The 144,179-nt window shown below is 30.2% G+C and overlaps 9 protein-coding genes, 1 long non-coding RNA gene and 4 pseudogenes across 25 annotated transcripts in view; 5 read left to right on the top strand and 9 right to left on the bottom strand.

Moving 5' to 3' along the window:
• Window positions 1-6,609: 6,609 nt before the first annotated feature.
• Window positions 6,610-8,143, bottom strand: LOC111299045 (peroxidase 25-like). The gene is made up of 4 exons (XM_022893944.2): window positions 7,794-8,143; window positions 7,531-7,710; window positions 7,272-7,434; window positions 6,610-7,184 (listed from the first exon to the last, which is right to left on the bottom strand). The coding sequence occupies exons 1-4, from the start codon at window positions 8,001-8,003 to the stop codon at window positions 6,763-6,765; spliced, it is 975 nt and encodes a 324-aa protein (XP_022749679.2). The 5' UTR covers window positions 8,004-8,143; the 3' UTR covers window positions 6,610-6,762.
• A 3,976-nt stretch (window positions 8,144-12,119) lies between these two features.
• LOC111299046 (SPX domain-containing protein 1-like) lies at window positions 12,120-14,862 on the bottom strand. Its single transcript, XM_022893945.2, has 3 exons — window positions 14,414-14,862; window positions 13,888-14,014; window positions 12,120-12,806 (listed from the first exon to the last, which is right to left on the bottom strand). Exons 1-3 carry the CDS (start codon window positions 14,720-14,722, stop codon window positions 12,340-12,342), a joined length of 903 nt encoding a protein of 300 aa, XP_022749680.1. The 5' UTR covers window positions 14,723-14,862; the 3' UTR covers window positions 12,120-12,339.
• A 38,741-nt stretch (window positions 14,863-53,603) lies between these two features.
• On the bottom strand, window positions 53,604-54,774 carry LOC111300313 (ethylene-responsive transcription factor WIN1-like). Its single transcript, XM_022895950.2, has 2 exons — window positions 54,564-54,774; window positions 53,604-54,394 (listed from the first exon to the last, which is right to left on the bottom strand). The coding sequence occupies exons 1-2, from the start codon at window positions 54,641-54,643 to the stop codon at window positions 53,914-53,916; spliced, it is 561 nt and encodes a 186-aa protein (XP_022751685.1). The 5' UTR covers window positions 54,644-54,774; the 3' UTR covers window positions 53,604-53,913.
• Window positions 54,775-74,971: 20,197 nt separating this feature from the next.
• Window positions 74,972-76,091, bottom strand: LOC149513632 (uncharacterized). The gene is made up of 3 exons (XR_016329493.1): window positions 75,616-76,091; window positions 75,378-75,520; window positions 74,972-75,247 (listed from the first exon to the last, which is right to left on the bottom strand). It is a non-coding gene; the product is annotated as an uncharacterized LOC149513632 (long non-coding RNA).
• Window positions 76,092-80,130: 4,039 nt separating this feature from the next.
• Window positions 80,131-80,989, top strand: LOC111300312 (uncharacterized). 2 transcript variants are annotated; one of them, XM_022895949.2, is made up of 2 exons: window positions 80,131-80,437; window positions 80,547-80,989. In XM_022895949.2, the coding sequence occupies exons 1-2, from the start codon at window positions 80,281-80,283 to the stop codon at window positions 80,798-80,800; spliced, it is 411 nt and encodes a 136-aa protein (XP_022751684.2). In that variant the 5' UTR covers window positions 80,131-80,280; the 3' UTR covers window positions 80,801-80,989. The 2 variants fall into 2 exon arrangements, with proteins under 2 accessions (XP_022751684.2, XP_022751683.2); XM_022895948.2 differs by having other exon boundaries at window positions 80,134-80,437; window positions 80,544-80,989.
• Window positions 80,990-86,517: 5,528 nt separating this feature from the next.
• Window positions 86,518-87,378, bottom strand: LOC149513631 (ABC transporter B family member 2 pseudogene; annotated as a pseudogene).
• A 206-nt stretch (window positions 87,379-87,584) lies between these two features.
• LOC111300311 (Ribosomal protein L36) lies at window positions 87,585-90,908 on the top strand. 3 transcript variants are annotated; one of them, XM_022895946.2, is made up of 3 exons: window positions 87,585-87,742; window positions 88,198-88,357; window positions 90,530-90,908. In XM_022895946.2, the coding sequence occupies exons 2-3, from the start codon at window positions 88,206-88,208 to the stop codon at window positions 90,678-90,680; spliced, it is 303 nt and encodes a 100-aa protein (XP_022751681.1). In that variant the 5' UTR covers window positions 87,585-87,742; window positions 88,198-88,205; the 3' UTR covers window positions 90,681-90,908. The 3 variants fall into 3 exon arrangements, with proteins under 3 accessions (XP_022751681.1, XP_089603196.1, XP_022751682.1); XM_089747070.1 differs by having other exon boundaries at window positions 87,620-87,761; XM_022895947.2 differs by lacking the exon at window positions 87,585-87,742 and adding an exon at window positions 87,744-87,884.
• A 2,053-nt stretch (window positions 90,909-92,961) lies between these two features.
• LOC111299043 (uncharacterized) lies at window positions 92,962-96,129 on the top strand. 5 transcript variants are annotated; one of them, XM_089747067.1, is made up of 5 exons: window positions 92,962-93,292; window positions 94,351-94,607; window positions 94,732-94,837; window positions 95,271-95,301; window positions 95,399-96,129. In XM_089747067.1, exons 1-5 carry the CDS (start codon window positions 93,234-93,236, stop codon window positions 95,450-95,452), a joined length of 507 nt encoding a protein of 168 aa, XP_089603193.1. In that variant the 5' UTR covers window positions 92,962-93,233; the 3' UTR covers window positions 95,453-96,129. The 5 variants fall into 5 exon arrangements, with proteins under 5 accessions (XP_089603193.1, XP_089603195.1, XP_089603192.1 ...); XM_089747066.1 differs by having other exon boundaries at window positions 92,965-93,292; window positions 95,235-95,301; XM_089747068.1 differs by having other exon boundaries at window positions 92,968-93,292; window positions 94,747-94,837.
• Window positions 96,130-96,449: 320 nt separating this feature from the next.
• On the bottom strand, window positions 96,450-97,688 carry LOC111299044 (EPIDERMAL PATTERNING FACTOR-like protein 8). The gene is made up of 2 exons (XM_022893943.2): window positions 97,283-97,688; window positions 96,450-97,167 (listed from the first exon to the last, which is right to left on the bottom strand). The coding sequence occupies exons 1-2, from the start codon at window positions 97,371-97,373 to the stop codon at window positions 96,938-96,940; spliced, it is 321 nt and encodes a 106-aa protein (XP_022749678.1). The 5' UTR covers window positions 97,374-97,688; the 3' UTR covers window positions 96,450-96,937.
• A 3,218-nt stretch (window positions 97,689-100,906) lies between these two features.
• Window positions 100,907-108,723, bottom strand: LOC111300834 (CBL-interacting serine/threonine-protein kinase 24-like; annotated as a pseudogene). The gene is made up of 14 exons (XR_016329649.1): window positions 108,559-108,723; window positions 107,273-107,335; window positions 107,111-107,182; window positions 106,873-106,980; window positions 106,701-106,775; window positions 106,553-106,606; window positions 105,517-105,642; window positions 104,940-105,029; window positions 104,251-104,371; window positions 103,938-104,051; window positions 103,338-103,501; window positions 102,752-102,808; window positions 102,573-102,647; window positions 100,907-101,816 (listed from the first exon to the last, which is right to left on the bottom strand). The product of XR_016329649.1 is annotated as a CBL-interacting serine/threonine-protein kinase 24-like (transcript).
• Window positions 108,724-122,768: 14,045 nt separating this feature from the next.
• LOC111299041 (uncharacterized) lies at window positions 122,769-126,098 on the top strand. 8 transcript variants are annotated; one of them, XR_016329645.1, is made up of 5 exons: window positions 122,769-123,580; window positions 123,663-123,835; window positions 123,944-124,104; window positions 124,850-124,948; window positions 125,058-126,098. XR_016329645.1 is itself a non-coding variant. In XM_089747064.1 (4 exons), exons 1-3 carry the CDS (start codon window positions 123,041-123,043, stop codon window positions 124,095-124,097), a joined length of 867 nt encoding a protein of 288 aa, XP_089603190.1. In that variant the 5' UTR covers window positions 122,769-123,040; the 3' UTR covers window positions 124,098-124,104; window positions 125,058-126,098. The 8 variants fall into 8 exon arrangements, 3 of the variants coding, with proteins under 3 accessions (XP_089603190.1, XP_089603191.1, XP_022749672.1); XR_016329647.1 differs by having other exon boundaries at window positions 125,040-126,098; XR_016329643.1 differs by having other exon boundaries at window positions 124,845-124,948.
• On the bottom strand, window positions 125,224-132,058 carry LOC111299042 (equilibrative nucleotide transporter 8 pseudogene; annotated as a pseudogene).
• Window positions 132,059-134,670: 2,612 nt separating this feature from the next.
• LOC149513630 (uncharacterized) lies at window positions 134,671-135,845 on the top strand (annotated as a pseudogene).
• Window positions 135,846-140,599: 4,754 nt separating this feature from the next.
• LOC111300310 (axial regulator YABBY 5-like) overlaps window positions 140,600-144,179 on the bottom strand; it is a 4,360-nt gene continuing 780 nt past the window's right edge. The window contains exons 2-7 of the mRNA XM_022895945.2: window positions 143,431-143,550; window positions 142,236-142,359; window positions 141,835-141,883; window positions 141,650-141,725; window positions 141,483-141,551; window positions 140,600-140,905 (exon numbers count right to left, since the gene is read on the bottom strand). Of these exons, the coding sequence (XP_022751680.1) occupies window positions 140,894-140,905; window positions 141,483-141,551; window positions 141,650-141,725; window positions 141,835-141,883; window positions 142,236-142,359; window positions 143,431-143,550 (450 nt within the window). The 3' untranslated portion in view covers window positions 140,600-140,893. The remainder of the gene's footprint in view (window positions 140,906-141,482; window positions 141,552-141,649; window positions 141,726-141,834; window positions 141,884-142,235; window positions 142,360-143,430; window positions 143,551-144,179) is intronic.

Below are 144,179 nucleotides of genomic sequence, written 5' to 3'. Positions count from 1 at the left end.
ATAGATATACTTTTTTCTTTTTTTATTTCTTTTATTTATTGTTTCCTTTCTCATATTTCTGTCAAATGAATATAAAACAAAAAAATCTTCAAAGTATATTTTTTCATTTCACGGGTCGAGAAATCCACTTTAAATATTTTTCTATTTACTTTTCTATATCAGAAAAAGAGATAAGTTCATATTTTTCAATCTAATACAATATTAAATTAAATAATAGGGGACTTAAAATGAAAGTTTCTTTTCGCACTCACTCTCCATCACATTGTCAGAACAAAAGTGTCATATGTATCGATATGGAAATATCTGATATGTGAAGACATGATTTGATTTGGATTTCTATTTAATAAATTCTATATATTCTATATAGATAGAAATGGGTCTTGTTGTGTTCTGGAATCAAAGAAAGATAAGATATTGAAAAAGGCTCTTAGGTTCTAACTTGAAATAAACATTTCTCTTTCTCTATAAAGGAATAGAATATTAATTTATTCCTAGTAACAAGAAGATTGAATCGAAAATATTGACAGATTCTTGTGGAGTCCAAATAAATATGAAAAAAATTGAAATCTACTAGTCAAATCTTATCTCTATCGAATTTTAATATCAAAATAGTGGATATAATCATGATTCAATGGGTTAGATCCACTTACATTTTCTTTTTTTTATTTCTAATCTTTACAATTCTTTACAATGGATTTGATTGGAATAATATAATGCAAAATATAAATATAAATATATATTTTTCAATTCAAGAGACGACTTATCATTATTCATTATAATAAACAAATGTTCAACTTTCTTTTACTATTACTCTACTCTAACTCATTAGAATAATAACTTATTAGATAATAACTTATTAGAGTTAAATTATATAGTTTTTAATTAAATTATTTTACATATACAGTTGGTTTTTTATTACTAATAAAAACAACACCCCTATTCTTCATTTAAATATGAATACTACTATTTCACTAGAGTTTTATGAAAAAAAAAAAGCCAAAAGCTCCTTATCAGATTTGAACTGATGACTTATGCCTTACCATGGCGTTACTCTACCACTAAGTTAAAAGGGTCGTTCAATTCAATTACTGAATAAATCAGTAGACAGATAAGATCTATTTATATATATAAGTATATGCAGTAGACTCATACATATGCAGTAGACTCATGATGGCTAATTGCTCATTCAAGAATGAAAATTCTAATTTACTTAACATGTAAAGGGTAAAATGGGTTTATTGATATTGGATTTGATAAATATCAATGCAATGAATTATTTCAAGGCCGATCATAATTGGCTTATCAAAACAGAATGGAATTCATTTATTTGATTTGAAAAATAAATGTACTTTAACAATTCGACATAGATCCAATATATTTTATCAAAACATGTGATGAAGAGATTTGCTTTGTCCACTAAACCCAATTTTTAGAAAAAAAAAAAAAAGCACACATAATTTTCAATAACTTCTTGCTCCCTTTTCCCAAAATTCCAAATTTAGTTTTTGTTAATCTCTTGGCTTAGTATGAGATAGAAATACGATTGTCACATATTAATCTTAATAATGAGTGAATCAATGAATGAAAATGGAAGAAATGAAGTTTAACTCCCTTTTCTTATGTTTATGTTAGAGCAATCACTTCCCGAAAGGATCATATACTTTGCATTATTAATATAATCTAGTTTCCTTTTATAATATAGATTTATATAATATAATAATATAATAGATTGAATTTATCTAATTTATTTCTATATAGAATAGAGTGGCAATTCAAATGAATGATTTATAAGTATAAATCATGAATCAAAAATGAAAAATCATAAAAAATGGAAAAGGCTTTCGGATCTAGTAATATCATTCCATTATATTGACTGTTTCAAAAAATTGTTCATACTATGAGCATCGTATGATGGCGGTTAAGCAAATATGCCCCCATCATCTAGCGGTTTAGGACATCTCTCTTTCAAGGAGGCAGCAAGGATTCGACTTCCTCTGGCAAAAGAAGTTGATCAGGGATAATCAATAAACCTAGAATTGATTCTTCCTAGGTCGATGCCTGAGCAGTTAATGGGGAGGGACTGTAAATTCATTGGTAATATGTCTATGCTGGTTTAAATCCAGCTCAGCCCAATACTTTGCTAATCCGCCATAACATAAAATGCCTATTTTTTTGTATTTTGTTTTTCAGAAAGCCAAACAAAAAAATTAAGGAATAATAAAAAAGGTCCAATTTTTTGATATATCCATCCCTACCACTATTTGTTTTTTATTTGTTCTATTTATTTGTTCCCATAAATTCTGACCTTGTTAACGATCTACATTCATATCAAGATCATTAAGTATAAAGTTTAATGAAAAGAAAAAGTAAAGTATAGAAAAAAGACTCTTATTTTTTCATTTTAAAATTGATTATTGATCGATTTGGCAATAACGAAAGGATTACTAGTAACTAACAATCCGTATTGCTCTCACTAAAATGCATACCCGTATGGATATCAATATATCACTCACGCCTTTGTTTGTTACAAAACGACAATTCGAATCTAAAATTTAAATAGGAAATGCCTTGAAAGGAATCATAAAAGTATCTATGCTGTACACTTTTCTTTGTTGCCTTAGGATTGTAGTTCAATGGGTCAGAGCACTGCCCTGCCAAGGCGAAAGCTATCGGTTCGAGCCCCGTCAGTCCTGAAAGATACAATAAAAAAAATACATCGATTGATCCCACCATTTTCTATGAAAAGGAATACAAATGACAGAATTTCATTCCCAAGGATATCTTTTTTTTATTTATTTTTTCCTTTCTATTTTTTGTTGGGGTTTATTTGCAAACTATTTGTAAACAGTGAAAGTGGAAAAGCAATCAGATGATACATCATCAGATGACTGTACAAGAAAGGTGGTAGATTATCAAAAAAAAGAGTGGAAAAGAATATATAGAAATAAAGGAAAGGAATTCTTTTGATTAGGCCAGGAATCCAATTTTGTATTCGATGTGGATAAAAGAGCTTCCTATGTTATACTATTCAATTCTCAATGGTGAATCGATTTGATAGCTTAGATATTGTTTTTCATGATATTGATCTGATTCGATGTTATTGAAATGTAAGTCATCGCATTGAATTTACAAGCGACAAATTTATCATCTTTATGGGATTAAATGCTGATTTATTGCAAAGTAAAAAAAAAACAAAGAAATTATTGAAGTAAATATTCTCGCATTTATTGCTACAATGCTATTCATTCCAGAAACTCTAAACAAAATTATAAGGTGTTTGTTTGATAATCATTATTTAGGTGACATGTGCCAAGAAATTTATCATAGAAATTGAAAATGCAAATAAACTGTGTGATAAAGCAAATGGTACGCATTGAATGAAAAATACTAAACATAGAACCTGGTAAAAAAACATCTAGAAGAAAGAATAATATGAGAATCCAAAAAGGTTGTTCAAATGGGTTAAATCCAGAGGCCAAGACAAACTAAAACTACTTAACCAGCTCCTTCAACAAATTTGAGAAACACTAGTATGGCCATTAACACCAAATACTTCCTATTTGAGAGGTCATAGAAATATATAGAGAATCCTTGCTCAGCAATGAGTTATTACCAATTTCATCCAGGTATAGTGCCCGTAACAAAAAATCCTTATCGTCTTACATATGCTTTTAACTTAAAATAGATTGAAATATCAATCAAATAAAATTAACATGTAATTACTTTTGGTATAGAGTTTTATAGTATGATAAAATTTGAAAATAGTTGTCAACCATGAAACTCAAATAAACACTACATGCTATACTTAATAAGTTTCATTCCCCATACAGAAGAAGAGATCACTAATTTCTTGAAAAATGACGTATTCCATCTGTATTCTTATAGATTTTTAGTCAAATTGAGCACGTTACTCCTAGGGTTGGCAGCCCAACTCGTCCTTAAAAGATTTCGATTTGACCCAACCTCATAGGGTGAGGTTTTTTGTTTTTTTAATTGGGTTTCGGGCTAGGTTGGGTCTAAGTAATGTAAAAAAAATTTGAGGTCGGGTCATATTCAGGTTTTAGACAAACCCAACTCCACCTAATCCGATATTATATAAAAATTTATTTTTTTAATTATTTACCTAATTTTTTATTTATATATATTTATATTTAAAAAAATAATATTTTATATTTAAAAAATAATATTTTATTAATTTCGAATCGAGTTGGATCGATTACGGTTTATATAATATTGAGTCGGATTTGAGTATAAAAAAAATTTTAAAAAAAATTTTCAAATCGGATCGGTTTTAAGACGAGCAAAAACCTATCCCGACCCGACCCGTTGCCAACCTTAGTTACTCCACCGTGTAAAAACCTCAAGCTTCATTCTTGTCTTATTTTCCCTTACTAAACCCTTCTCTTCGTTCATGATCCAATTCTAATAATTGATCACGACTACAAAACAAAGCACTAGTAAAGCTCCATGACATTAAATACTCCTTGATACATCAACTCTTGACGTTGAGCCCGACCTTAAATCATATAAGCAATTCTTGACCTAAACAATACTATTTTGAACAGTTGGTTACCACAATGAACCATTAACAATTATAGTGGTAAAATAAAATCTGAAAACAATACAAACAGATGTAAGAAGCAGAAATAGTAACCTAAATCAGACAAGAACCTCTTCAAATTACCAAAAAAAAAAAAAAAACCTACTAAAATAACAAAGAACATAATGAAAATAGCTAAAACAGCGAAAGGGTACCCAAATAAAGGAAACTTACAGCTAGGAAAAGCAGCCTTATCAATAATCCCTTCAAGCGTATCATAAACCAACTTGCTATCCACAACGAACTTCAAGTAACCATCAACGCTGGGCTCCCATTTCCCCAAGGACCGTTCATCAGGGTCTTTCACTTCCTTTTCTCCTTCCTTTGCTTGTTCTCTGGTATGCAATTTCATTGCCACGAACCTCATCTCCTCCACAAACCCCTTAGCCTCTCGAGGGTACCTCTTCCTGGGCTTCACCGCCGTCGTGGCTGATACGATCCTAGTCGCCAAGTTTAAAAGACCGAGCTTTGGAATATGGGAAATCCTTGGGGATAAAACTGGAAGAGAGTGTGGGAGGTAGAGGGGTTGTAAGGTTGGGTTTTTTAAGAAGGGAGTGGGATTGGGAAATTGGGTTCAGAGACGCCATTGAAATAGAGATTTCTTGCTGGGTTTTATATGAGAATGGTTTGGTTGTTGTGAAGAAGAAGAAAATGATAGAGTTTTCAATAGAAAAACAAAGATTAAAAGGCTTGAACTGACGGTTCAAGTACTCTTTAAGTTAAAGCGATGGAAACAGATTGTTTATATGCAAAAAAGCGTAAAGAATCTTTCAAGGAGCAATTAAAAACAAAAAAGGGGGTTGCTTAAAAAATAGTGAGTTCAATGGGCCATTGTCTGGGTTGCTTCTCGCTTGTGTCTAGTATCTGTAAGAAATCTGCCACTGCTGTGTTCTAGCTTTTATTATTTTAATAATAACAACTAGTAGTAGAGAGATAAAGAAAGACTGAAAATTTGGAATCACCAAAATTATAATTTGCTTTTTATGTCATAGAAATAAAATAAATGTCAAAGCTGTATTAGATTATTTTTTATTTTAAAATGCCAAATCATTTTTTGATAAAAATATTATACCATTGTTCTGTTTTATCATAAATTATTAATATTTTTTATAAAATAAAGTATGAGTAGATAATAAGTTAATTATTTAAATAATAAAAAATTGATAATATAAATAGTAAAAAGTTAGATAAATCAATGTGTAGTTGAAAGAATAATAGAAATTTGAAATAAATCTTTAATAAATCTAATAGTATTTTAAATTACTCATAAAATTTGATAATACAAAAAAAAATACCACCATTTGGTGTTTTGGCTGACTCTTTTCCTTTTTTTTTTTTTTTTTTGACTCATTTTCTCAAGCTAATTGGTATATTTTGGCAAAAAAATTAATTAAAATATCAATAAAATTTTTTGAAACAAAAATATTAATAATAAAATATGTGATAATTTTTAAGTTTAAAAATAGAAATTAAAGACAACGTCAGCTTGAATACAACGGATAGTCCAAAAAATTATGTATTTTTTACCTCGTTTTATTCGTGGCTCTTTGTTAGTTGTACCCTTTTTTTTTCCTCTTTCTCCAAATTATTTACGTGTCTTCGAGAGAACATAGAAAGTTCTATTACAAAAAACATAGAAAGTTACATAAAAATCCAACCATTGATGAGTGGGAATTAGCGTTTTAGTGTATTTATAAATGGTTTTGGAATTCGGTTACCGAGTTTTTATGAGCATAGATTAATGAGCATTTAGTTGAAATATTTAAAATATAATCCATCAATTTATTATGAATTAAAATTTTATAATTGTAATTAAATCACACCAAAATTTCGTGCCAACTTTCACGAGATGGAATCCATGATATCAAAACGCATAAGTGTGCACTCTTTGTTTCTGATTATGATTATAAATGACTTGATTGAATAATTCTTGAGTGTAATTTAACAATTCTAAAATTAATAAAAAGTAGTATAATAATTTAAGAACACTGTTGTTCCTGTGCCAAATTGATTCAAAAACTGAATCCCTGAATCATATTTCAAATTGTAAAATACAACTTCTTACAATTTTTCCTTTATTTTAATATAGATTTACTATTTCCCAATCTACTAATTCATGTTATTACAAATCATTCTGTTACTGTTAAGTAATCTATCAGCAATCAGTTAATCTTTGAACATATCTTCCTAATCTCTCCTTCTAAGCCAGTTTTCACCTCAACGCTACTCATCTTGATCATTGCTTTAGGAAACTCAAAATCAAACCTTAACCCCAACAATCCTTTAATGTGCCCAGCATAGTTTTCTACTATGCTACGCGTAGGATCATCTCCCCAGAGCCTCTGGTCTGATTCCAAGACTCCTTTGCCATCACGCACGTTTTTGAAGTAGCTCACATCAAATTTGGTCTGGCTATCTATATCTAATGCAACCCTTTTCGAGCCATCACAATTTTGCGGACAAAGAGCTTGAAGTTGTGATAAGAAAGTTTGGTTGATAGTCGGGTCTGCACTTCCAGTTGTTGTGAAGTTGTATAAGCGGTATCGGAAGAACAAGCAATCCGTTTGGCCAATGGTATGTGCGCCTGCCACAGAAACATGTAAACCATTGAAATTTGTGTACTTTATTTATTGTTTGGTGGCAAAGAAATTAAAGGGATACGGGTATATACCAACTAAAGTTACGAGATCATGATCGTTGAGGCCTTTAGCTGCAAATTTTTGCCTTTGAGCAGCGATGGACTCAAGTGGAGAAGGTAAACTTGAGGTTTGAGATGATGAAGACACCCTGCCATCTCTTCTCCCTGTCGGTACAGTCCAACTTGGACCATCACTCTGTCATATGGAAACAAAACAAATGAAGCCCCTTAAGTGTATTTTGAACTAAAATGATCATTTTTATGTGTGTTACAAGGCGAAAAAGAATGCTACCAAGTCAACAGCGTCACGAGCTGCCAGCGCTAGTATGTCAGCACATGAGACTACTCCAGGGCATAGAGCTTCTAGCTGTGCTTTTGCATCATCAATTACTTCAAATCCTCTTAGGCCAAGGTTTGGCAATGCACTTCTCTCAGCAAAAGAGCCAGAGATTAACACTGAACCGTCACAGCCCTACACAAAAATCATATCATCATTTCATCTTCTAGCATTTCAGTTCTTATATATAAAAAAATTATGAAAGATCTGTAAGCAACCTGAACAAAGCAGTCATGGAATTGAAGCCTGAGTAAGCCAGCAGCAATAGTAGGATCTTTACTGAAGTGAGATTCAACTGTAGACCTTACTACGGCCTCAGCCTTTGGACATGAAGAAGAATAAAATCCATTCTGCAATCCTGATTCCAGGCTCCGAACTAACAATACCATCATCAAGTTGACTATAGAAATCAACCAAACAGCTCCCATTTTCACAATTGGTAAACAAAACCAAGTCAGAATTAGCAAACCAGCTTCTGCATTTCACTACCAGGGCACCAGCATTTATATATGGGATTTGCTTAAAGTTGCTTCATTGGTCCGTCTTTTCGTTGAATTTTTAGCTGCTCTTAAGCTTCTTTTTAGTGGAATGCGTGGGACAAGTTGTATAACAGTAGTGCTTTCTCCTTTTAAGATTTGTCTGGCTATAGAAGAGTTAGGGAGGTGGAATCACCGCTCATATTTATGCTTCAAGAAATGGCAATTGATAATTAACGTAAGTCGTAGGCCTCTCTTATCCTTTGATTCTTTACGCTTTATTCCTTAACGCGTTTTTCCTCTCTTTTTCATGTTGAATCAAACATGTTCCTTTCATTTCCTTCTTTTGATTTTGTTTTTCTTCGCATTCACATTGATCAGATTATTAGGTACTATGGTAATTATAAATTAAAAAGTGTTAATAAGATCAAATACATCTTTTGTAAGGTTTAAGTTTAATTTTTTCTGTCAACAATCTTCTTTGGTAGATAATCTCAAATCTAATATAAATTATTGTTGAGTTTTGCAATCTGCTTTGATCCTAAAATGATATAGCCTCATCAGTCTATAGTGGTGAATGCAATAATTTTTTTGCCGACGATGTTGTAGGTGTCTACGAACACTCAAAAAATTAGAAAATAAAAAAATTTAGAAGAAATCTTTCCTTTGTACGTTCTGAAATTTCTGGACATTCTCAAAAAATAAAAAATTTAAACAAAAAATTTCTTTGGACACCCCTAAAAGTTTTTTCTCGTATTTTTTGGTTAATAAAATTGATAAATCTATTGATAATGATATATATATATATATATATAAAATAAATATCCTTGAAAAAAATTTTAGATTTGCCATTGCTCTTCTAAACTTTTATGTAAAAAAGAAAAATTTATAAACTCGAAAGTTTTCCTTTCAGCAGGAAGTTTCCTTTTTTTTTTACATCAAAGAGGTTTTTTTTCTTTTCCTCAAGAATTTTACATCAATGAGTAAGATATCGAGATTGGATTGCGTATTGGTGCTTTATATCGTGACAAAAGAATTGTCCAATAAATTCTAAATTATTCTAAGCCAAAAGAAAAAATAAGTAAAATGAATGAATGAATGAAGTTTTCAATGAATCCGTTGTAGTTTAGCATATTGGGTTTTCTTATGAAAGACCCGGTTTCAAGTCCCAGCAACCGAATAACTGAGGCAAATTTTCAATCACAATTCCAGATTTAACTACAGTTTGAAGCCAAACTACGTTGAAATAAGTGATTTTCTATTAGCAAAACCACAAAATCAATCATTGCCAACAAAATTTGAAAATGGTAGCCAGCCGGAGACTCCCTTCAGTCTTCAATACGCCACGATAGCCCTTTTGCCTGCATTATGTTCGTCTAGGATAATATGCATTTCTCTTTTCTTTTTTTTTTATTAAAAAGTTTAGGGTTATAGAAGGTTTTTTCATTCTAGAATCATAACAAATAGTAGATTTAACAAAAGATTTATATTGAATTTACAGATTGTTTGTCACAAAGAATTATTGATAAAAAAATTAAATTTAAATTTTACAAATAAAGTATTCGATTTTTACTAATTCAATTATTCTCAATAACCTAATATGCATTTTTAGTCTAGGATAATATTTTGAAAACAAGACGAAAATGCATTATTTATATTACATGTTCTTATTCGGAAACTTGGGATGGTTTCCTGTCGTTTCCTTGGAGCTGATTCATTTGGAAGAAACGAACCTTTATTTTCAAAATAAATATATATATATATATATATTGTTGTGCTCTCTCTGTCTCTCACTTTTCCTTTCTTTTTTTTGAAGTTTCTTTTATGTATCTCTTGGAAGAAACCATCATCCTCATCATAATTCACAAGCTTAAATTTGAAGTAGAATGAATGAGCACAGAAGTGCTTTAAGGGTAAATTAGGAAATTAATCTTTGTTGTTTAAAAAATAATAAAAATTCAGTCTATAAACGTTTATCCCCCAAAAAAAAGTCGGCAAGATGGTTGTAAAACTTTCCCAAATTTGAGTGAATTGCTTGTTTAAAAAGTAAAAAATTTGCCAGTCTTTGAAAATCGAATTAATAGTTTTCGGTGAAATTCATTTTGGTAAAAGGATTAAAAAAAAACCTCTGATTTAAAATTTAATAATCACCTAAATTTTTTTAGTCAATTAAATCTTTAAATATTTATTTTCATCAATTAACATTTATTAAAAAAATAGTTAATTATTTTCATCCAATCGAAAAGTTTAATTGCATAAAAATATACATATAAAAGTTTAATTGAATGAAAATAAATAATTAAGAATTCATTTGACTGACATAAAAAATTTAAAACTTGATTAATTGTAATAAAATATCAAGGATTTAATTGATTATTCAATTTTTATTTAAGAGTTTTTTTTTTTTTTTTGTTACCCTTATGCATTCATTTTTTAAAGAAAAATAAGTAAATCATTTAAATTAAATCCTAACTTTAAGATCAATTTACCTTGATAATACCTGTGATCTAAAAATATCAAAATTTGTAGTTCATTGAGAGATTAACAAAAAATCATAGGAAACATTTTACTTACAATTTTTTTATTATAATATTAAAATTAATTAATTATAATAAAAATTATTGAAACGTCCAACACTTAAAAATTTAGATTTTTTTATAATTTTTTTATTAGTCTCACATAATATTAAATTATACTTAATTTATTGTGTTGGTTGTAAGTGATATAGTGATATGCTCGCTTATCATGGTCAGCCTACCTTGCCTCATTATTGGCAAAAAAAACAAATCTTGGCCTCATTAATATAGTGAACTTATTTTTTCTAGTGACAATATTTTTCTTTTTGGAAAATTTTAATCTATTTTTTAACCCCTATCCTATTATATACTTAATTGAAGAAAATATTACATATTTAAATATCAACTTTAATAATATATTAATTGACTCAAAAGATAATCGATTACTCATTATGATAATTTTGTTGCAAGATTTAAGAGAATTTTATACTTAAAAAAAAGCATACTTGTATTGTTGTACAAAATTAATCAATTCATTGATCCAAAACACACACCTTTCTATAACTCCAAGTCTCAACCTATTGGCAAACCAAATTTTTTATTATTAGATGGATGTCCACGCAATCAAAAATTTTTTGTTTTAGGATCCTTATTAATCGATTTTTTTAACAAAATTTAGCGAATTAAAAAAATTAAAAAGTGAAAGGTAAAAAAAAAAAACCAAATGAGAATGACGTGTAAACAATTTTATTGATTTCATTTTCTAGTAAATTTTATTTAATAAAAAATAAAACTAAAATTTAAAATATTAAAAAAAAGTGAAAAGCCAAAAAAAAAAAAACAAAAATGAGCTCATAAAAGTGTCAAGCGCACAATTGAGTCTAAAATATTAATTTTTTAAATTAAAATATTAAATAATAATTTAATAATATAATATAAAAATATAATTATTATATTATATTAATAATACAATTTTTTTTAATAAATCTTAAAATGCATTGAGATGAAATACTCTAATCTGGTTTTTGATCCGATTTAAGTTTTTTTAAAAACTCGATTCCTCTTAACTGATTTTAATTTAATAAAAAAAAATCGCATGTTACGTCGACAACTACATTTGTTTTTTTTTTACAGAATTATTTAATTAAAAAAAGTAAATAAAAAAAATAAAGAGAATAAAAGAGCTGATATCGAATGGGCTCCACAAAAAATAAAAAATAATTTATTAAATATATAAAAGAAAAAGTAAAATATATATATATATATATATATATATATATATTCAAATGGCAGGTCTTAACGAAAGTTAAAATTATCAAAATTAATAAAATCGCTCCTACTAGATCAAAGTGACGTGAAAGGTCCGTTACAAAATCAAAAAGCATAAAATTTATATAAAATATTGAAAACTTAAAAAAACAATCTAAAAAAGTTAAAAATATTTTTTACATTTTTTATTATAATATCAAATAAATCACACAATTTTTAAAAAAATAAATAAATAAAATTTTAAATATATAAAAATGAAATTTAAAAAAAAAAACCACGTGGCTTGTAAAATGGCAAGCCGAACTTACCAAAATTAACATATAGGATACTAAACCGCCGTAGTTCAATACAGCATTTACAGGTGTTAGTATTAGTATCTAAGACATGCGCTATAGATGCATGAAATGTAAAACTAAAAAAAAAGTCAAGAAAAAGAAAACAAGAAAAAGAAAGCAAAAAAACAGGGCAGCGCAGAAGAGTTCAATTCCCGTTACAAAACTAAACTATTTGGCTGCTTGCTCAAGAACAGGAATCTTTTTCCAGGTCTCGTCCAATCCGCTTATTTGCAGTGGAGGCAATGAAAAGACGCTAACAGTTGAGCTTCCCTTCCGAATTTCCTTCAAAACCCGCAATGCTGAAATAGTGCTTTTCATATACAGGTTCTCTATGTACTCGATCTCAGCGAGCTCTTTGGGCACTCTGAGCAGATCTTCGCTCTGAGAGGTAGAGGACAATGACAGATCACAGGCGTCATCCTCACCATCCGCACTGTCATCCCCATTCTTTGCTTCAGTTGAAGCTGGTTTTTCAGTCTTGGGGAAGAGATGGTCTAGCATCACCTCGCACTCCTTAACAAGCTTATAAAGCAAGTCCGTAGTGAAGAAGGGCTGGTGCAAAACCCTTTGGATGAAAGGCAAGCGGATCAAAGCACCAGTTCTTTTGTCATACTTCTTCAGTATTTTCACCAATCCTGTTCAAATCATATTATGTTAATGATTTATCCACTTGAAAAGCCACTAGAAAAAACTTCTCTTTTTTCTTTTTTTTTTTTATCCATACAAGCCATGCAAAAGACAATGAAATGCAAATGATCTTTCCTATGAACCAAAGTCTAAGCCATTGGACCCCTCTATGTCTGTTTTTCATTTTTCTAATATATAACCATCTTTGTATAAACAAATTATCTCCTCAGATTTTTAGTACTCCAAGTAGTGTGGAAAAGCTCTATAGCTAATGAATCAGTTTCCAAGGAGAATATATCGCAGCTCTGCTCTGCAATAGCAGGATAAGAAGTCCATTTAGGAGAAACTCATACTATCTTAGGGAAGAACAAAGAAATCATTCATATGCAGCCCAAACATCATCCTAATAGTTTGAGAGACCTGTATGTCAGACCAGACTCACAAAAATTCATGATAGTGTTATAACTTTATGATGCCTGTACTATACGGAATAAATATAATGGTTTCATATGCTGAAGCAAATGCTCCAAACACAATTGAATGGGGCCACTTAAAGGAAGGTAGAATATTTACACTATGTTTGGTAGGAAGGAAGAAAAATGGAAGGGAAAAAGTAAGGAAAGAAAAACGGAACGAGAGGAAGGAGATTTGGAAGTAAGTAAAAGACTACAAGGTATAAATCCACTCATTTTCTTTCCCTCTTCCTAGTTCCTTCCTACCAAAGGAAAGATATGGTGGAAAGAAAGTAATTTTTCCTTCCACCCTTCTTCTTTCCTTCTTTTTTCCCTCCTACCAAACATAATGTTAATGTTTAATTAAAGAATGGATGTGGATAAGTCGTCTGGCAGAATATTGATGACAGAAGGAAGGATACAACACATAAAGGAATTCCGACTTCAAGAGAAACGGCTCATCGAACAGGCTGTTCTACAGATATTGCAAGTTGCTATAAACCTAATCATGTCCCTAAACAACACATTCGGGCCGGCTAAAATAGTACTATCAATTATGTAAAGCATTGAAAAAAACCAAGTGGCAATATCTTTGATTAAACAAACAGAAGAAGGGAATGAGGAAAGGTCAAATTACCTGTGTAGTTAAGGGCGCTATAATTCTCTAACAAAACCATCTCGCCATGGAAGTCCACTATCTCCTTCCTAATCTTTATCATCTCTTCATCAGAATCCTTTGCCTTTGCCACACTGTCTTGTAATTCCTGCACCCCCAAACCAAAATAACTCACCAAATCAGCATAAAATTTAGAAAAATGAAAAACCCATATTGTCGAACTTAAAACATTAACATGCAAACTATAGCTTGTGCTTCGACGTACAAGCCTTTCATACATGTGCGCCAGTTGAAGGAATTTTCTCGCAAGTCGACAAAAACAGTTTAACTGTTTAACGGAACCGTTATGGACAGACCAAAAGAGTTCCAAAAACAAAGAAGGGAAAGATAATATGTTTTCTTTATTTAAAGCTAAACGACAACGTTTTTGGCCCGTTAATTAATGTTGCACCCCTGTTTGTTTACCGGGAAAGCAGGAGAAAGAAACGAAAAACAAAAAAATTCTCCCTAACCAACCAGATCGAAATCAAACCCGGGTTGGAATTACCTTCAATCTAATGATGTATTCTTCCTCTTTCTCAACAAAAAACGTGTTGAATTTCTCCAGCTCAGCTTCCAAAAGATTAATAAAATCAGTCTCCTCTCTCGACATACCGTCTCCGTCGCCCACCTTATCTCCGGCGACGACAACATCACCAGAATTTTCATCCAGTCTAAGCCGTTTATTGGGCCTCTCACAGGACTTAGGCTCAATAAGCTTCAATTTCTTCTTAAGCTCCTTATAAGAAAGGAACTTATCCCGCCATTCAGGCAACGTCTCCTCGATCTGGTTACCAAGGCTCTTTCCAAATTTCATCGCAAAAACTCTCCTTTTTTTCTAATCTTAACAGGATGTTTGGTTGGTGAGAAAAAAAAAAAGAAAGAAAGTGAGGGAAAATGAGAGAACGGAGGAGGTAAGGTTGTTAGTGAGAGGAATGTGGTGGCCGGTGGGCGATGGAGAACGAGGGAATATAACGGAAAGGGGAGAATATTCGGAGGGTAGGGCGAGAATATCCGTTGGGATTTTATAAAGAAAGCATATCTTGCGACGTGGGTTTTATTCCTTTTGAAAGAGAGAGCTTTAATTTAATTTTTTATTTGTTTGTTTATTTTAATATTATTTCTTGCCGAACATTTTATTTTAAGGGAAGTTGACATTGGACGTGGCAAAAGTTTTTTTACCGTCTGTTTTTGTAGCGGATCGGAGGGAGTTATTGGTTTGGACTTTGGGTCGAAACTCGGAAGTGTTGAGTCGGGTCACGAGTGAGCTGATTGTAATAAAGACATTATAGTGTGAAGTGGAATTTAATGTGTTTGGTCGAATGACCAATATTTGACCATTCAAATTCAATTATTACTGTAACAAATTTATTATTTATTTCAAAATAGTTTTATGCAAAACAAGATTATTCCAATGCTAATAACGCTCCCAAAGTTTTATGATGGAATCAACTCGTCATTTTTTTTTTTCATATTTTGTGGGTAAATTTTTAGGGTTTAAATTATCGAGATGCTCGTTCAATTTTTTTTTTTACAGTCGTATTAGCTTTAATTTAATAAAAAAAAAACTTATTTTTTAGTAAAAATTTAAAAAAATTGAAACTTAAAAGATAATTATTTTAGACGAAATGTTATTTATAATGATTTAAATTGAAAATTTTTTAATCGCACAAAAATTTTTTTAACTGACGTTATTCTTTTTTTCAGAGTTAACTAGACTATTGAGTTATATTATTTCTTTTTATTTTTTAAAAAACTGGAAGAAGTTGAAATTTTGACTTTTATATCGTTAATATATAATAAAAAGATAAGAAGATCTAAAACTCTGTCAAAATGGTTCTTAGATGAAAAGTGATTTTTATGTGTATTGTTAGTTTGTTTTTTTCATTCTGTCATCCAAAAGCATACCAGCAGCATAGTGACAGACCAAAAAAAAGGAAAAATACATAAATAATCATTTAATTTTATAATTTTTTTAAATAATTGCTTACGTATTTATCTATTTAGTTTAATCATTTAAATTTAAACAAGTATTTTTTAATTACTAAGTCGTTAGTAACCAATAACATGATAATGTGAATTGCCACGTTAATTATGAAATGTTAAGTAACATTGTCAAATTGTCTGACAAGTCACGTGGAATTGTGATTCGGCATTATAAAATTTTAAAAAACATTTCAATCACTTAATTTAAAAAAAAATTTTTTTAATCACTCAACTTTAAAAATTATAATTTAATCACTAACAAATAAATTTTTATATTTTATAAATAAAATATTTGATTTTTTATTGCATAAAATTAAATTGTAATTTTTTTATTTTATTGTAATTATACTATTTAAATTTGAAAAAAAATTATCCACTTACAAAAATTATTAAAATAATATTACTTTAAATCTTTGTTATTCAATTTATCCAAATAAACTCAAATAAGTTCACATTTCATAATGTAAAGATTTACTTTTAATTTAATTTAATAAAATAATAAAGGAAATATATATAACAAAATAACATTAATTAATTAATTAATTATATTAAATTTCACAAATTGTTGGTAATTATATCGTTAGAAAGTTACTTGAGAATAACATCCAAATATTAATAATTTCACAAATATTGATGACTAAAATGTAAAAATTTAAAATAGTTACTTGCATTTATTTGAATTAATTGAACGACAAATATTCAAAGCAATATTATTTTAGTAATTTTGACAATTGATTTATATTTTTTTATTTTCTAAATTTAAATGATAATTATAATAAAATAAAAGTTCATAGTTTAATTTCATACAATAAAAATATTGAATGCTTATTTTTATTTTTTATAAAATTTAATGATTTATTTGAATACTATCTCAATATATTTTAATAGATAACATAAATAATAAAATTATTTATTATATTAAAATTCATAAATTTTGGTGATCAACTCAATATAATTTATAAATTTATGATAGCAATGAGCCATTAAAAAAGAAGATCAAATATATTGCACAATATCAAAGTTTTTAATTACAATAAGTTTATGTTATCTATATTTTTTAATATTTTATTGTATGAAATTAAAATTATGAATTTTTATTATAATTAAAATCTTCACATATAAAATACTTACTTAAATTTATTTACATGGATGAATCACAAATATTTGAAATAATGCTGTTTTAGTAAATTTGACAATTGGATAATATTTATCTATTTTTCAAATCTAAATGATATAATTACAATAAAATAAAAATATATATAATTTAATTTCATTCAATAAAAATATCAAATACTATTTCTATTTTTTATAAAAATGGAGAACTTAGTTATTAATGATTAAATTGTAAATTTTCAAAATTGAGTAGTTAAAATAAAAAATTTTTAAAAATTAAGTGACCAAAATTTATTTATAATATTATATCAATAATATCACATAACTTATTAAAAATATGATAATGTTATATCACATCTAATAATTGATGTGATAATAATACATCAATATTCCGATAGGCACTAACAGTTGAGTAATAAAAATAAATTACTTACTCCAAGATTAAATTTAAAAAATTAATATTTAAATAACCATTTTAAAAAACTCTTAAAATCGAGTCACTGTTTATATATTTTATCTAAAAATAAAAAAAAAAAGTGCTAATTTTTTATAAATAAATAAAAGCTCGGCGAAGCTTCAAAAGCACAGCGGCAAAGCCGAGCCGAAGTGTGGGACCTTTGCACATTTGTTTGTGAGGCTTGGTATAATTCCAAAGCATTTGGAATATCCATACAGTAAGATGTGGAGTTTCATTTCCACCTTTTTTGTGTTTTTACAATTTTTAGGATTAATATTCCGAATTTCTTGAATTTTAGTAAAGGTTGACGTGACATATGAATTTAATAATTTTTTAATGTCATTTAAATTATACATTTATTAACTAATATAATATTTATTTTAAAATATTTAATTTCAAATAATAATGTATGATAAATAAATAATTTTTTAATATTATATTAATTAATAAATTTATACTTTAAATATTATATTAAAAATTTTTAAAATTTAAATATGATATTAAATATTTTCTTATGATTTGAAAATTCATTTTTGATATTATTTTTTTATATAATAATTCTGTTAAGAGAAAATTCGAATATATGGCTTGAATATTCTTGGCTTTAACTTGGAATCTCGATTTTATAATTAATACTAGAATCTTGCCCTCCGTCTCACTGTGATTTTATTTATTATTTATAAGATTTTTTTAATTAAATTAACATTAAAATAAATAGTTTAAAATTAAATTATATTATATAATTTTTTGTGCGTTGCTACGGTTTAAATTGATATTATCTATTAACTTTCTTCAAAGAATGAATTCATGAACAATTTATAATTAGACTCATAAAACAATTTCATTACAATTTTTTGGCAAAAACCAAAGGCATAATAGAATAAAAATAAGCTAATGAAACAATAATAATTGTAGATTAATGTACCTAGTTTTCTTTGTGAGAACGAAACTCTGAAAGCAAATAAGGGTTAATACAATAAAAAATTTCTAAAAGTTAGGCTAATGAAACAATAACAAATGTAAATTTATGTATATGGTTTTCTTTGCGATAACAAAAACACTGAAAGCAAAGAATGGTCACTACAATAGAAAATTTTTAAAAATTTTTAATCTAATACAACAATCATGATATGGATATTTTGTAACAGAAGATAGATTTTGAAAAAATGGATTTATTTGGCCAAGTTTGAAAGAGAGAATATTAGAATAGCATGGACACCAATGAGCCACCAGCAACTTGATTTTCTTGTGAAATTGATAAAAGAATGAACATCCATATATTTGGGACTATAAATAGTTGGAAAACGATTGAAAGAGGGGACCTCAAGGAGGAAGGATTGATATGAATTGTTTCAACTGTTTGGGGATTTGAGAAAATTTAAGAGAATATTGTGGAACATTGTTATGGATTCAATGATTTTCAATAAATAAAAAACTTGAATAATTATTAGGAATTCGAGATAAATGGGTTAGATTCGAGGAAGGCAAGAATTTTTTTGAATTTTTTTTTTTGGCCAAATAAAGGTTTAGTCCATTGGAATCCTAGCTAAAGGTTTCGATAGATTTCAAAACCAAAGAGTTTGGATAATTATGAGAAATTAAAGGACATTGAGTTAGATGAATGAATTGAAGAGATTTTTTAGCTTTTCAAAAACAAAAAAAAAAGTCACCAAATTAATATTCTATTGCAAAATGTGTTGTTGTTTAGTTGATCTTATTTATGTTTCTAGGCTGTTGCCACGTTAAGGATAAAAATAATAGCATGTTAGATTAAATACTAACTATGTAGTCTCTCACGCGTCATTGCAGTTCAACAACAATAATAATTAAAAATACTAGAAAGTCTTTGTACACACCTATTTTCTTAACCTCTGAAATATTAAGGATTCTAAAAACAAATGTGAAGCTCTATTATGAAAAAAAAAAAATTGAAATTGGTTAAGAATTTTACAACACAAATTAACAAATCATGACCAGATTCTTTTAATACTTTTCGAATTTATAAGCTAAGTTTTTTAATTGATGGATTCTGCAAAAATGAATTGTAAATAAGTGAGTATATTTTTAAATAAGCAAAATCTAGATAATGATTAAAAATGGATTTTTTTTTTTTCAAATTTTCTTATAAAGGTTTTTGAAAGATCGACAAAATTAAATAAATTAACAGGAAAATGATTGGATAAGAAAGAAGAATAAATTTCATCATTCTTGGGTTTAATGAATTAAATTTTTCACTTCCTTTTTATGAACGGATTAATTGTGATAATGGGTAAAGAAATTGATAATTGCTGGAATTAAATATTTTTTATTTGAATATTATGTTAGATAATTATAAAATTTTAATTTGCAAGTTAAAAGGTCAAATTAATTTGTGGAGTTGTATAATCAAATAAATAAAAAGATTTCTCTAAAAATAAAAGAATAATTTATTTATGAAGTTGACATGTGATATTTAAAAAAAAAAATTATAAGTGTAAATAAAATTATGTTAAATTATTTAATTTTCTCAAGATACAACATAGTTTTTCTTTTTAAAAAATTGAAATAAATTTTATGATTAATATTCCAAATATTCATAACTCTACTATTTGGATTATTTTTTTGAAGAGGTCGAGTTCATTCAAGAATTTGAAATTTGTACGATGCAATTTTACTTTTAGTACTATATTAGTTAATTACTCCCATTCAAATTTATTGTCCTATTTTTTCTTATATAAAAAGCAAATAATAAATAGTGAATGTCACTTTTTATTTATTAAAATTGTTTATTATTCGTGATAGAGTTTTGATTTTTTTTGAAAAATTTAAAGTTTAAGAAATATATTCATATCCTAAACCTATACTTTATATTAAGGGTTTTTTTTTTATTTTTTAATTTTTGAAAGGAAGATTGGAATTTTATTCTTTGAGTATGAAAATACATGCTCCAACTAGTAAACTAAATGATTATGCAAAATTTAAATCCATGTATAGAAGAATATTCAAATTAAGTTAAAAAAAATGTAAATTTGAGGATATTCTAACTTAATTATGCCCTTCGAAGGAAAAAAAAAAACTTAACTATGCAAATTTTAAAGTTTGTTTTAGTGATGATTGTTTTATATATAAGAAAGTAAGTGATGAATATTCAAAGTATATACAATATAGATTGCGAAAATTAATCTTCTACCCTATTTTTTTACAAAGAAAATCATAACTTGAAATTAAAAAAAAGTTATATATATTGTGATTTGAAATCACATATTTGCTTTCAATCTGCTTTCGATCCCATTCTTTCTTTCTTTTTTTTTTTTTTTAAATTATCTTATATTGAAATTCGAATTATAAGCTTGGATATTACACAGGGGCCTGCGGCAATCAACTAAAGCTGACGGAGAATTTTCTTGGTTTAGATCTCAACTACCGCTTAGCCATAGCCCATTGCAATTTGTTCTTTTAATCAATCCAATCCATTGCAATAAATAGAAAGATAAAAAAATGCAGGATAAGAGCCCATGAGCTGGCCTAGCCCATTGTTAGGCCATAATCAATTTTGCCAGCTTTGCCACCCTTTTTTGTTTCCTTAATTTTTCGGAATGACCCATCAAAAATTAAACATAAAATTTACATAAAACATATTGCATATACTACATTTTTCCAAACAAAATTTAGTATATTGGGATGAGTAAAGCTTCTGATTTGATGCAAGTTACATGTAATATTTAATCATTTGTCAAAATTTTGTAATAGATCGAATTTTTTCTTTTTTTAGATTTGTTCAAATTAATGAGTTAATAAATAAAAGAGAGTTGATTGTGAGTTATAAAATTTTATGAGATTTGACGTATAAATATCTTATAGAACTAATTAGAGAGATTGTTCAAGGGAGTTAAGATTAATTATGATGTTTAATTTGACATTATTAAAAATTGAGTGAATGTGCTCCCAAATTTGTTGTGTTTGTAAGATTTAAATTGTTTGAGCTAGTGTTTTGGTGATTGATTATTAATATAACTGTAATTTTTTAAATTAATAAATCTTTTATCTTATTTATAAACGTAAATAAACTAAATATTGAACTATGTTAATTTCTTGTCTTTTTATGCGAATGGTATATTGTTGCAGTATGCTTGATTGCTGATTGATTGTCTTATGCCACAATACAAATTAATATAGATTGTTTTGTTTAGATTTGCCTAGTTGAAAAGTACCTAGATAAAATTTGACGAATAGGATTACATATATTTTTTGCATATGACATGTCAGAACTCGAGAATAGGGAAATAATTTTTAAATTTTTAAATATTAAAATTTAAAATTTAAAATTATTTTTTATTATCTTTTAAAAATAATTGTATAAATTAATTGAATTAAATTTTACGTTCAATAGAATTATATGTCTATAATTAAATATTATAGAAAAATGAAATGGATGATATATATTTTCAAACTTTGGTTAAGTAGGGAATCAGTAGAGTAAAAATGATTATTACATCCCTTTACATGTTATAAAATAAAATAAAATATTCATAAAAATGATTTACAATAATAATAATAACAAATTAAGTCTTATATTTATAATTCTGAAGTCAATTGTATGAAAGGTTAAAAAAAAATCATGTTAGATTATAATTTTGAATTTTTTTACTTCACTCATTTTTATCAAAAATAATTTTTTATCTATTTTTTTAATTCTCATATCATTTTTTTATTATTTGCATTCAAATCTTTTTAATTTATCTTTAGGAATTTTAATCCATTCTGAATCTAAAAGATTATTTCTCTTAATTAGTGTACAAATAAACTTTCGTTTTATATGTTCAAACAATTTCAAACGATTCTCTTTTATCTTTGTGTGATATATATTTTTAATGAGAATGAAGATTTTTGAGGGTTAATCACTCAAGAAACCTTTCCTACTTTTCATTAAAACGTTCTCCAAACAAAGGGGGGGGGGGGGGGGGGGGGGGGGGACCCTTTCCTCAGTCCAAACAAAGCATAAGAAACATAAATACTTTAAATTTAGATCATGATGCATGGGATTACTTTGACAATTAACTCAAATTTAGTTCTATCTTGGTTTTGAAATAATAAGTAATTATAAATATCCTATTAACTCTATATTCTTGTTAAATACTTATTATATTTAATAGAACAGGAATTCACTTACGCTGTATATTTTGGATATGATTTATATTTATTTAATTAAATCGTTGAATTTTATTTTTTATTGACTTAAATAAATAATATCTGTCAATTTTTAATTTAATTGAAAATTTTAATTAGTTTAATTATTATTTTGATACTGACTTTTTATTTTTGAAACACAAAAGTGTAAGAAGCTTTTTTTTTTTGGCCAAAGAGGAGGCATTCTTGTTCTTGGTAACTGGCTATTCTGTTTAGATTGGACATCTACTGGTGTAGAGGGAGTTTGTTATTATACATTGGGGGACCTTTCTTCTTTTTCTTGCCTTAACATTTTAATTTTAATAGGTCGGGACCATAAAGAAAAAAAAAAGGAAAAATGCCAAAGACAGCTTACTAAATAATATAATATCCAATGAAAGAAGACAACATTAAAGAACAACCTACTGCCTTGGCTGACCTCAAAATTTCCTTAATTATTCTACTAGTTTTGTTGCAAATGAGACCATTTTCGGCATCATTTTCTTCATCCTGCTTTCGATTAACCAATAATGTACGTAGCTATAATTAATATTGTTTTATTAGTAAATTGTGATTATTGAGATTAGTTGAGATATATATAATATTTTATTTTTGAAAATTTAAAGTCTTATTATATATTTTTTGAGATATTTAAAAATTGTCTAGGTCTTTGTAGGAGCTATCAAATTCGTTCCATTTAAAATAGACCTAATAATTTATATATTCATATCATGTAAAATGTTTAGACGATTTTTTTAGAAATTATTAGACGAATTTGAAAACAAAAAAAAAAGTCACTACTAATCTTTTTTGGTTATGTGTGATAAACTACTTATTAAAACTTATCTTCTTAATAAAATTTATTAAAAAGATAACTTTTGAGTTTGCGAAATAGTTTAAATTCGAGAGTTGGTTATGCGTAAAAAATGATTAGCGTCCCCACAACGCCTGTTTAAAATAGTATCAATTAATTATGTAAAATCATTTAATTTTGACTAAAATTATCTTAATTTTGATATTTAAAAATTAATTTTCTTTATTGTAGCAATTTTAGTTTATTTTTTATTTCTATTTTATTCAAAAAAAATACTAGAATCTTGTTATTGAAAGAAATCTTAAAATGTCCCAATACACTAGTAATATTGAAAGAATTTTTCTTACTTAAGAGATTCTCAAGAATCACTACTCAAACTTCCTAAATATCCCATCCTCGATTATTCATACTTATCCTAATATTTATATTTATCAAGCAGATTGTAAAATGTGATATCTATAACTTAAAATCAAATAATATTTTTTAAAATTTTATTTTTATACTAAAATAAGAAATCATTATTAAAAATTATTCTAAATACTCCAATACATTTGGCAGCATTTTAGATAAATTTTTTTACTTAAAAATTCCTAAAAAATCACTATTCAAATTTATTTAGGATGTCATCCTCGAGGATTTTCTTTTATTTTTGGAAATAATATAAATAAAACATGATATTCATAAATCAATTTGTAATTTTATTGTATTATACAAAAATTCATTCATCTTTTTTTTTTTTGTAAAAAATGCAAACGAGAATTTTTATATTGAAAATTATTCTAAATACTTCAATACTTTGATAATATTTTAGAAAAATTTTTCCACTTAAAAAATTCTTGATAATCACTATTCAGACTTCACTATAATCCAATCATTGGAAATTCATCATTATCATTTTTTTATTAATTTTTAAAAGTTATGTAATAATATAATCATCTATAAATAAATTTATTTTTTAAAAAATGCATAGCCTTATAAATATTTTATATTTTATTTCCTTTTCAAAAAAATCAAATTAAGGAAAAATAAAAACCTTTGTATTGAAAATAATTTCTAAATATTTCAATATTTTGGTAATTTTTAGAAGGTTTTTCTTACCTAGAGATTTCCTGAAAATCACTATTCGAACTTTTCAGAGTTAAATCATCGAAATTTTCATTTATTTTAATTTTTTTACATTAAAAACAAATATGAACACTAATAATAAATTTTTTAAAAAATATTTATTTTCATAAGCAGTGTTAACTATTTCAAGGTAAGCATGTTTTATAAAAATATTATTAACATTAATAATGTAAAAAAATTCAAATAAAAACAAAAGCAAAATGCATAGAAACCATACCAAAAAAAAAACTTTGGTATTGAAGCTTAAACTCATGTAATCATTAGACCAACGCTATTGGAGTCCAACTATTGGTTTAGATTTAGGCTGCTGGAATGGGCCAATTAGTAAATGAGCTGGGTCACAGATTGGATCTGGGCTAGAGATAGGTTACACCTGATGTGGGTGGGTTGACTCGATCAACTTTTTTTTTTATTTTATAAAACCTTAAGTTTTTTTTAAACATTTCCAAGCTTTAAAAAAAAAACTAAATCTTCATCCTTAAAAAAAAAAAAACCAACAGCCCTCAATTTAAGCCAATTTTTTATAGTTTTGCCATCGCGTTGCTACCCATTTCACTTTAAGCTTTCTTTTTTATCCTCTTCTCAAATTCAGGCTCTATTTTTCTCATGTCAAACCGAATCTTCCTAGATCTAAACTTGAAGTTTGCACTTTTTCAATCCTTTTCCATCTTTTTCCATTGTTCGATTAGGCCAATATTTTAATATGTTGCTCCTTTTTTCCTTTCCATCCTTTTCACCATCCGAATTTGTAAAACCTCCTCTGTCGTGGACCCTTTTATGCCATCGTTCTTTTATTGCCATTCCTTTATTGTCACTAATAGTGGCATCATTAGCCTTTCTTTTTGTCCTTTTTTGTTGCCCCTTTCTTCTTTCCCCTCAAATCCAAACCAAACTCTTATAAAAATCTCCAAAGCCTAACCAATCTCAAAAAAAAACAAAAAACCCCATTGCTTTGGTTTTTTTTTTCTATATTTTTTTATTCTACCATGGCTTCCCCTTTTTGGGGAATGAGGTTAATTTTTTTTAATTTCTTTGCGTTTTTGTTTTTGAGTGTTTGATATGGTTTGATCGAATGTTTAAGTGGGTGTTTTTGGTTGATGGTGATAGAGACCGGGGGTCTTAGTTCTAATGGTTGACAGAAGAGGGGGCTGACTTAATGGTACTAAGGGGTGGTACTGGGTATGGCACATGCAAAGGCTATTTTTTGAGCTTAAGGTGGTGTGTTAGATGTGAAACCATGTTGAATAAGGGAAGACTGTGCCAGGATTGTGGATGTGGGGTTGTGTAAGGCTAATGAGGAGCTTACTGCTTGTAGGGAAAATGAATGCTAGAACTTTCTCCCTTTTGGTGCTTGTTGCTTGTGAAATTTATCTGTAAATTTTCATAATAGACAAAAATTGTAGGGTGGTGTAAGGTGTAGTTGCTGGTAGTGTACAGGGTAACGGCCAATAGGTTTGGGGTAGCGATTGCTAACAGAACCAAAACTTGTCTTTTGGTGCATTTTTATTATTTTATTTTTTTTCATTTCATTTTTTTATTTTGAAAATTTTCACTTTTTAATTAATTTTTTTCTTTACAAATTTTCAATTAATTTAATTAATTTTAAATGATAATAATAATAATAATAATAATAATAACAATAAAAAAATTAAAAATGACTAATTCGAAACAAGCTCGAACAAATCCAATTTAATTTAATGCTTAAATTAGCTCAAATAAGAACATGTAAATTAAGTAAAAAAAAATCAAACAAATATGAATTGACCTAGACAAAATTGAATATTTACAGCTACCTCTTTTTTACATTACTGAGAATAAAAAATAAGGTAAAGACATAGATGACAATTTTGTTCAGTGTTAATGGTTCAAAGTTTTTCAAAAGTTTTTTTTTTGTTTTGTTTTTTCCTTTTTTAGTTTTTCTTGATTTTTCTTCTTTTTTTTTCATTTTTTTGATTGATTTGATTTTTTTAATTAATAAATTCGACCTTTTGAAAATAAATTTGAAAACTCTTTTAAACAAAAACTTAACAACTTTTGAAAACAAAACAAAAGATCATACTTAAAGGTCTTACAAATCTCGAAACTAAAATAGCTTCAATTCGAAAGACTTACAAATTTTATCAAGAAGACTTAGAGATTACGCTCGGAAGTCTTAAAGATTATGCCTAGAAGTCTTAAAGATTAACCAATAATGTACGTAACTATAATTAATATTGCTTTATTAGTAAATTGTGATTATTGAGATTAGTTTAGATATATATAGTATTTTATTTTTAAAAATTTAAAGTCTTATTATATATTTTTTAAGATATTTAAAAATTGTCTAGGTCTTTGTAGGAGCTATCAAATTCGTTCCATTTAAAATAGACCTAATAATTTATATATTCATATCATGTAAAATGTTTAGACAATGTTTTTAGAAATTATTAGACGAATTTGAAAACAAAAAAAAAAGTCACTACTAATCTTTTTTAGTTAGGTGTGATAAACTACTTATTAAAACTTACCTTCTTAATAAAATTTAAAATTAATTAAAATTTATTGAAAAGATAATTTTTGAGTTTGCGAAAATAGTTTAGATTCGAGAGTTGGTTATGCGTAAAAAATGATTAACGTCCCCATAACGCTCATTTAAATTGGTACCAATTAATTATGTATTGGTACCAATTAATTATGTATTATCCTTTAATTTTGACTAAAATTGTCTTAATTTTGATATTTAAAAATTAATTTTCTTTATTGTAGCAAATTTAGTTTATTTTTTATTTCTATTTATTCAAGAAAAATACTAGAATCTTGTTATTGAAAGAAATCTTAAAATGTCCCAATACACTAGTAATATTGAAAGAATTTTTCTTACTTAAGAGATTCTCAAGAATCACTACTCAGACTTCCTAAATATCCCATCATCGACGATTCATACTTGTCGTTAATATTTATATTTATCAAGCAGATTGTAAAATGTGATATCTATAACTTAAAATCAAATAATATTTTCTAAAAATTTATTTTTTATGCTGAAATAAGAAATCATTATTCAAATTATTCTAAATACTCTAATACATTTGGCAGCATTTTAGATAAATTTTTTTACCTAGAAATTTTTAAAAAATCACTACTCAAATTTATTTAGGATATCATCCTCGAGGATTTTATTTTATTTTTGGAAATAATATAAATAAAACATGATATTCATAAATCAATTTGTAATTTTATTGTATTATACAAAAGTTCATTCATCTTTTTTTTTTTTTTTGTAAAAGATGCAAACGAGAGTTTTTATATTGAAAATTATTCTAAATACTTCAATACTTTGATAATATTTTAAAAAAAAATTTTCACTTAAAAAATTCTTGATAATCACTATTCAGACTTCACTATAATCCAATCATTGAAAATTCATCATTATCAATTTTTTATTAATTTTTAAAATTTATGCAATAATATAATCATCTATAAATAAATTTATTTTCTAAAAAATGCATAGCCTTATAAATATTTTATATTTTATTTCTTTTTCAAAAAAATCAAATTAAGGAAAAATAAAAACCTTTGTATTGAAAATAATTTCTAAATATTTCAATATTTTGGCAATTTTTAGAAGGCTTTTCTTACCTAGAGATTTCCCGAAAATCACTATTCGGACTTTCCAAAGTTAAATCATCGAAATTTTCATTATTTATTTTTTTTTTTACATTAAAAACAAATATGAACACTAATAATAAATTTTTAAAAAAATATTTATTTTCATAAGCAGTGTTAACTATTTCAAGCCAAGCATGTTTTATAAAAATATTATTGACATTAATAATGTAAAAAAATTCAAATAAAAAAAAAGGCAAAATGCATAGAAACCATACCAAAAACAAAAAAAAAAAAAAATTGATTTTAAAGCTCAAACTCATGTAATCATTAAACCAATGCTATTGGAGTCCAATTATTGGTTTAGATTTAGGCTGCTGGAATGGGCCAAGCTGGGTCACAGATTAGATCTTGGCTAAAGATAGGTTACACCTAATATGGGTGGGTTGACTCGGTTAACTTCTTTTTTTTTTTATTTTATAAAACCATAAGTTTTTTTTTTAAACATTTCCAAGCTCTTTTTTTTAGAAAAAAAAACTAAATCTTCATTCTTAAAAAAAAAAACTAACAGCCCTCCCTTTAAGTCAATTTTTGATAGTTTTGTCATCGCGTCACTACCTATTTCACTTTAAGCTTTCCTTTTTTATCCTCTTCTCAGATCCAAGCTCTATTTTTCTCATGTCAAATCGGATCTTCCTAGATCTAATCTTGAAGTTTGCACTTTCTCAATCCTTTTCCATCTTTTTCCATTGTTCGATTAGGCCAATATTTTAGTATGTTGCTCTTTTTTTCCTTTCCATCCTTTTCACCATCCGAATTTGTAAAAACTCCTCCATCGTGGACCCCTTTATGCCATCATTCTTTTATTGCCATTCCTTTATTGTCATTAATAGTGGCGTCCTTAGCTTCTCTTTTTGTCCTTTTTTGTTCCCCCTTTTCTTTTTTCCCCTCAAATCCAAACCAAACTCTTCTAAAAACCTCCAAAGCCTAACCAATCTCAAGAAAAACAAAAACCCCCATTGCTTTGGTTTTTTTTTCTATATTTTTTTATTCTACCATGGCTTCCCCTTTTTGGGGAATGAGGTTAATTTTTTTTTTTAATTTCTTTACGCTTTTGTTTTTATGTGTTTGATATGGTTTGATCGAATGTTTAGGTGGGTGTTTTTGGTTAATGGTGATAGAGACCGGGGATCTTAATTCTAATGGTTGAGAGAATAAGGGGCTGACTTAATGGTGCTAAAGGGTGGTACTGAGTGTGGCACATGCAAAGGCTATTTTTTGAGCTTAGGGTGGTGTTAAATGTGAAGCCATGTTGAACAGGGGAAGACTGTGCCAAGATTGTGGATGTGGGGTTGTGTAAGGCTGATGAGGAGCTTGGTGCTTGCAGGGAAAATGGATGTTAGAACTTTCCCCCATTTGGTGCTTGGTGCTTGTGAAATTTATTTGTAAATTTTCATAATAGACAAAAATTGTAGGGTGGTGTAAGGTGTGGTTGCTGGTAATGTACAGGGTAGTGGTCAACAGGTTTGGGGTAACGATTGCTAGCAGAGCCAAAACTTGTCTTTTGGTGTATTTTTGTTGTTTTATTTTTTTTTCATTTCATTTTTTTATTTTGTAATTTTTCACTTTTTAATTAATTTTTTTCTTTACAATTTTTCAATTAATTTAATTAATTTTAAATGATAAAAGAAATAATAATAATAACAATAAAAAAATTAAAAATGACTAATTCGAAACAAGCTCGAACAAATCCAATTTAATTTAATGCTTAAATTAGCTCAAATAAGAACATATAAATTAAGTAAAAAAAAAATCAAACAAATTTGAATTGACCCAGACAAAATTGAATATCTATAGCTACCCCTCTTTGTACATTACTAAGAATAAAAAATAAGGTAAAGACATATATAACAATTTTGTCTAGTGTTAATTGTTCAAAGTTTTTCAAAAGGTTTTTTTTTTTGGTTTTGTTTTTTCGTTTTTTGGTTTTTCTTGATTTCTTTTTTTGATTGATTTGTTTTTTTAATTAATAAATTCGACCATTTGAAAATAAATTTGAAAACTCTTTTAAACAAAAACTTAACAACTTTTGAAAATAAAACAAAACATCATACTTAAAGGTCTTACAAATCTCGAAACTAAAATAGATTCAGCTCGAAAGACTTAACAAATTTTACCAAGAAGACTTAGAGATTACACTCAGAGGTCTTAAAGATTATGTTTAGAAGTCTTAAAGATTATGCCTAAAAGTCTTAAAGATTATTCCTAGAAGTCTTAAAGATTATGACCTGGAAGTCTTAAAGATTATGACCTGGAAGTCTTAAAGATTATGCCTAGAGGTTTTACAAATCTCGACATCTTTCAAAGCTCTTTTGATTAAAAGCCTTGAAACTTTAAAATGTTTTGCTGAAAGTCTTAGAAATTATACCTAGATGTCTTAGAAATTATGCTCGTAGGTCTTAAAGATTATGTTTGAAGGTCTTAGAATCTCGTTATGTATGAAAGTTCCTCTGATTAAAAGCCTTAAAACTTTTAAAAAAACTTTTAAACATTTTGCTCGGAGGTCTTATGAATCGTTCAAATCTTTACCTAGAGATTTTGAAAATCATGTAAAAAACCTAAGGTTTTGCTCGAAAATATTTGAAAATCATTTAGAAATTTAAAAAATTTACCCGAAGGTCTTACAGATCATTCAAATATTTAAGATTTTGTTTAGAGGTCTTGAAAATCATGTAAAAAAAACATAAGGTTTTGCCAAGAGATCTTCGGAAATCATTCAAAAATTAAAAAAAAAATTATCCAGAGGTCTTAAAGATTACATTCGAAGGTCTTAGAGATTTTGCCCAGAGGTTTTGGAAATCATGCACTGATTTTCTTTTAGAGTTTGAAATCATTTCACTTCAAAATTTTCACTTTTTGTTTCAAAAGTTTTTCATTTTTTTGTTTAAAAACATCTTATCTTTTAGATTTAAAAATGCTCCATATTTAAATTTTGTTGTTCAAAAGTGTTCCATACCATTTTTTTGAGTATTTTAAATTTCAAAAGAATAAATTTTCTCTTTCTTAGTTTATCACTCAAAATTTGGCAAACATAACCATGATGCAAAAGACTATTAAAATAGTAGATGCAAACTTTACTTCTTGCAAATATATAGATGAATGCTTTATGTGAATATACAAATGTCTCCTTTTAGATGCAAATGCAAATGTCATTTCCCTAATGCAAATGTTTCATACAAACGTAAATGTTTATCCTAGCTATACAGATGTATTACAATAATGTGGGCGTAAAGACCTTTTTCATGATACAAATATGAGGATACAGATGCTAAACTCCTTACCATAATGGAAATGTACATTCCTTTTCATAATGCAAGTGTCGACATAAAGATGCAAATGCCAAAATATTTTCATTTTTCATATTCCATTTCTATTGATTTCTTCTTAACACTTTAATTTCCTCTCGAAAAAGTCTATTTTTCCATTTTCTAATGTCCTTTTCTCTTTTTTTTCTTTCACCCATATTTTTTGTGGTCTCTTTACCAATTTCTGCCTTCTTTATTTTTCCAACATGTTTTTCTTGGTTTTCCTTTCATTTCCAACAAGCTTTCATATAATCATGCAACACTCAATACGCCACATGTGTTTGGACTTAACAAAAAGATACCTTGTAAACACCAATTTGTGTTCGGGATCAATTAGACCATATCCGGGGTCAATTGGATCGTGTTTCATTATTTTTGTTATTAGTATATTGTATAGTATTATATTATTATTATTATTATTATTATTATTATATTTCTATTATTTTTATTATATTATTATTATCATCATTATTTTTATTATTTTTATTTATTTCTTCCTTCTTTCCTTTTTTAGTTTCTGGCGAGAATTATGAAAATGAAAATTGAATCAGCCATATCAAAATCTCATATTTTTAATGATGAATCAAGCCTAAATAAGTAACCAATTCAATTGGGACCAAAAGTCAGATTCCTAAACTAAAGCTCGAGCAAAATTGAATTTCAGGATTCAGGCCTAGATTGATTCTATCTATTTCCTAAATTTGTGCTAAAGTTGCCTATATATTAAACTAAAGATCAAAAGAACAGACAGAAAGAATGAATTTGTGGGAAACGGTGGATTTTAGAGAAAAACAGTTGATTTTTGAAGAACGAATGTTCTAAAATTTTTTTCGTAGAAAAGAATTTCTAGGGATTTTGGATTTTTGTCTAGGTTACATCTGAAGCTTCTAGGTTAAGATTTGGGCTTCTGGAAGTTCATTTGGGATTTTGGGAAATTTCGAGGCAAATCTGGGTTTTTCTAGAAATTTTTAGGTTTTTTGGGAGGAACATGAATTTTTCGATAAATTTTTTAGTGATCAGTTGAATTTTTCATCCACATTCCAGTCAATTTTCTAGAAATTGGTGGGTTTTCTAGTTTTCGATTGAATTTCCTGATGACTTTCTGAGAAACTAGTGAGATTTTCAGTTTTCGATTGAATTTATCGATGGGATTTTAGGAAATTCTAGAAAGAAGACAGAGTTTCTCGGTATAGAAAGAGAGAAGAGGGGATTATGAGGAAAAACGCTAGGACTTAGCTTATGTATTGTCCTAGAACGATGTCATTTTGGACAACCCAAGATCCACGTGTTAACCCGATGACCGGCATATCGACTCATGCTCTAACCCGACCTGATCACAAGGTTTTCTTTTTTCATTTTATTTTATTTTTTAGCTCATTTTATTTTTATTTTATTTTTATGGTTTTATTTTTGAGAAATTTCATAAAAATTATTTCTGTTATTTTATTTTTGAAAATAAATAGGTTTTATAAAAAAAATAAAAAGTTTTCTAAAAAAAAAAACTTTTCAAATAAGTAAAAAAAACAAAAAAATATTTTCAAATAAGTTTTCAAAATAATAAAAAAACAAAAAAATATTTTCAATAAAATAATCTTTTTCAAATAAAAATCTCTATAAAATAAATTCATGAATTCTACCAAACTATTGGAGAATTTTCATGAATTTAATTTTTAAAATGAAATCTACTAAACTATTGAAAAATTTCATAAATTATTTTTTTAAAAAAATAAAGAAATAAAAGATAATTTTATCCTTCAAACTATTAGAGGATTTTTTCAAAGTAAGTCTTACCAAACTATTGGGGGACTTTACTTTTTTTTTTAAATAAAATAATTTAATAAATTCGATGATGAATACTTCTAAGGTGAGAAAATTATCTTAAATTGCTACCAAAATATTGGTACAATTTTAAGATCAATTTTCAATATTAAATATTTGGTAAATTCAAAACAATTTTCAGGCTTGGATAATTGGAAGTCAAACTGGTATCATCATTTGGATGGGCATCGTAGAGGTGCTATAATTTTTCTCATGCATAATCGTACTCCTAAACCTAACATCTAATTTCATAGATCAAAATATGCTTCAAGTGACCAATCACACGTAAACAAAAAAGATTAATGACAACTCCTCTTATCCATGTCTAGTGGTAGGTCTATCAATCTATATGTTATGACAGTTTGGTGACTCCACTGGAGACCCTCGAGAGTTAGACCAGTAAACGATTTCCTATTATCCAAGCCTTGCTTAATAAATTTGAGATTTTTTTTATTGCTTATACTTGCTTAATTATGTATTTCCTTTTACTTCTTTTCATTGCCTATACTTGTTTAATTATTAATTTATTGTATATATATTTATCATTCATTTGCATATGCATAACGTAAGCTCTCCACCCAGGCTCTACCTTTAGAAGAGAGTGAAGTACCTATGCTCTCATGAGATTTTATGTCTTCGCATGGGCCTACGAAATACTCATACTCAGATTGAACCATTTTCGCTTGTAGCCTATGATTGGTGAGGATCAGAGTGCCTTACTAGTCTGTGATGAACTATGACATAAGAAACAATTTAGGAACCTTTTAGAAGTAATCCAAATCATATATAGTTAACTTTAAAAGCCTAACCATAGATAGAGCCATGTTCATCCACCCTTTTATAGTTAACCCAAAATTTAGGGTCATGTTGTTATTTTACCTATTTTATAGTGTTTATTCTTTATTTTTTTTATTGAGGTGACTAACTAATTTTCTTGTCTTCTTTTTATTCCTTTTCTTTTTGTGCATATTCATGAACACACATGCAGATTACATATTATGCTTACTAACCTTTTTTTTATGGATACATACATTCATCCATCACTGCATTCATTCTCATGCATAATTTGATGGATCTACAAACATCATTCTAAATTTACATCATAGAAATCAAGGTTCAAGGATAGATCAACACTAGTATTACACTCAAGCTAGAGCCAAAAAATAGAACAAGACAATACAAATCATATTGAAAGGATAGAAAAGGCCCAGGAGATATTAGAGGGAAAATTAAGCAAAATTCTATATGCTCTTAAAAAGATAAACAAAGAAATAGAGGTGAAAAAAGATGGCTCGCATGAAATTTTTGAATGTCCTTATCTGCTAAGATTTGGTCTACATCAAACCCAAACTACTCCATTTCTTCAACCACAGTAGACCACATTCTCGAATTACAGAGTGCCTTATGCACTCAGTGAAGGAAATATTCAAAGCTATACCAATGTTATTTTCGTTAAAAAGATAAATGAGCCCATCAAAATGGATGAGACTAAGGAAGAAATGAAATTGCATATGACTACACCTTCGAAAGATTCAAAGACTGATCAAGCCATGAGCATGATTAAGGAAAGATGGCATTGATTTCTATGGATCTATAGATGCTGCTAACCTTTATCTGGTTTCAGTTGTAATTCTTCTAAAATTTAAGGTATCAAAATTTGATAAATACAATGGTACTAAGTGTCCCATTGCACACATCACAATGTGCTATCGTAAAATGGCAGCACATGCCAGTAATGAGAAACTGCTAAAGATGTATTCTAGGATAACTTAACCGGGTCTATTGAAAGGTGGTATGTTCAGTTCGATAGAACCCGCATTAAATCATGAAAAGATTTAACTTAGTCCTTTGTCAACCAATATTGCCACATCATTGATATGGCTCATAATCACTTTTCATTGCAAGGAATGGAGAAAAAAAATCCGAGTCTTTCAAAGAGTATGCCCAAAGATGATGGGATGTTGTTGCTTAAGTGCAACCACCTTTAACTGAAAAAAAATAACGATTTAGTTTGTAAGTACTTTAAATTCACCTTATTATGAAAAGATGATAGGAAACACAACAAAGAATTTTGCTAATATGGTAATCTCAAGGGAGATTATTGAAAATGCCATAAAAAATGGTAAGCTTGAAAAGGGAAAAATTAATAATGCTAAAAAAGGTGGGACGTTTAAGAAAGAAAAAGATTAAGCCTAAGTGGTGAGTTTTGAAGGGCAATAATCCAGAAGTTATGCCTCATATCCACTATATGTTCATTCTACTTATTACCCAATAGCCAATAATATTGCACAAGTTTCTTACCAACTTTATTTCCTAACCATGAACAACATCACTCTAAATCCTCATCAACCAACATTTCAAGCACCTGTATATGGGCTTAATTTTGTTACTACACTAGTTTCATGGCCTAATAATTAAGCAAGTGTTTTGAAAAGATCTAGGGGTAATCAAAAGAGAGCTCGTATTGATCTTATCTCTATAAACCTATACTGAGTTATTTTCAGAATTAGCTAAGAATGACCTAGTATCCTCAGTCTTTTTAGAACCATTAAAGCCACCTTATCCTAAATGGTACAATATTAATGCCACATGTGACTATCATAATAGGAATGTAGGTCACTTCATAGAAACCTACCCTACTTTCAAGCATAAGGTGCAAAGCTTGATTCGACTAAGCTTGATAAGCTTCAATGAATCAAAAGAGCCAAATATCCATAAAGACCCTTTACCCAATTATCCAAGGGCATGACTTTGGAAAAGCTAATTGGAACTGATTATCATATTAGGATTTTTTGATAATATGGACCTTTTTATGTACTTGCATCTCATCTTTTTTTTGTTATTTTAATAAAGTGACATGTTTGATGCATTTTCATGATATTTATCTTTTGTGTGAATACCCTTTATTTATTTTTACCTTCTTATACTTTTTCTCCATATCCATTCTTTACCTTCAAACAATCATGACAATAGTTTAGGATTTGATTTTGAAAACATCATTCGATAATTTGTTTGATAGATGAAAATTGTTGATCCATAAGGACTGTTGAATAAAAGGACAAGTCTGGGAAAAAATTTTAAAACTGATGCAATTTATGATCTTTGCTCATTCATAAGTTTTCTCTTAGTCAATAAAGATTCTCCATTGAAAGTATTCATGTTCAAAATGAAAAATAGACTTCTTTCTTCTATCCTTCAAAAAAAATTATTATCCCTTACTATCTCATTTGAGCCTGTCAAAATTTTTTTTTAAGAAACCCTAACCAATGATCACCCCTATACTAAGGGGCAAAGTTGAGAAGTTTGTAATTTTAGAGGCAAAGCCCTTTTGTGTTCAAATTTTTGTGAAAAATAAAAAAATAAAAAAAATAAACAAACAAAAAAAGAAAAAAAGAAAAATTGATGGGGCAAAATGTCAAAGTGTTTCACATGAAGAAATGATCCTTGGTTTGATTACCATTCAAATACAATTTGAGCCTATTTTATCCCTTTTTTTAGCACCCTTTACCTTAGCCTATGTTATGTCCCTTAAAAGTTCATTTTGATTGAACGTGAACACTCGATTTGGAAAATCATAAATTGAATTGAGATGGATTTGCCATTGTATTGTTTGAAGTTTTGATCAAAGTGTCATTGATGAATAAATGAGAAAGAGAAATGGAAAAAATAAAAAAAGGTAAAAAAAAAACAAAAAAAATTACAAAAAAAAAAAAGAAGCAAAAAAAATGAAAAGAGAAAAAAGAAGAAAAAAGGAAACTTAGATCGAAAACCCGTAAGGGCAATTTAAGTAAAAATGAAAAATGAAAAAAAAAACTTTATGTGAAGGTCATCGGAATAAGGATGATGATTAGCTTAAAGATTGAAGATATTAATGGAATGTATTTTTTAAGGATGATCCTGAGTTTCAGATCAAAATTATCTGGATGATCATTATTTTAGATGTTAATATCCTATTTGAATAAACCATAGCATTTTGCCTTTGTTCACCCTTGAGTTATTCTTGATCCTACTTTTTGTTTTCTCAATGATAAAGACCCATTTCTCTTGTCTTTTGCTAAATAAACATCCCCTGAATGAACCAAAAAAATGTATCATGTCTATCATTAATTTAAATAATGACAAATAAATGAATGACATTTTTCATAAAGAGTTTTCCATTCTTTTGAAAGAAACCCAAGATGAGATGAATGAAAAAAGCATGAGAAAATGATTTATAATGAGGCAAACAAGGCAACTCAGTGATAGATTGGTTGACATGACTTGTGGGTTATAACCAAATAAGAATAAGGACATGGATCAGTTGACAGAACTTGTCTTGAGATTATTGAAAAGCTAAGAATGACTGGTGAAGTTTTGAGAACTTTGTCACCATAATTAAAATTTCATGACATCAACACTACATGCATTACATTTGCATAGGGCATGCACTTGCGTTACTCTGTTATCATTTACCGATCTTGGCTCAATCCAGATCATTTCTTATGACTCGTGGTTTCATCTCGATCATTCATTTTTGACCTTGACTCGATCCTAGTCGTTTTATTTGTAACTCATTATTTTACCCCGATCACCCGATCTTGGCTTAGTCCAAATCATTTCTTATGACTTGTAGTTTCATCCCGATTATTCATTTTTTACCTTGATTCAATCCTAATCACTTCATTTGTGACTTGTGATTTTACCTATGTCACCTGATCTTGGCTCAGTGTAGATCATTTCTTATGACTCGTAATTTCATCCCAGTCATTCATTTTTAACTTTAACTCATTCCTGGTGGCTTAATTTGTGACTCATGATTTTTCCTTAGTCACCTGATCTTGGCTCAGTTCAGATCATTTCTTATGACTCGTGATTTTATCTCGATCATTTATTTTTTACCTCAACTCGATCCTGGTTGCTTTATTTGTGACTCGTGGATTTGTCTTAGTCATTATTTTTGACCTTGACTTGATCCTGATCACTTTATTTTTAACTCATAGTTTCATCCCAGTCACCTGATTTTGGCTCAGTCAAGATCATTTTCTTGACTTACGGCATTGTCTCGATCATTCATCTTTGACCTCAACTCAGTCCTAGTTATTTTTAGACTAGCAGTATCATCCCGATCATTCGATCTCGACTCAGTTCAAATCATTTTCCTGACTTGTGGCATCATCTCAATTATTCATCTATGACCTCGACTCAATCTTGGTTGATTCTAGACTCACGACATCATCTTGATCATTTATCTATGACCTCAACTCGATCTTAGTCACTTTTAGACTCGTGACATCGTCCTAATCATTCGATCTTGGCTTGGTCCAGGTCATTTTTTTCACCTTTCCAAAACTTGAAATCTTACAAATCTTTCTTTCTTATGAATCTAAAAGTCTTTGTGAACCTAAAATCTTTATGAATCTAGAACCTTTGCAAAACTTGACATCTTGTGAATCTTTCTTTTTTATGAATCTAAAAGTCCTTGTAAACTTAAAATCTTTGCGAATCTAGAACCTTTATGAAACTTGAAATCTTACGAATCTTTCTTTCTTACAAATATGAAAATCAACCTAGAATCTTTGTGAATCAAGAACCTTTACGAAACTTGAAATCTTGTGAATATTTCTTTCCTGTGAATTTGAAAGTCCTTGCGAACCTAAAATCTTTACAAATCTAGGACCTCTACGAAACTTAGAATTTGGTGAATCTTCTATTCTTGAGAATTTGAAAACCTTTGCAAATCTTGAATCTTTGCAATTTTGTTAAACTCAGAATATTGGGATCTTTCAACTTCTGTTATAAAACCTTATAAAATTTTGAAAGTCCAAATTGTGAATCTTTGGATTTAGAGTAAAATTTTTTAGCTTTATATTTTTGACTTGCGGTTTAATCTCGATCATTCATTTCAATCTTGGCTTAGTCTAGATTATTTTTCAAACTTGCAGCTTCATCTTCGTCATTTATTTTCAACCTCGACTCAGTTTTTGTCACTTTATTTTTGACTCGTGATTTTGTCTCAGCCATCCGATCTTGGCTCAGTTTAGATCATTTCTTATGACTGGTGGTTTTGTCTCGATCATTTATTTTTTATCTTGACTTGATCTTCATCGCTTTATTTTTTGACTTGTAGTTTCATCTTGATCATTTATTTTTGACCTCGACTCGGTCCTGATCACTTTATCTCTAGACTCATGGTTTAGTCTCGGTCAGTTTTACTCACTGATTTGACTCTTGGGTTGAAAGAAAATGGGTGTCTAGGTCTTTGCACTATCCATGTCTGATAGGAACGTGCAAAAAAATACAACTATAGACACACATCTGTGTTCGGGGTCAATCGGACCATGTTCAGGGTCAATTAGATCGTGTTTCATTATTTTTGTTATTAGTATATTGTATAGTATTATATTATTATTATTATTATTATCATCATTTTTTTTATTATTTTATTTTTTTCTTCTTTCCTTCTTTTTTGATTTCTGGTTAGAATTATGAAAATGAAAGTTGAATCAGCCAGATCAAAATCTCATATTTTTAATGATGAATCAAGCTTGAATAATTGACCAAATTCAATTGGGACCAAAAGTCAGATTCTTAAACTAAGGCTCGGGTGTAATCAAATTCCAGGATTCAAGCTTGGACTGATTCTGTCTGTTTCCTAAATTTGTGCTAAAGTTGCCTATAAATTAAACTAAAGATCAAAGGAATAGACAGAGGGAATGAATTTGTGGAAAATGGTGGATTTTAGGGAAAAACATTTGATTTTTGGAGAGTAGGTGTTTTGGAATTTTTTTTTACAGAAAAGAATTTTTGGGAATTTGGATTTTTGTCTGGTTAGATCTTAAGCTTTTGGGTTAGGATTTGGGCTTCTAGAAGTTCATTTGTGATTCTAGGAAAATTTAGGGAAAATCTAGGTTTTTTTTAGAAATTTTTGGGTTTTTTAGGAGGAACATGAATTTTTTGATGAATTTTTTGACGATCAGTAGAATTTTTCAGCCACATTCCGATCGGTTTTCAAAAAATTGGTCGGTTTTTCAGTTTTTGGCTTAATTTCTTGATGACTTTCCCATAAATTGATGAGATTTCCAATTTTTGGTTGAATTTGTTAGTGGGTTCTTAGGGAATTCTAAAGAGAAGACAAAGCTTCTCGGTCTAAATAGAGAGCAGAGGGGATTCTGAGGAAAAATACAGGGACTTGACTTATATACTGTCCCAGAATGACATCATTTTGGACAATCCAAGATCCGCACGTTGACCCGGTGACCCGCACTCTGACTCGACCCGACCCGATCGCAGGTTTCTTTTTTTCATTTTATTTTTATTTTTTATGATTTTATTTTTGAGAAATTTCGTAAAAATAATTTGTGTTATTTTATTTTTGAAAATAAATAGGTTTTATATATAAAAAAAAACCTTTTGAAATAAGTAAAAAAAAACAAAAAAATTTCAAATAAGTTTTCAAAATAATAAAAAAACAAAAAAAATCTTTTTAAGTTTTAAAAAAAGATATTTATAAAAACAAAAAATCTTTTCAATACAAAAAATCTTTTTCAAACAAAATCCCTATAAAATAAATTCATGAATTTTACCAAACTATTGAAAAATTTTCATGAATTTAATTTTTAAAATGGAATCCACTAAACTATTGAAAAATTCCATAAATCAATTTAAAAAAAAACTAAAGAAATAAAAGATAATTTTGTCTTCCAAACTATTGAAAGATTGTTTCGAAGTAAGTCCTACCAAACTATTGGGAGACTTTACTTTTTTTTTTTTTAATAAAACAATTTAATAAATCCGATAATGGAGCCTCTTCAGAGTGGGACACTAATCCCCATGAATACTCCTGAGGTGAAAAAATTATCTTAAATTACTACCAAACTATTGAGATAATTAAGATCAATTTTTAATATTAAATATTTGGTAAATTTAAAACAATTTTAAAGCTTGGATAATTGAAAGTCAACCCGTATCATCTTTTGGATGGGCTTCATGGAGATGTTATAACCTTTTCTATGCGTAACCATACTCTTGAACCTAACATTTGGTTTCGTGGATCAAAATATGCTTTAGGTGGCCAATTATACCTAAACAAAAAAGATTGGTGGTGACTCCTCTTACCCATGTCTAACAGTAGGTCTATGGATCTATATGTTATGATACACCCCACCGTTATAAAACATTTTTCTTTTCTTTTTCTTTTTTTTTTTTTGTCTTCAAATTTCTATCAAACTTTACTTCTCTTGTTTCTTGAAACGAGAGATTCTTATGCCTTTTTTTTTTTAATCTCTTCTCAAGAAAACTCTTTTTTTTTTTATAAAGGCAATCATGACACAAATTTTTGTTTCTAATCATAACGATACAAATGCAAATGTGAATGCCAAAATGCAAATGCTTGATGGAAATGTATGTGACTTTTTCATAATACAGATGCCAATGTTTTTTTTCATGTAGATGTACATACAAATATTTTTTCTTTTATGATACAGATGCAATGATGCAAATACAAATGCAAATGTCTTTATTGTGATGCAAATGCCATCGATGTAAATGTGAATGTCTTTTTTTTTGTAACATATAGATCAAATGTCTTTCTTATTATGTACATGTAAGTGATGCAAATGCATTTTTTTATATCATGTAGATCAAATGTTTTTCTCATAAGCACATGTAAGTGATGCGATTTTTTTTTACAGTATGCATATCAAATATCTTTTTCATGATGTAAATGTGAAAGCGAATGCAAATGATGCAAATGCAAAGACTCTTTTTGTTTTTTTATCTTTATTTTTTTAAAAGAACTCTATTTAAATTTTCAATGCTTATTTTTCATCAAAAATTATCTCAGTATTTTGTATAAAATGCTCAAATAATCTCTAAACTTTTTTAAAATTATCATAAAATTGCCTCACATAAAGTATTTTTGTAATCAATTAGAAAAGTTGAAACCTCCTAACTTTTGAATCTCTTGAAAATTGACAATTATGATTTAGAATGCTTGTGGATAGGGTAATCGATAATTCAATTCTTTTCATTGGTGAGCAGATCTTAGAAAATGTTTAACGAGGCTTGCAAAGGTTTCTCTTGGGCTCACTAAAGAGATAATTTTTTCTAAAACACTTTTCTTCTATTGAAAATCAAGCATGGCTTAACATGATACTTTAATGTACATTAAAACTAGCCATTATTTTTCAAAAAAGATTTGAAATCAGAAAAAGGTTTATTTTTTTCCACTATTGGATGAAATGAAAACTTCTTAATGGGTATTGATCTTTCAAAAGGTTTTGCATTAAGATTTTTTATTTTGGATAGAACCTTGGAACTTCTAAACTTCTTTTGGGGCCTTAAGAGTTTCTTGATCTCTGAATTACCATTTTTGGGTTTTCACTTTAGAGTTATATTTTCTAACAATAAAACTTGGTAAAATCTTACCAATTAATAATAGGTATATATAAATTTTCAAGGACATAGCTCTTCAATTTAAGTGTCCATATTTAATCAAAATGGACTTTCAAGGTATGTAATGTAGGCCAAGGTTTAGAGCTCTGAAAGAATGGATAAATAGGCTTAAAATATGTTATTTTGGGTAATTAGGCCAATGACCTTATGAAGCATTCTCTGGATGAAAAGTTATGTGTCTTTCTTTCTTTGTTTTTTCTTTTTTGGAAACATTTGACTTCAACTTTAGCAATCTACTTTTTTGAATTCTTAGGATTCTAACTAAAGCTCCATTCACTTTTTGTCCTAGACTCTCATCTTCGAGGTGTATGCTTTTATTTTTTTGCTCTTTATTTTTTTGGAAACATTTGACTTCAATCATAGCATTCTACTTTCTTGAATTCTATTTTTTTTAAGATTCTAACTCAAGCTTTATTCACTTTTTACCCAAGACTCTCATATTCAATGCATAAATCTTTCTTTCTTTGCTTTTTTTTTTTTTTAGAAACATTTTACTTTAATTTTAGCTTTCTACTTTCTTCAATTATATATTTTTTTAATTGAGATTCTGATTGAAGCTTCACTCACCTTTTACCTTGGACTCTTATCTCTAAAGTGCATGTCTTTCTTTCTTTGCTTTTTATTTTGAAAACATTTAACTTTAACTTTAGCATTCTACTTTTCTTAATTTTATCTTTTTTTTACTTGGGATTCTAACTAAAGCTTATTTCATCTTCTACCTTGGATTCCCTTCTCCGAGGTGCATATTAGACACTTTTAATACCAAACACATTCCATCAAGTTGGGCTTTTGAAGATGTCCTTATTTTGCCCCTGATGTAAAAGATGATCTTTGGCTATAGTTCATTTTGGAACGAGAAATTTAATAAGCTTAAATGTGTAGCAAGTAGATCCATATGCGAAGGATAGGCAAAAATGGCCATTCATCATTTCTTACTTAAAAGAGTAAATTATTTAAAGAATGAGATAAATAGCTTTTTTATTTTTTATTTTTGTGTTATAATCATCAATCATTTTTATGTGATTGATATCACATCTTGTTTTTCACTCAAGGTTTCTATGACGGTGAAAGTCATGTTATATGAGATGTTTGAAATTTGATCGCATAGCTCAAAAGAAACTCTTTTTAGTTCCAAATTATTTGGCATTTTTTGGTAAAATGAGGGGAAAATGTATTAAGGCATGAAATTGTCTTAGGCAAAAAGAAATTTTGCTTCTTTTCTTCGATGTGCCTTAAAAAGTGAAACAAGGGCTGCTTGAGAGGGAAAATTCAAGCATTTTACATGTTTATAGTAATTGAAAAATTTTGGATAGTTCAATCATATTGGTAAAATTTTGACACACATTGAATTATCAATTATAAATTTAAAAAAGTAGCTTGCTTGATTTTTAAAATTTAAAATGAATTTTTAAAGTTGGCCACTTCTGTTCATTGCCCAAGAAAAGATCATTATCTAAATATATCAAATGATGACAAGGTTTGCAAGTTAAAATTTATGCCCTTTAAAGGATTATGACTGTTGAGTGAAGTTATTCAAAATGATTGAAACATAAGAGTGGTCAAAAAATTTGTGAAGGTATTATATGAGTTTATTTTTTAATAGTAATCATCAATTACTTCAAGACTCTTTTATCTTTTATGAAAAAAAAAACTTCTTTTTCTCTTTCTTTTTTCCTTCCTTCTTTTTTTTCCCCTATTCTTTTTTTACTTTTTTTTTACAAAGCACTTTTCATTTTATGATTTTGAAAATTAATTATGTAGGATTTTTTTGAAACAAATACATAAAGATAAAATTTTATATAAAAATTTAAAGCATTCATTTTTTCCCAAATAAATTTTAACAAGATTAATTTAAATAACTCATAAGGACACCATACACATGTCATATACAAAAAAGTCAAAGATTCAAAAGAAAATCATCTTATCTTGATATTTCAAAACTCGAGACCTTATTTCACATTTCAACTCATCACATTTCGTAATTGGATAGAGTCAACTTCTATGTTCTATCAGTTTTAGGTTTAAATTACCGCTCTTAATGAAATTCTCAACCTTTTTTTTAACTATATTCATTTTTCAATAAAGTAGCCAATTGCCCTTATATGATAATCATACTTGCCATTAGGATTATAACTTCTTACTGATGGATTTAGTGTTGTTTTTAGAGGCATGAGAGTCAGGTACCTTCCTTCTATTAGCAAAGGCAAAAGGTGAAAAATAGGGATTGAAAGTTCCTTTTGGTCATTTCTTGATCTTTTTTATTCTTTGTTGGTCGATGATAGGCTTAAGTGTCGAGACAACATCATGAATAGTTATTTAATGATGAAAATTTACTGGAAAGCCCAGATGATGGGTTGGTTGGCAAAGATATTGGCTTTGAGAGATACTGTTTATGACAAGGAAATGTGGTTGACGAAGAGGATAAGGACTGCATAGGATGAAGTTCTTGGGTAGTGCCTCTCAAGCGTGACTACTTGCACCTCCTCTTTATTTTTGTTTTTGATATACTTCTCTTTTCAACATCAGTTGCATCTTTTAACTTAATCCTACCATTCTTGATTATATTTTTTATCTTTTTCTCAAAAATCACCATGTCAGTAAAGTTTTTGAAGATATTCTTGATCATTCTTTTGTACTAAAGAGTGTTCAAGAAATTGATAAACAAAATAATGATTTTATTCTTTAACAAGGGCGATTGTACTTGAGCTGTCATTTTTCTATATCGTGTGCATATTCTTTGAAAGTTTTAGTTAACCTTTTTTTTATGTTTTGCAGAGACAACCTATATGGTGTTATATCTTTAACGTGCTTGTATTGTATTAAGAAAGCCCTAGCCAAATCATTATATGAGCAAATCTTGTTTTAGTTTAGATGGGCATACCATCTTGTTGCAAATCAAGTGAAACTATCTTAAAACCAATAGATCAATAACTTATCATCATAAGTGTAGCCTATCATCTTTTGGAAGTACATGGTGATATGTGTTGAAGGGCATTTTATTCCATTATGCTTTTCAAAATTTGAGGCTTTAAATTTTGACGAAATGACAAGAGTAGGCACTAGACTAAGTTCGCTAGGATCAACATTCCCATATATATCATGGCTCCTAATTACCTTCAATCTCTCTTTCAACAGGTCATATTTATCTTTTATCACTATATTTGTTAACGGATCTGATACCTTTTTCAATTTCTCCCATTTTTTAAGATTATCCAAATTAAGCACAACAATAAGGTTGTATGGAGTATGCCTAGGATTGACATTTATCTAAACTGACAACAACTTGGCAAAAGTGCTAGTATAAGATTAATGAGTTACTATAGGTGCTTGTGACATATAGGGATCTTAAACATATAGATATGTGAACCCAGGAGGATATAATAGTTCTTTAACAACTGTTTCCTCCCTTGCCCGGTGTGTTTCAATAATTCCTTTTCTTTTTGTCAAACCTACTAACATCTATTTTAATTTTGCTAACTGTCTGTCTATATTTTGTTGCATTCTCATAAATGTTTCCCTGACATCTCTTTGGGCCTTTCCATTATATCCATCTGACTTGTATTTTCATTTTTTATGATTCTTGTACAGGTTCGAGCATTGTAAGTGCGCCACATTAACTGATCTTGTTTCTTATGACACGTTATCCTTAAATTTTTTATTCATTACCAAAAGTAAAAAATGCATGACATAAATTTTACTATTGGCCTTTAGATAAAACTTTCAAAAATATCTTTTTGTTTCGAAGGTTTGACGAAAATATACTCATAATCATCATTTCTTGTTCTTAGCTGGCGTGAAAAAAAATGAATTCAAACAAATGATGCAAGATATGTAAGTTAAATTTTATTATTATTGTTGAAAAAGAGCTTAAATTTTATCCTATATTAGGTCAACTTATTTAAAGACATTCTTTCTGCCTCAAAAGTTTGGTGAAAGTATATTTACAACCATCATTCTTTTTCATGGGTTCTTTTGGGCATACTATTAAATAAAAAAATGAAACATAAACAGAGACGTTTATCCATAAAAAATTCAAGTTAGGAAAAGCTTTTATTCATTTTAAAAATTTCAAGTTTACACATCATGAACCATCTTAAGACTAGGGCCAAAAAGTGCCAAACTCGCTCATACTTCCCCTTACCTCATCTAAAAAATCCAAAAAAAGTTGACTATGATTGCTAGTGGGGATAACCCTTTTACTTTAAGGTTTCTACTTTTTATTCATTATCCTAGCCAACTTGACTATTGCCTACAGCACTGCTTGCTATCTTGGCATGGATCAATGAAAGATTTTTGCAAATAATTGACTTCATTTCAATGTCAAAAACCAAATATCCAGCTTTCATCAATCTTTGTACGCTGTATTTCAATGACGTGCAATCTTTCAGAGAATGGCCCATAGCACCAACATGTTGTTCACATCGGGTATTAAAGTCATACCATTTGGAGCAAAGTGGTTTGAAGGTTTCAACAAGGATAAGGGTAATAAGGTAGTTTTTTTGAAGTAATGGGTATAAATCTGTGTAAGACATGGGTATTGGGTCAATGGTGGTGTTGGTGGTATGAAAGTTTTTCTATTCTATAGTTAGGTTACTTTACTGGATTGGGAAACTCTAGGTTAAAAATTAGGTTGAAAAAGTGGTGGTGGGATAACGAGCTGAACAAATTGTTGTGAAATATGAGGTGGTGAACATGAATTTAGGTGTGGAATTCTTGAAGGTTGCATGAAATTTGAGGGCCTAACCTTTGGCACTTGAAAAAGAGTTTGAAAGCAATCATGAAAAGGATTTAAGTGCGGGTTTGGACTTAGGATAGTTGGTGAAGATTGTTTGAAGCCTGGTGACTCTATCTTGGAAATCAGACTTTTAAGTCCAATAATTTGTATGGCCAATTCACCTATTCCTCTCTTAAGCTTGCCCAAACTTTGGCCACTATATGAATTACCCAATGCCTTGGTATGTTCGAGTTAAGTGCTGGAACTTATAAGAACTAGTTGATCTTGATTTGATTGAATCGAAAGTGATGGCAATCCTTGAGGAGCAACAAACTTAACCATACCACTACCTTTAACCATTTCTATCAATTGAATAATTTGTTGTTTCATCTCCTAATGCTCGTGCCCAAATTTATCTTGATTCAACTTTAATGCACTAATCCTTATTTCTAGTTGATCTCTTATTTTTGCCATTCTAATTTTTACCAAGATAGATATTTTATTCCAAGATTTAGACTAAAAATTCTATATTATTACCCTTATTGAATGAATGCTACAAAAAAATAATTTCTAACTTATATGGCACACAATGCATGTTTATGACAATCATGCTTAAAGAATGTCATGAAATGCAAATATGCTTAAGACAATGGATTTTTATTTGTACAAGGCCTCGAATGATAATAATTTCATCACCCATGAATGTGTATGTAAAGAATGCAATATTCTATTACAGGGATGGTAGGGTATGTTCATGTGAAATGCAATGTATGTTTTATAAAACCTTATTATTCATGGATCCACATGTATGCCACACTTACATGAGTGATAAGATGTATACATATGACCAATGCAATATATTTGTATGGAATGCAATGATATATTATATGCATGAGATATGTCAACATAGAATGCAATAATGTATTATACTGGCTTAATGAGGTTGACACTGCCTTAAGATATATAATGAGATGAAATGCATGTACTATCTATTGATATGGATGAGATGGAATGCATGTATTATCTTATTATGATATGTATAAGATAAGGTACATGTATTATCTTATTATTTCTATTTTTTTTAAAAATGATAAAATGGTATGCAAAAAGATCAAATGAAAATGCAGAAAATGAAACAACATTCAAACTTAAAATTCTCTTTTTTTTTTCTTTTTTAGAACAAGGAAAAATTCAAGAACACATATTTTTTATCACATGGAATAACTAGGATTCTAAGGTTTTTCTCCTTTTTCATTAATTTTTATTTGGTCAATGAACAAAATATTTAAGAAAAACCTTTTTTTTTTTTGAAAAATTTTGTTTTTTTTTATATGTTTGTTGGATAATGCTAAAGTTTTTTTCATTTTATTTTAAAATATTTTCTAAAAATACAAATTTTGGATAACCACTAAATAAATGAATTATATGTCAAAAGAAAAAAAAATTTCAAGAAAATGTTTTTCTTTCATTATCTATTTCTTCTTTTTCAAAATTTTAATGCACATTTGGGTTATTTCTACAAAAAGGTTAGCAATGCTCTACCAAATATTGGTCCCTAGAGTTCATTATGTGCTAAGTGAGGATTTATATGTTTAAAAGTTCTTAAATTATTCTTCACCAGCATCCACACAAAACTATTAAGGTATCCCGATCCTCACCCATTATAGGTTACAAACGAAAATAGTTTAATTTAAGTGGGAGTATTTCATTTGTTATTGCAGAGGTTATGATCGCACGATAGCATAGGTACTCTATTTTATCTTAAAAGGAATGAAACTCAAGTATAGAGCTCATGCATGATATAAATGTGCCGTGTGTGAATGAGAGAATAGAACATTGAAAACCTAATCTTAAATGCCTTACAATCTATCAAGAATAATATAAAAACATAAAATAATACATGTATAAATGACATAATTAAAATAAAATGCATGTAAATTTTTTTTATTCTTATTGTTATTTTTTAAAAAATCATAATCAAGAAAATTAAAGTTAAAACCATTAAATCAAAATTAAAGATAACACATAATTAATTTTTTACCTGATACTCTAAAAAAATGACATCCCCAGGGAAGTCACCAAGATATCGTAACGATTTTTTTAGGGATCGTTAGACGAATTTGAAAACAAAAGAAGGAATCGCCACCAATCTTTTTTGGTTAGGTATGATTGGCTACCTATTCCTGCTTACATTCTTAATAAAATTTTAAAATTAATAAAAATTTATTAAAAAGATAATTTTTAAGTTTGCAAAAATAATTTGGATTCGAGAATTGGTTACGTGTGGGGAAGGATTAGTACTCCCACAGCCCCCGTTTAAAATGGTACCAATTAATTATGTATTATCCTTCAATATTGACTAAAATAGTCTTAATTTTGGTAATTAAAAATTAATTTTTTTTTATTGTAGCAAATTTAGTTGAGTTTTTTATTTCTATTTTATTTAAGAAAAATGCTAAAACCTTGTTATTGAAAGAAATCTTAAAATATTTCACTACGTTGATAACATTAAAAGAATTTTTCTTACCTAAAGAATTCTCAGATATTACTACTCGAACTTTCCAAATATCTCGTCCTCAATGGTTCATACTTGTCTTCAATATTTATATTTATCAAACATATTATAAAATACGATATCTATAACTTAAAATCAAATAATATTTTCTAAAAATTCATTTCTTATACTAAAACTAAAAATCGTTATCGAAAATTATTCCCAATACTCTAATACATTGACAGGATTTTAAATAAATTTTCTTACCTAGAGATTTTTAAAAAATCACTACTCGAATTTCTTTAGCATCTCATCCTCAGGGATTTTCATTTATTTTTTAAAATAATATATATAAAACATGATATTCGTGGATCAATTTGTAATATTATTGTATTATACAAAAATCCATTCATCATTTTTTTTTGTAAAACATGTAAGCGAGAAATTTTATATTGAAAATTATTCTAAATACTCCAATACTTTGATAATATTTTAAAAAAAAAATTTTACTTAAAGAATTCTTGAAAATTACTATTCATACTTCTCTAGAATCCCATCATTGAAAATTCATCATCATCATTTTTTATTATTAATTCTTAAAAGTTATGTACTAATATAATTATCTATAAATAAATTTATTTACTAAAAAATGCATAGTCTTATAAATATTCTATATTTTTATTTTTTTCAAAAAATCAAATTAAGAAAAAATAAAAAAACTTTGTATTGAAAAGAGTTTTTAAATATTCTAATACTTAGGCAATTTTTAAAAGGCTTTTCTCACCTAAATATTTCATTAAAATCACTACTTGAACTTCCCGAAGTTTCATCATCAAAATTTTCATTATATATTATTTATTAAATTTTTTACATTAAAAACAAAAATGAACACTAATAATAAATTTTTTAAAAAATATATTTATTTTCATAAGTATTGTTAACTATCAAGGCAAGCATGTTGTATAAAAATATTATTGACATTAATAGTGTAAAAAAATATTCAAATAAAAAAATAAAATGCATAGGAATCGTACCAAAAAATAAACTTTGATGTTGGAGCTCAAACTCATGTAATCAGTAGACAAAAGCAACTAGAGTCCAACTATGGGTTTGGATTTGGGCTGCTGGAACGGGCTGGTTAGCAAGCAAGCTGGGTCACAGATTGGATCTGAGCCAGAAATGAGTTGAATCCGGTTGGTGGGTTGACTCGGTTAACTTTTTTCTTTTATTTTATAAAACCTTAATTTTTTTAAAAACATTTCCAACCTCTTCTTTAAAAAAAAAAATCCTAAATCTTCGTTCTTAAAAAAAAAACCAACAACCCCCCTTTAACCCAATTTTCAGTAGATTTACTACCGTTTCGCTACCAACTTCGCCGTTGGCTGCAGCTCACCAGCATCGGCTGGCTCGCAAATTTCACTATGAGCTTTCCTCGTCTTTTTTTCAAATCTAGGCTCTGTTTTTTGCAAATTAAACCATATCTTTCTAGATCTTAACTTGAAGTTCGCACTTTCTCAACCCTATTACACTTTTTTCCTCTGTCTGATTTGGCCATTATTTTAGTATGTTGCTTCCCTCTTCCCCTTCATTTTTTCCCCCAATCCGGATCTACAAAAACTCTCACTACCATGGACCCTTTTATGTTGCCATTCCTTTACAGTCGTTCCTTTACTGTCGCTGACAATGGCATCACTGGCTTCTCCTTTTGTCCTTCTTTGTTCCCTTTTCTTCTTTCCCCTTAAATCCAAACCAAACTCTTCTAAAAACCTCAAAAGCCCAACCAATCTCGGGCAAAACCGAAACCCCCTATTGCTTTGGTTTTTTTATATATTTTTTATTTCTGTTGTGGCTTCCCCTTTTTGAGAAATGAGATTAATTTTTTTTAATTTCTCTACGCTTTTGTGTGTGTGTGTTTGATGTGGTTTGACTTAAGGTTTGAGTTGGTGTTTTTGGTTGATGTTGGTGGAGACCGGAGATCTTGGTTCCAATGGTTGAAAGGGGAGGTGGCTGACCTAATGGTGCTAGGGGGTGGTACCGGGTGTGGCGCGGGCAAAGGCTATTTTTTGAGCTTGGGGTGGTGCTGGATGCGGCTCTGTGTTGAACAGGGGAAGGCTGTGCCAGGACTGTGATGGGGTTATACAAGGCTGATTAGGGGCCTGGTGCTTGCAAGGAAAATGGATGCTAGAACCCTCCCCTTTTGGTGTTTGGTGCTTGTGAATTTTATTTGTAAATTTTCATAATGGACAAAAATTGTATGGTGGTGCAGGGTGTGGTTGCTGACGGTGTACAGGATAGTGGCCCACAGGTTTGAGGTAGTGGTTGCTGGCAGTGCCAGAACCTGTCTTCTGGTGCATTTTTGTTATTTTGTTTTTTTTTTTCATTTCATTTTTTTTAATTTTGTGATTTTTTATTTTTTAATTAATTTTTTCTTTGTAAAATTTCAATTAATTTAATTAAATCTAAATGATAAAAGAAATAATAATAACAATAAAATTAAATTTAAAATATCTAATCTGAAACAAATTCGAATAAATTTAATTTAATATTTAAATTAGCTCAAATAAAAACATGTAAAATAAATAAACTTAAATTGATTTTAATAAAATTAGATGTCGATATAAAATATTTTAATTTATGTATTTAAGTTATATTTTACATAAAATTTATATGTTATAGTTTATGTAAACACAAAAAAATATTAATTTTTTTTTTATTTTTGTTAATAAATCATATATAATTTTTTTAAAAATTTTAAATTGTATTACATTCATAAGTTTTTCTAATCATTTTTATATCATATTAATATATTATATTTTAAATTATTAAATTTAATTTAATGTATCTAAAACTAATTTCAAAATTAAAATTTTATGCCATCAGTCCTTATAAATACCAGAAAAAAAAAGTGATGAATAATGTTGAATGCAATTATCATGCATGCATGCAACCATTTCATGATGTGATATAACATTCATAACTTTATTTGAAGCCTTTCTTCATGTCAAATCTTTTTATATAATTTTTTTTTATATATCCGACATGTGGAAACTATATAAAATATTTTTATATATAATTTTCAGTTTATAGTTGATGTGCCATTTATATATGGATTAATCGGTAATGATGTGTGTAATTAATGTCGTAATTTGGACGTAGATCACCCATCAAACCTAATATTTCATTAATTTATTAACATAATTAGATTTAGGCATCAAGCTTTAATGAACTAAAGCATCTGGAATTTGCTTAATTTGGCTGGTTATGGTTACATCAACTACATCCTTTTCTTTGAAAACAAAAACAAAATGTTCTTAATGAAAAAGATACATCAAACATATATAAATCATTGATTTGATTCATTTAATCTTTCATTAACCAACCCAAATCTCAACATCATTGTAAAATATATTTTTTTATTTTTTAATTAAGTTGCATGTTTATTGAGTCTATTGATCTTTCAATTTAATTTATTGATGATAGATGTTTAACATATATATCTCAAGATTACGCGGTTTTTAATTAGACATGATAAAAAAAAAAATTTTAAAATAATATGATTTAAAATTTTAATAAAAATTATATATAAATTTAACTAAAAAACCATAAATATATTTTGTATTTTTCACGTTACATAAATTGTTATATAATAATTTTCGTATTTTATACATATTTGACATGAAATATACATTACAAATACAAATAATTAAATCTATTTTCAACTTAATTATATAGTCTTCCTTAGAGAAATTGTAACACCAAAATATAAATAACTGGTATATAGTATATAACTACAAGAAACAATTCATATGAGCAATTGGAATCAAATGATTCAATTATTTCTTTTTGTCACAAACAACATTTGCTCGTAAACTAGCTACATCTTCTATAGCTGTAACTATTATTATGATATATATGACAGAAAAGACTACAGGAACAACTAGCGTCCCCTTCTTGCACACCAAATTAAGAACAGTTCATGTGAAGCAGCTCCTCTATCATTTGCAGTGCAATTCTCTCCTCATCATCCATCTCTGATCTCAGTTCAGGCCCCACGAACCCTGGGATCTTGGAAGGCAATGCATCGGCAGAAACTTCAGCATTTCCTTTTCCAAGATGCACAGTCATGACCCAATTGGAATCTGAGCTCTGGCCTGCCCCTTTTTGCCACACTCCTATATGAGAATTCTCAGTGTCAAGCCTCAGACAAGTCATGGAAGGAGAAGGTGCCTTGCCACATTTTCTAAGCTTGGCATGGAGGAGTTCAGATAGCTCTTTTGGTGGTAATGGATGGGAATTTTCGGTGCCTTTTGGGTCTCCACTTGGTGTTTGTGATATTGGGAAGTTCGTTTTTGCATTCCTGCCACTCATTAAGATGGCTGCTTGGTCATAAGCTCGGGCTGCCTCTTCAGCTGTTTCAAACGTACCTAGCCACACCCTTCTCTTTCTGCAACAAAACACAGCAAACAAAATTAAGGAAAAAGAAATATACCAGAAGACAATTTTAAACATCGAATTGTATGTTTTTCACAGGTCAGCTTATTCTTGCCAATAATCTATTCCCAAACCAAAAGGGGAAAAAAGAAAACTGAGAAAAGCTTGCAGGTTAGACTTACAGTATAGGATGGCGAATTTCAGATACCCAGGAGCCCCAGTGTCGCTGCCTGACACCTCTAAACTTGTTTGATTTCACCATAATTTGGAAACAGATGGAGGTTCTTGTTTTTCGCTTTTCTTTGGGTGTGGCTCACTCAAACAGATGGCTGGTTGAAACTGAAACAGGTACTGAAAAGCAGGCTCAGAGAAGAAGATCTATCATATATATATATATATATATGAATGAAGTACATACGATCTCAGAGAATTAGATATACTAGGAGAGATACTAAGTGAAACAGTTGAACTGAAAATATCCATTGTCGGTGAACTAAAAAGGCTTGTACGAGGAAGCTTGCAATAAACATCGTCACCTAAACCTTCCCTACAACCATTAATGACCTACCAAATAAATAACTGGGGCTTACATTGTATGTTACTCTGTCATCGGCTGCTTCTCATGCAATATAATTGCATGTGATTGAAAATAATGTAAAAGTGACATGGATGGGACAAGTTCTTCATCAATACTCAACCTATGATTACTTTTTTAAGACCATTATTAATCTTGCAGAATAAAGTGTAAAGGGAGGTTATTATCGAACCTAATTAATGTTTTAGAAATGGTTGATTATATATAGTACATATTTTTAGCTAATCTTGTTTGTTTTTTTCTTGGGAAGTTTATGAACTTCACATGGAGGAACTACTAAAGTAGGCCAGGTCTTGTAAAAATGAAGTTCCAAGGAACCAACACAAAGAGCTGATTGGAAGATGCTGTTAGACCCTCAGATAAGGCTGGGGAAATGGCAATTATATATCATCTGTCAGCATCAACTGCTGATGCCGACTGATCAACCTTGTTCCTATAAAAATTCTGAGTTTAAAGCTAAAACATGCAATCTGTTGCAAATGTTTTGAGATCAGAAACTGACGACTCACCAAGCAAAGAGAAAAATAATTACCCTTGCACAAGAGTGCACGAAGGATGGGGCATCACTTCAGACCTTGTGATTCTCACCAAATTCTATGGTATCTGCCTTAGAATTGGCAAGTTTTTTATATAGATTTTGAACTCACTGTTCTGTCCATCGGTTGAATCAATCGACATGCAATTCAGTCAGTCAAAGAACTTTTTCCCCGACTTAACCTATATATTTTAATGGTATGCTTAATGCTATAATTCACAAAATTTTCATATATCTAACACTACATAACCTTATAGAAAACTAAATTTTCGGTTAAAGGAGCTATTGACAACATAGAGAGACTTAACTGGAAGCACTTAGATCTGCAACCAGTTAATTAACTCTCTCAAACGAATCACGTGCTAGATGCCTCTTGCAGTGTTTATAGACAGCCAATTGTAAACTTTTTCCTTTTCCATTAGAACAGGAATGGAACTTAAAATGGAAAAGCTGGAGTGAAGAAGTCTAATGTGGTGAGCTCATGCCAGCCCATACAAGGTTATTGCTGTTGTCGTGGCTGAATAAGAATCACTAACCACCAGCAAATCAAAGCACACAGAAAGCACAAGTAAACATCGGAGATTATCTACCTTACTTTTGCCTGATATGCCACCGTGAGACCCAGTAGTACTATTTTAGGACACAAGTCCATAGCTCGAGACAAGTTCATTTGATCTGCCAATACTTCTAGAAGTTGATTTTTTATTTTTTTTTTTGGAGGTATGGTTTAATTTTTAGATTTATTTGCAAAGTAAACAGGAAAGCATGTGGAGTGCTGACGCTAGAAATTTCAGATTTTAACATATATAAATCCAGTTGAAAAACTGTCCAATCAAAATTTGAAAGTATTTCCTTTGTTTTTTTGCTCTGGTTGGTGCCTTTTGGTTTTCCATCCATTTCTATCATCGACTCATTGGACTCGCTCTAGTATTTTTTCAATGGTGTCACGGACTAAGCTTTCTCTCAACAAACACTAGTCCGTGTGGCATTTGAATGGACGCTTTCACCCAAGTCAGCTTTCAATAGATCGAGATCTGAACAAATAACCATAAACCATGGTTAGTCTCAAGCATTCACAATAAGGTACAATATATCGATGTCAATCTCAAGCATACACACAACAAGGCACATTCATATCGAGAAAGAAAGAAACACATCGAGGCAACAATCGGGCATTCAATCGGGGAATTATATTATAAATGTGAATCATACATTGGGACCTCCCACCATCACCAGGGCCAGGAGGCAGCCCTTGGTGGGTGGCCTAAGCTCGCATAGCACCTGGTGAGACAGCTCAACACTACGCTGCCGGCTCACTCCCCCCTAAAGAGCCTTAGAACTTTTAAAGCTATGCTACCAGTAACCGTTACAATGTTTGAAATGGGGACACTTTTCCTAGCACAAGGGATCTACCCGGCCATGGCCCTATACATGGGTGGCTCATGGCAACCTAAGTCCCGGTCATGGCCCTATACAAGGGTGGCTCCCATTGATCGCATCATGCTTCTTCTGGAATAGCACTGGCACTTCGAAAAGAGCCTTTGATGGTCGGATGAACCCGGCTTGTAAAAGTTCATCTAACTGTTTTCTCAGCTCGGCCAACTCTGGCGGGGCCATGCGATAGGAAGCTCTAACAGGGGGTTTTGCTCCTGGGAGGAGCTCAATTTCGTGGTCCACTACTCGTCGAGGGGGTAGAACCTTAGGCAACATCTCTGGCATCACCTCTTCGAATTCTTCCAACACTTTCTTTACGCCATCGGGTATTGGTTCTACTTCTGACCCTTCTTTGTAGATCGACATGGCCATAAACGAGGGTTCCCCTCTCTTTACCCCTTTCTTGAATTGCAAAGCCGAAATCATTTTCTTCCTACTCTTTGTCAAGATATTGGCTGGCACCACATATGGGTGTTCTCCTAAGAACAACAAGCAGCTAGCAGCGGAGATAGGGATCACTTGAGCCAACGTCAAGAAGTTCAATCTGAGAACGACATCAAAGTCATCCATAGGGGAGACTGTGAAGTCTACCTTCCCTTCCCATGGCCCCAATCGGGTTGTCACACTTTTCGAGCTTCCATTGATCGCAAAGGCTGGCGAATTGATCGCTTTCATTCACCCACAGTCTTTACTAATCTGAAGACCACACCTTTTTGCTTCTTCTGGTGTGATGAAAGTGTCGGTTGCACCCGTATCCACCATGGCCTTGGTGGCTTTCCCATTGATCGTCAAGTTCACGTACATCAAGCCTCTACTTTGCTCTTTCTTTATAATGTTCAATTGGGTGCGGAGAGCACTGAGGAACCTTATTGAGCCCATCCTGGCTGGCTCCTCTTCAGCTTCTTCAACGCTTTCTGGCGCTTTTACGGACTCTTGAGATGAGGTCCTTAAGGCATTAAGGGCTCCTCGGTACGGGCATTCAGCCACTCGATGCGACCCCTTGCAAAGAAAGCAAGCTAGCGGTTGTCTGGGCTTGAAAATCCCTACGTTGTTTGTCTTGGGCTGGGTGCTATCTCGCCCAAAGGACCTCCTGTCTGATCCCCCACTGAAGGGTCGGTCCAACCTAGTCATCTTTCCCCCACTCCCAAGGTTAAAGCTACTGCCAATTGATGAAGGATTTTTCCGTTTTAAGGAGCCATCATTGTAATCATGAAGGCGTTCCGCTGCAGCCATAACCGTGGCCACATCTTGCACTTTCTGCCTTTGTAGCTCTGTCCTCGCCCACGGCTTGAGGCCCTCAAGAAAATAAAACATTTTGTCTTTTTCGGATATGTCTCGAATATCTAGCATCAGGGTAGAAAAGTTCATTACGAACTCTCACACCGTTCCGATTTGCACCAACTCTTGAAGTCTCTTTCGAGCCATATACTCCACATTCTTCGGGAAAAATTAGTTTTTCAGCTCTCGCTTCAGATCCGTCCAAGTCTTAATCAGGCACTCGTCATCAACAAACTTGGAGCGCCACCATAACTTGGCATCCCCTGTGAGGTACATCGATGCCATTATCATCTTATCTTCCTCTGAACTTGTGTGTACAGCTCGAAAGTATTGTTCCATGTCAAACAAGAAGTTCTCAAGTTCCTTAGCATCCCTTGCCCCCTCATAACATCGAGGCTCCGGCACCTTGGGCCTTTGTCCCCTGTCCATCGAGCTCGAACCCGATCTGGTCACAGCCATTTGTAGGATGCTCACTTGGGCCCTGAGCTCCTCAAACTCCTTTTGAAGAATGTTCAAGGCATCTCTAGCCTCTTCTCTCACATTGTGGAGAGTATCAGACAACTCCCGCTGGGTTGTCTCGATCTCCCTCACTCGGTCTTTTGTCACCATATGAGTTTTCATTGCGGCCACCGCGGCCTCTAGTTCCTCAATTCTCTGCTGATGATCCGGTCCACCACTTGTGGCCATCTCATCCATTTCTCTAGCACTTCTCAACTGTGCTCTGATACCACGTGTCACGGACTAAGCTTTCTCTCAACAAGCACTAGCCCGTGTGGCACTTGAATGGACGCTTCCACCCAAGTCAGCCTTCAATAGATCGAGATCTGAACAAATAACCATAAACCATGGTTAGTTTCAAGCATTCACAATAAGGCACAATATATCGAGGTCAATCTCAAGTATACACACAACAAGGCACATTCATATCGAGAAAGAAAGAAACACATCGAGGCAACAATCGGGCATTCAATCGAGGAATTATATTATAAATGAGAATCATACATCGGGACCTCCCACCATCACCAGGGCCAGGGGGCAGCCCTTGGTGGGTGGCCTAAGCTCGCATAACAACCGGTGAGACAGCCCAACACTACGCTGTCGGCTCACCCCCCTAAAGAGCCTTAAAACTTTTAAAGCTATGCTACCAATAACCGTTACAATGTTTGAAATGGGGACACTTTTTCTAGCACAAGGGATCTACCCGGCCATGACCCTATACATGGGTAGCTCATGGCAACCTAAGTCCCAGTCATGGCCCTATACAAGGGTGGCTCATGACAAATGGCATGGCCGTGAGAAAATTTGAGTGTATAGAAAGAAGAGTGTTGAAAAGACAGTGTAAGTGTGACCGTCGCTAGCAGTTTTCTAGAAAGAATAAGAAAGAAAAAAAAGGCTTTAAGACGTGAAAAAGGTAATCTTAAAAATAATTATGTTTATAAGATATAATAAAATTTTAAATTTTTTAAATCAGAATTAATAAAATTGATAATGTAAAAAGATTTATTTATAATAATAATCATAAATTTTTATTTAAATAATTATGATAATTTATATAACCATATTTGTTTAAATAGTTATAATTATTTAAATAATTATAATAAAATTTTGATTTTTTTAATCATAAAATGATTATTTTTGTTTATATAAGTTTTTTCAAACTAAATAAATATTTAATAATTTATTAATATTTTAAAAATTAATAAGTAAAAGGTTAAAAAATAAATTTATTTATCAAAAGATCTCAAAGTACCTAATTTTTTATTTTAAAGTTGTTTGATCCAATAGAAATATTTTTAACAAGTTCAAATAACTCGTTTCACTTCAATACTTAATTTAATTAATTAAATTATGTATGTAACCTATTTTAAACTACATATAAAATGATGTTATATTCAATGGAGGGATATATTATATTTTAAACTATAAACAATGCCCGGTAAATAGTGAGATTTAATGCGATTTAACTTTGGTTATTAGTTCTATAGGCTACATAATAATTATCTAGGACTTGGGTTCAGAGATTTTTTTTAGATATTGCAGCGTACTGTTACATTCAGGAGATTTTGCGACCTTCCTGGGCTAGGAAAGGGAGAAGAGAAGTGAAAGCACTTGTTCCGTAAAGAAGTCATTAACGAATGGGATGGAATAATAATAATAATAATAATAATAATAATAATAATAATAATAATAATAATAATAATGATAATTTCTTAAAAAATTTCCAGTAGTTCCTGAAACAGAAAGTACGATTGAGGGGTACATTCTGGAACGCGAGTGCTAAGCAAAAATGACTTCTACTGCATTTCCATTGGGAGGTAAAAACATCTCTCACTATGAACGCGTGGGAAATTCGATTTGATTGATTGGTTGCATCTCCTGTGGCTAATGCTTTCAAACTTGGGCTGGTAGGGAAGGAAAAGCCAGCCCATGGAACTAGTGGTGAACCAGTAGGCACATGGCTCGACTCTTATCTAGAGTTACAGCTTCAGTTTCGATTCATCATCTTCATCTAACTGGATCAGACAATTAGCCACGTACGTAGGCTGTAGCCATGCGTAACGGCTAGCTTAGAAAAAAGATCTAACCATCTTGACCAGTGTACGTAGTAGGTTGCTAAATTTAACACACGCGGGCCATGAAATCAAAAGCAAAATCCAAATGCACGAAATTGATGTGCAGCCATTGAAAGAATTTTCTAGGCATAGAATATCAACATTACTGATTGTAATTCAAAACAGAGACCGGTGGCAGAACAATGTGGTCCAAATGACCCAGGAATAGTTTTCAGCATTATTATGGCATGTCGTGATGGCTTGAAATTTACAACCAAATCAATCTTTGTAGAGTCACGTTCCCAAGATTTTTTGCCAGTAAATAATTTTACTTGCACTTGACCAACGGTAATTAAAGTTTTTTGGTTATTCAGTTCAAGTAAAACTAAAAAATATAGAGTTTGAAGCTAGCTCTTGTTGTCTTGTATAGATAGAGGAATGATAAAAAAAAAACCCTCTATTTGGTGAGTGTTTAACTATTTAAGTGCTTTTGTGGGTTGCAGAGAACTTTTTGTATATAATATCTTCTTCAATTAGGTAGGTAGGTAGTAGGGTAGGGGGCTTAAAGATAGATTAAGAACTTAAAAAAAAAAATTATTTAATTGCTCATAGTGTGGGCTGTCAATTGTATTGAGATTTTGGATTCTTTGAGAGTCGCCTCCTGTTCTATTTTTCTTCACTTTCTTATTTGCTATCTTGTGTTAGCATTTTCATACTAGCGTTTTAGTCTCTGGATCCTTAATAAATTGGTATTAGAGCTTTTGGTTTTGAGAAAGCCATTAAATATTGTTGAAAATAACCACTGTAATAGTTGGTTCGTGGTTTATCTTTTTGACTGGTGTTCAAAATGGCAACTACAAGATTTGATATTGAAAAGTTTGATTGCAATACAAACTTTTCTTTATAGAAGGTCAAGATGCGCCCGATCTTGGTTCAAAACGGGCTTGAAAAAGCTCTATTAGGGAAAAATAATATGTCAAAATCAATGTGTTATGACAAAAAGGAAGAGCTGATTCAAAAGGTCTTATCGGCAATCCAATTATGTTTGTTAAATAAGTTTTTCAAGAAGTTATTTGTAAAGATTCTACTGCTGGTTTGTGGACAAAGTCGGGGTCTCTATATATGATCAAATCCTTCACCGACAAACTTTATCATATGACTCAGTAATACACTTTTTAGATGCAGAAAGGTATATCTATTAAAACTCACATTAATGAATATTTATCCATTTTGGTAGATCTAGAAAATGTGAATGCTTATTCAGATGATGATAATGCTGCTCCGAAATTGTTATGATCATTACCACTGTCATATAAACAATTTAGGGATGTAATGCTTTATGGAAAAGATAGTGTATCCTTGACGGAGGTTAAGTCATCTTTATTCGTCAAAAATATAACTGATAAAGAGATAGTCGAGGATAAGGATAATAATATAGCTGAAGGACTTATTGCTAAAAGTAGGCCTAAACACAAGGGTTCAAGCACAAGCAGAAGTAGGTCTATGTCAAAATCCAGACATAAGAATTTAATTTATTATATAAAAGGGCATGTAAATTCTAACTATTATAAATTGAAAAATAAAGAAAATTTTGCTAAAACTAATATAGCTGAAGATGAATCTAAAATTGATGTTATTCTGGTCACTGAAACTTATAAAAATAAATACAAAGATGAATGGATTATGGATTCAGTTGCTTTTCTCAAATGTGTCCCAATAGGGATTGGTTCTCTACATATGAATCTATTGCAAGTGAAGTTGTTTTGATGGCAACAATGCTTCTTGCAAAGTCAAAGGAACAAAAATCAAGATGCATGATGGCGTTGTACGATCATTGACAGATGTATGCCATGTTCCGAACCTGAAGAAAAATCTGATCTCTTTGAATACCCTTGATGCTAATGGGTACAAATACGCAGTTGAAGGTGAAGTCCTAAACATCAGCAAAAATGCTCTAATTGTGATGAAGATTCTGAAAACTGGAAGTCTTTATATTTTGCAAAGAACCATGGTTACATGTGCTACTACTGTAATTTCCCCATCAATGTCAAATTCCTACTTGACTAAGTTGTTGCACATGAGATTGGGCCACATGAGCAAGAAAAGCTTGACCATATTGAGCAAAGGAGGTCTTTTGTGCTGTCAAAGAATTAACAAGTTAGAGTTTTACGAGCAATGTGTTTTTGGAAAGCGAAAACGTGTTAGCTTCAGTATGAGCTCTCATACAAACAAAGGAACCCTAGACTACATTCATTCAGACCTTTGGGGACTACCATAAGTTCCTTCGAAATATGGTGCCAAATACATGTTTACTTTAATCAATGATTACATAGGGAAAGTTTGGGTATATTTTCTAAAACATAAGGATCAAATGTTTCCCACATTCAAGCTACGGAAAACTTTGATTATGAAGCAAACTAGGAAGCAGATTAAGTGTCTCAAAACAGATAATAGCTTGGAGTTTTGCAATAAGGAATTCGATAAGTTTGCAACAATGAAGGAATTGTGAAACATCACGCAGTCCAAAATATGCCCAGCAGAATGGTGTAGCTGAACATATGATAGAACACTTATTGAGCGAGCTCGATACATGTTCTCAAATGCTAGATTAACCAAGAGTTTCTAGGTAGAAGCTGCTTCTACGGCCTGCTATTTGGTGAACCGCTCTCCATTTGTTCCAATTAGCTTCAAAAATCCAGAAGAAGTACGTCAGGTAAACTTGCTAATTATTTTGATTTGCCAAATTTTTGGCTATCCTACATACATGCATGTTAATGATGGAAAATTAAAGCCAAGAGCTAAAAAGTGCATTTTCTTGGAATATCCACATAGTGCAAAGGGATATAAACAATGGTGTCCTGATCCTAAATCACCTAAAGCCATAATTAGCTAGGATGTTACTTTTGATGAAGGTTCCATGCGTCATCTAAAAATGGAGTTCTTAATGGCTAATAATTCAAAAAGGCCAGAGGAGGTTAATCAGAGGCTGAAGATAGATGTTGATGATTGTCCACCTGTTTCAAATTCAATATCTTTTACTTCTCTGCAAGATTCTCTCCCTCATAGTGATTCAAAACTCATTTCAGTCGAAACAAAACAGATATCACAAGAATGTCTATAGATAGACGAAGGAGAGTGATTAAAAAGCTTCAAAGATACAATAATTATGCAAAGTTGGTGGCTTATGCTTTGTTAGCAACTGAGAAGATTAACAATGTCGTGAGCCTTCCACATATTCAGAGGCATTTCTGGAACCAATATAGAAAAATGGCTGATCGCAATGCAAGAAAAAATGAAGTCCTTATATAAAAATAATATTTGGGAGCCCGTATAACCACCAAAGAAAAAAAGATAATTTGCTGTAAATGGGTCTTCAAGAAAAAGGAAGGGACTCCAAGCGTTAAAGAAGTAAGATATAAAGCCTGATTAGTTGCAAAAGGATACAGCCAAGTTCAATGTGTAGATTTCAATGATATTTTACTTGTTGTGAAACACTGCTCTATTCGTATTATACTTGCTTTGGTAGCTATGCATGATTTAGACTTGGAGTAGTTAGATGTCAAAATCGCATTTGTACATGGTAATCTTGAAAAACAGATTTACATACAACAGCCTAAAGGTTTTAGCATTGAAGGCAAGAAAAACCATATTTGTCTGTTGAAGAAATCTTTGTACGGCCTAAAACAGTAGTCTCTCAAGCAACGGTACAAGAGATTTTACTCATTCATGATCAGTCATGAATTTTTGAGAATCAGGTATGACAATTGAGTCTACTTCTGAAGATTAGTTGATGGATCTTTCATATATTTGTTGTTATACGTTGATGACATATTGATTGCTGCATATGATACTTCTAAAGTTAAGAAGCTGAAAGCACAATTAAATGAAGAATTTGAAATGAAAGATCTTGGAATGGCAAAGAAAATTCTTGGCATAGAGATTCAAAGAGATAAGAAAGCAGGCGAATTATTTCTTACTCAAAAGAAATATGTTGAGAAAGTTCTTGAACATTTCAACATGAAAGATGTGTTAGGAAAATGGGGTCCAGTCCCATGTAATTAGTTTTAGACCAATCAAAGGTCATGGGCCTTAGTCTTTCTTTTTACACAATATCCTAGCTACTTAATAAAAAGAGGTTGGGTTACTTTAAGGTGGCATCGCAAACCAAAAAGAGAAAAAAGAAAAGCTAGGAAAAGTAGAGAGAAAAAAGAGAAGAGAGAGTTGTTTAAATAGAAATCGATCCGTGATCCGATTAAGTTGAAACTTTGTCAGCAAGTTTATGATTCAGAGTTCTACATTCTGAACGGTAAAGATCGGGTTTGAAGCTTTCTAGGAATAAATCTAGTGTGTATTTGTTGAGTCACCTATTTAGTGAGATTTCTCTAATTGTCTATCTAGTTGTTGATTAACTCTAGTTTTAGCTAGAGAAGAACTTTGTATATCCATTATTTGATAATGAAGATTTTTTTTGGTGGTCCATGATTTTTTTCTCTACAATTAAGGGTTTTTCACATAAATCTTGGTGTGCTTTATTTTTTTTACGTTGTTGATTGTTGTCTATTACTGTGGGTTTATTACGATTTATTGCTTCTGTATTGTTGTGATTATTGCTTCAGGGCCAACAAGTGATATCAAAACTAGAGTTATTTTTAGACAACGATACAAAAGCAACCCAATATAGAAGTAAATTCTGTTTGAGATCATTGAGGGTGATACAGATTTCATGATAAAATTAACAGCATCAAATTATTCAATTTGAAAGCCTATGATGAATGATCATCTATACTGCAAAGATTTGTATGAACCGGTATTGGGTGATTCGACTAAATCAGTAGATATGAAAGATGAAAGTTGAAAGAAATTAGGCAGAAAGACGCTGGCTACAATTAGAAAATAGGTTTATATCAGTGTGTTCCATCATATAGCGCATGAGGTAAATGCCCATATTGTTTAAGAAAAATTGACAGCATTATATGAGAGAAAAATAGGTATGAATAAAGTTATCCTTGTTAAAAAGCTTGTAACTTTACAATACAAGGTTGGACGATCTATTACAGTGCACTTGAGTGATTTTTAAGATATATTTAATTGAATGACTACTACAGAGCTTAAGATAGATGATGAAATGAAGGCGTTGATTCTTTTAGGTTCATTTTCAAATAGTTGGAATACTCTAGTTGTGACTATTCTTAATTCAGCTCCTAATTATAAAGTGATATTAGATATGGTAAATGATAGTATGTTTAATGAAGAAGCAAGACGAAAAGATGTAGACCTTAAGAATCAAGCTGTCACGGAGAATAAGGGTAGAAACATCGACAGAAGTCAAAACTCAAAAGGTCATAGTAAGTCTAAACATATATCCAAGTCCAGAGATAAAATGAAGTATTTTCATTGTGGTAAAATAGGTCATATAAAATGACAATGTAAAATTTTGAAGCAAGAGCGAAAAGATGAGAAAGACAAGAGTTCAGATGATAATAATGTTATAACAGTGAATTCAGATAGTGATTCAGTTACTTTGATTTGTACACATGGTGATTGTAATAATGTTGGTGATCCCGACATTGAGTGGATAGTTGACACAAGAGCAACATATCATTGTGTTCCTAAAAGAGAGTTATTTACAACTTATAAAGCAGGAGACTTTGGTTGTACCAAGATAAAAAACAAGAGTATATCACAGATTATTGGGATTGGTAATATTATTGTACAAATTAGTATAGGTTGCATGTTGACTTTGAGGGATGTCAGACACATTCTGAATATGATAATGAACTTACTTGCTATTAATGTCCTTGATAAGGAGAGATATGAGAGTTAACAAAAGAATGGACAGTGAAAGTTTCTCGAAGGATCTATGATAGTTGCAAGAGAAAAACTATGCTGCATAATGTATAAGACATGGATGCAATTGAACAGCAACCAGGTAAATGCCGTTGAAGATGATGCTTCAGCAAACTTGTGGCATAAGGAGGCTGACACACATGAGCAAAAAGGGATTACAGGTTTTGGCAAGATAGTCTCTCATTCCCTTAACCAAAGGTATGTCTCTTGATTTATGTAATTATAGTTTGTTTGATAAGCATTATAGGATTTCTTTTCATAAGAGTTCTTAGAGAAAAGAAAATAGATTGAAATTGATTTATTCTAATGTATGTGATCCTATTAAGGTTGAGTCACTAGGTGGTAGCAAATATTTTATTACTTTTATCGATGATGCTTCACGTAAGACTTAAGTGTATATATTGAAATACAAAAGTCAGGTACTACAGTATTTTTAAAAATTTCATGCTATAGTGAAAAGGATGACAAGATTGTCCTTAAAGTGTATTCGAACTGATAATGGTAGGAAATACACATCCAAAAACTTTAAAAGTACTGTTCAAAGCATGAGATCAGGTATAAAATGACAGAACCTGAAACACCACAGCATAATAGTGTAGCTGAAAGGATGAATCGTATCATTGTAAAAAAAGTCAAATATATGTTGAGAATGATAAAATTACCAAAGTTGTTCTAAGGTGAAACAGTCAACACAGCTTGTTATTTGCTTAACAGGTCACCATCAGTTCTTTTGGGCTTTGACATTCTAGAAAAAGTGTGAACAAAAAAAGATACTTCATACTCTCACTTGAAAGTTTTTGGATATAAAGCATTCATACATATGCCGAAAGAGCAGAGAATAAAGTTTGACAGTAAAGCCACACAGTGTGTGTTTGTAAGAAATGGTGATGAAGAATTTGGCTATAAGGTGTGTGATCCAGTGAAGAGAAAAATAGTCAGAAGCAGATATGTGGTCTTTCATGAAAAAGAAACTATAGCAGATCTTAAAAAAAATTAGAAGACTACACGGGTTACTATTAAGTGTGATGTTTCAACATCGACAGAGATTCTATAGAAAAGAGCCACAGATGATGAAAATAAGCAAGAAATAAAACTTATGGATAATGAGCCAACCACAATTAGTGATGAACCAGATGCAATCAATTTTAAGTAGGGGGAGCAATCTTTTCCATCAGAGAATGTTAAGTAGAAGGAGCTACCTTCAACATCAGATGATATAAAGTCTCAGCCTAAGAGATCTATTAGAGAATGTAGGTCATCTACTAGGTATCCAAGTTTAAATTTTATTTTAACTACTAGTGAGAGAGAACCAGAGAGCTTCTAAGATGTGCAAGCTACTCTGGATAGAGAGCACTAGTTAAAAGCAATGAAAGAAGAGTAGAGTCATTGTGAAAAAATGGTACTTATGATCTTATTAAACTTTCAAAAGGAAAAATACCATTGAAAAATAAATGGGTGTTCAAGTTGAAAAAGGATGGTGATAAGCTAGTGAGGTACAAAGCTTGATTGGTGATGAAAGGTTTTTTTCAAAAACCAGGTATCGATTTTGATGAGATCTTCTCTCCAATTATAAAGATGAGTTCCATTCGAGTGGTACTAAGATTAGCAGCTAGTTTGAATCTTGAGCTTGAGCAACTTGATGTTAAAACTGCATTCTTGCATGGTGATTTATAGAAAAACATTTATATGAATAAACCTGAGAGTTTTGAAGTGAAAGGGAAAAAGCACTTAGTTTGTAAATTAAAAAAAATCTTGTATGGCTTAAAACAAGCTTCGCAATAATGGTACAAAAAGTTTGATTCCTTTATGGTAAGTCACAACTATAAAAGAACAACAGGAGATCCTTGTGTATATGTCAAAAAAAATTTTGATGGTAACTTTATTATTCTCTTATTATATGTTAATGATATGTTGATTGTGGGACAAGATGCTAGTATGATTTGCAGGTTGAAAGAACAATTGTCTAAATCTTTTAATATAAAAAATTTAGATACAACAAAACAGATTCTCGGTATGGACATTATTCGGGATAGGAGAGCTGAAAAGGTGTGGTTGTCACAGAAAAAGTTTATTGAACGAGTGCTTAGTAGATTCAACATGCAATATGCTAAATTAGTTAGCAATTCACTTGCCAACTATTTTCATCTGAGTAAGAAATCTTGTCCAGTGTCTAAATAAGGGCAACTAGCTATATCTAGTATTTTTTATTCTTCTGCGGTTGATTTTTTAATGTATCTTATAGTTTGAACACTACTTAATATTGCTTATGCAGTTGGTATAGTAAGTAAATTCTTTTCTAATCCAGGAAAAGTTCACTAAGAAGCAGTGAAATAGATTTTCAGATATTTAAAGGGCACCTAAAAAATGTGCTTGAGTTATGAAATTTCACAACTAGTTCTAAAAGGGTTTACTGATGCTGACATGATAGGTGATCTTAATGGTAAAAAATCTACTTTAGGATATTTGTTCACTTTTACAGAAAGAGCTATGTCTTAACAATCTAAGTTACAAAAGAGTATTACTTTGTCAACTACAGAGGTTGAATATATTACAGCAACTAAAGCAGGTAAAGAAATACTTTGGATGAAATATTTTCTTCTTAAATTGAGGTTAAATTAGAATGAGTATGTGATATTTTGTGATAGCTAGAGTGTTTTAAATTTGAGTAAGAATATCATGTATCATGCTAGAACAAAGCACATTGATGTTAGATATCATTTATTATGTTCAGTGATTGAAGAATGGTAGATACTGATGAAAATGTAACTAATATGTTGACTAAGATACTTTTCAGGAAAAAACTTAAGCTCTGTAGTAACTTGGCCTGAACAAGTTCCTTGGTCAAGGTAAGTTCTAAATGAAATTGCTATGGTAATGAATCTCCACCTAATGGGGCTGGAGAGGCAGATTATTAAGAAAATGGGATCCAGCCCCATGTAATTGATTTTGGACCAATCAAAGGCCATGAGCCTTAGTATTTATTTTTACACAGTGCTCTAGCTACTTAATAGAAAGAGGTGGGGTTACTTTAAGGTAGTGTTGTAAACCAAAAAGAGAAAAAATAAAAGCTAGGAAAAGTAGAGAAAAAAAAAAAAGAAAGTTGATTGAACAGAAGTCGATCCGTAGTCCAATTAAGCTGAAATTTTGTCAATAGGTTTATGATTCAGAGTTTTACATTTTGAACGGTGAAGATCGGGTTTGAAGCTCTCTATGAATAAATCTAGTGTGTATTTATTGAGTCACCTATTTGTTAAAATTTTTTCAATTATCTCTCTAGTTGTTGATTAGCTATAGTTTTAGCTAGAGAAGAACTTTGTATATCCATTATTTGATAGTGGAGATTTTTTTTAGTGATACGTGATTTTTTTCTTTACACTTAAGGATTTTTCACGTAAATCTTGGTGTGTTTTATTTTTTTTTTATGTTGTTGATTGTTGTCTATTACTGTGAGTTTATTACGATTTGTTGTTTCTATATTGTTATGATTATTACTTCAGGCCCAACAAGATACCAAATTTGTAAGTACTCTCATTGTTGCTCATTTTAGGCTTTTAACATCATTATCATCACAAATTGATGAAGAAGAGGGCTATATAGCTCATGCTCCATATTCCACCATAGTAAGTAATCTCATGTATGCCGTAGTTTGTACTCGTCCTGACATTTCTCTAATAATTAGTGTTGTTAGTTTATAAATGGCTAATTCTATTAAAGGTCATTGGCAAGTAATGAAATTAATTTTGAGATACTTGAAAGGTATAATTGATTTTTTTTGGCATTTAGTAATGGGGATGAAAGTTTATTTGGTTATATTGATTTAGATTATGCAAGAGATCTCAACAAAATAAGATCTTTAACATGACATGTCTTCATTTTAAGAAATAATGCTATCCCTTGAAAATCTACACTACAACCTACAATTGCCTTGTCCACAACTGAAGCAAAATTTATAGCAGTGATTGAGGCTATCAGGAAGGCTATTTGGCTACGAAGCTTGTACAATAAGTTCAATGCAAATCATTAAGGTATTATTGTTTCCTGTGATAATCAAAGCACAATACATTTAATGAAAGATCAAATGTTCCATGGTTAAACAAAGCATATTAGTGTTAGCTACCATTTTGTTTGTGATATTGTTACAAAAAGAAAATTTGTCATGAAGAAAATTGGTACTGCAAACAACCTAGTTGATATGTTGACAAAGTCTCTTCTAGTTGCCAAGTTCAAGCATTAATTGCTTGGACTTTGATTGGTATTTGCAGCACTTGAGTTAACCTTATCAAGACTAGTTGAAAAAGGTGAAGTTATTGTAAGCATAACCTTAAATCCAAAGAACTATATGTGAATATTATTGAAAACTTATTTGGCAAATATAATTGATAAGTAAAACCTAATGCAATTTTAAAGAGACTAGATATTTCTCTTCATTCTTCTCTTACTGGCAGCATCTCAATAAGTAAATACCATTATTTAGAAATAAAGAATAGACCTTAGCCAAATAATGTTAAAATCTTAGAAACCTTTTCATTAAAGATTTTTCGGGTCATAGGCCTACACAACTACCAAACCACATTAACTCAATAAGATATGCAAAGCCTACACATAATTGATCACAATTAAATATTTGTGCTCTTATGCTTATCTCGTATTAAGATTAAATTTATCAATCCGTTTTATTAAACTATAAAATCACCAATTAATAATAGTCCACTTACTAAAAATTTTTAATATTTTTTCACTTGGATAATATTAATTGAGTTGTTTGATTTTTAAAAAAATATAATTTAGAAAACAAGACTCCAGGCTTATTAACTTTACTTTAATATGATCACAGTTTTAAAAATAATTTATTCCTTGAGACAACATATTAATGATTTTGTTCAATAAAATCATCAAATACTGAATCATGGCAGCTATTATGTCCTTTATTGATACAAGAGCAATTCATGGTTACAAGTACCAAAGACTCTATCAACAATGGATCTCAATGTGATTGCGTAGTAAAAAAATGACACCTAAATGTGATCTTAATGTATTATTTTTATTATTAATCCTTTTACCGATTTCTCTAAACTTATTAAGAAATCTCTTCAGCATCCAAATATGCCTATATATCTCTTCTTTATCCTCGAGGTTACTTGTTAGATGTGCCTAAATGACATTAAAGTCATACTTAAGACATATACCAAGTCTTAAGATTTTGTAATATGACATGTCAATCTAAGATGTGTACATACACTAATAAACATATAAAGAAATAACAACTGTGATGTATAAATAAAACAATTGTGTCTACTTAATTAGATGGTATCTTATGGACTTATTCATTCAAACTATATCATATAAATAATTATCAATTATATGCTATACATTTAACAAAGTAAAAAATCCAAAACACCAATGGTTTCAAAAGCAAATTTACAATGCATCATTACCATAATCAACCCAATACCTTAACAGATTTTATTTTCCATACCTATGCATATTCATATTATGAGCTTAGTAATACCATAATCCTCACATAGAGAAAATATTTCATTATTTTATCAAATCATAATGACTCCCACTGATCTAGAGAATCATAAACATGCTTAATCAAACTTTGAATAATAAATAAAGAGCACTTCAATAAATGGAGTCATAACAAAATTATGTATTGTCTAGCCTCATGCCAAATGTGATAACCACTATTGATCTTAGACTTTCATGATGTCACTTTAATAATCACTTACAAATTACTAACATATTATGAGCAAATTTTTATATTCAATGTTCATATAATTCAAATTTCTTAATGTTTTAACATAAGATTATTTTTAATAAATTTAAAATTTGTTGAATTATCAGTTTTTTATATCTAAAAATGCCTAAATCAATAGCCTACTAACTCCTATTGACCTTAACACACATTGTATCTCTAAAACAATATTTTAAGGCATTTATGAGTTCTTACTACTTCAAAACATATGCAGAAGCACTCCCACTAATTTTTACTTCTTTTAAAAGAATAGTTTAGCATTGATAAAATAATAATGATAAAAAAATGTCATAACCTTTATATTATCTTTTTTTTAAAATAACTTTCAAAATTAATTCATATGTAATTCAAAACAAAAAAAGTGAAATGAGAGAAAATTATAAAATTCTTATTCTCTTTCAAAAGTAAACCAACAAAATTTGGAGAAAATTCTCAAGAAAGGAATTGAACTAATAAAAACAAAATAAATAGTTTACTTATTTGCACAAAATTTCACTCTTCAAAACTCTCATATGTGTGATAAGTGTAAAACAATATTCTTTCCTTCACGTGTGAGTTTCTTAAAAGAAAATAAAAAAAAATTAAATTTTCTTTTAAACACATTGTAAATAAATGACAACGATATGCCCTTTAAAATTGATAACTTTTAGGTTTGATAATAGTAACTAAGATAATCAAACCAATATCTTAATTGAGAGTTAAACAAGTAGAATGAATATTTGTCAAAATAAAATTAAATTTCAACAACTCACAATTTTACTTAAAACTAATTGAAATGTCATAACAGGTCTAAACTTTATTGTATAAAAGCTAACCTCTTAGCCATCATAAGATACTATACAATAAATGTACATCTTTAGATGTGATAAATTAAAGTAATTAAAATTTATACATTTACTATGTTGTACAAAACATCTAAGAACTTATTACTTATGGTAGACATTAATTTATGATGACAAGTATCTAAACATAGTAAAATTAAGTACAAAGGCCAATCAAATAAGATTTTAATCAATTCAATATCTTTACTGGTCTTATCAAAACAATTAAAGTTTTATATCATAAATTTAATCTTAGACATTATTTTAAAGAAAACATTATACTTTTGTGTGATCACACCTCAAAACAATAAAAAATACAAAAACTTTCGAAAATATATCCCTTTTGAGTAGACAAATTCTCTAGCTCCATGTATATTTTCACTTCATAAAAATGTTTCACAATTATCTCTAAATTAAAAACATATAATCACTCTCTTTGAGTAGGTAATCATATATAGCAACTTAGAGACAATCCATAATAACATAAGAAATTTTATAATTATTATATTTCTGTTGATTTTCTTACATTTATTTATAAGTGTGATTACTCTAAGAGAGATACTAATATAAATGAACCTTTATGGATCACTAAAAGTTAAAATTTAGAAAGGGTTAATATGTAATTTGACCCCTAAAATATATTATTTTAAATCATTCGATATTTATAACAAATTTAAAATTTAATCATCCTAATTTTATTTTCAACAAATATTTTGCATCACTAACTAACAATATTAGTCAAAATATTGATGTAGAAAATATTAACTAATAAAAATATGTCACATGTCTTAATATGATTGAATTTTTACCACATCAACTTACTCTATTAGAGTGGGACAAAAGGACCAAAACAAAGTTCCAATATTTATGAACGTCTCCGCCACAATTAAACTATTGAAGCTAAAATTGCTATTTGCAATATTTACTACTTCTGCAGCCGTGGTACTAGAGTCATACTCAGCATATTTTTCGAACCTAAAATTAATTCTATGTTGCTTACAACTTGATATAGGAATGAAACTGTAGAGAAATATATAAACCAGAGAACGAGAGCTCGGAGACAGTTATGGTCAGCTGTACAACCAACCATGCAGTGGAAGTGCCAAAGAGATAAATGTTTTGTTAATGGAGAATTACCATGTGTGATACGTCAATCTATAATGTGATGTCTCCATTTCTTCAGCCAAATAAGTTATCACGCATGACAATATGTAAAAGCCAATGAATTCATATAAAACAGAAACATGATGGGGCAGTAAACCCAATATGCAGCAAATGACTGATCATTCATGTCATAACTATATATAGTTTTACATCCAAGAGCAACCTGCGAGTATAATTCTCCTACAATTGCAAATTAAGAATAGCAAGCACTTGTAATAGCATTTTAGAAGATGCCTAACATTGGAGGGTTAGAGGTACAGATATGAAAATTCAGCGAAAATGCATTCATTAATATATATATATATATATATACATACATATATATATATATATATACATATATATGTGCCAATCTACTCCATCTTTGAGGTCTCTCGTAAGTAAAAGCTCTACATCTTGTTGCATTGGACTGTGGAAGTCAAGGGTAGTTCAGAAATTGCGATGTTGAAACATCTATACATAGAAGCACAAAGATTAAATCAATAGAGAAGCGGCCAACTCAGCTGTTGAACAGCAGCTGTTAGTCTTTTTCACATGCCTTGCTCTTTTAGCTTGGAAATGCTGGAGGAGAGCTCTGCAATATCAGCAATGGGTAGTGGGAAATTATTACGTACCTTTGACATGAATTTATAAATAGAAAGATACAAACAAGCAAATTCAAAAACTAAGAATCATGTCATTGAGCTCAATATTGTGGCATCTGCACATGGCTTATCTGTTATAGTAAGAGATGTTATAAATAGGAACAGATAACATATTCTTAGTATGTTCAATATCACTAACCTAATTTAGAAGCTTCTTCAAAGCTTGTCATACTGGTCTTCAAAGGCAACTCATTCTTTTTCAATTAATCTACTTGATTTCAATTTTGATTTAAAAATCCTGGTAATCATATAGAAAATAAACGTATCAACAACCAGAGAACTTTATTCTCAATGGTGCAAACAAGTACTCAGGCAATTCACACAAACACCAACGTCCGTTATAGTAACAACAGATGTCTGTTTTTGACCTCCATGTCCAGAAACATTTCCAGAAGATCGTGAAACATGGAATGTTCAACTGTTAAGGTCCATTGATGATGAAGCTGCGTTCCGCTTTCCCGACAACTCTGAGGATGCAGCTACATCAGTTCTTGTCAGCAGAGGTTGGTAGCTGATAAATGATGATGAGTACATTAATGCCTTATGCTTTTCTAAAGCATCTATGTATAAATAGGAACAGATAACAATTTCTTGGTAAGGACAGACCTGTTGACGACGCACATGCTAAACTTGGGACCATATGCCTTTTGCAGTTGATGATGAATACATTATAATTGAATCTGCCAACATCAATCAAAGATCAATGGATGGTGCCAGGGATAAAGAAAGTGCAACGTGACCTACCAACGGCATCACCTAGCGACCAAAGAGCAAGCCAGGGGCCAGATTCATGGGCATTGTGGTATGAGCACATAGGCAAGCTTGGTAACTCCTTTCTCCAAACAGAGAGCTTGGAATGCGTTCAGAAGAAGTTGAACCAGATTGCTGAGGAATAATGGGATCTCTGCGCGTGTGACACGTTAGATTATGACTTGCCAGGCCATTTGCTAAGTTATCCCATTCGAATTACTCACAATGGGAGAGGTGAAAGAACTTCCAGTGTTGGAATGTTTCCCAGACATCAAGGCTTTGAGTTCTTGGATCCAAATCTGAGATGCTTCCATTCATTCTCACCACTTAAGTTCAGTTGTCTACTCTTAATAGTCAGGATGATTACATTCTTTGATTCTGTCGTTTACGTCATGTTTTCATGTTTGGATAGATATTAATAAACGAAAGATAAAAATAAAAAAATAAAAAGAAAATTGTATATTTACATTTTATTTAAATAGTTAAAATTAATAAGAAATGAAAAAGAAATGAATTCTAACAATCATTGATTGAATAAATAGTAAAAAAATATTTATTATAAATCTTTAATCATATATACATCCTAGCTTGTACCAATAAATCTTTTTAAATAAAATTAAACATATTTAATACAATAAGATATATTAGTTAGTTATTGATTTACTATTAATTTTGTGTTTAATTCAATTTTTTAATTTATTCTGATAATAATTTGGCTTGTTTTGTTGTTAAGGCTTAAAAAATTATAAAATATTTATAAATTATGATATTATATAAAATACCCATAAAAATAAATTATTTTTATAGGAAATATCAATTATATAATTAAATCTAATGTCATAATAAAAATATGAATATAATAATCTTTTTATAAAAACAAAAAATTTTCAACTTTTTTTTCCTTAGTTTGTTTTTCAAATTAAGGTATTAAAAAAATAAAGATTACAAGGGAAATAAAAAATTATTAAATTTTCACCTATTTTATTTTTTTAAAATTAAAAATTTATCCAAACAAAAGAATAATTTTTTTGTTCTCATTACTTTTTTTTAATTTTTTTCCCCTCCTCTCAATCCAAACATAGTGATCAGCAGGAATTAATCCTGAAGCCAAACACCTTATAGAAAGTGCCAATGCAGCTCTGACACTAAACCATTTGGTTAATTGAAAATGGTCTTATAGAAACCTTTGCTGCTCGACTATATAGGACTTAAAAAAAATTGACTAAATCTTTAATTCAGGATGAGTTGAAGGAACACAATTTTGGAAGGGTAAGGTCCTCTTCCAATTAACCATGAATTTAGCTCTGCCCTTTGCAGTCTTATACATAACTCCCTATCCATGCATTACTGATTTGGTGCACTTATGAATGCTATGGTTTTCCTTTTTTTTATTTGTTTTCATTTTGGGAACAGAGCAAAAGCTCCAATATATGCTGATAGAACATCCAAGGTTTGTTCAATACTTTGACAAAAAGTGGTAAATATCCAAATTCTCATCTTCTTCCATATACCTATGCCAACAATATAAAAGTGTTAGAACATTTAATTTCAGTGGTCCATGACAAATTCAAATAAAAAAAAAAAAACAAAGCTTCTTCCATACGTGTAGCAGTTAATGATATTTTTAGCATATGCTTTTGGATATTCTTGTAGCACTCAAAATTAATGCCAAGTTTTAATTTCCAATTGCTAAACTATAATCTGCCCACCCATTAACCTAACCAGTTGACTTCTAATTTCACATACCATTTCTTCCAAAACCGAAATACTTTTTCAATGGAAACCCATTTTCTATTTGCACAAAACCTCTTTTTCTCAATAAATTATTGTTGCTTACGGCCTACTTTTGAAACCGAAGTTTCGTTGTAGACTTCTTTGCTAATCACTTCATTGGTAGGTATCTCTACCCTTCTACAGAAACCATAGCTTGTGGATTCCGTCACCAAGATAGAAACATGTAAATCTTGACTTTAAGATGGTCCTTAGGCGTAGGGTAATTACTTTGTGTGCCTCGATTCCTAGGTAGAGGCAGGGAAAGCCCACAATTTTCCAACACAGTAGAAAAAAAAAAAGAAAAAGCAAACAATAAAGTAAATTATTGAATACATTAAATTTTTAGTTTTAAGAATTAAGATTTAAATGTTGATAATTTCAAGTTTAAAAAAAATGTGCTTGCACATTTTGCCATATCAAGTCATTAACCTGTGGCTACAAATTAAAGTTTCAGAACCAGGGAAAGATTTTTACCTCACAACTATTGCCAGACTTCATGTTTGGGATTAGTTAGGTGTGTAAAAGAAAATTGTTGGCAAGGGCATGATTCACGTTCTATGAAAAGTCTAGTGCATCACCAGATAAACCAAATTTACATGTAGATTTCATCAGTTGATGATTTGATTTGACGCATACACGTATATGAAAAGCCTGAGAGCAATTTCAATGCCAAGCCAAAGAGAAATTGAGAAAAAAAAAATTGCCTTATCCGAATTAAAATCTCTTTCTGGTTGGTTCTGACAAGAAAAGAATCTTCTTTGAATCAGAATTATGCTCAAAAGCATATCGCACTCACTTGTCCGAACGCTGCTAATCATTAATTTTTCCTGTTTCCTTCAAACTAATACGTAACATCTCATGATGTTGATATTTATAAATCCCCCGTTTTGCCTTTTAGTATAAGTATATTTAAAAAATCAAAATTAATATCTAAATTAGAAAGAGAGATAAAAAGAAAATATTTCAAGATCGTCAAAAATCATTGTGGGCAAAACTTTGAAAAGAATCACCGAGTCTAGTTCCTATGTACCATCCAAATATGCAGAACTAAATGTTTGAGCAAGATGTTTATGAAAATTTTAAAAATTAAAAATTAAAAAAATTAATTTTCTTATATATTCTAAAAAGTTTTTTGAGTATTTTTATGTTAATAAAATTAATAAATTTAATAAAATTTTATATATCTATATTATAAGTGAATATCTTAAAAGGAAATTAAAATCCACCACCCACAATCCATTTGATCGAACTTTAAAAAAGAAAAAAAAGGTAAAAACAGTCGTATCGTATTGATCTGCAATCTTGGACCACGACTCTTCGGCCTAATAAAGCTTCTGATGGCTTAATGTTAGAGGACATTGAACAATACCAGGTGCCCATGACCCACAGCCCAAAAAGGAGCCCTTTTTTCTTTTTTTTTTTAATTTCAACTCCGTTGATAATCAAACCCCCTCCTAGCCCATTGGCCATTGGTTACACAGTCATTTTCCCATCTTGAACCAGGTCTAAGCAACTCAAAACTACAATGTCCAATCTTTTGGCAAATGAGAGAGTCTGATACGTCATGGATGACACAGGGCAGCGTGCATTCAAAGGAAAATCAACCATAATTATTGAGCAAAGGTAATCTTCATACGCTCTTTTTCTAAAGCGTGAAACTCACTTTCCAGATTTAGTATATTTTCTTTTTCCTTCTGAAAATGATTATGAAACAATTTGAGGGGTTTGTATGAGTTTTGCTGACAAAACTCTATCTTCTGCACACATTGTTGTCCGTTTCTTACAAGTCTTTAAGCCTCTTGTTTTTCGTTCCGTTTTTGGTCGTTTCCACAATTGGCGTGATCTTTCTCGTAAGATTCTATTGAAAATAATAGAATTAGAATTTCGTTGATGATAAAGTCTCAATAGACCCAGCCCCATACATAGAAAATATCGACCCTGTTTCAGGTTTTTGATGGAAAACAAAGATAGCAGATGAAAATGCACTAAAAAAATCCTCCTGGAAAAGATTTCTACACGGATAAAGAAGGATTCCTAATAATGTAAGCAAGATTGGTTTAGGGTAAGATCAACATCATATCGGTTTCTAACTTCTGCGAAAGAAAAAATCAGACAACTAATGAAATTAACAGTAACCAATGACATGGGGCGACAGCATTAATTTTTCCAAAGAATCGGGAAATTACAAAGAAGGAAAAAAACCCACCTAAAAAATGAAAGGTGGTCTGCCAAATTTGCAGTAACAATAGGTTGAACTGACAAATAAGATACTGTGCATCTAGTCTCTCCCTAAGAAGCAATTGAAATAACGATAGTTTTTGTCCGCGGCATTGCCGTGTTGAGCACGTGCAGCAGTTAAGAGAGCCCAACCCTACAGTCCCTTCCAGAAGCCAAAATACCATGCCCTTTCTCAGCCTTCGAAAACATTAGTTTTTACAGAAAATTCTGTCACATTCAAATACTAAACAATATGACAAAAGAAAAAGACCCACCAATCAGGCCTTCCTTTGCTTTCTACAATTATAAAATATGTAATAAAATATTGCCACTTGATTCCAATATTTTATTCACACACCTTCACCAGACTTCGCTATTTATCCTTAGTAAACACCAGAACTAACCCCCCCCCCCCCCTCTTTCTTCCCCAGGCAAAACCAAACAGAGCCTCATTTTTATTCACCCATTTCGGCCTACAATTTTTGTTTTTGGTTTCTTGGGTTTGAGATTTTGGTCTTGTCCTGAGAAAACATGGCTTCAATATTGAGCTCACAAGGAGTGGTCTTCGCCACAGCTATGGCAGTCTCTGGCACTGTAATTCTCCTTGCTTTTCGCCTTCAGAAATCTTTCCCTCTTGATAAAATCCCGCAGCCCTCACAACAAGTCCTCCGCTCCTGCATATCTTCTGGTACATATCCATAAACAACTAGCCCTCTAGCTCTACTTGCGTGCATATATTTTAACATACTGATCCTAATTATTTGAACATTCTTTTTCTTGGGTGTTGTTTGAAGAAGGGAAGGAAAGGGAGAAGAAAAAGAAGAAGAAAGTGCACTTTGCGGAAGATGTGATGGATCCGAGAGGGGATGGAGAAGAGTTCAGGAGACAGGTGAAGAATCCTGTTAGAATAGGTAGCAACAATTCCCCGGCAGCTTTAAATTCATCTCCAAAGTTCAAGAAAATTGGTGGAGGAATGCCTGCTAACAGAGTAGCTCTTTACAATGGAATTTTAAGGGATCGTGTTGTTCAACGATTGGCTTACTCTTACTGAGAAACAAAACATGCAAGAAGGAAAAAAGAAAAACAGATTTTGATTTTTATTCTTGTACAATCAAAGTTGTGCTTGTTTTTCACTGCAGTTTGTGTCTGTAGTTTGTAATTTTGTAAATATTATAGTTTTTTTTTTCCATTTCAATTTTCATTTTTGTGAAAAGTTTTAATGACACTGCTCCCCTTTCTAGCGTTTTTTTTTCTTTTTTTATTAGTTTTTTTGTTAATTCTTTTATTATTTGGACTATTTAGATAAAAAGAAAAAAAAATTTATAAAATATAGGAATTTTAGATGTTAAAAAAAAAGATATAATTTTAAAAATATTTTAAAAAAATGAACAATAAAAAATGAAACACCGGGAATAATTAAATGAATTTGAATCATTAGACCAAATATTTTGTTTTGATTTTTTTATATGAGAATCTTCTTTTTAGATTTGATCTTAATAATAAATGAGAGTTAAGTAACTTTATTAGAAATAACTTTGCATTGTTTAAAAAACTTTTTTGCGCGCATCAAATGACGAGTGGTGTATTGTTAATGCGGTTTAGTTTATGAATCAAATTAAAAATTTTACTCTTTAAATCAAACTAAAGTTTTGGTGTGATTTCTCTATTTTTTTTTTTAATAAAAAAGAGCCATAATTTTTAAAATGAGAGAAAAGATAAAAGATATTTTGTTTTAAATTTTAAATGTATTAAATATTATTTTTTAAAATGATTTTTCGATTTTAATTAAACTATGTTCGATAGAAAATATATAAAAAGAAAAGTAAAAAAAAAATTAATGATTAAGATTTATAATAATATGTATTATTTTATAATTCAATCATAATATTAAAAAATTTTTCTTCTTTGTCACCAATAGGGAGTGAATGTGAACATCCTGAAATAAAAATTGGAAATAAAAAATGCTGTATCCCTTATAGCTCCTCTTCTGCTCAAATGATAAGGAGGAAAGGAAAGGAAAGACAGAGGCTTGAAGCCAAACACAGACAAAATTCTCCCGGCACATGAAGTTTCTTGCAATGGCAAACAAGTTATGCTTTGTTTACGGAAATTTGGAAATATCTATGTGGCTTTTGTAATTTGTTTCCGACATGGAAGCCTCTTTCACATGGGCATGCATTTAACAAAACTTGAATTGAACTCATGCGAGTGTGTAGGGTGAATGCAAACATGCGTTAGGATGCTTCCTTTCTCACTTCTCTTGTCTACAAGCATACATGCTTCTTTCAATAATGGACTTTATAACTAAAAGTCAAATGACCAATTCATTGACTTCACTTTAATTTTTTTTTTTTTATAATTTGGGTGACTTTAATTTTTTCTTTTTTTTTTAATTTGAGTGATATACATTGCATTCGTACCAAACCATGTCTTTAGTTATTATTATTAAGGTTATTTTTTAAAATATGAATATTTAAAATTTAAAATTAAATTTAATTAATTCATCTAATCATTTTTAAAAAATGATAACTTATTACATACTAAAAAATTTTTACAGCGTCACAAATTACAATATTTTTGAAATTGTTGATATATTTTTTGTGTTTAGATCAAATCATATTTTGTTAGAGTTTTATGTTGACAATTTTCTAATTCATTGGCTCATTTGTCTGACTGTTTTTTTCTTTTTCAATTTAGCCATTTTATAGGACCACTAGAAGAAAATGCTTGGTTGAGACACATGGACGGTAGGTGGAGGAGACAAGTAGAGGATGGAAAGCCACAAAGGAGAAGCATAGGCAACTGAAATTTTCATTGAAATTGTAAGACAATCTTTATTCTCATCACCTACCTTGTCTTTTCTATTGATATTATCTTATTCTTTTGATTTTGGAAGTGCTAATGTTTCATGTGGGGGCCTTGTGCTTCTCACATTTCTTCTCTTCCTTTTTTTAGTTATTTAAAATTTCATAATTTTCTAATTAATTGAATATATTTCTCAAGTCCTAATTATGCACTAAATTAAGTGTCCAATAAACTCCTAAGGCCATGGTTCAAAAAATTCCATAAGGATTTCAGTGTTTGACCAATCAGCCAAACCAATGGAGAAAGGACACTCCCAACATGTTTGAGTTTTGTTTGGACAAACCATGTGAACATTTTCCAGCATGGACCAATCCCATTTCTCCTGGCTGTTGCCTTGAAAAATTGGTGGCAAGCAATTTTCTTCATTTTTTTTGGAGTGATGAGCCATTCATGAATTGGGTTGACATTCCAAAAATAAGTTTGCATTCACATGGAACAGCAAAGTTGCCTCAGCAAAATAATGTCATAACTAGATGAGGTCATAAACTAGAATGATTTTTGGTAAAATATTGAAGCCAAACTGCATTTTCCTTTTACCAAAAATCTCTTCGGAATGGAGACAATGAAGAGTCCCCATATTTAAAACTTTACTCCTCTCTTTTTTCCTCAAGGTGAGCGTCACCAAGATGATATTTTGGTAGTCAGTCAAATAAATCTTGAAAATGATATGGAATGATCTCTTCAATGAAGTGATCAGCTTGTTGGAGACTGATCATTGAAATGATTGTAGTGCAATGGCTAGTGTAGGCCTGTAGGGCGTGCAGTGTCATGTGTCCCAGCCTGATGTGCTCTGCAGGACACTGTTTGAAGTTCACGAGAAAGCATCTCAGGCCTACAAGTTGATAAATTATTGGGCAGAGGATTCAGGATTCAGAACAAAAGTAGCTCAACAATTGGCTGTGATCAAGTTACTAAAGATATTTGCTCTGTTTTTATTATCACTTGTTAATTTCACGTATCAAATCATTCATTTTGGGGATAAGTTACCGCTCTTGAAAAATGTTTTTTCAGTTGCGTTCATAATCAATCCGGTGCAGTCGATATGACATGCATATAATTGACGAAAAGAAAAACTAAGCAGTGTCCATATGGATTGGTGTAAGGCCAAAAGGCTTATGTAGTTGATAAAAGGTTTTTTTTTTTTCTTTTTTCATGTTTATGCAAGCAAGGCAATGGCTATTTCATCATCAATGCACAAAGGGAATAGGCATTTCCTAACTCCATTTCTCATTGAAGTGTACTTTGGTTAGGCATTTTGAGTACGTTCTTGTCGGCCTGTTGCCATAAATATATATCTATGTATGGAAAAAATAAAAGAACTCTTAAAAATAGAGAAAAGCTATCTTTCCATGTACCATGTAATAATTTTTTATTCATTTTCGAAGTACAATGCTACGTGATTGGCAAAAAAAAAGTACAATGCTAAGTGCACATAAATTATACAAAATGCATTATGTTTTAATGATCAAATCCCAATTGGCAGCTGCCACGGAGACATCCCCGTTAAAAAATGCTTCAATCAAGAATCACCGCATCAGTAACGGGCACATGACACTGGCAAAATCTCATGGTCAGATGCTGATGTAGGTGCTCCTCTAGATCCAAGTGGGGTTTGCCACCGTTATCTCACCAACCTTTTTAAAAAATTAATAAATTTTCACTTTTAATATGCAAAGGAAAAAAAAAAGGCAATGGCTTTCGTGTACGGTTCTTTTTACTTTTTTTTTTAAATTAAAGTGGTCCATGACCTCTTCCATTAATTTAGTTTAAAAAAAAAAAAGCCAATGCTTTCGCTTAAGCTACTTGGACAAAAAAGGAAAAACCTACCAATTACACAATTAAGATAAAGTCACCCAATAATTTGACCAAATCCCATTTTCCTTGCCACCTCTAACCTCATTCTCCTTTGGCCTCGCGTCAAATATTATTGAGAGAAAACAAAAGGCATTTGGGTTCTTTAAGAAATCACCTAAAAGCGACTTCCTTTTGGGAATTTAGGTGGGTGACATAAGGTTTTGAGTGGCCTTTCTGATGGCCTAAATAAGGGAAGCTCCCATTTCTTTACTAATAAAATGGTGAGGCTGGCGGTCTTGAAGATAAGGGTTACCGGCATTGTTTACCAAAGAAGTTAATTTTTTGGGGTACTTTATTAGTGGTAATGACGTTGGGTTGATGTTGCCCATTCTCAAATGTTGGAAACAACTCTAACATTTTCTGTTTTTTACATCTTAAATAAATCAATTTAACCGTTCAGATATTGCTTAAGTGAAACGCATTTGCTTTTAGTTTGCCAACAAAATTTTGAGAATCTGTACTTTATTTTTTTTTATCGGAAATTAATTGTAATCCGTAGAGTTAAGAATTCAATATTCTATTAAACTCAAACGGTGATTTTTTTTATAAAATTTTTTAATATTTTATTAGTAAATCATGCTATTATTGACAGAATCTGTGTATCATTACTTTATATGTTAATTGCCGGTTTATCTGGGGATGAGTTTATTATACCATATTCTAGTACCAAATTGTGATTAAAGAAACATTACTTCTTTCTTAGTCTCTGGCCATTGAATTCAAGCAAAACTGATTAAGTCCCTCATTAGGCTGCACCTATGTTGCTATCTATAAATAAGGGTATAAATAAATCAAACATAAATAAAAATAATTATATTCGTAATATATTCATTTAATTAATGAATCATGAAATATTATTTATAATTGTATATAAATTTAAATGAATAAAAATCGAATATATTTACGAATTATTCATTAAACATTTTATTAATTTTTAAAAATGAATTAAATATAACAAAATTTATTTTGTGTATAATCTATTCATTTAATTAATGAATTTTAAAATATTATTTGTAATTATTTATTAAGTTTAATAAATAAACAAAAATTAAATATGTTTACAAATTATTTGTCAAATGATTGTCATAACGTCTAGATCCAGGGATCTATCGCTAGACATTGATTTAAGGAGTCGTCACTAATCTTTTTTATCTATGTGCGATTGGTCACTTAAAAAATCTGTCATTTCAGGGAACACCTAAGTTTAAGGATCCCTAAAAGAATAGGTTAGGGTCTACTAGCTAGAACAGGATCCGAGAGTTCGGTTACTGTGAGGAAGGTTATAGCACCCTCACAACGCCCATCAAGAGATGGTACCAGCTTAATTTTGTGTTATCCAATAAGCTTTAAAAATTTATCAAGTAATTAATTATTAAAAATTATTCTCAATTGACTCTAATACTTTTAGTAAAAAATTAAAAAAATCACCTCACCTCAAAAGTATGCAAGAAAACTACTGTTTCACTTATAGAAGCTCCGTTGTCGGATTATTTAACATTAAAGAAAATTAAAAAGGAAAAAAATAATTGCTTTTGTGTAGGAAAAATTGATACTTTTAACTTTTTCTCAAAAATATTTTTGAAAACTAATATTTAAGGAAAATTGATACTTTCAACTTTTTCTCCAAAAATATTATTTTTTTTAGAAAGCTTATTTTCAAAAAAAATTGATACTTTCAATTTTTTCTCAAAAATCTATTTTTTGAAAGCTTATTTTTAAGAAAAATTAATACTTTTAACTTTTTCTTAAAAATATTTTTTAGAAAATTTATTTTCAAAGAAAATTAAAAATTAATACTTTCAACTTTTTTTCGAGAATATTTTTTTTGAAATTAATATTTTTATTATTAACCAATGTTTTTAAATTACGAAAACATAAAATAAAATGAGTGAATAAATGACATGCTACAACCAAAAAAATCAAAACGGGAAAGAAAATATCTTACCAAAAATTGAGCTTAATCCTGGATCAAAATCAATTTAGACCAATTTTCTGAATCAAGCCTAGATTATTTCTTGAATGGGTTCAGACTAAAAGCTTTGGTTTTGATTAATGAACGGCTCGGTTTAAAGTTTTGGGTGAGCCTGTCTTAGAGCTGGTTTTGCTAACTGTATTCCTCTCTATCATCTCGAATATAGGATAGGCAGCAGTCCTTGCTCGAATAAATGCAGAGATGGCTGGTGCTGCCTGTCGTAATGACAGGCCAGAGATGACAACATTAAGCATGGTAGTGAAAGAATCCCCACCATTTGCAATGTTCTTGTGAACAACTATACTGGTGAACCAAACAAGCAATGCCCAGAAAACGAAAAGTACACAATGTATAGAGCCCAGTCCCAGACCCTTGGTTAAGCCAGCTTTTCTACCATACTTGTATGTGTTCATCAGTGCATCTTTGTATGATTTCACTGCTCTTTCTTCCCCTGCAAATGCTTGGACGGTTCTGACATTCCTAATCACCTCTTCGGCAATTTCACCAGCCTTGACATAGGAGTTTCGAACTCTAGCAATAAGCCCGTGGCAACATAAGCATAAATGCCACCGGCAAGGGCAATCAAAGGAACTATTGACAATGTTACCAGACTGATTTGCCATACTCTAGCAAAGCCAATGCTAAAGCCTGCTATAAATCTGCTTACGTAATGCATGAAATTCCCCACCTTCTCAGAAAGGGCATCTTGAACAACAATAATGTCACTTGTAATTGCAGATATGACTTGTCCAGTTGAAGCTTCGGTGTCAAATAAACTTATATCCTGATTTAGCATAGACTTTAAATACTCATGAAAATTGGGATAAAAATAAATTTAAAATATTTCTTAATTATGGATATAAGGATGGATATAATATAAAAATCCAAAAATAAAAATAAAAAATATTTTATTGTATCCATACCTTATACATTGACATCTCTAATTTCGTTAATCATAATCGATCTCTAACAATCTCAAACGCTAAAAAAAAATGGTGATTCACATTGATATTTTTCGGGCTTTTATCCAAAAAATACTAGAAAGGAGTTGTAAGGGACAAAACCCAATATAATTGGGCCCATATGCAAACCCTTTCGATCAATCGTTTCAATCGAAACCGAACACGATCAGCCCACATCCTACCCTAAAACCCCAAGACTTTCAAGAGAAGAGCATCGCATTTGCTCACCAAGAAAACCAACAAAAACCCAGAGAGAGGTTCTTTCTGCCAAACTTGAATTTTTGGAATCTTCTGGGCTTTTCTGACTGTCTGAACAGTAATATCTCAACATTCGTAGTCGGTATAGTTCTTCACTACTTGTACAAATCTTCCCTTTCTAGTTTTTTTTTTTATTAATTTTCCGTTGCTTGTTTATAAGGATTGAATTTAATTTCATGTGAAAGTTCTTTCGCTTCGTGCGGTTCCCTTGACAATTTTAATTCGTAAATCCTCCTTTGGGTTTTTCATTTTTGTTCTATTTAACAAAAAAGTAATATTCTTGCTTGAGACTCATATCAAATTGCTTGCAATAAAGTTGGTTCCTGGTTTCAGATTTGTTCTTCATTGAATTATTTGTTATTTTCTATGGTTATAAGCTAATTGATTATGTTATGGTTAAGTGTTATTTGGAGAGTTTAATGATATCTTAGCAATGGTTTAATATGTTGGTGTTTTCTATAATTATAACTCAAGTGATTATGTTATGGTTATGTATGATTTGGAGAATTTGATGATACCTTAATTTGGATTATGCAGTGGTAAGTATGAAGGTACGAGCATCAGTGAAAAAGATGTGTGAATTCTGCAGAACTGTTAAGCGCCGTGGACGTGTTTATGTACTCTGCACTGCCAACCCAAAGCATAAGCAACGGCAAGGCCTTTCCACATTTGCTTATGAAGGCATATTGCCTACTAGGTATGGCCCTCCCCTTACAGTTACTTTGTTTTTTGTGTGTTTTTGTCCCTCTTAGTTCACTTTTGGTACGAATTTAGTGGCAGCTTAGATTTTGGACTTTTAATGGCAATTATACTGTGGATAGTATGAAATATGAAACAAAGACTTTATTTGTTGTCTGAAGTGTGATGCTATTGCTTTGTTGCTTTCAATTGTCTTTATATTGTTACTTATTTGGGAAAGGTACCTTCATTTGATTTAGAAAATAAAAGGGTTGTTCTGATAAAATTACCCAAGGAACAAATACACACGATTAGCATGTTTTTGAAAGTACAGGCTGATAACTTATTTTAAGTTTGTTTTGAGAAATTGTTTTCAATATGATTCCGTAATCCTTAATTATGTATAGGTACATGCTTGATCTTTCTCTCTGGTAAAACTTGATCTAAAGCCCTTTAGCTTCTTGTCAAGTTGACGGGGGCCTTGATGTTCAAAGAAAAACTTCCTGGTCATCGTCATTGATGCCATTGATTTTTTGGTGTAAATAGGTTTTTCCATTCTTGTTTCAGTAATCCAACCCCTAAACCTCAAACTCAACAAGTTATATGATGAAAATAACACTTATAATTATGTTACAAGCAAAATGTTAGTGGATTTTTGTGGTTTTTGATTTCTGACTCTCTTTATACGGTCTACTTAGAGGAAGGTGTTATATTTTTATGAGAGTATTTCAGTCTAATGAAAATAATACTCCATAACTATAAGGCTTTATTTTTATGAATTGCTCAATCACTGTTTCTAAACTCTTAGGTAATCAATTTTATAGACCGCCTTTCGATTGGAAGGGATCTTTTCATTGATAATATTTTTTAGTGATATCATTTTTGCAGCTGCTTAATGAAGTATCTGTTAGATCAATGTCGAGTACTTTTGTTTGAATACTTTCAACTTTGAATCTTTTATATGTTTATAGATTATAGATTTTTAAAACCAAAAGGTGTCAGCCATGCTGACCCACACAACTGAAGTTGTTTATCTAACCACTTATCTGCTAAGATTTGAATTATGGATATGGATGGCAACGGGTTGGGTCGGGTTTTTGTTCACCCCGAACTTAATTTGACTATATACATATAATACCCTAACCCGATCTGATTTTTAATTTTTTAATACCTGAACCCGACCCTAAATTAATAAATATTATTTTTTAAATATAAATAGAAAATTAAATAAATATAAATATATAAATATAAAATTAATTAATTAATTAAAAAATAAAATTCTTTTATATATATCAGATCGGATTTGCCTAAAACTTGACCCTGACCCGGCTTCGATTTTCTCCTTCTATCCCCCGACCCGACCCGATACCCAATTTAAACAAAAAAAAGACCCTAAGAGATCGGGTTGGGTCAGAACCTGTCAGATATGGGTCAAACTGCCTTCCCTAATTATAGACTACCTAATGTTGGTTCCATTTATTTGTTGGAAGAAATAATTGACTTGAATCAAACATGTAGTTTATTGAAAATGCTAGTTGAAAGGGGAAAAAAACAAGAAGATACCAGAGAAAAGTTTTGCCTTTCTTAATTTCTTTACATTGTAAAAAGATTTCAACTGAAGGCTCCGACCAGATTGAATCTTTAATTGCACCAAAGGATGTGACTCCCTGATGAATTTGGCAACATTATAATTTGGGTTTTTAACCCTTTGTCTAGCCGATAGCATGGCTTGTTGCTTTGCCTCTATAAGGTCCAAAATTTCTACAGTTAAGAGCTCTTTGCTGCTTATAGATTTAGCTTCTAAACTAAATGAACTCTTAATGAATGCCCAAAGTAGTATGATTGATAGGAGGCCATCTTAACAGTTGAGGACATGCACCAGGGTATCTATCATGGAGACTGATATTATGCTGTACACACATGATCTAGTGAAAATGCACCAAAAACTTTTAAAAAGCTTTTACATTCATCTTATTTTTTTAGTGAGATAGCTGTACTCTTTTTATGCCTCCATGATTAGAGAGTACATGCTTGTAGCTCTGTTGTTACTCTTTTCTAGACAGTTTTGCATTGCCGCTATCCTAGCCTGTACAGTACGTTTGTTTAAGTGTTGAATTTATTGCAAGATTGGACCTTTTCAATTAAGCAGTGGTTTGGAGATTTGGTAATGAGCTTGTTGAATCTTTTCCAGAACGACAGAAACAAATGTCAAGCATGCAATTGTGCCCAGCTACAGCATGCGGCCAGGACTAGCATCCCTTCTTCCCAAAAAGCAAGAGCCTTCATTGATGATTGGATGGAGGGCTAACCTGGCATCTCTCATATTCAAACGTGGAAATTAGGGGAACCAAAAAGGAGATTACAGTTGTGGACTTCATATTCAACTGATGCTGCTGAATCTAAGATTCTATGAATTTTGTTTTGAGTTGCAATTATATTAGTGAACAGTGATGATATATCTGGAACTATCTTTGGTATTTTGTTTCATCATGATGCTGTGCTTATTGTTGCTGTCCTAAAACAGCTGTTGGAACACACATATAAATGAAACTCGGTATCTTTTGATTGTTTTTGGTGCGTGGGCTTGCATTTATGGAACCGGTGCTGCCTTGCGTTATGGAGAAATTGGTGACATTTTATCCTTGCATATGGTTTTGTAACCGTTGTGTTTCTTAGACTCATTTTATCCTTGTTTATCGAAAAATGAAATATAATCAAATGAGAATTTGGGGTTTCTATAAGATAGTCTATGCAATCATCCTTAAAATGTGGCATTTAGTAAATTTGCAGTTTAAATTTCAGTTTTTGTAGTCTTACGATTTCTTTGCACGAAAAAAATCTAATCAAATGAAATATAGAAGTAGTAAAGGCGGTAAGATCTTGGAGCTCTTTTTCCCTTCTCCCCCATGTTCATTTGTTTAAGGAAAGCCAAAGCTCTAACCCTGAATTTTCTTTCCATTTTTATCCTTGGTGGATTTGAGGAGATGCCGAAACCATGCATTGAGCATTGAAGAAGAAATGCACTATTTTTTATGGAGGAGACATTTAAGGATAAAGTCATGCGTAAACACTGAATTTCAAATTTGCCTTTTAAAGGCAAAGAGGAGCCCATTTGATATCTTGTGGATTCGATGGCCAGCAATGTGTTTAGTGCTCGCTTTGACTAACGCGTCAGAGCACTTATTTTGCTCTTCACTCCCATGCTTGGATATTTGGGTTTTACTTAATTAATTCTGGATAATTTTAAAGACTTTTTATATTATTTAATGCTTTCAAGATTTTATTTTTAAAATATTTTGTATAAAAATCAAATTTTAATTAATAAAAAAATGTTCTTATCAATCAATGGCAAATGCAAGTTACAAGGAGGGGTGTATATGTACACTTTTAAACTTAGAAAATAAAAAACATTGTTTGTTTATTTTTCATGGATATTCTTAAAATTTTTTTATTTTTTTTAATAATCGTTTATTCACATATGTTAAAAAATATATTTGATAGTATTAATAATGATGTAATTATATTTTCTTAAAATATGAGAACTTGTTGTGAAATTTTAAAATAATATAACAATGTATTATTTTAAATTTTGTTTATAATATTTTTATATATTATAATAAACACTAAAAAAAAATTCTTAAATCCGTTATTGTTATCAAGTAGATTAATCTTTGTAGGTAAAGTGTTTTTTTTTTTTATAAATAATTTTCAAATATTATTAAATGGATGCATAAGGTTTTTCACATAAAATTTTTAATCAAATGATTTGATGAATACATTCAATGATTTCAACATGTGCTTAGGGGCGGCCAATCTGTGTCCATAAAATATCAATGATTAATACAAAAAAACTTGAAGCGTGCAACCTTCACAATCATATAGAATCAAGTTTTAATCCTAATACCAACACTCAATCTCGTTTTGTAATTTTTTTTGTATTGTCGTTTTCTAGTATTAGCATAAGAATCATTTTTTTTTTTGATAATATCCAAATAAGTACGTGAAGTTTATTAAAAAATAAAATAAAATATTGATTTTTTTGTTATTTTAAATTAAAATTATGAAATTTTATTTTATTATAATTAAACTTTTAATATTATAAAATTTTAATTTTTTGGTAAAATTTTTTTAGTTGAATGATGTAATTTATTTAAAAAAAATATTTAGAATCTTATGTGAATATTATTTTAAAAATTTTATTTTTAAGATTTGATGGATATACCAATAATGAAATAAAATTTTATAACTTTTATTTTCTGTAATAAAAAAGTAAAAGTTTATTTTTATTCTCGAATAAAATTAGAAAATTATTTCAAATAATATTCTTTTTTTAAAAGAATAATATATATTCTCTTTTAATTCGTTTTACACCGCAGACTGAGAAACATCATGTCATTTAATGAAATAATAATTAATCAAATAATAATCGAAATAAAAAACAAGATAACTAAAATAAAGAAAAAGCTATAATTGACTTTACTTTTGACGCATCTTTTCTTACGTTCACTCATTCGTTCGCCCACGTTTTCGCAGGCCAAATCCAAAACCAAGGCGCGTGCATTCCAACTCCCTTGAACTCCTTCGTCTGGTTAGTTAAAAACAGTTGCCCCACCCACACCCATCGAACCATAAATTACTTTCTCAGCTTTCATTTTTTTTTAACTGCCCAATCAAGTAGCAGCAATAACCGCCAGCCCCCTACTATAAAAATAACCCCTACCATCCTAAAATTGGAAAAAAAAAAAAAAAAAAAGACAATTTCAAGTACTCAATTATTCATTTCTGGTAGATTCCTAGGTTTCTATTGAGTTGGGTTTTGAGATTTTGATGTGGATTGTTGTTGGCGCTGGTGGTTATGATGATGGGTGTTGTTTGATAATTTTGCGGGAAAAAGCATGGTGACTGTTAATAATTTGATCAGTACTTGGATCGGTGACCTTCTCTCTTGCATGGGGTAAGTGTTTGATTTCCTTTTCTTTTTCTTAATGATTTGATTGTTTCTTTCTTTTTGGATGTGTTTTGGGCTTTGTTTATTCTTATTAATATGTTAACAAAGGGCGATCTTTATTCGGAGTTAGGACGAAACCCAGTTTTTCTAGGAAAGCATCAAGCGAAAATATTGAAGAAGTTAAAGCACCAATCCTCAAAGATACGTGAGCAAATAGATTTTATTGGGGGGGATGGGGGATTTGATACAATGACATGGCTGTTTATGCACAACGCTTTGCAAGTGTAAACTGCTTGATTGGATGGAACAAAACTTAGAACAAAATCCTGAGTTAACAGACATGTGAATCTGATATGTGGCGGAGAACAAGGGCTCTTGTGTGGAACTGAATATGCTTGTATGGTTTTCTTGGGGGTTTACTATTATCAATTTTTTGCAAGGATCGAACTTTAGTACCATAAGAAGATGGTATATTAAAAAGATTGTTAAAGTGAAATGTAGAAAATAGACAAAAACCCTTAAGTAAAGAAAATCATTATGTACTGCACTTTATGTCTGTGGGAAATTCCCTGCTTTAGCAGCTGGGAAACCAATTATAATACTATGTCTTTATGAAAAGTTTTCGGCTAACGAAGTTTTCCCATTTGTTAGCCGATCTTTCAATTTCGCTGATGGAAATCAGACCTGTAAATGCTAGGTTAGCTGCTTGAGCAGTCCAACAGAAGTAGTTTTATTTGTTTATATTCTTTCCAACTACGACATCATTCTTCTTGGAGATATAGTTGATAAATTGCTTCAACACGTAGTTTACGAAATGTTTCCTTGACGTTAAAGTGGTCCTATGATGACATTGTTGATGCTGTCTAGGCTGTGTAACCATTGAATTTCATTTAAATATTCCTATTCCTGAACAATGGAAACGAAAAAGAGAACATGTAGCTTTCTACCGAATTTTTTTTTATTGAAAATGTTAAAACCTTTTGCTTGGGCTAAGTTGTACAGTAGCTTCTTGGAAGATGTTTTATATCACTGTGTATGGTTTAACACGGTTTTTAACAGAGCAGTGGTTGTTTTGGATGCTGCACTAAACCTACACCAATTATTACTGTTGATGAGCCAGCAAAACGATTGAGAATTCAAGGGCGTATAGTAAGGCAGCCTATCATTTCAGATGATTTTTGGAGCACCAGCACATATGATTTGGAAAACAGTGCTGTTCAATCTCAAAGAAGCTTGTCTTCAATCAGCGCATCGAACCCAACTCTAAGTCAATGCAGTAGCACCGGTGGCGTAGCCAACCCATCTGATTTTGTAAATCAGGGCAAGTTTTATTCATTATATTCTTTATCATGTCCATAAAATATATGAAACCAAGGATAATTGAAATTTTATTCATGATACTATTGTCAACTTTGAGACCCCAAAATTAAATTTTGCAATTCTAGTTTTGTTAATTGCAGGTCTTATCGTCTGGAATCAGACCAGACTCCAATGGATTGGAAGTAGTGGGCCTAGGAATCATACTCAACAAAGTCGACAGCCTAGAATAAGGTGTGTCACTCATTATTTTGACATTCTGTGTTTCAACACGATAGCAGTCATCCTAAAGTATGGAATGCTAGAGAGAGGCTTGACAACTTATATAGGACATGAAAGCTTCTTTCTGAATACATTGCCTCATTCTGTTCCAGATTGTACTCTAATAAAAAATAGAGCTGTATTGCAAAAGCTTTTTGTTGTGACGAATTCAGTGATAAGTGATGGGTATATAATTCTGAGTAGTGAAGACTTGTGCTATGAACACATAAGGTAAAGAATACATGTGTTGAGCTATGAAGAAACCTTAAAGAGGCTGGAGTAATGCCTATAATTGAAAATGAAACGTAATCTTTTAGTAGTTAATGGTCATCCTACTTATGTGTAATATCCTCATGTTACATTACTACAGTTGGAATGCAACTTATGAAAGTTTACTTGGGACCAGGAACCCATTCCCCCGGCCAATTCCTCTTTCAGTAAGTTCCACTCGGCGAGTTGGTGGCTTTAAGTACCTTTTCTTGCCCTGCTTTCAGATGTGCTTTTACTGCCTTCTAACCATGACTTAATTGGCAGGAAATGATTGATTTTCTGGTGGAAGTATGGGAGCAGGAGGGATTGTATGATTGAAGTTAATATCAGAGAAACAAAAACATTCCAGGTTTTTTCTACATATTAACAATTGTTCATCTTTGTAATTTTGAACATTAAGGAGAAGTATACAGCTGTGGGGAAAGGAAGAAACAAAATGATCAAAATACAGTTTCTATTTCATTTGTATAATTTCACAATCCGTGGTCGGTCCACCCAATTCTGTTCTCTGTATTTCTTTTACCTCCACTGTTTTTCATTTTCTTCTTTTTTTGCTATGTTAAACCTTTGTTGAACTTCCATTACGATTTGAAGTGAACATAGAAGCTCGTACTTGGAAGGATTCCTACTGTTAACTTAGAGCAGAAAGGCAGGTTCCATATCAAATAGGAACATAGACAATGGTGTCATCCTCAGGCCTTGCAAGACCTTTCCTCTGGAATTGGCACATTCATGTAACCTAACAAGGTCCAAAGAGAGGATACGGGTTCATGGCATCTGGTGAAAATTCTTTGAACGGACTGTGAAAATCACAATCAACTAAAACTTCTAGAAGACAAACTATGAAGATAATCGAAAATTACATCTCATTTTGCATCAGTCTAGTTTCCAAAATTTTTGTTTGAAATATTTATAATTTTTACTTGTAAATTGTATGCATATATTTTCCGAAAAAATAAAAGAAAATATATTGAAATATATATTTTTATAGTATATATTTAGGTATATCAGTAATATTTTTATAAATATAGTAAGGTGTTCAAAATATATACAACACGATCATATCTAAAAGTGTTTAAATTCATGGCTTGAAAGAGAATATAGGAATTTTCAAAAAAAGAAAAAAATCCAACTTTAGAGCTGCACGAACACAAGGGTAAACATCACTAAGAAGAGTCATTTTCTAAATTTTTATTGTATGAAATAAAAATGATTATTTTTTATTTTATAATAAATAAAATCTTAATGTTACGGAATATTCTGATAAGATCAGACTGACGGAAAGGTGAGTAGAAATGGATATATAAATGTAACAATGATTCTTTGAAATTTCTTATTATAACTCCAATTCCCAGCTGCCGATCCAAAGAAACAGAGGAAAGAAATATAACTCAAAGAATTTAAATAAAATGTTTGTTGACTCTACTGTTTAATAGTTTTGGGAGGTTGAACATTAAATTGAGCTTGGAGCGGACTGATTCACAGAAATGTGGCAAAATGTGTCAATGAAAACGTGAAAAAAACCAGAAAAGAAAAAGTATTGGAGATAATGGAGGCATGCAGTCTTCAACTCTTCCCTTGATTCCCAAGTTGCAAGGCTTTGTTACTCAGCAATAATGAGAGACAGCAAAAGAGGCAATGCATTAGAATTTAGAGCTAAAATTAATGTTTGTGGCACTAGAAGTAGAATCATTAGCAGATACAACATCGACAGACAAAGGGAGAGAGAGAGCAGATTGCCAAGGAAAAGCTTCCTAGTTTATAGGGTTTTGGCTATAATTACATATATACATTAATCTTTGCTCAAGGTTGGAAGAACTTATCACCACATTTGCATTTCCAGGCCAGCAGATAATAGCTTTCATCACCTTGATATGAAGAACTTTGGCCATTTCTATGGTGGGGAGGAGCAACTAAAGCAGCCATGCATGGTCTGCAGCTGAAGCACCTGTTGACACACTTGGGTGGCCTTGAACCCAGAACCATTTTCACTTCCTTGGAACTGTCATTATCTGTTACAGATACTGACCCAACTGCCAAAAAATCCAGGAATAAACGTTACACCACCGATTAACAACACGATAGGATCTTGCAGTTTATTTATGATCAGCGCTTGTTTATAAGCTTTATAGGCGTCCATTTTTTTACCTGATTTGGATGGCAAAAATGTGAAGTATAAGATGAGCAAAACACTGACTGCAATCTTTAGATCAAATGGATGGTTTTTCAATGAAGCCATCAGTCTTGTCTGCTAGGAGAAGTGAAAAGAGAAACTACGAATTGCTGCTGCAGCATGGAGTTTAAGAAGCTTGTTTGTTTCTCGGGGAAGGAATTAGGAAGCAGTTAATATCGATGCAAAGAGTAGGGGATCATGATGAGGTTGCCTGTAAAAAGAAGCATCTCTCATCACTCAAAAAATAAAAGAAAGAACAGAAAAATACAACTCATCTGATCTGATCAGAATTTTGGGGGGGTCCCATAGAATAGCTTTAAAATTTTTGAAATTTCTCCATCAAGAAATAGTTACTCTTGTCTTCATGTTTCAGGGTGAAGTGACTGAAGTTACCCCTTCTTTCATCTTTTGCTAGCTGACTAGTTTTTTTTTTTCACAAATTATTGATTGAAAGACAACATCTATATGAAGACATAATAAAGAGATATTTATACCACCATTTTTCAGTCATCATGCAATTACAAGGTATGACTCAATTTACTTTTATTTTCATGCGAAGATAACACATATAAAAAAATTGTACGAAATAATTATGTCATATTAATATATATCTTTTTATTTAAATTATGTAATTATATTAATAAAAATTAATTATTAATTATATATTATATGAAATAATTAAATAATAATGATTTATATTAACAAAATGATTATTTATTTTATAATAAATAATTTAATTTTTAATAATATAATTATATGACATAATTATAATAAAAATGATATATATTGACATGACGTAATTATTTTGTATAGTTTTTTCACTTAACATATAGGCCCTTCGAGTCCAAGACATAGGAGTTTTAATCTGTATATTAAAAAATTTATACTGACGCAGATTGCCGAAAGGTGGGAAAAATGCATTGACAGCATCCATGTCTTCTAAAATTTGTTTTATTAGAACTTTCCTATGTGCTTGTTCATGTTTGGGTTTTTTTGAAAGACATTGCACCATCATAATAAATCATCACCTCAATCGTACTTTAGTTAATATTTGTTTTAAACATGAAAATCATGTTTTAGCAAAGAATGGCTTGCACATTGGATGTAAATAGAACTGGTCGAATCTGCCTAGCTTCTTAGCGAGACCAAGGGATATCATTTAATTTGCATGGAAAGTGGAAACCAAAATCTATAAAAGCCTATAATTAGAGGTTAAAGTAGATATGATAATTTTATACACAATATAATAATGATAAAAAAATATAAAAATTATATGATTTAAAATTTATAAATATTATATATAAATTTAATAAAAATAAAAAATATAATTTATATTTGATGTATTAAAATAATTTTAATATTTTATACGAAATAAAAAATTATCAGTTTAGCTCAGAGTATTTAAGCTTACGAAACTTTGTATGGCATGGAATAAATTTTTTCTTTCAGGAAAAGTCAGTGTCCCTCAAGACAAATGAAGAAAAAAGGCCGAATAACCTAAGCTATATATACATACAATCGAAGACAAGCGGATGATCCATTGGTAATATGCTACGAGAGTTAAAGATAACAATGGTTTGTTCTTGAGATTTAGTTTTTATTTTTTTTGATATTACATAATATTAAAAAAATTTTAAATTTAAACTGAATTTTATTAATTTGTTTCGGTTCGGTTTATCGATTTTTAATTTTTATATATTATTTTAATGTAAAATTTTAATATATTTAAATAAATTTTAATATAAAATTATTAATTTTATTTTATAAAAATTAAAAAATATATAAAAACTAAAAAATATATAATTCGATTTTATTTTTTTTATTTTTTATCTTTCAATCCGAAATCTAATTCGAATTTAATATATACATTTAATATTCAAATTTGATTTAAATCAAATAAAAAAAATCAATTCGAATCAAATCGAATATTATAGTTTCAAATTTATTAATTTTTTTCTCATCCCTTAAAAAAGCTGGTTCCACTCAAAAATAATTCACCCAACACCAAAATATTAGCTTCACAATTTTCTCACATATCGATAATTTTGGTTAGTTTTGTATTCATTCCATCTTGGAGCAACTCTAGTATATTTTTACCTCTTTATGGAGCAAATAATCTTCAAGAGGACGCCCCATACTCGGATTTTGAAAATATTTGTAATACGTCTCATATTTCATTCAAACATTTAATTTAATTATTAGCATATAATTTTTTAAAAAATAAAAAATAAAATTATTTTAAATAAAAAATATTCTTTTTCTTTTCATATAAAAATAATTATATATGAAGCTCACATGAACTTGAGATTTAATTAAGTTAAAACAGGCTTTGAAAAAGGATGGGAAGAGCTCAGCTTTTGTAACAACAAAACAGCTTGTGAATAAAGTGGATACGCAAGAAGAATGGGAGGCTGTTAATCAATGGATTATTCTATAAAAACAACATTTGGATCAAAGTTTCAATATGCTTTACACCGGTTTTCGGGAGAGGTAGTAAAATACAACAAAATCTGAGTATTAGCACTGCCAACGTGACTCACATGTCATTTTAGGGAACAAAACACCAATAAAAGCAGAGACCGGACTTCACCTGTTCCCGACAGTGTGAAGTGACAAAAAGAAAATCAATTTCATTGTCATAGTCGCTCACTAAATTTTTTTTCTTTTTTTAGAATTGATGGATTTTGGATGCAACGAAGGAGATCAATTTCAAAATACTATATAATGCTAGCGGTATTAAATTTGAAATAATGTATCATAAATTTAATTATACAATTAATTATATATAAATTTATGATATTTATGATTTTTTTTATCAATCATGAATCTAATGTTTAGTATTATTTGTATTTAATATTTTGAATCTAAATCTATTTATGAAATATATAAATGCTCATATAATTCAACAAGTTTACAAAAGTCAATCAACATTGAATTACTAATATTGATAAAAGATATGTAGCTGATTTCATGTCGTGGGATTCAAAAGAATTTTATATCTCAATGTATTTTCTGTTTAAAAAATTGAATTAGTGCATTTGATTCAATAATAAGGTATCTCATGTTTAAAGAAGAGATGAATTCAGATTGTTTTTAACTAAAAAAAAAGTACTTAGGTGTATACATCAAATTCAACTCATTCTCTCCCTAGTTTTTGAATGTAAACTTTTTTTTTGGTTTCTTATTGTGGTTAAATCAAGGAAACTTGAATAAAAGACTTACATCTCAGTCATTATTTTTTATGATTTATTTATTTTCATTGCAGGTTAAAAGCCAGAAAGCCAGAGAAGTCAGAATTGTGGCACGGTTTCCCCTAAATGCTAAAGAATTCACAATTTCAGAAGGCTATTTAATGATAGGCATAGGTAAAAAAATGCAGACCACATGGCTGATTCCTGGTGAAGGGCTATCGGCACTACGGGTAGCCCTGTTGGCTAATAGTAGTAGTAGTCCTAGTACTAGTTACAACTGTTGGACCATCCTTTATTGAAGAGGGCAAATGGCGATTTCTGGGGAAAAACAAAGAAACAAAAACTTTGCAGCCTCACTGACTCTTTAAGTTTTTAATATTCTCTTCCGAGATGTTTTAAAGCAACTTGAGAATTTAAAAAGCTTGAATTTGTAGGTCAAAACGTAAAACGAAATTGGTGTGTTTGACAATGATTGCAGCAGTGTTTATGGTAACAAAGGTGGTTTTAATGGCAACGGATCAGAATCCTGGTAAATAACAGCCACTATGAATATGCTTTTGGAGGTGCAAGAGTGGAGCAATTGGGAGAATCGTAGACTTAATAATGATGGTATTGAACCCCAAAATTAATTAAGTAATCACCTTTAAAAGAAGATAACATTCAACTAATCTTATGCAACTTTTTTCAGACAATGGCGTACGTTAAAGTTATAACATAGGGTTTTGTAAAAGTGTAGGTACAGCATTGTTAGCAGTGGCAAACAGTGCTGCGGATTGCTGCTAATCTAGTTAACAGTCAATGGTAGTAAAGAGCAGTGAAAACTGAAATCCAAGGAGTGGAGACAGTTCCATTTACGGCATGGAGATGGAGCTTTACTCTGAATTATTATTGCAGTTACACATCATACCATTGAATACAGACGAGACATTAACACGTGAACTTTGCTACAAAAAGATAAAAATTATTACAAGGGACAGCCTCGCCCCATATGGTAGGAGGGAAAGGAAGTGGAGGAAGAGACAGAGCCTATATGTCAACGAGGAGTAATAAATTCTTTAATCCTGCATGTAGCAAGGATAGCATGATCCATAAACCCGGAAACTGACACGTACGCATCAGACACAATATTATAGCAAGACGGCTGGTTGGGAAAGCTTAGCAGAGACATAGCTTCTTGGTCCATCTTCTTTCACTGATTTGAATCACATCCACAAAAAATGGATCAGCAAGTCATTGTTCTAAGAAGACTAGGATTTGCAAGACCCTCCATCGGTTTCCAGATGATATTTCCAAGTTTAGCACAGAAATTCTTGTAGAACTGCAAAAAAGGAAACATAAGATTGTTTATCACTTACTTCTGATAGCCATTCATAGAAAATTTAGAGTCAGAAATCAAACATGAACAAGCTAGCAGCATTAGATTAATATTATGGGTGTATAAAACAAACTCGAAGAAAACAATAACTGCCTGATTGATACATCGTTATCCAAGTCAAAAACAATAAAGCCAGGGTTGCCGATTAGCCCATAGAGTAGGCAGGTAAGAAACAAGACTACCCACATGCGTACTGTACCATGAAATAGAAAATTACAGAGATAATACCATAAACTGAAATGAATCTGGCACAACAAGTTCACCGTTGGTGAATAAAACAGCAAGAGAAAAGGTTAGAAAGAGATGTTCTGGTCTCATGCAAAGAATATTGATAGCACTGGCATAAATTGTGCAAGGTGCAAGTTGGAATCAATGATGATGCAAATGGCAGAAGGAAAGACAACTAAGAAAATATTTAGACTTTTGGTAGAGTATAATGAAAATTTAATTCCTTTAATAAGCCAAAAATGGTTGAATTGTAGCTTTAGTCGACCAATGTGAGAATCGACTACACTACACAAAAGATTTAGCATATACTCATTAGAATAAGCAAATCTCTGTAACCATTCTGTTTTAATTTAATTGGTTTTGCACATAACCAATAATCTATTTTCGTTAGACAAAACTAAGAGTAACACAATGGCAATAAATATAGCATAAAATGTTTAAAATATAAGGATCAAGACACATTCAACCAACCTCGTGATATTCAAGAGTATCTCCAGCAGATTTTCGAACATCTACCATGAATATTGATGGTGCAACTTCAAAAACCTATATAAGAGATATAAAATTAACTTTAAAACAAAAGTCATATTGAAACTCACCTGCCAATTTAAAGACTGATTACCAAATGAGAAAAAATTCTAGGAATCTACCTCCAGGACAACTGCAAATTGCCCAACCTTATTAGCAGATATTCCCTCAAGTCTTGTCTGCGGTTAGAAGGAATGAACAAATTGTAAGGAAAAAGAAATAACTTAATATAGTACACTTGTACAGTGATTTTTTTTCAATATGAAACATGATCACCCAATCAAGGTGACACCAATATCACTTACATTGCCAGGAATAGAAAGAAGTTAAACTACCTTGACAGTGCTATTTCTGGATTAAACCTTATCCCTTCATAATATTATTTGGCAAAGGGAATGCATGGTTGCAAAACTTAAGCCACAGGTATTAGATTAACAGAATTATTTCTGAGAGTTTTTGGGTAGTTTTCAAGGTTAAAATTAGCTAAGTGCCTATTACAGAGGAGCCATTTTTAGGGCTTCTCTATCAGCATGTTACCATGCCTAGGTAGTTTTTATTTTCTTTAGAAAGAAAATGATAAAACAGGAAACAAAAAACTATTTGAGTAAAAATATAAAATTGCTTCATTTTGTGTAAAAGTCAATAGTGCATACCACTACTGAACTGCGACCTGCGTTTTGTGAATGAAAATATGTTTACAAGTCACACCTTGTAATTACGTGTATGAACCTTGAGACCCATTGATTCTGCAACAGCTTCAACACTTGATATTACAACTCTTGCTGGTTTGCGTGATACAAAACGAGTTTGCATTACAACTCTTGCTGGTTTGCGTGATACAAAACGAGTTTGCCGTTTTACATAATCCTGCCAAAGAAAAAGTATGGTCTATAGCTTGTACACTAGGCATTAAACAGTATAAACATCTCATTCTCTCCATGTAAATTATCAGCAAACAGCATAGACAGGCATTGATATCGTAAAAAGGAGAAGAGATGATCACCCCACCCATTTCACATGACTGAATATTGTGCAAGATATAGAAACTCAATACGCTTTTCACATTTTACACAAGAATAACAAGCAACTAAAGTATCACCTATAACCAACCAATAAGTATGATGCAATAAGAGAAAATTGATCATGCTTTAAGATGAAGTAAAATAACATAAAAGATCACATGTTAGCAATGCCAACTTCTGAAACTACAACAATATGAACAATTCAAGGACAAACTAGTAAATGAACATAGGAATACAATTTCGTATGGCAGCAGAAAACACTGACTTATATATTGCTCTAACTGTTGCCTGTCAAACAATGCTGACAGGTTCAAGCCTTGGGATAGCGTAATCAACTCAAATGCATTCATTATCAGGGGACCCCCCTCATTGACTGCGGACTGCTCAACAGCGTACTGATCCTGCAAAATACCAGTGACAACTCAGCAAAGAGAAATATAGCAAAGAATAAAAATCTAGAGAACAGGGTTCTCAAGGCAATCAGGTTGCATTTAACGTGCTTAACTCTAATAACATCAATAATAGTGACATGACAAAAATGAAAAATCTGCAAGCAAGCATCAGAAAATAATCCAAAGAACAAAAGAATCAATTCCCCATCTCAATGTCATAAAAAACTGCATGGACATCATCCAAATTCACTTCTTCTTCTCTAGGTCTCACAGGCACATAATGCTTCTGAAACCATGGATCTTTTTTAATTCCCTCAATCTGAACACGCTACAGTAATACAGGAACCAGTTAGAGAGTGGTTCAGAAACAAGTACCAAAACAGATCTTAACTTTGTATTATTCACCTTGCTTCATCTAACTAATGCCTACCATTATGTATTGAAGAATTTGGGAAAAAATAGTCACAAATGATAGTGTTTTAGAAATAAAATAGAACTTATTAAGACCAGATGTAATGAAATTTTATTTGATTCTCATGCCTGAACTCTCTGCTTCATATAAAATGGAAGGAATTTTCATGTAAAAACAAGTTCTTGGTCTGTTCATTTGATCATTGCAACGGCAGTGCTTTGTCTGGAGGATCCTGTTCTAGGGGTTCTTCAATATACTGAACATCCACGACTTCCTAGATTAGTAGAGATTAAAGCATTCTTGAGCTGAATAATTGTATCTAATGAGATGTCAAAGCAAATGCATTGAGTACTTTAAGGTTGCAGAAAAATATTTGGCATTCATAGACATATAGGATAATGCAATACATATGATGTATTCATGAAGGCGTTCAAATAAATAAAACCTAGAGCCCAACACTCAATGGGAAGCTAAATATACTCACAGTTCTAGGATTGGGATCAAGGATCTTCTCTATTAATGATTTTGCCCCAGGAGAAAACCAATATGGACAAGAAAATTGAGCAGCATTAACCTACACATTGACCAGAGCAACAGTTAGAAGTTTCACAGTTATATCAGTGCACTTACTAAAGTGCTTACATGATATACATTAAATTCAATTAAGGTGGTTCCTCACATATACTAAATGGTAGGATTTTACAAGAGTAACAAATATTAAATATTTGGGGTTTGCAGACTCCATTATTCTATATGAAAAGACACATGAATTTCAGTTTCAGCACAGGATGCATGTCTGACAGAGAAAATTACAAGAACAAAATAAGATACAAAATGAGAACGTAAATAAGATGGCAAGCATTCATTACAACTAGAAAGAATGGAGGAAAAAGATGCAGGAGCATTGCAACATAACTGTACACAAATAGCTTAATAGCAGCCAGTGCCCGCAAAAGCCAGTGCCCGCAAATGCTAGCAGAGATTGTTCACTCATAAGAATAAGCATGTTGCAAATTAACAATGCATTAATTGCCAAACATGCAAAAATAATGGTATCTAACCTTTGTGTACAAGGTAGGAAGGTCTGTCCCATCAAATGGGAGATACCCAGCCATTATAACAAAGAGAATGACTCCACATGACCACACATCAGCAGCCACACCATCATAACCCAGGTTGCTGAGCACCTGACGACCAATGATTTACTGTGAGAAATTCAACTACGTAACAGAAACTTAAACATGCATGTCTTTAAAAGTACTGATGCATATTTAAACACCACATGCTTACAATTTACAGCCATGACTATATCTAAGCTATTAAGAAATTACAGAAAGTAGTAAACTGCCATGATGGAAAACAAAACGGCCAACAACTATCAATGCTAAAGATTTTTAAAAATTTAGGATGAAGATATTAAGAAACTACAGCCATGATTTACCATTCTTCAATTTTACTTCAGCAGCAATATCCCTAGTACCCTTGGCATCTCAGCCACTTCCCTCCCGTAACCAAAGAGAAATAATTCCTAGCAAACATCACAAACTAATGATTGGGTATTTTAGGGATCTTATAAGTTTCTGTGCAGTCGTAACACCGATTAATATTTATTTATTAACTCAATACTTGTAATAATTGATAAAAGGTACATTAAATCCAATGAATGGATCATTATTTGTTGGAGCAACAGAGCAAAAGCAGCAAAGTGAAAGATCAGTAGTTAAAATAGTTGTAGACTCCCACGTAAGAAGACTTTTATATCAAATCGAAGGAGACATATAGGACTTAGCAGATTGGGCTCTGCTTGTCTAGTGCATGACAATAATATCAGCAATTGTGTTAGAATTTGAATTGGAACTTTTTATATTTTTTAGTGGCATTGACATACGGAATCCTATTTTAGAGAAAAAAAATTAATGCAAGCAATTTCAAATGTCCTGCAGTTCAAAATGCAAGAGGCTGGCACAGACAACAACTAATTGACCAAAGTCATGAGCAAAAATCAATTATATCTTGGAAGTCAAACACTGTGGCAAAGCGTAGTAGACAATAAGACAATTTTGTTGCACAATCCTTAAATTGCTTGACAGAATGTACCTCTGGTGCAACATAATTTGGGGTTCCACATGTTGTATGGAGAAGTTTAACCCCCTGCTCATGGGTATGAACTTATTATGAGAGAGAGAAAAATTTTAAGTAAATAGTCTCTGCTGTATAAATCCTAAATAGAAGTCAATATGCTTACTTGCTCGGGCAACGCACTCAGTCCAAAGTCAGAAACCTTCAAATTTCCATAGGAGTCAAGAAGAAGATTTTCAGGCTATAAAATGCAGAGGAAAAGAAAACGTTAGTGAAGATTAAAAGATGGATTCATGAAATAAGTGCTTTTCAAAGATGTTGAATTCAAAATATTGCACCTTTAGGTCTCTGTGGTATACACCCTTACTGTGACAATGAGCAACAGCATCAATAAGCTGTTGAAAGTATCACCTACATTCGTTCTCCGGAAGTCTTCCACCAGGAACCTACACGAAGAGTTAAAGAGAAGATAAATGGAAAAAAAACAATAACAACAAAGAAAAAACACAAAGAAATTATGGAGAATAAGTTAAGATAAAAAAGCTGGTAATACTTGGAAGACAAGAGATGCCTTACAATTTTATCAAAGAGTTCTCCTCCACTTAAAAACTCAAGAATAATATATATCTTTGTCCTACTTGCCAAAACCTAAAATTAAAAAAAAGGTACTCAGTAATAATCAACAATGTAAGCAGGAACATCAACATAAGATGTACATTATTAAAAGTATATACATACCTCATGCAACGTAACCATGTTAGGATGTCTAACAATCTTCATTATGGATATCTCTCTTTTAATCTGAAACCAATAAAAAAAACCCAAAAAAGGGTTAGTCAACTAATGGGCATAAAGGAAGATATTCATAAATCAAGCTGGTATGCAAAATGCTTCTACAATTTCACAGCCCATAGAAGCTCTCAAATATTATGGAGCTAAGGAGTTAAAATCCTTAGGCCTAGATTTAAATAACCAAGGAAGCAGGAAATCAAATGCAAACATATCCCCAACGGGTGCTACAGGAAGAAGGTTTCTGCCTGAACACTTATAGTATATGAACAATATGACTTTGGTTTTATATTAGACAAACATATTTTACAGGGAAAAAATAATATCCAGACACCTTTTGTTGCTTGAGTTCTGAAAGTGATGTGATCTAGTTTTTCACTAAATAAATTCAAAAGACAGGACAAAAACAACTATTTATCTTATCAAAAAGACTTTTCTACTAAACAAGAATCCTCCTGATCCAAAGAATTTCATTAACAATCCTGTGTCAAAACAGTGTCCCTAGAACAGGGCCAAGGGGAACACATGAAAGTTATATTGAGAAATAGCAAGGAATATAACAGATATGAGGGGAAAAGACAGTAAGAAAAATAAAAGTGATTGGAAGAATATAAAGATATTGATCTGGATACTGAAAATTATAAGCTGCATAAATATAAAGATATTTCTCAAATCAATAATAGAGTATTTCAAGTACTCATTCTACAAGTTACAGCAAATTAAGCCTGCTCCAACAGTGTGGAAGCAACGTTAAGTAAAACTTTAACTTAAGCTATTTCATCAGGTCAGCGCATGTCCAAGATTCAGAAGGCTCATACTGACTTGAAAATTAATCTAATCACCATCCACTTTTTTTTGGAGAATTTACCATATACATTCTTGTAGTCAATTTGCTACTTACATTCTACACAACACTGATGTCTCATGCATTCATTATATCAGCATGTCCCATGGGCCATAGCCTTAATCTTAAGTTCTTAACAACCACAATTCATGCAGAACTGCGAAACAGCCCAAACACGATTTCCAACCGAACAATCAAACGGGAAAAACTCAATTTGATTATTTTAGCAGTGAATTCAGTTACATTTAACAAAATTGGAAGACAATCATCATTATTTTTCAACTAGTTCGCTAAACAAAGCATTAACAGTTTAAAAAAATCAATGAATACGAATTACAAAATCTAAAGCCAAAGGCTTTTAGGGGTGTTTTTGAAGAATTAAATAAAATACCTGATCAACCATTCTGTGCTTAAGAATGGTGGTTTTGGCCAAAACTTTCATGGCCACGCTCTCACCGCTGTCTGTATTCTGCGCAAACTTGACTTTGGCGAATGTTCCTTCTCCAATTGTTCGACCAACCTCATACTTCCCTAATTTCCTTGTTCCTTTGTTCACCTTTATTCAACGTTCATTTCACACCTGAAACCCCCCCCCCCCCCAAAAAAAAAGAATCAGAATTAAGCATAATTAAAGAAAATAAAATTTTGGGAATTTGCAGTTAATGATGCGAACTAATTGAGAGTAATAACTTAATAAGATTAAAAAAAAAGTAAGCAATCTTAAAATGCTCTGTTTGGCTGCTGAGAAACTGGTGGAAAAACGAAAAAAAAAAAAGGAACAAAAAAAACTAAGTGCCGGATGATAAGTTTTACAAACAAAACAACAATTTAAGAGAGAATAAATAGTAATTTGAGATTAGAATAAGGGCTAAAATAAAATAACACAATTACAGAAGAGAAAATTCGATTAATGGGAGGAATATTCCGGCGAAAAACTAACCGCCAAAAAAACTAGTAGCAAAGTTTTAACTGAAAATTTCCGTGTTGGAACTTGGAAAAAAAAAAGGATGGACGGAGCTTCTGCGGGGGATTCACGTTAGCTCTGTCGGTAAATTGATCGTTGATCAGAGCAGGCAAAGCAGAGAAATAAAAAGCTGAAATTTTGTTTTGATTTAAATTTTTAAAAGTAATTGTAACTACTTTATACACGTACTTTTCTTTTATTTGTATACTAATAGTATATTACGAAGATGAATGCTCTTTTTTTTAGTATATTATGATAATGAAAAGCACTTTTTTTTTTATATGAATTTATATAAATCTTCTCTTAAAATCAATATGATTCGAAACGAATGGTTCTTCATTGATTTTTAGATTTATTTTTTATTTTTAATATATTTAAATAAATTTATATATAAAATAATTATTTTATTTCATAAAAATTTAAAATACATATAAACATTAATAAAAATATATAATTTATTTCGATTTAATTTTTTTTTTTTTACATCTTAATCCTAAATTCAATTTAAACTTGATTTAAATAAAATAAAAATTTTAAATCAAATCAAACTGAATATTATAAATTCAAATCAATTTTCAATTTTTTAAATTTTTTCTCACCCTCTATTTCTTTCTTCCTCTAATCTCTCAAGTTGAGGCATCCTTTATTGTTCATCATTTTCTAAAGAAAAACCCAAATAAAAAAAGATTTTCCAAAATATATTCCAAGATTCTGGTGATCAGATAATTAAAAAATTTTGTATTTTTTATGAAATTTTTTATGTAACAATAATAGAGTTCGTTTGAGATTAAATTGAAAACATATGAAATTTATCCAAAAAAAAAATCAAGAAACATGGAAAAATATATTTTAAAACGTATTTTCATGTTCAAATCAATCAAATTTATAAAAAGGAGAAAAAAAAAGATATTAGATAAATAAATTATTATATATCTTGAAATCATATATAAACACCAATGATTAAGCAACGTAACTGTTATTGATCGTGATTAATAAAATATAAAAATAGATACAAAATACACATTTTCTAAACCAAATCATCTTAAATATATTTGCATTGCTTGTCAATAAATTATTTCAATACCTATTTATTTATCCTTCATCTTTGAGAAAAATTGAACTCTTAATTTATATATTTAAGCTATTTGATAGAAGCGAATACTCTGGACAAATAGGCACGAAATAACGTTAGAACAAAAGTGTAAAATGGGCTGAGGATAAACTGTTGCCAACTTGTGCTTAAGATAATAATAAAGCTACCAGCTTTTGATATTTGATGATTAAGTTCCTTGATACAATCCCAAAAAAATAAATAAATAAACTTCAAACTTCAAAGCCTTCAGCGCAGCCTTTGTGTCCAGAAGACCATACAATGTAGGCAAAGCTCAAAAACATTGATACACCATCCTGTATTTGTGTGCTAAGGATCTTTACGTGTCTTAATTCTTTTTTGTTTTTTAAATATAAATACGAGAAAATATGAAAAAAATTAATATATAATTTTTTTTTTCTTTACAATTCGTGTGGAAATGTTCCATTGAACCTTGCCAAAGAGAGAACACTAAATTTGAGTCAAAGTTGTAATATGCAAATTTAGACCAAATTCTATTGCTATCTGAAATGATCAGCTTAGGTGCTACGAGCTATTCTTTTAATTTTAAACAAAAAAATTTTGAATTTTACCATATTTTTTATGAGTTGTGATTTAGAGTGAAATTCATTTAATATAATTTTTTTATTCAAAATTTTTTTTAATTACAATTATAGTAATTTTTTTTAATTACAGTTATAATTATTTTTATTATTATTTTTAATTTTATTGAAATCAATCTCAGTAATTATCCAAAAGAAACTTAATTATTATTATTTCAAATGGAGTTTGAAATTAATTCGAAATTAATGTTAATTTAAGTAAATTTTACCATATTTGTTATGTATTAAAATAGAGTTTGTCAAATTTTAAATTTAATTAAATTGATTTATACAATTATTTTTAAAATATAACATTGAATAAATTTAAAAGTCCAATTTTGATACCTATAAACTTCTATTTTTATATTTAGACTATAACTTTTGTATAACAAAAAAATATAATCTATTGAACATCTTCGTCATTCTTAAGGATACATATTTGCAATTTTATTGGTTTTTTTTTTGACAATTCTGATTATGAGTATAAATGATATATCAGTACTCACAAGCTACTCGAGTTCGATTAAAATAAAATTCAAATTTGATTCAATTATTAACGAGTCAAACTCAAATTCGAGTAATTTTATTTATCGATCTAATCAAATTTAAACATTCATATACTTGACTCGAGTTATTCACAAGTTTAATTAAGTTTTTATATTTTAATTATTTTAATTGATAAAATATCTCGAACTCGAGTTCGAGTTCAAGCACAAATAATCGAGCTTTTTTTAATATAAGAATCAAACTTATTTTTACAAAGTAATCGAATCTAATCGAGCAAATTCGAGGTGCTTGATGTCTATCTCGAGTCGAGCTTAAACTAAAATAATAAAATTCAATCAAGTTCGAACCGAGTTTTGAGTATTAAATTTGAAGTCGAACTCGAGTTTAAGCTCGAGCTCGAACTTAATATTATATCAATTTGAACTCGATCGATTACTCTCCTAATTCTAACTAAATTAATTTATAAAAAGATTCTTTAGAGTACTATTAAAAATTACTAATATATATGATTCTAGAAATCACTTTTTTTTGTCAAAAAAATTTGTGACAAATAAATTTACTCTAACCTACAAATCAAGGTGCAAATATTGAAAATGATATTTTTCATCTAGTAGTACAAAAACATATTATCAACTCACTACTAAGGTTCAAATGCAAAATTACTTACATATAGGTGACAACGATTTTATCCATTGAACCAACTTTATCGATATTATTTACTATTGGAATACAAAATTTTTGAAATAATGAAAAGCTTAGTCAAGTTAATGTTTTCTAAGTTAACGGGTCAAAAAAGTTATTAAATAAAAAATTAATAATCATTTAAGTTCCTTACTTAAAAAAATCATTTAATTCTTTTTTATTTTATTACAACCAATTAAATCTTTAAAAATTTATTTTCATCAATTAAATCTTTATTAGGCAAAAATTGATTAACTGTCATTACTTATTTTTCATCTAATCCATAATTCAATTGAGGTGAAAATAAATATTTAAATATTTAATTTGGTGAAATTAGATATTGAAGAATTTAATTGAGTAAAAATATAAAATTCAGAATTTAATTTATTATAATAAAATATTAAAAACTTATATAATTATTAAAGTTTCGTTTGAAATTTTTTTTATACATTTCACATTCTTTTTACTTGTTTATGGCTCGATAAAAGATTAAAAATAACCATAACTTACTCTGTGAACCAATATGAAGTTTCATAAAGAATCTACATTTTTCTAACAGTTTTTCTAGACTGAAAATAGGCTGAAGTATAAAAAAATTTTTGAATTAAAATTAAATAATCACTAAAATTTTTATTATTTTATTACAATGAATTAAAATTTCAAATATATAATTTTTCAGTGGAATCTTTAAAAGATGAAAATTAATTAACTATCATCATCAATTTCTTTTCAATTAAAAGTTTAATTATATGAAAAAAATATTTAAAAATTTAATTAAATAAAAATAAAATTTGAATATTTGATTAAATAAAAATAAATATATGAGAATTTAATTAATTATAATAAAATTATAAATTTTGAATAATTATTTAATTTTAATTTAGATTTTTTTATATATAAACCTGGAGTGATATGGTACGGCATGCATTTTTTTTTAATAGAAAAAAAAATTGGCCCAGAAGGTCATGGCTGACATCAGATGAACATGTTTAAAATTAGGTAAATGTGACATCCTACAATTATAAATCATTAATTTATGGTTAATCTAGATTAAGAAAGTAAATGATATATTTATACTCATAAATTATTTGAATTCGATTCGAATAAAACTCAAATTTAACTCGTTTGTTATCGAGCCGAATTCGAGTTCAAATAGTTTGATTTATTGATTGAATCGAATTCGGATATTTTTATACTCGACTTGAATTATTCATAAATCTAATCGAATTTTTATATTTTAATATATTTTAATTAATAAAATATCTCACACTCGAGTTTAAATTCAAGTACAAATAATAAAATTTTTATCGAATATAAAAATCAAATTTATTTTTATATGTTAATCAAATATAATTAAATAAATTCAAATAATTTAATTTTTATCTTAAATCAAATTCAAATTAAAAAAATAAAATTAAAATCACGTTCGAACTGAATTTGAAATCTTAAATTTAAAATTAAATTCAAACTTAAATTTAATATTATATTATTCGAATTTAATGAATTATATCTCTAATATAAAACTTTTCAATTTAGTATTCAAAGAATACATCCGATTCGTTTAAGGAATAGTACACTTCAACTCATCCGTGATGTAAGCTATTTTAATGGCACTTGGGGTTAGGCCAATGATAAAGAAATGGCCTTGATTTCTTCTTTGACAAACCAAGTTGAAATATTCAGAGAAGAATAGAGTAGGCCCAAACCTTAGGGCCCAAAAGATATATCACCTTTCAAAATGTAATTGTAGCCCAAACATCTTCTTTCCTTCATGGCAAGCTCAGTCCATGCCTACTAACACTCGATAAAGATGGAAGCTAAATTTTTTTCCTTTTAAATTTTTTTTTTTTAGATTTTTGAGTTGTCCTGAAATGATCTTTTTTTTCTTCTATTTTTGAACACATAATATTTTTATTTTTTATATTTTAAATTTATTTTTCAATTTTTTGACATTACAAAACAATGAAGAATGAACATTTTTTGAAGTAAATGAAGAATGATGGTTAATGCTGTAAAAATATATTTCAGTTAAAACTTTTTTTACTAAACGATAAAGAATTTTTTAATTTTGTCTAATATATTCTCAATTAGAGCAAGTTCAAGTAGATTTATTTATATCGGATCTAAGAATTCATGGTAATTATTTTTTGACAGCTTTTTGACAAATTCAAACCTATGTAATAAAAAATATATATATATTTTCTTTGCTACTTGAATGAACCGTCTGTTAATAACTTAAAACTTATTTTTTTTGATACATTAAAGTTAAAAGAGGACAAATTTAGCATATAGGTGCAACACGCCAAAATTTCAAAATTGATTGTTTGAGATTTACTTCTTGTTTTTTTTTTTTTTAATTTATAATCATAATAAAATATTATATTCATGAATTTAAGTTGTGTTTGGTACATAAGATGATAAAATAAAATAAGATGTAACCCAAAAATAAATAAATAAATAAATAAATAAAATAAGATAATATTATAAATAAGATTAGATTAAATTATTTTATTTTATCTTAAATTTGATATACGCAAAAATTAAGATAGAATAATATATTTATTGATCAAAATTATATGTTTTCAAAATTTATATAATTTAAATTATTGATTTAATTTTTAAAGGTATAATAAGATATGTAAATTCAATTCTATGGATTAAAAACAATCATCTCTACTTTGGAAGAATTGAATCATCTTATATTAATAGGATGATTAATCCTCCTTATAATCTTATATATTTTTTTAGATCAAAATCAAACATAATATAAAATAATTATTATCTTATCTTATTTATTATCTTATACACCAAATATGACTTGAATAATCAACTATTATATTATAGTCAAATTTCAATAACTAAATAATCGGTTAACTAACTAAAAGATAACTAGACAATCAAACACACATAATGAGACTTAAACCTAATATCTCATAATTCTAAAACCTCTTCCTTACATTAAGCCAAGTCTCATTGCAGATTTACTTCTTTTTTGGCAGGGATGTTAATATGTAAGGTATAGGATAGGTAAAGCATTCATTATTTGCATTCTTGGATTTTGATATTGGATTTTGATATTATACTTATTTTGTACCCATACCCAACGAATATTTTAAATTTATTTCCATTCACATTTTTATGGATATTTAATGGGTATGGATAATTCTTACACCTATAATTTTTTTAAAAAAAATTAAAAACTTAAAATTATTTTTTTAATTTTTAATTTTATAGATTTGTGTAACTTTTTTATAAATATATATTAATATATACTTTTTTAAATAAAAATATATTAATTCTAATTACTTTTAGACAATAATTTATTTTGTTTAATAAAAAATAATTTACTATATATATATATAGTATGTGTACGAGATATGTGTTATATTATTTGTTTTTATTTTTGTACCAATAAAAAAATAAAATTATACTCATTCTTATTCTTATAATGTAATATACATCCTCACCCTAAGATAAAAAATTAATCTTCCTATTAGATATAGGTAAAATTGATATATTTATTTTTTGGAACTTTATAATCTAAGTGTCAACTAGTGGATAAAATATTATGCCATTTTTGGTTACATATTCAAGACCTTAAGAATTGGTCAGATTTTATTTTATTTTTTGGATTTACAAAATACAAGAATCCCGGATTTGCCTGATCAAGCGATGATCACGCATACTTGCATAGTTGCATACGCCACCAGCAAACTACTGTGAGGTCTCTGTTATTGGAAACGAATGAAGAAAATTGGTTTTTTGTAACTCACAATTATGGGCAAAAACATCACTATATATCTTAATTATTTGAGCGAGTAACGACATTGTAAAAAAAGGCATGACAAGCACAAGCAATGTGCCCTAGCCGAGATGATTTTCTCATTCTGATTGGAGGGTTCTAAGGGGGGAAGATGATGAAAGCCAAGTTGATTTTTCGACAGTGTGAAAAAGAAAGGGTAGGCTGAAATATAAATGATGATACATACACTCAGGATTGTCTGTTTTCTCAAGCCCTGAAAATGCTCCCCAAGGCTTGAATTTGACTACCAAAAGCCTGTGGAATCTCCTTCACACAAACCGATTTCAATGAACTTCATATATCTCTCTCTCTCTTTCTCGGCTTGGTTCTTGCATGGTGGTCCAAGGCCATGCAATACAAGAAATATTTTATAGATCTCTCATAAATCATAATCTTTGATGTTTTTAATTTTTCAAAAGTTTGATTTTTATATGCAAATGCATGTAATGTAATGGTTGAGACTTGTTTCCTCATCTGTCAAGAGTTTTGGACATTCTTTTATTTTATTTTTACCAGGGTTTGCTTATCTGGGGTTATGTGGCTTCCTGTAAGTTTCATCGCAGTACATCTAAGTTCCTTTCCATTTTCAACTAACAAAGGGGCATATTTTGTTTTTTTTTTTTTTTTTTTTTTTTGGTTTTACAAAGGAGATCAGCTCAGGAGGGAATACAAAGAGAAGTTAATACTTTTAAATTTACTGTATGATATTTTTTAAAAGTAGAAGTAAAAATTAACTAAATTAAGTCTTAGATACGACATATTTTGTTCTTTTTCTAATGGTTTTTTTTTTTTATTTTTGAGGTTATAATCATTTTGGTATATATTGTGTAACATGAAAACCAAATTTTGCTTGGCCACTTAACACGAGAGTTTGGAATGAGAAACTTTTGATCGGATCAATTTTTTTTATAAGATTATGAGTATAAATAATAATAATAATAATAATCAAATATTACATGGTTGAATAATAAAAAAATCGATCAATAAAATAAAATATAATTAGATAAATTTAACATAAAATAGCACAATAATATTTAAATTTAAGATCTCATAATTTTAGAAAATTTTCTTTACCAGTAAACTAAGACTTGATTGGCTTCACCAGATCATTTAATCACCCAACAATGATTTGAAAATTGAAACATCAACACTGAACTTGTCTTCGAGTATACTTAAACAGTATTACTATTGTGAAGTGCACAGAGAAAATAACCTTTGTCCGTTGGTTGCCCGGAAGGATAGACTCCACTTTTGAGCTCTGATTGGTGAACTTGACACGATGGTGGCACCAGCCAACCGCAGTTTGAGTTCATAAAATTATTGCTAAATGATTTGATTATTGAGTTAGGCTTTTTAATTATATGTTCTCTCATTGAAATTAACTTAAAATACTCAACGGTCAAGATTCAAGAAGGTAATATGTTCTTCTTTTAAAGACAACTGTATTTTCTAACTTCTTATCATTAAGCTTAAAATTATGCTATTTACATCCAATCATTTGATTCCATGAAATGATACAATTTCTTTTTCCTAGATTCCATTGAAATTGTTTGATTATACTCAATAACAAAAATTATGTAAATAATTTAAACGCCAAAAATGGTTTTTAATTGGACTTCACAGTTGGATTATTTTATATTTCATAATATCAAAATTTGATTTCATCACAAAAATTAAAAATTAAGAGTTTAATAATTTATCAAACAGATCATATATAAATTATTAGCATGGTTGAATAATTTTAGTTGACACAAAATATTAGTTTTTTTTATATAATACAATTATGGGTATTCTTAAAATTTATTTCTATCTAATATCTTTCTTGATATTAAAGATGCAACACATTAATATTTTATTCTTTAAATATTTTTACAAAAATTAAATTTACAGACACAACACAAATATTAAAAGTTTGTTTGAATTTATGAATTTTTATCCCATCATTATAATATTTAATTTTATAACTACAATAATTAATTTCATCATTATTATCATTTTTATTTTTAATTTTACAAAAACAAATCTCATTCCGAGATCAAACAAACCCTAACATACTAGACAATTAATTGTGATACTTCCCACGCTTCAATTTCCTAGTAAAAATTGGCCAAAAAATAATTCTCAGTAAAAATTTCTCACGTACGGAGCTGAAAATTGAGAAAATTTTAAAAAATCAAGAATAAATAATTGGAACTAAAAGACGATATTACCCTTAGATTTGCAAGTTGCTATGCTAAAGACAAAAGAACTTGGGATAGGACCCATACAAATCTGGGAATGAGAGCAGCGTCCATCCACTTAACTAACACATAGCCCACATCCATCCACTTGACCAACGCATAGCCCACCCCAGACGTGATGCTCTTGACTTGGATTGGCTTCTCAGAATCCCAGTTAACTCTCCCAAAGTTGAGCCCACCACATAGCCCCTGGGCTCCACCACTTTTGCAAAATCACTTGCTCCAATTTGCACCACGGTCCCACCTAGGTCAAGACCAACCACTCATATTAATCCGTGGTAGTTCCGTAATTTCAGTAAAATCCCGGTTTTTTTTTTTTTTCCTGTGGAAGCTGAACAAATAATACAGTCAGAAAAATCCTGCCCTTTCCCTATCCTGGGGAAATGCCACTGGTTTTTTGTGTCAGGTGGTGGGATTGAATCAGAACAGTTTATTGCGTCAGGTGGACAATCCGGCGGTGATGGCAGGTCCCAGTCACGTGATATTGTTTGGGAGGGGTCTACTGTTGTTGAACGTCAACCGTGTACTAGTCTCCCGTCTCCGTCCAACTCGCAGATATACGGAGAAAAGCCCGACTTGCTAAGAATTGTGCTAACTTTAGGGTCTGTTTGGAATTGATTTTTTTTTTCTTGTTCTTATATGAATTTTGAAGTTACATGACATGAAGCATGAGAACTCATTCTCTCAATTCCTAAGTCTCATACATAAAACGAGTATTATAAAAACGAATATAAATGAGTATTGTATACGATTAAACAGAACATATCATACGGATTGACATGATAACATTATAATAAATTAAATGAGTTATGTAGGTCATATTCATGTTAAACATTATTAACGTATTAAGTTTGTTTAAAGTTGATATGTCTGTATTTCTTGACGCTTATTATTGATGTTTTTAATAAATGAACAAGTTTTTATTTTTAAAATAAAAATAAAAATTCAATACTTAATTTTACATGTTAATAGAATAAGAAAACTCTTCATAAAATGAAATTAAAAAATGAAAGCAATCAGTGTCAAAGAAATGTATCAAAATATTAGTAATTAAATAATAAGAAAATATTTATGCGTTCTATCTGAAATCAACCAAATTAATTTCAAGTTAGTCATGACATAGTAAGTGTTAGTAGTTTAAAATAAGGTGCATCCCACATTAGATGAAAAAATTTAATTATTTAGAAATAAAATTAATTTTTATATTAATTTTATTCATATTTTTAGTAATTATATTTGAACAAAAATAATTATCATATGACAATTGGTCATAATTATTTTGAATATAAATAGATTTTTGTTCATAAAGGTCATGATTATATAAAATGTTATAACAATTTGATTAGAAACTTATATCTATTTCTTCATTATAAATAGATATTTCAATATAATTATTTTTACTACTTTTGGTTGGAGAGTTTGAGATTTTATTGTATTCTATAAACATAATTACTTTTAAGAAAATATTTTTCACACTTCAAAGTCAACATTTTTTTTTTATTATTTCTATTCTCATATTTATTTTTTTCTAACAATTTAAAAGTAATTATGAAATTTATATTTTGCATGAGCAAAATATAAGGAAAAGAAATTAACAAAGTTGGCAAATCGGCTTTTAAAATAAGTATGGAAAGCTTCAATTATCCAAATAAATTTTTGGTGAAATAAATACTAAATACAAGATAAGTTTTTTGTTATTATCTTTTTAGTTTTTATATTCTACTAAGAATCGATAATTAATAATTCATAAAAGACTTTAAGTGTCATTGAATTTTGCTTTCTTTATTGACCTATTTTTTTAATTTTTTAATTTTGAATTAAATTATATAATTTATGATTCATAATTTTATGGTATGTTATATATGGATTTTCTTGATAATGACATTGAATGATCATGAGCGTGAAATGGACATAGAGTAGTTGCTAGCTTTGGTTATGAGTCTTTTATAACTTTGTTATATTTTGGTAAGATCATGGTTATCAAACCAAAAAAATAAAATTTTTGAGGATTATTTTAAGGCATAAAAAAATTTGTAAATTTATAAATCTTTTCGAAAAAAAGTAAGTATTTATGTTATTATCATAAAATCATATTTTATAGTCCATATTCCATGATTGCATTTTATTGACAAGAAAATAATGCATGAATCATATTATTTGATTTATATAATATTATTTCGACAAGAAATAAACATATTATCTAAGTTAACTTCAATTCAATTGAAGAAGTTATATAATTTTTTGTAACTAGTTAAAATACTTTCTATTTGTTGGGTGAAAAATCTTATGTATTTTATAATATGGACACAAAATTTATAGTATTGTGTGGTTATACATGAAATTATGATTATTCTTAACGAAATGAACCATGGTAGATATTGCTTTAGTGTCCATGATAAAATAATTTTATAAGTATTCATGAGTTGGTATGAAAGTCTCAAAAGGAGACTATAAAAAGTATAAGTTTACTAGTTTTTAGGGTGATCATATTTTGTATCATACTTATTAATGCATGTTCTCATATTGAGTTGAAATAAAAATTTTGAAACTTTTATGAAAATAAAATATTAAGATATAAAATATTTACAAGCTATATTTTACTAAAGGTATCTTTGGAGGTATCCTACTTAAAAAAAAAATCACCAAATAGTAAAAATATAAATGAAATAGTAACTTGATTAAGTATATATAATATCTTAATAATTGAATAAGACATATTTTAATAAAAGAATGTAAATTTGCACATGATAGAAGTGATAAGAATAAAAAAAAATAAAAATTACTACTATAGTATCGTAAGATTTTAGTATAATTTTATTAGCAAATTATATAAACTAATAAGTTTACTAAAACTTATTAAAATAAAATCATAAAAGGTCCTTAAACATCTTAAAAGCACTAAAATGGCTTGGTTTATTTATTGAGTTTATTACATTATACTAAAAATAATTGTATTAAAATAGATAAAAGAGTAGAAATAGAATGGTCGAAATTTTATATTAATGAGTATAGAGTTATAGCCACAACTAATGCTATCTATTTTTTAAAATGACAAGAATGATGCAACAATGTCTAGAGCATATAAATGATATGCAAAATGAAAAATTTGGATATATTAGCCTCAAATAATTATATTAGAGATTCAGGAGTTAATTACTTTAAAAGAAAATTAAATTTCAAGATATTTTGTTAGTAGTACTATAAGTAGAATAGGTTTAAACCTTTATTATTAAACACCAATAATGGGAATCTAACTTTGAATTAGTAAACTCTAATTACAAAATTTAATAAGTAAAAACAAATTATTGTTATATGTTTGTTAAACACTAGTAAAATTTATTCAAATTTTAGAAATTAGTGTGATCCATTATGTAGAGATGATGAGTTTTTATACTCTTAATGGAGTATTTAAATATCTAAAGTAATAGAGACATAATAGAAACTTTACCTATATAAACATAAAAGTGGTGCCATTTCAACAAGAAGAATTAAGATCTCTCTTATAAATGTTTATGAATAAGATAAGTAAATGACCATAATAGTGCTAAAATAGTTATAAACTTTTGACAGAAGAATAAATAAGTATTATATGTATTATATCTTTTATTTTAATACTAGGAGTTGAGGTTTAATCTGTAAACACTATCAATTTTACTAGAATTTTAAGATATATACGCTAATTAAAAGTTTAAATTAAGATATTCCTTCGTATATTCATAATATTTATTTATGTGAAAGGTTAAAGATTAAGCACTAACATTTCAAAATAATAGGGGATTATTGATAGTTTAAAATGTGGTACATCTTACATTAGATAAAAAGATTAAATTATTGATAAATAAAATTAATTTTTGTATTAATTTTATTCATATTTTAAATAATTATGTTTGAATATAAATAATTATCATATGATGAATGGTCATAACTATTTTGAATATAAATAGATTTTTTTTATGAATATCATGATTATATAAAATGTTATAACCATTTGAATAAAAATTTATATTTATTCATTCATTATAAATAGATTTTTCAGTATAATTATTTTTATTATTTCTGATTGGAGAGTTTAAAATTTTATTATATCCTAAAGATATAATTACTTTTAAAAAAATATTCTTCACGTTTCAAAATAAAAATTTTTTTTTATTATTTTTATTCTCTTATTTATTTTTTTAACAGTAACTATATGTTGAGACTATTTTTCCTAACATTGTTTAGGCATAAAAAATATAAAAAATGTTTTGGATGTGTTAATATAAATGTCAATCATTTTTATGATTTCTTGCTTTTATCTTAAGTATCTTCAAGATATAACAACAATTAATTAGGTTTATTTTGATTTTTTATTATAGTTCCTTTATGATTACGCTGACCGTCTTTTTATTATAACTCTCCTCATTCTATGTATGTGAACTTAAAACTTACAGTGTGATAACCACAGACAAAAATATCTTAAATATCTTCAAGATCAAGCTCCAATTAATTTTAAATATTAGAAAAGCCGGCAAAAATGAAAATGCCCTTTTTAAATAAGTGGTGTGTTGTGTTCAGCTCTTTGATCTAATAATTAAAGAATTCTTAAAGGAATATCAAGGTCTTCAAAATCAAGTTGTAGATGACCTATAAAAAAAAAAAAAAAAAAAAAAAAAGGTCGTTGGGTGCTAGCATTGCCCTTTCTATAATTTCCCGCACACCAAACAGCTCTTTGACAACCCAGCTCAGCAAAAACTCAAGTGGGCAACTGCGCATCACCATGTCAGATCCAATCACTCAAATGGACGGCCCAGATCTTTTGCTTACATCCAGCTAGACTCCCTATAAAACTCTTCACGCCTCTTTTCATCTATACCTACATATCTTTTAAACGCTGCTGCAGTTGCAGCAGGGAAGCGAGGGGCAAAAGCAAGGTAGAACTGAAGCCAGATATTTGGCTTATTTATAAAATTCACCCTTTATATTTCTTAACATTTCATTTTAGTACAAAATGCTTTTAAGGAGCGCATCAACTCCAATACTGAACTCATGGATCCCACACTCGAAGGAACCATCGCCGGAGCCCGAGTTTTCGCACCGGATTTCTCGGACCCGAACCGTTTCGTTCACAGCTTCATGTTCTAGCTCCGTTTCTGTGGGGTCGAGTGACGATTCGAGTCGGAGAATGACGAGGGCTTTGTCGGAGACGGATCTAAGGGACCTGGTGGTTCCCAAGATGAAAACTGTTAAGAAGAATAACGGAATCTTGAATGGGATCTGTGTTGAGGAAGAAGACGAGGTGGTGAAAGAAGAAGCTGGACTTGAGTGGTGGAAAACGGGGTCTTTTGTAGTGGAGGAAGGCTATGGGATGGGCGGTGGTGGAGGAAAGATCTGCGGTGGGGGTGGTGGATCCGACGGTGGAGATAACGAATGGGGCTTTTGGGATTCGAATAACGGAAGTGATGGTACCGATTTGTATTATCAGAAAATGATCGAGGCTAATCCTGGAAATTCCCTTCTTCTCAGCAATTATGCTAAATTCTTAAAAGAGGTAGCTTTATTTATTTATTTATTTCACCAAACAAAGGTTAAAATGAGTTTTGAGTTTGATCCAATGTTGGAAATCGGGACAGGTTCGTGGGGATTTCGTTAAAGCCGAGGAATATTGTGGGAGAGCAATCTTGGCAAATCCAAATGATGGGAATGTTCTGTCTATGTACGCTGATTTAATCTGGCAAACTCACAAAGATGGTCAGAGAGCTGAAACTTTCTTCGATCAAGCTGTTAAAGCTTCTCCTGACGACTGGTCATAGCCCAAAACTAAATTTTAAACATTGGTTTTTATTATTTATGGTTAATTACACAATTATTAACCAAAGTTTATATCTTTTTTTTTTTTTTAATGAAATTGCAGTTATGTGCTAGCATCATATGCACGATTTCTTTGGGATGCTGAAGAAGAAGAAGAAGAAGAGGAAAAAGTTGGGGAAATTTTGAGTAAAGGATCAGAGCAAAGCTTCTTCCGTGGAGCTCCTCCAAATCTTCCTCCTTTGGCTGCTACTTCTTAAGAATCTTGTGAGATAGCTATTTATTTAGCTTTTCTGACTTTTGTTAATATACCCATCTTTTGTTTTCTTTTAAGTTTTAAATTTTTACTAAAAGAGTGAGAGTTGTAGTTATTCAGAGATTTGTTTTGCTTTTCTCATTCTTGGAGCAGCCGTATCATGTACAAGGGAAAATAAGATAATGGAAATGGATTTTTCATTGGAATCTTCTCTCTCTCTTTTTAATCCTCTCTTTCTGATTTTTTTTTTTTGAAAAGTTTCAGGTTATTGATGATGTTGTAATAAGCATTTTTTGTGCTGTTCATATCACTAAGCGTGAAGGCCATTGGAGGAATTGATTTCTAGTTGTTTATCTTATCAAGATTGCTTAGTTCCTGTACCACCGAAACTAATTCCTAATTGGTCAAGATTAGAAGACAAAATCCACTGCTTTTATCCCAATGTTTTTGGGAGTTTTGTTATTATTTGTTGCTTTTGGGTGGTAATGAAGTTTTAGGAGGAGAGAATATTCAATTCTTTTTACATAATCTTTTTTACTTCATTAATCAAGATAGTGGTTCAATCCAACTTTTGAGTTCTTTCTTTTCTTTACAAAAGAAAAGGAGGGCAACGGGTTGATCCGAAAGAAATCAAATTACGTACATATGGTACAGGGTTATAGATTAAGAGTAGAGAAGATAAACATCAAGCTGTTTATAGAGTTTGCCAAGCAACCTTGTTGCTAATAAAATTTTTTTTGGTACAAAAAAGTGTAGGATGAGGAGAGGATTGGCATTCAGGGATAGGATAGACGGCAGTTCATGGATTTGCATTCAGGGATTTATATTAAATTTACAGATCGCTTACTTCAGGAGGTGATACTTGAATCTAAATTTTACAAGTGAATTATTCTAACTATATCAACTTAATCAACCTGTTGGCCGTTGCTAATAACATTCCTTGAAGATTTTTGTTCTTTCACAGATTCTGAAGAGAACTGTCAGATTTCATCATTATTTGGAGTACACGAAGAGCTAACTTCAGGTTTGGGAAATCAGGATTCAGGACATAACAGAAATGCAGAATTAACCTTTCTTTTTCCAAGGAAAACTAGCTACTTGAGCGGGAGCCTAGGGGAGGTCTGGAAGGATCAAATGATCCAAAACCAACCAAGAATTAAACCACTGACCAAACCAATTCCGAGAAACAGGACCAATACAGTTGCAGATAATTCTGCACCAGAAACTGGTACGGTTTTATGGTCTAGGATCATCAACGCGCTTGTTAGATATCCATGAGTGAGTCCGAGCATAAATGTAAGAACCACAACTAGTACTTTCGCCCTTAAGCCACTGTGGTCCATGGAGGAAAGCAGTGAAAAGTGGATTGAATAAAAGCGTAGATATGCAAGGCCATGTAGCTTTTTCAATGCTCTGTAGAACATATATTGAAGTTGGATACTTTCCCATGAAATCGTCAACATTATAGACGGTGATCAGCTAAACAGGATACCTTGGATTCCAGATTCTCGGCTAGAAATCGCGGGAAAGTAGTTTGTGTCACTATGTATATCATGAGAATCCCAAGAGCTGGCCAGCAGACCTTTCTTGCCACGGTCCAAAATTGCGGCCTGGAGCAAAATGGGTCATCTCGAATAACTCTGTAACGTTTGGCTAGGGAAAAAAAAAAAAAAAAGACGTCTGTAACTTTGTTGCATTACTGGTAACTTACATAGCAAATTGCAGTAAAGAATGCAGCAAAGCAGGATAGTGTGGGGTGCTGACTATAAAGTAGAAGTGAGCACTTGTTGGGGTTTGTGGAAGTGAAGCCTTAGTTATTATTCTCACTTCCAGAATGTAAACCAGCACCACCTGTTATCAGACAAAGACACTAGTCTAACATAGGCCTGCACTAAAGCCAAATTCCAAAATTGTTGACCTTTTCCGTCCTCCATTTCAAAGTTTCAAGGACAAAAAATGGTTGATTTAACGTTATCAAAAGCTAAATATTTTTGGCTTTATGAAATAGTGGAATCATGATTAAGCTCTTTATTCAATACTACTAGTTTTCATAGCAATACAGGATAGACAAGAAGCTGTTGGTAACATGCGGTTACTTTTTGACTTTGAAAGTAATAACTTCTGAACTTTGTCCTCCAACATTTGCAGAAATGCAATTTTGATGATTAAAGTGAAATTTCTAGGCCTAACACAATGAATGATCTTGAGCTATAATATTCCAGATTTTATGACATTTGATTATTGATTTTATTGTGTTGGATGTGAACAACAAAGACGTCAGTACTGCTCCAGCATTTTAGGTAAGTGGCTGCAGGCCATATGACTTACCTGGCAATTTGTTTCCTACAAGTTGTAGTTTTCTGCGATAACAGAGCCCATACCTGATATTCATACACAGTTTCTTGAAAAAAACATTGATTTAGCTATATATTGCCAAGAAGCTGCAGTACCTCTGTATATATGTCTGTAACAAAATGATTTGTCTACACCCTGGAACCGTTCTCATTTATGTTCTTATGAGATGAAGCGGATCATGGTTTAATAATGAATTCATCGATTCATCGGATGGAACCTAAAAGGTTTGGCTTGAGCATCATTTGGCTCCGGGGTTTTGAGGAGGGCATATTTCGGCTAAACGAAATGGGTAGTAGTAAAGGTGCGTCAAATGACTGAAGTATAAGGTCGGTAATCCAATTTGTCCTCGACGAGTTTTGATTTGACTTAATCTTATGAGGTCGAGGTTTTTTTTTTAAATTCGAATTTTGGATCAGGTCGGATCGAGTTCGAGTTTTAGATAAACACGACCTGATATTATATAAAAAATTAATTTTTAATTTTTAATTTATATATATTTATATAATGATATTTTTAAATATTTATATTTAAAAAATAATATTTTATATTTTAAAAAATAATATTTTATTAATTTTTTGTCAGATCAGATCGGGTACAATTTATATAGTATCGGATCGGGGTCACGGTTGGATTCGGGTATGAAAAAACAAAAAAAATTTTGGATAAGGTTGGATTCAAATTTAATAACACATAAAATCAGATCGGGTTCGAGGCGAGCAAAACTCGCACAAAATTCAATCCGATGCCAACCCTACTGAAGCACGATGATATGTTCAACAATATATGCTTGTTACCTATTTATTTATTGAAACATGACACTATGGATGGTAATGGTTTGAATTAGATTTTTGTTTGTTTTAAATTCAATTTAATTTGATAAATTTTTAAAATTTTGTTTTATATTTAAATTCCTCTCAAAATTAATAAAATATTATTTTTAATATAAATATAAAATTAAAAAATATAAAAATTATAAAATTAAATAATTAATTAAAAAATAATTTTTTATAATATATTAGATCGTGTCGGATTACAATGAATTTATCTAAAATCCAACTTGATTTTTTTGTTACTATTATTCGGCCTGATCCAAAAACCAATTAAAAAAAAATACCAATTATATAATATTGGATTAAATCAAAACTTGTAAAGAATTAGTTGGGTTGCCATCTTTATATGGCAGTGACGATTGATTTTGATAAACATATATATTTGGGCCAATGATAGTGTTTTCCCATTATAAAAAAAATAGTATCAAATAAAATATTTTTGATAAAAAATAATATTATCGAAATTATAGTATCAAATAAAATGTTCTTTTAATGAAATATATAATATATTTAAAAAAAACATATAAAAATATAATATATATGACATAAAAATTAAATAATTTTTTTAGAAGGAAATAGAAAATTTTAAAATAAATTAACATTTACATCATAATTAATAATATAAATGATATATTTTTGTTGTTTATCATCATGAAATTAATAATTGATTTATATGCTATTACATAAAAATAAAATAATTTTAGTTTTTTAGAAGAAAATTAAAAAATTTCAAATGAATTAACATTTACATCATAATTAATAATATAAATTATATATTTTTGTTGTTTATAAATTAATAGTTTATTATCACAAAAGATTACTACATGTGGCATGTCTGCATTGGTTGTAGTTAAGGGTGTAAATGATACATTAGTATTCGTAAATTATTCGGGTTCGATTAAAAAAAAATTCGAATTCAGTTCGATTATTGTCGAGTCGAGCTCGAGTAGCTCGACTTATCGATTCGAGTATTCTTATATTTGACTCGAGTAACTCGCGAGCCTAATCGAGCTTTTATATTTAAATATATTTTATTATTTTAATTAATAAAATATTTCGAGTCTGAGTTCGAGTTCGAATTCAAATTCGAGCATGAATAATCGAACTCTTATCGAGTATACGAATCGAGATTATTTTTACATATTAATCGAGCTTAATCGAACGAGCTCGAGTAGTTCGAATTCTATCACGAATCGAACTCGAGCTTGAAAAATAAAACTCGATCGAGCTCAAGCCGAGTATCGAGCTTCGAGTTGTGAGTCGAGCTCGAGCTCGAGCTTCTCACTATTCGGCTCGGCTCGGCTCGTTTACACCCTTAGTTGTAGTGCCCCACAACTCACGAAAAGTAAAAGAACCCAAAAAGAGATGAAAATTTTCAAAAAAAGAAAAAGCGCGCTCCGCAGTAAGCACAGTGCATGATTGTGCCACTGTGCGTGCTGAGATAGTGGGAGAAAAAGAGACAGACAATCAAAGAAGAGACTCTAATGGAAAGTGAAACAAACATGTAAAAAATAAATTTTTATCCTATTTCATGAGAGAATATAAGTATATTTATACATTATTAAATTTATTATTATTGATAACATATTTTAATACGTTACAAATATTAATAACATATTCTAATACTTCTTTTCAAACAATTGAAAAAAACTCCACAAAAATTTATTTTTAAATAGATAAAAAAATAAGGAAAAAAATCATTTGATAAATATATCAGTTAGTTGTGATTGAAAACAAATAAAAAGGATTTGAAGAAAATGCTTGCAAACAAGATTTACAAAATGATAAGAGATCTTTATATGTTTTGTGTGAGCATGAAAGATTGGATTGGTATCAAGTTGAGTAGCATCCATATTGCCAGAATATACAGAACAAGGTAGTGCAAAAAGAAATCCAACCTCGTTATATATATGTATATAAGAAATTTAAAGTATATCTCGAAAAATTATAAAAAAAGTCATGTACTCTATTTCAGTACTAGATTGAGCAACAAAAACTTGCTTTTTAGTATACCAAGAAACAAGATTGGAACCTAAGAAAACATAGTAACCCATTGTAGAATGTTTAGTGTCTGGACAACTAGCCCAATCAACATCAACATAGCATATCAAATTCGATGTAATGCAAGGAAGTAATTGAAAATCACAATTGATAGTTCTTTTAAGATATCTCAAGATTTGTTTCATAGCTTGAAAATGAATATCATGAGATGCATGCATAAATTGATAGACTTGTTGTATAACATAGGTAATGTCAGGTCTAGTAAAGATAAGATATTGTAAAGCTCTAACTATGGTACAATTTTGTGATGGGTTTGAAAGTAAAGTTCCATCATATAGAGAAAGCTTCTTATCAGTAGTTATTGAAGTATAAGTAGGTTTACAGTTTTTCATACCCAAATGTAAAAATAGAGAAAAACATATTTTGTTTGTGTTAACAACAAATATTTAGGTGTACGATGTGCCTTTATTCCAAGAAAATAATGAAGAACACCAAGATCTTTCATTGAAATTTGTGAAAAAAATTATGAAATAAATGAATGAATAACACTTAATGAAGAGCCAACGAGAATGATATCATCCATATAAAGTAAAAGTAACATTATGTCAAGTGAGGAATGCCACATGAATATAGAAGGATCTGCTTGACTACTTTTTAAACCAAAGGCATGAAAAGTAGAACTAAATTTCTGAAACCAAGCTCGTGGAGCTTGGCGAAGACTATAAAGAGAGTAATGTAATTTACAAACATGATGATGATAATTAGGGCCCACAAACCTTGGTGGTTGTGTCATATAAACTTTTTCATGCAACTTACCATGTAAAAATGCATTTTTAATTACCTAGTGGACCATCATCTACTAATAGTAATTGAGAGAACAATTCGAATAGTAGTAGTTGTAACAATAAGGATAATGGTGGAGTCAAAGTCAATACCTTTTAGTTATATGAAGCCTTTGGCCACTAATTTTGCTTTATACTGCTCAATAGTACCATCAGCTCGCTTTTTGATTTTATAGATCCAACGACAACCAACAACATTTATGGATGAATTATGAGGCATTAAAGATTAATTATTATTTTGCATCAAAGCAAAATATTCATCATTCATGGTTGAAATCCATTATTTATCTTGATATGCTTCTTTGAAGAATCTTGGCTCAAGAGATGGATAATTTGTAACATGTAAAGAGTATGGTACTTTAGGCTTTCGAGTACCATCTCAACCTTGTGTAAACATAGGATGTATAGTTTTAGAACTAGAAGAAGTGGAAGGCTCAGATGATGGTTAAATAGAGCATGCCAACATAGTTGTATCAAGTTTAGAAATAGTTGTATTTGGGATTAAATCATTTGGTAATTGTTTTGATATAACTGTAATAGAAGGTATGGGCAGAGGTATTTTGAAACTAATTGTAGGAGATGTAAAAGAGTCAATGGGATGAGAAAAAATCCCAAGAGTTGTAAAACCAAAACGTTCTACAAAAAAAAAGTAATTTTCATCAAAAACAACATGTCGTGAGATATAAACCTGACCATTAGAAAGGTCTAGACAACAATATCCTTTGTGGATTGAACTATACTCTTAAAAGACACAATGAGTGTACTTTGGCAAAAGTTTATCTTTTTAATAAGAAACTAAATAAAGATAACAAGCACATCTAAAAACTCTTAAATGATTATAGTTTGGCATAAAGTTAAATAACACTTCAAACAGAGAACAATTACCCAAAACTGATGAAGGAAGCTGATTGATAAGATAAATAATTGTAGAAAATGCCTTAAGCCAAAGAGATCATGATAAGGAAGCTTGAAACAACAGAGTCAAGTCTATTTCCTCAATATGTCTATGTTTTCATTTTGCTAAATCATTCTGTTCATGGATATGTGGACAAGAAATTCGAAGAGAAATACCATGGTGATCAAGAATATTTTTAAAATTACCTTGAAAAAATTTAACCTTGTTGTCAAATTGATTTTTAGCCATAGTCTTAAAATTCTCAAAATAAGTAACACTATTAGAATGACGCTTCAATAGATAAATCCAAGTATAACGACTGAAATCATCTATAAAAATAATATAATAGCAAAAATTAGTAATAGTAGTAGTGGATGATGGCCTCCAAAGATCATAATGAATTAATTCAAGAACATTAGAAGTTATCCTAATAAATAAACCAAAAGGTAATGTTTATTTTTTATTGCTTAACAAGCTGCACAAGTTAAGTTACAAAAGGAAGAATCTTTAGGACAGATAAACTTATTAGATCTCAACTATGCTGTAATCTTACTAGTTGTGGATGTCCAAGTCGTCGATGCCAAATTATTTCAGAAACTGAAGAAGAACTGTCATTGAACAAAGTTTGTTGGTCGCATTGCCTCACACCAATGAATCACTCTACATTTCTTACAGGAATCACGTAAAGGTTGCCTTTAACTGGTCCATCTAGAATTACCTTTTCATTGCGAAGATATTTAGTAACAAAAACCCAAGGTTAGCAATAGAAACCACAATTATTGTCTCTAGTTAGGTTAGCAATAGATAATAAATTTTTCTTTAATGCTGAAACAAATAAAATATTTTTCAATGCTAATTTTATAGAACCAAGACATATAGCAGAATCACCAATACGAGTGATGTTTAGAGAATTACCATCATTAATAAAAACATCTTCATTGCTAGCATAAAGAGTAGACTGATGTACCAATGATGGATTGGAAGTCATATGATTGATAACATCTGAATCTGTCAACCAGTAGGCATCATTATCATTGTCCATTTGATTGAAAGTCTCATTAAGGCATATAATTTGTGTGAAAAAAAGATCGAGAATCACGATGATCATACCTTTGATTAATTTGTCTAGTGTACCTAAAATTATGACGAGATTATTAAAATGCTAACCTCGATTGTTTGGGTGAGTTACCATGGTTGCTTTATGGGAACTAACAATGGCCTTTATAGGTTATGATGACAATACTTGTATTCTTTTCAAGCGTTACTCATGAACTAATAACTGTGCTTTCAAATCATTAAAGGAAATGAGATTTTCTCTATTTTCAGTAGTAAAGATAACTGGTTGATATTTAATAATATTTGACAGTTCATTCTAAATACGAGTGACCAATTCTAAATAAGAGATAAGATTATTTATGACTACTAAATTATTAGAAATAGATTTGATCTTGGCAAGATATTCTTCAATAGATATAGTTCTTTTACTCAAACTCTGCAACTCATGACGTAAGAAATCTAACTTTGCTTGATATTGTTGATAATAAATAGTTTTTAAAGTTATCCAAACCTGTTGAGAAGATGACAAACACAAGACTTGTATTTCTACAGTTGGCAACAATGTTACCTTTAGACATGAGAAAACAAATTGATCATTTTTCACTAATTTTGTATATGCATGATTGGATGTTGTTTTATTATTTTTTGTTATTGTTTTATGAGGAGTTGCAATAGTGCTATCAACATGCCCTATTAAATGACTGTAGAATAAAAAATTTGTTATTTGATCATCAAAATAAATAATTTTTTAAGTTCAATTTAATAGAAATAAGGCTAGAAATGTTGAGAAAGAAAAAATACGGTATAAAAAAAGATTGATTATTGAAAGCCATTATAATATTTAAGAAATAATGTATTATAAAGAAAGTTATTGGAGTAGAGTAATAACAAATAATTATTTTTTGATATGAGAAAAAGACAAATATTTGATTAGAATTAAAGATGAAAAAAGAGAGAAATCCATCGCTCTGATACCTGAAACAAATCTGTAACGAATAAATGTTGTCTTATCCCATTTAGGGTTATGACATTTGTATTTGCATTATGATAGAATACAAACATATTTATATGTAACTAAATCTATAATTATTGATAATATATTTTAATAGAAAGAATCACCAAAACGACGTCGTCCTATTCAACGCCCCTAAACAACACAGCGCCCTGCTGGCCGAAACGAAGGACAAAACCGCCGCGTCGACCACCGCCACACCCTACGGGCGCCCGAAGCAGAACCAATGCCTCCTTGCTCTCCAAACTCGTCGATCCGGCTTGCCATCTCATAGTCGGCGGCGCCACTACAATCTTCCATTCTCTCTTCTCAGAACCATTCACCAACCATTCCCTCCCGCCGCCACAACCTCAAACTCATGGTTAAATTATTCTTAATAAAAAACACGTCTCTTTGTTAGAACTTTTCTCTTCTTAGGGATCAATTAGGGTTTTTAGGGATTGAAAGAGAGAACTTTGCAGGCAAAAGGGGTTGGAGCATTTTTTTAATGATTTCTTTTTCTGTTTGTTAATTAAATTTTTAATTACTGTGATTAGTTGTTGAAGCTTTTTATTTCTGTTGGAAACAGTGAACTTGGAAGGAGATATAGAAGAAGAGCATGCTAATGGCGAAGATCAAACTTGTTCTTCACTTGTAATGGTTTTTGTTCACGATATCCTCCTATTTGTGTTGTCACTTTAAATTTAGTTAAATCACATTGTACTTGCTCTATTTAAAAAAAAATTGTTAATTTGAGCTTGTCTTGATGGCTTAATATGAACGAAAGTATTTGCATTCTTTTCTAGTTTGGAGTGTCCAAAAACAACTGATACTAGATAACAAGTAATGGATCAAAGGCTGGTTCTGACTTTGCGAAAAGGCGATAAGGGTGGCAGGAAAGATGACGAGCTTTCAGAAATTGGGAAGCTAATCAAGGGGAATACATTTTCAAGATGACTTATTGTTGTTGTTGTGCTTATACGGTCTCTCTGTTGTTCATAAATTGTAAACTTGCTTGTTTTTGGCAAGATTACAGGTATAAATTTGTCTAGAACATCAATCATAGCTACACCTCAGGCATTATAAATGAGCTTGGTTTTGATGTTATTAATTAATGAATTGTTCATCCATGTCTGTGCACACATATTCATATCCGTGTTTGTCTCTGTCGTTCAGTGTGATCATTTAGTTAAGGTGAAGAGTTAATTATCTAATATGGGTTTTAACATGTATAATCTGTATCCAGGGATGAAATCAATCGTCTCATAGGGATTTTAAATTCATGGGCTGTTGATAAAGTTGATCAAGAAAGTAAGGATTAATACTATCTCCTGGAGGTGCCAAGGGACTTATAGTTGCTCAAAACCAGGGAAGGCCAACTGAAGAAAAAGCGGATGATATAAATAAAACTGTATGGATTTGGCAAACCAACTTCCTAAGCCAACTGTGAGCGAAAATCATTATAATGAACTTGTATTTTGAATCAATGATATGTCATGATATTTGTGCAAAAATATGAAAAGTATTCCATTCATAGAGAATTAGAAATTAGAATATATTGCTTCAACTCTTATTTTCCTTAATTATCTGTCTGCAGCACATATCTGATGAACATGGTATGGTGGTCCTACCTCCAAATATGTGGAAAAACTTTTTTTCTTTTTGGAAAATTGAACGTGCCTCTGTCACGCACATCTGTATCCGAAACTCACCTCGCATCAGAGTAACATAGCTTGTAGAATCCCTTAGATTTTATTTTTAAAATCAATCATTTGAACTCATACTATCATGGATCCTTGGGAACCATTCACAGGATTCGACATAAGGCTACTTCAGAAACTCCATTTGGAGAATCTATTTATTCTCATTCATCGTTAAATGGTTCTTTTCTGGTGGGAAATTCCAATCTTTCCGGAGGTCTATTACCTTCTATCAAGAAGAATTTGGAACAAGGAGGCAACAGTAGATCTTCAGTTTTTCACTCAGTAGATAGTAACAGAAGCTCCGAAATGGGTATCCCACCTGTTCACCCACATTCCAGTCAGGTGGCTAGGAAAATATTGGACCACCTTCAGCGAAATGTAGCCACTCCTATGGAGAAGTCCAATGAGTTAAAGACACCACTTGATGGAAGCGATCTCAATCTTCTGATGCTATAATGCTGCCATTTCAAAGGGGCACAACAGTTTGCCATATTTAGGATTTGATTCTTCTAAAAGCAAGGATCAAATCAACAATGGAAGTCCTGCTCAGTGGAATGAAGATAGAGAGAACTCATTTTCTGTGCCTTCTCCAGAGATTGCCATTGAGGCTAAGAATGTGAGAAAAACCTCTTCTGCTTCAGACTTACTAATTGATAGCACTATTACAATGTTTAGCAATAATGCGAGGTTTTTATTAGATTTTGGAAAAACTCATGATTCTCAAATCAAAACTGCACATAAGGTATTTCATTCATCCTTTTATTACTGTTCTGTGACCATGCTTGCTCTCACTAGCTCTTATGCATTATCTATTAGTGTATTATGTCATGCCTTAATGCTAATCATTTTGCCGAGTACTTTCCTAGTAAGCGTTAGCTATAACCAGAGACATTTAAATTACAGGCTCTCAGTCTTTTTTAAGAGGAAATTTAACCTGTATTCCCCTAATTTTTTGGAGATACTACATAGAAGATAATATATATTCTCTTAATCAACAAGTGCACTATGGTAAATATATCAACATCCAATTTCTATCGTTTTGTTGTCCCAACTTCGAAAGTGAAAGAAACATGAACTTTTTCTATCTATTTTTATTCTCTCATGCTAAGTACATTGGTGATATACTATCATTTTACCTCCCTTGCGTAAATCGACTTTGAAATTTGGTTGGGGTCATGAATCTTGCGATCATGATATGATGCAGGAGCAGTAGTAATAACTTACTCTGTGTCTCATTTGTCAACTTCCTAAGGTCTATTAAGTACTCAAACTTTTTTTATATGTGTCATTTGTTTTGTTCTTTTTCCCATTAAGAGTTCATAAGTGTACGTCAAAGAATGCCATACTAATCAATTTATGGGACAGGATCTCTCAAAGGTCACTGATGCTGCTGTGTCTGGGGGTCTACTAAAGCATTCATCTAACACTTTGGGAAATAAACTAGTTTTGGCTTCTATATCTGTCAGCAAGCCTAAGCAAAGGTGGATGTTTACTTCAGATAATAGCACTGGTTTCACTTTCCCTATTTCTGCATCTTCTGGCGTGTCTTCTGAGCCTCTAACACCATCCATCATGCCATCATTATCAGGTAATTGTCAGCTTCAGCCTAAAGAGGAAAACACAAGACCATATAGTTTTGCCACTAACCATGTTGATGCTTCAGATATTAACTTCAACTTCGGATCTGATAGGTCATCGAGAATATCTTTCAGTTCAATAGGACAAAATACTATATGCTACTGAGTACTGACACACAAATGATATTTTTATTTTCCTTTCCTTTTTCATTTTTATCCCGTTGTGAGTTTGGAGATGAAATTTCATTGGTGAGAATCCCAATTAGTTATGCAATCGTGCCTTATTATAGGAGAAAGAATTGCCTACAGATTTTCAGGTTGATAATCCTCCATTTTAGGGGAAATCAAAAGAACTAACTGCAAGAATTATATGAGACCAGTAATATTACAGATCCATCTCATTAAAGACCAAAGCTTTGATACAAAATTTATAATTGGTCCATTGTGCATATGCGGTTTTCTCTCTTTTCGGATAGAGGCAATAAATATAATTAACTTTTGTTTGTTCCCATTTTTGGCTTTGGATCTACCTGTCTGCTCTCTAGATAAGAAAGAAAGAAAGAAAGAAAGAAAGAAAGAAAGGCAGATCAGCCTGGATGATTGGGGCTGAACGTGGCACAATTCCTGTTCGCACATTTGCAGAATTTATGTCGAAAACCAAAAAGCAAAAGAAAATTACCGATCGAACAGGATGCCACAGGAATCACATGTTAGGATGTTGCTCCTATTTTACCAACAATAACTTATCCCTGTTGTCGGGGCCCACCTCCAAAGAAAGCAGGTGCCCTCACTTTAATATAAAAAAATAATATTAAAAAAAGACGTGTAGGAACACGTCGAAAAGACACCAACATTCGTCTTCAAAATCTCAAGAGACCAAAGAGAGTGAGAAGAGTTGGATGCGGGGGTTGTGCCCTGTTTGTGTGGGGAAGAGAGATCAGAACAAGCTAGTCAGGGTTGATAGTTGAAATGACAATGAAACGAAAATGAATGCGTTTACCAGAGATGAATTTGACATTTCAGATTCTTATGTCAGAACTGCACTCTTGCCCTTTTCTACTTTTTTAACTCCCCACTGTCACCACCACCAACCATTGCCCCCTCTCGTGCTGTTATCTTATGTACTACCGCTTTTGCTTAATTCTTTTCCTTGGATAAATAGCTATTGTAAGTAAGTATAGCAGCAAAATATCCATTTGCCAGCTTATAATCTTATCACAATCTAATTGCTGATCGAAGGGCATTCAATTATTATATATTGCCCGTATTTACATTTTACATGTACATCTTTCGCTCTAGCTAGCTAGTTCAACTTCATGATTTTTAGTTTTCGTAGTTTTTTCTCTTTTGAACTATTTTACTCCATTTTTGTTCTTTTCTTTCCCTGTACTTAGACACAAAAAGTAAAAGAACCAAACTATGCTCAACCCCAACTAAAACTTATGGATTTGTTCTTTTTTTTTTTTTTTTTGACCAAAGTTGCTTGTTTGTTCTTTCCATACAAATCTTGTATTTCTAGTTAACATATAAAAATACATATTTTGGGTCAATAGAATTCAAGTTAGCCCGCAAATATATCATATAGTTATTGACAAGTATATATTATTGTTTTCAATAGACTTCTACTTTCTTTTTGGTGATTTTATCAGGGACCTAGCTAAGATTGAATCCTTGCCTTCAACATGTCATGAATCATGCTATTGATGGACGTAAAAAAAAAAAAAAAGATACATAAGCCTACCATTTCTGGTGTATGCTCATATGTTATGTCTAGATTTTTTTCTTTTTTAACTAATGAGCAAATTGGATTCGTTAAGGTTTATTCTTTTTTAACCTTATTCTTGTGAATATATAGAGCAGTGGGAGTGGGGAGACCACATTTCCACTTCACCAGCTGTTTTGAGAGATGCCCTAATTGCTGTCTCTACATAATGCCTCTCCATTTCATGCATGACTCTAATAATATTGTTTTAATGATTCTAAATATAAAAGTAGTTTGAGAATAATTATTCTCGAAACATTCAAACAGTTGGATGCAATAATCAGAGGGTGGATGATCAGTATTTCAGCAACAAATATGACTCTATATCTTTGCTGCTTTTTGTTGGAGATTCTCTGGTTGTTGAGATGAAATATTATTGTGCCAAAGAGAGCAAAATGGTGGTCCAAATACTACTTTTCACAGAGGTTATGGCTTGTGAGTTTTACATCTATGCTTGGACAGACAAAGACTTTTCTTAGATATATTTACTTTTGAAAGGCCCCCCAAACCCCCCCCCCCCCCCCCCCCCCAACAAAAAAAAAAAAAACCGAAAGGAGGGTTAGCTTTTTCCATTCACTCTTTGAATAATTCAAAGCAAAAATGGTCTGTAGAATCATATAAGTTTCTATGTGACAGCTTCAATGAAGCAGCAAGTACTTTGCCAGAGATAGTTCATCCAACTTACCTTTCCCTTCCATTCCCTAATTGAACTTCTTACCAGGAGTACCTTGGAGAAAATTTTATAGAAAAATATGAACTTGTTGTAGTTATTAGTTTATATAAATGCTTCAGAAAATGTTGCTTGTAATCATTATATAAAAAAGATCATGAAACAGCAGCACGTCACAAGGCTGAATTACATCTTAATTGTCCAATTTGTGCACATATACTTTCTTATGATCTATTGTTCTGAGCATGGAAATCGAGCTAGCTAAGTATTTTTGGTTGCAAAATTTGATGCAGATGACATCCTTAGCCCCCTCTTTAATTTCCCTTTCCACAATATAATATACGGGAAATGTAATGACAATTAATTATTTTTTGGCCGAGTATTTATAATTAATTACATTAATTTTGTTTTATTCTTCTTTTAATTGTTTTCCCTTCAAAAATAAAAAACAAAAAAATAAAATTGGATAACAATAAAAATTAAATAATTCGATTCAATTTTAATGTTTGTAAACAATTATATTTGAATGCATGTTACTCATTTTAATACCAAATATGACATTGTTCTTTTTATATTTATGTTTTATCAACTTTTAAGAAAGGAAAAAAAATAATAAGAAACTGAGTTACTAAATAATAATTTTTTTGAGAGATACTAAATAATAATTAAATGGGATCTTATCTTTTATTGGAATCATAGCTGAGGTCATTTAAATTTTCAAAATTTTTCATTACAAAGCCTTATTCTCAATAAGAAATATGGGTCAATTTCAGGAAAAAAAAAAAAACAGTGATTAGATGCAAGATAAATTCGCCTTATGGAACTTAAATTTGACACTTTATTATCTTATGACTTCTTTAGTTAAATTTTAAATTAATGTTGTTAAAGAAAAAATAACATATACGAGTACACTATTAGAGTAAGCATGATAAACTATTTAAAGAAAAATAAAAGGAGATAAAGAAAAAAACAAAAGAAATGAAAAGAAAATAAACTATTTTAGCTTCAAAATTAATAACAAAAATAAAAATTAATTATAATTTTTTAAATCGAAAGATACATATTAGACCTTATAACCACATAAAGGTTTTTTGTAATATATCCTATTTTATTATTTAAAATTTACCTTATAGTAATTTTTGAGAAAGTATATAATAAAAGATAAAACTTAAAAAAACCACAAAATCTTTTTTTTTTGTTTTATTTTAAATCATAACAAATGCCAAGTTATTTTCCTTTAGAGCATTATTAATTTTAACTTTTTTTTTTTATTTTGTATAAAAGAGATCATAGTCTGAAAATAAAAAAAGAGATTGTAATTTTTAACTTATTGGATGTCATCTCTTAATGGTGATGGCATAAATCAACTAAGCTAATCTTCGAGTTTAAGATTATACTAAGTGTTTTCCTAACTATATAACAGTTGATACAAATGCTAATATATATGTTAGGACTTAGGAATATTATTCTCTACACCACCAATGAGTTTTTTAGACTCTATATTAATCAGAGTTAAGACATTGTCACATATTTTTTATTTATCATATTAATTTATTAATTATTTTAAATAGACTCTAATAAAGTATGTGACAATTCTCTAATTTTTATGAAATAATTTTCTTATATGTTAGCTTCTAACAAGTATTGTATAGTAACAAAAAAAGTATCTTGCAACAGTTAACATTAATTTCTCCTAATTATGATGCATGAAAGAATATGTGAATAGATTAGGCTAATTTTTAACTTGAATTAAACTTGATGACAACTGAGTAAATTTATATCTCTAAATAATTGGCACATAAATTATACATGGATTGTAAGACAGTCATGCATGAAGAAACATAACCATAAATTTAAATTATTAAAGGATTTATGTTCATTTGAAAAGTGGTTGGGATGATGAAGACAGCAAAGGAAAGTAGCTCAGTTAAAGTAAAAAAAAAACATATTTTAAAACAACTTAAGACAAATAAAACTAAGGATGTAAATTCATGTCCTTAAAAGACATATTGGATCAAGACTTTCTTTACTTCAAACCGTAGCCTTCATTGGGAAATTAGGGTTGTTGAATCTTAAACATAATCACTTGTTCAGCAGTGCAGTCTTTGATGTGAGATGCTATTCAGAGGCCTGTTCAGTAATTAAATTAAAAAAAAAAAATTATAAATAAATAAGTTAATCAGTGTTCACCATTGCAAATGATATTATTCCCATTTCTGGATTATTGGTTTTACTCCATATGCCTTTATTAAAACGAAATAAGAAAAGCTTGACATTAAGGTTATGCAATGACCCTAACAAATATGCTTGATTATGTAATTTTTGACTTCATTGACAAAACTTTTTTATGATAATATGCTAATCTTTCTCAAATTCTCATCAATTTATATCCCAAAGGTGTTTTTTTTTTTTTTTTTAACAAATTGGAGGTTGTATTCTATGGATAAGAGAAAATGTTACAAATGTTGAAATTTAAACTCTAGATTTATTGGATGTCACCTCTTAAATATGACTACATGAACTAAATAAGCCAAATTCTGGTTAGTGTGATGTGTTATTTTCATATTTATGCAAATAGGAAAGCTTTTAAATATAAAACAGGTCATTTTTACCTTAAGCAAGATAACTAATCAAAACTAGATTTTGTTTTCAACTTTCCATAGAGATCATTATACTAAATTATCAGCAACTCAAATACTTTACTTACATCATCCAGCTTAGTTTGACTGTTGGTTTCCAGCATCAACCCAAAATGGATATGAGGGAAGTGCGCCCACTAGGAATAAAAATGGTTGGTCAATAACCAAAAAATATTTGATATGAAATCTTAAAAGTTTGTGTTTCTGATCAAGTTTTGTGGCCTTGTGAACTTACATTCTTAGCAGCAGTGCTGAATGCTTCCCTGTGGCTGATATCAGGATTGTTGCCCTTGATCCTTTGGATCTCTTCTCTACAGTTAATTTCATAGATAGATTTTCTTATAAATAAATGATAATATAGCCGCCATCATACAAATTAATGATTTGCAATGTTAAAAAAATTCATTAAGTTTTTCATACTTTATGAACTGATTGTATGCAGAAGGTACTCGCTGCCTCTTCTCGGGAGCTGAAAATGAAAATAACAATACTTCAATAATGAATTTATATGCAAACTAGAAAAAAAGAAAACTTCAAACTTGAAATAAATTTTTTTTTTTTTACAATGGAGGTGACAATACGAGGATAAAAAAAGATGTTGTAGATGTTAAGATTTGAATATCAAATTTACTAGATATTATATTTTAAACATAATTACATAAATCAACTGAATTAAATTTTGAATTTCAAACATAAAGTAATTTCTTAACCACATATGAATACACATATGTGCGCACACACTCATGTAGAAAACGAAAGGAGAAAGTAATGAGAAGTGATGTAAGAAAATGCACATTATCTAGCAGATGTGATTATCTTACGTCGGTTCACTACTCTTTCCTCAGAGGCATCGTTAGCAGGATCTCGCATTGACAATTTGTTATTGCATTTGGAAGAGGAACCCAAATCCGTCCTGTAATATTCCTGTGTTACATAATTGGGTGCCTATAAAATGTTGAAAAATGTCAAAGAAAATATCAGATCAACCTCTAAAAACAAGTTTTGATTACAATCAAGAATGGAAGTAATGTTTTCGTCCTTGGGGTGCTTCTATTTTATGCTAACATGGGCCACTTACTTTCCTCTTTAGTATTTTTGTGTGTGTGTATATATATATATATATATATATATATATATATATATATATAGATCAGTAAAAATCTACTTACTGTAATGAAAGAGTTACACAATTTTATATAAAGTAAAAAATAAAATAAAAAGCAGGAAATAGAAGAGGTAACGTAGGAGGGGGAGAGAAAAAAAATAGAAAGAGACAAAACTGAGTAGATTGAAAATTGTTTTGAAAGATAGAGAGAGACAGACAGAAAAGGAGCAAAACCAGCATTGAAGTGGCTGAATCAGTTAGAATTGTAGCATCATTTAAGATACATAGTGGACATGCTCATATAGCCAAATCGTTAAAACAAGGGCCCCTAAATCAGTTTCTAACCAAAGGATCTCTCAGAAACCTCTTCCCTTTCTCCCTCAGTTCCCTTTTCTTTGTTTCCATAGTTGAAGAAAAAAGTTCTTGAAAAGAAATCAATAATCCTAAGAACCCTAGCTTAGATATGTTAAAACAACAACAACAACCTAAAGCAGACTTTAAAAAACAAAAAACAAAAAAAAAAAAAAGAAAAAAGAAAAAAGAAAAGCGGCTCAAGAAAGTGTTTGAGAATAAGAAATTTCTCTAGAAAATGCCTAATCTTTTGATGGGTCAGAATATATATACTTGGTTTATGTTTATAGGGTCCCTAACTCAAGAACGCAAAATCCAGCTCTATAAAAATGCGAATAAAATAGGTATGGATCGTGGCGGCTGCTAGGGTTTCCTGTGGCGCGAACTATTTCATAGAGACCAAATATTTTGAAAAATTTCCATATCTAGGTGTGGAAAAAGCTTTTGATTTCTCTTTTAAAAGAAAAAAGGGTTTTCTACCCCGAGGAGACCTAGGTTTCAAAGGGTTTCAAGAGCATGAAATAGACAATATAATAAATTATTTTCGATCAGGATATCACCTGAACATCTTGCCCTGACAGTGACTGAAATACAGCTGCCATGTTCACGGACCACAGACTGGAGCAGTGCCCGCATCGGATGGTCACAATATCAAACAGGCTGCTGCATGGAACGCTCACCTGCGCATTGATCCAATAAGAATTTTGCAAATACAGCTCTAACTTTCTCAAATATTATTACGAAGGGAGATTTAATTGTAAGCTGTAACAACAAATGAGAGAAAATCCCAAATCAGCTAACTTCCTACAAAATTGGTTCTCTATATGATATTGATCAACACTTGAATCAGCTTAAAAAAAAAGGTAAATGGGGCTTTGGGAATTCATGGAGAAGGAGAAGAAAGAAATGGTTTTTTTTCCTTTGATGGAAAGAAAATAGTAATACTAGAATTATGGGTGCACGGTGGGTTTCTTAATGTGTTTGAGTTAGGTGTTTTCTGGGAAACAATCAAAGCTAAATTTGAGATCTTCATTTTCATTTTCATTTCTCCATTAGCAAAAAAAGCTGAGATAGAAGAGGAAGCAAGTTATGGCAGTATTTTTAGCAAGGGAAAGGTAAGTAACGACAGTAGTAAACCAAGGGAGTTGAGGAGTTGTCCTCCTCAGATTATCAACAAAATGCCTGTGTTTGGACTTTGGACTTTAAAAAAATTACTCTTTTGTTTACCAAAAAAACATAATAAAAAAAAAAGATAAGTTATCTCTAAGCCCTTCCTTCTCTCTTTCTCTCCCTCGTTCTTCGCTCTTTG

Source organism: Durio zibethinus, chromosome 18, assembly GCF_047325235.1.
Source record: "Durio zibethinus cultivar Kanyao isolate XHJ-2024 chromosome 18, ASM4732523v1, whole genome shotgun sequence".
Lineage (NCBI taxonomy): Eukaryota > Viridiplantae > Streptophyta > Magnoliopsida > Malvales > Malvaceae > Durio > Durio zibethinus.
This window is presented reverse-complemented; position numbering and strand designations above follow the sequence as displayed.

Excerpts from the sequence above, each read along its gene's own strand:
- LOC111299043 (XM_089747066.1), top strand. The coding sequence starts at position 93,234 with ATGGTGACTGTTAATAATTTGATCAGTACTTGGATCGGTGACCTTCTC. Across the intron at positions 94,608-94,731 it reads ATCTGATTTTGTAAATCAGG|TTTTGTTAATTGCAGGTCTT; the intron begins GCAAGTTTTATT and ends TTGCAATTCTAG. Across the intron at positions 94,838-95,234 it reads AGTCGACAGCCTAGAATAAG|TTGGAATGCAACTTATGAAA; the intron begins GTGTGTCACTCA and ends ACATTACTACAG.
- LOC111299046 (XM_022893945.2), bottom strand. The coding sequence starts at position 14,722 with ATGAAATTTGGAAAGAGCCTTGGTAACCAGATCGAGGAGACGTTGCCT. Across the intron at positions 14,015-14,413 it reads AATACATCATTAGATTGAAG|GAATTACAAGACAGTGTGGC; the intron begins GTAATTCCAACC and ends TTGGGGGTGCAG. Across the intron at positions 12,807-13,887 it reads TAGCGCCCTTAACTACACAG|GATTGGTGAAAATACTGAAG; the intron begins GTAATTTGACCT and ends TGATTTGAACAG.
- LOC111300313 (XM_022895950.2), bottom strand. The coding sequence starts at position 54,643 with ATGGTGAAATCAAACAAGTTTAGAGGTGTCAGGCAGCGACACTGGGGC. Across the intron at positions 54,395-54,563 it reads GAAATTCGCCATCCTATACT|AAAGAGAAGGGTGTGGCTAG; the intron begins GTAAGTCTAACC and ends GTTTTGTTGCAG.
- LOC111299041 (XM_089747064.1), top strand. The coding sequence starts at position 123,041 with ATGCTTTTAAGGAGCGCATCAACTCCAATACTGAACTCATGGATCCCA. Across the intron at positions 123,581-123,662 it reads ATGCTAAATTCTTAAAAGAG|GTTCGTGGGGATTTCGTTAA; the intron begins GTAGCTTTATTT and ends AAATCGGGACAG. Across the intron at positions 123,836-123,943 it reads AAAGCTTCTCCTGACGACTG|TTATGTGCTAGCATCATATG; the intron begins GTCATAGCCCAA and ends ATGAAATTGCAG.
- LOC111300312 (XM_022895948.2), top strand. The coding sequence starts at position 80,281 with ATGGCTTCAATATTGAGCTCACAAGGAGTGGTCTTCGCCACAGCTATG. Across the intron at positions 80,438-80,543 it reads CCGCTCCTGCATATCTTCTG|AAGGGAAGGAAAGGGAGAAG; the intron begins GTACATATCCAT and ends TGTTGTTTGAAG.
- LOC111299044 (XM_022893943.2), bottom strand. The coding sequence starts at position 97,373 with ATGGCTTCATTGAAAAACCATCCATTTGATCTAAAGATTGCAGTCAGT. Across the intron at positions 97,168-97,282 it reads ATTTTTGCCATCCAAATCAG|TTGGGTCAGTATCTGTAACA; the intron begins GTAAAAAAATGG and ends ATTTTTTGGCAG.
- LOC111300311 (XM_022895946.2), top strand. The coding sequence starts at position 88,206 with ATGAAGGTACGAGCATCAGTGAAAAAGATGTGTGAATTCTGCAGAACT. Across the intron at positions 88,358-90,529 it reads GAAGGCATATTGCCTACTAG|AACGACAGAAACAAATGTCA; the intron begins GTATGGCCCTCC and ends AATCTTTTCCAG.
- LOC111299045 (XM_022893944.2), bottom strand. The coding sequence starts at position 8,003 with ATGGGAGCTGTTTGGTTGATTTCTATAGTCAACTTGATGATGGTATTG. Across the intron at positions 7,711-7,793 it reads TCCATGACTGCTTTGTTCAG|GGCTGTGACGGTTCAGTGTT; the intron begins GTTGCTTACAGA and ends ATTTTTGTGTAG. Across the intron at positions 7,185-7,271 it reads TGATCTCGTAACTTTAGTTG|GCGCACATACCATTGGCCAA; the intron begins GTATATACCCGT and ends TTTCTGTGGCAG.